The 139,476-nt window shown below is 51.1% G+C and overlaps 5 protein-coding genes and 1 non-coding gene across 13 annotated transcripts in view; 3 read left to right on the top strand and 3 right to left on the bottom strand.

Moving 5' to 3' along the window:
- COQ9 (coenzyme Q9) overlaps positions 1–2,648 on the top strand; it is a 14,604-nt gene extending 11,956 nt beyond the window's left edge. Inside the window, exons 7-9 of the mRNA XM_004468501.4 lie at positions 1,170–1,325; positions 1,584–1,637; positions 1,966–2,648. Coding sequence (XP_004468558.1) covers positions 1,170–1,325; positions 1,584–1,637; positions 1,966–2,001 — 246 coding nt within the window. The 3' untranslated portion in view covers positions 2,002–2,648. The remainder of the gene's footprint in view (positions 1–1,169; positions 1,326–1,583; positions 1,638–1,965) is intronic.
- A 4,022-nt stretch (positions 2,649–6,670) lies between these two features.
- POLR2C (RNA polymerase II subunit C) lies at positions 6,671–17,576 on the top strand. Its single transcript, XM_004468509.5, has 9 exons — positions 6,671–6,829; positions 6,988–7,037; positions 9,046–9,114; positions 9,256–9,308; positions 14,474–14,602; positions 15,378–15,429; positions 15,611–15,779; positions 15,930–16,004; positions 16,564–17,576. The coding sequence occupies exons 1-9, from the start codon at positions 6,744–6,746 to the stop codon at positions 16,706–16,708; spliced, it is 828 nt and encodes a 275-aa protein (XP_004468566.1). The 5' UTR covers positions 6,671–6,743; the 3' UTR covers positions 16,709–17,576.
- DOK4 (docking protein 4) lies at positions 17,528–25,916 on the bottom strand. 4 transcript variants are annotated; one of them, XM_004468508.5, is made up of 8 exons: positions 25,535–25,870; positions 21,161–21,268; positions 20,904–21,018; positions 20,515–20,634; positions 20,208–20,397; positions 19,401–19,539; positions 19,108–19,231; positions 17,528–18,990 (listed from the first exon to the last, which is right to left on the bottom strand). In XM_004468508.5, the coding sequence occupies exons 1-8, from the start codon at positions 25,598–25,600 to the stop codon at positions 18,872–18,874; spliced, it is 981 nt and encodes a 326-aa protein (XP_004468565.1). In that variant the 5' UTR covers positions 25,601–25,870; the 3' UTR covers positions 17,528–18,871. The 4 variants fall into 4 exon arrangements, with proteins under 4 accessions (XP_004468565.1, XP_071065254.1, XP_004468563.1 ...); XM_004468507.5 differs by having other exon boundaries at positions 18,747–18,990; positions 19,108–19,234; positions 25,535–25,722; XM_071209153.1 differs by having other exon boundaries at positions 17,528–19,234; positions 25,535–25,916.
- Positions 25,917–52,432: 26,516 nt separating this feature from the next.
- CCDC102A (coiled-coil domain containing 102A) lies at positions 52,433–77,656 on the bottom strand. Of its 4 annotated transcripts, none has more exons than XM_058279955.2 (9): positions 77,457–77,656; positions 66,728–67,471; positions 64,706–64,932; positions 62,736–62,844; positions 60,814–60,930; positions 60,276–60,485; positions 56,515–56,685; positions 55,476–55,579; positions 52,433–52,993 (listed from the first exon to the last, which is right to left on the bottom strand). In XM_058279955.2, exons 2-9 carry the CDS (start codon positions 67,310–67,312, stop codon positions 52,864–52,866), a joined length of 1,653 nt encoding a protein of 550 aa, XP_058135938.1. In that variant the 5' UTR covers positions 67,313–67,471; positions 77,457–77,656; the 3' UTR covers positions 52,433–52,863. The 4 variants fall into 4 exon arrangements, with proteins under 4 accessions (XP_058135938.1, XP_058135940.1, XP_058135941.1 ...); XM_058279957.2 differs by having other exon boundaries at positions 66,950–67,471; positions 77,457–77,654; XM_058279958.2 differs by having other exon boundaries at positions 66,983–67,471; positions 77,457–77,654.
- Positions 77,657–81,536: 3,880 nt separating this feature from the next.
- ADGRG5 (adhesion G protein-coupled receptor G5) lies at positions 81,537–121,793 on the top strand. 2 transcript variants are annotated; one of them, XM_058279954.1, is made up of 14 exons: positions 81,537–81,889; positions 85,727–85,927; positions 101,602–101,667; positions 102,334–102,431; positions 102,652–102,736; positions 103,360–103,516; positions 103,905–104,024; positions 104,761–104,877; positions 106,262–106,414; positions 107,764–107,885; positions 108,139–108,407; positions 108,964–109,081; positions 119,535–119,812; positions 120,174–121,793. In XM_058279954.1, exons 4-14 carry the CDS (start codon positions 102,353–102,355, stop codon positions 120,278–120,280), a joined length of 1,605 nt encoding a protein of 534 aa, XP_058135937.1. In that variant the 5' UTR covers positions 81,537–81,889; positions 85,727–85,927; positions 101,602–101,667; positions 102,334–102,352; the 3' UTR covers positions 120,281–121,793. The 2 variants fall into 2 exon arrangements, with proteins under 2 accessions (XP_058135937.1, XP_071065253.1); XM_071209152.1 differs by lacking the exon at positions 85,727–85,927.
- Positions 96,225–96,286, bottom strand: LOC111766569 (U7 small nuclear RNA). Its single transcript, XR_002798589.1, has one exon. It is a non-coding gene; the product is annotated as a U7 small nuclear RNA (small nuclear RNA).
- Positions 121,794–139,476: the final 17,683 nt, after the last annotated feature.

The raw sequence follows: 139,476 nt of genomic DNA, 5'->3' as shown, positions 1-139,476 counted from the left end.
ACTAAGCAGTTCTTCAAGATGTTTGTGATATTCCTTTGGTCACAAGTCCCTCCAGGAGACCCGCAGTGTCATTCCCGTATTGGAACGGAGAGACTGAGGTATGAGGTCACTCAGTAAGCCAAAGTAGGATCTAGGTCTTCATTCAGGGACCAGCATTATTCTTTCTGACCTCCGGGGGTTATTGGGCTGCCCTTTTATAGCTATTTCCCCCTCACTCTCCTAAGATTTAGGTTCTGCTGCAGAATCTCCAGGTCTGTGTCTTTCCTGAGGCTGATTTTTAAAAAAGGAATACCACAGAAACACCCATGGCTTTCAAAAGAAACTCCCATCCCCCAGCCCTGCTTTGCTGAGAGAGGAATGAACTCCTGTAAACAGGCACCAGGAAAGAATCTGACTTTTTAACGCTGCCTCCTTTTTTGGAAGGAAATTTTTAAAAATAAAGAGAGAAAACATATACCTTCATAAAAGATGTTAATATGTGATGGTATTTTGTGGAATTCAGGATGGGGAAGCTAAGCGATACTCCCATCAGAGTTGTAACAAAGTGCCTTAATCAACTCACCCTATGTGGGAATACACCACCGACTGAGATCATAGAAAAATGAAATTAGAAAGCAATGAAATTAAAGGAATAAAACACCCATCAGCTGAGCTGGGATTCTGAAGAGCAGTTTGCTAAGACAGTCAGAATTTGTCAGGGGACTTGGACTCTCAGTTCTTCCAGATGTTCTGATCTGTCCAGGCCTCCCTGTACTGATGAGCACACCAGAGTTTGGTCATAACTGGCTGATCACAGAGCCCCAGGATCAAGATGTCCTAAGGCTTAGTCTTTTCACCAGCAGTTCTGAAAGAGACTGGATATAGCAAAATCATCTTGAGGTGCTTATTAGACATCCCAATTTCTGGTGCTTACTGTAGACCCACTGACTAAACTTCCAGAGGTTGAGCCTGAGAACCTGCTTCTTTTATCTCCCAGGTAATTCTGATGCCCAACCCAGTTTGGGATCAGTAGGGTAATCCAGGTTGTCTGGAGGGCCATATGGGTCTGTGAAGGAAAGAAGAAATACGGAGAGGGCCGTGGATCCCCATGGGATTGGGTAGGATCTGCCTCAAACTTTTCCCGGCCCACAATAGCGGTGACCCACCTTCCTGGATGGATTCCTTTGCAGTTTAACTGGTACACTCGCCGAGCCATACTAGCTGGCATCTACAACACGACGGAGCTGGTGATGATGCAGGACTCTTCCCCAGACTTTGAGGACACTTGGCGCTTCTTGGAGAACCGGATTAATGATGCAATGAACATGGGCCACACTGCCAAACAGGTAATTGGGGCCAGCCATTGGAGAAGCCAATTCTCCTAGGCTACAGCTGATCACCTCAGGGAGGCTGCCCAGTTTTCCCTCATGCCAGCACTGCCTTTGCCCACTTATGATTGTACTATCCATAGGCTCTTCCTCTAGTACAAGGCCCTCTTGTCCTACATGTTGGGGCTTACAGGCTTCTTGATTTGTCCTACCTGCCTCACCTTTGGCTTGTTTTGGGGTTTAAGAGATCCTGACTCTGACTCTGACTCCTTCTAGGTCAAGTCAACTGGAGAAGCGCTGGTGCAGGGACTCATGGGTGCAGCGGTGACAGTGAGTATAGCCTAGCTCATCCTAGTTGACTCCCATCCTACTCTGGCCCTGTGTTACAGATGTCAGTGTCCCCACATAGGTAATAGTCTTGAACTGGAATGCTAATAAGACCAACAGTATTCAGCCTCAAAGTTTCTTGATCCAAATACCCTACCTTTTTATTTTTGATTGGGCATCAAGAAAAATCACTGGCTTCTGGGACCCAATTATGTCAAGTCACTGTACCATACCCATGCCTGCTGCCTTGAAAATCCAGATCGTTCCTGCTGGAGTCCTGTTGGCAAAGCTAGGCCCTTATCACTCTCTCTCTCTTTTCATCCTATATTAGCTTAAGAACTTGACAGGTCTAAACCAGCGGCGGTGAGAAGGAAGTTAGAGTGCCCAGAAAAAGAAAAAAAAGAAGAAAAAAACAAAAAACAATATATTTAAAGGGCTTTGAAAAGTATGAAGTATCATCTGTATACAGGATATTAATGAGAAAACATTGAAGGACTCATGAGTCACTTCCACAGCCACCTGGAAACCACAGAGCACTTGAAGATACATTTCGATCCAGGAATGGGCCACTTCTTCAGTTCCTAAAGCCAGGCCAGGCTTCCTGAAGCCTTCTGCATTGCAGCTGCATGATTCAAAAATTGGGATCACACCAAGCATTCAAGCCATGGAAACCCCGCCCATCCCCATCATGTTCCCACAGGCACCTAGATTTTGTCTAGAAACGCCTTCTGGGACTCCCAAGCCAGGGTCAGGGTATGAAGCCACACAAGGTGGCAGCTGTCCCCCAGCACTACACAGGACTGAGCACCCAGAGGTGGTCCTGGGGCCCCCCTTCCCTCTCAGATGACCTTCTGAGATACTGTACCTGGGAACCTCCTCAAAGAGCTGCCTCACCTGAGACACAGGTGCCTGCTAAGGTGTGATCCCAGGCCTAGTGTCTTATACCAGCACAGCACTGCAGGATTATTCTTGAACTTAGAGTTTGTAGAAATGATAATAAATGTGTTTGAAGTAGTTTCCTGTTGTGTACTTCTTTCCATATAGGCCACGGCAGGGATCTGAGATCCCAGAACAAGATAGTATGGTGGGAAAGGTCTGAGGCCAGCAGCCAGGAGACCTGAGTTCTGGTCCTCAAGCTGCCTTATACCTACTGGGTAATTATGGCAGCTCTGTGGCTCTGGGCCTGGGTCTCCCCAGAGCTGCGTGGCCTGCTCTTGACTGTCAAGCCAACAGGCCTGGCACTTGAACTGGCTAGGCTCCCTTTGCAAGTCTGGTTACCCTGTCCTCTACTCCCCTCTCCTAGCCAAGTCTTCTACAAATTGACAGAGAAGTCATGAACTGAGAAGAGCCTCAGATCTCTTCTCTTGGACTTTCCACTAGGTCCTTTCAGCACCTCTCTAATTCTCTTCTTTTGATACCCTGTCAAGTTCCCTGCAGTAGCTGTTTCAAATTTCGTTCCATTCTGTCCTTTATCCTTCATCATGTCTATCTTGTACTCAGCAAACGACCTGAATTCTTACTTCCCTGAGAAGAAAGACTGTGGTGCAAGGGTCCCCTCGGTGCCCTTCCTCTCCTGTCTCAGAAAGAGGTGTCACTCCTTGCCAAGACAAACTCTTTATCTCCTTCCCTAATTACTCTTCCTTCTCCTACCCCCTCAATGTAGCCTCTGCCAAGTTCTATTTTAGGGCCCCTTTTCTCTGTGTGAGCTTCATTATTCTGGAGCTCCCAACCACTTTCACCTTTTTGAGGCCCATTCAAACCTCTCTCTGGACTGTTAGGGGACTTGGTAATTCTTTACTGAGCACACACCCTGTGTGGAGCACACTGCCAGGCAGTGGGGGTACAGAGGTGATGAACCCCTCAGGAACTACACAACTCTAGAGGATGCTGCTTTCCCTTTTGGGGGGATCAGGCAGTAGTAAGTTTACAGAAAAATCATGCAGAAAATGCAGAGTTCCCATATATGCTCCCTCATACACAGTTTCAGGTCTCCCCTGCCCCAATAACATATAACAGATAACCCCAAACCCCCACCCCATCCCTAATCCAACAGGAATGTACTAGGCACTGTGCAATCATAAATGAAACTTGTTTTTACATTAACAGAACTGGTCAGATAGAGGAAAATGTTAAAGTCCTGGGAAAAAAAACAACATTCAGAGAGCCTGAGATAATAACTGTGGAAATCAATCATGGATATCCTCATTTCTCTTTTTTCTCTTCACCCTTAAAATCAATCCTTTTACCATTATAACACCATTACTAATAGTATTGCTGCTGCTGCTTTTTGGTCCTTGTCTCTTACAGCTTCTTGTCCGATTCATACACCGAATCGTACAATCAACAACCCAGGAATATATAAACGGTATCTTTCTGCTGTGTGAATAATAATATCAACCCCTGCAGGAGCTGAAACCACAGCCCACTGCAGAGGATGGAAGGGAACTTCTTTTCTCTGCCTCTTGACAGCAGGAAGTAGTCAGAAGGAGCCGATGCCCCAGATCCCCTCACCCTCCCATCCTGCCCAGTATTGTATACCCCAATACCCAGGTCCCCCAATATATATATATATACATAAAAACAAAGAGTTAGGAACATTAGAGGTTTGTAATGATTACTAGGTCATAAGGCTGTGGCTCCATTCCCATCGACTGAGCAAGCTGCCTACGTGTGAAAGACAGCGTATTTCCCCACAAGAATGAGCCATATCACCATGGGAATGGAGCAGATAAGGACCCTCCTCCCTTCCCCGCCATCAAACCCTCCTGCATTCCAAGAAAACCCTACCTCCTAGTCCACCACCCCCAAGCCACACCTAAGAAGAATTTACTTTTACAGCCCTTTATTGACTCAAGGCTGTACTCTGGACCCTAACTCCCTCCCCATGAACTAACAGTTCCCGCCTATTGATGTACTGTATAAATTCACATCTGTACCTTCCACTAGTGGGCTGAAGTCTCTCTTCAGCCCCCCACCATGCTGGTGGGAGCGCTGAAGTCTGTTCTTCAGACCCCCTCTGTTGGGAGAGCTTCTCCATAAACTCTTTCTTTGCCTGTGGTCATATCAGTCTCCATGTCCCAGTGAGCACCATTTTTCTCCAACATACAGTATTCCCTATTAACATTTTTCATTAATTTGTTAAAATTGATAAATCAATATTAATTAAAGACCAGAGTTTACATTAGGGCTCACCCTTTGTGTTGTACAGTTTTATGAGGGTTTTAAAAAATTGTGGTAACATATACAGCATAAAATTTCCCCTTTTAACCACTTTCCCATATACAATTCAATGCTACCATTAACACTATAGATGATGCATTTTATTAAAGTAATAAACATTGGATTTTTTTCCCCAACAGCTTCAGAAGCCATATGCATGATCCAGACTTGAAATTGGAAAGGAAAGTATGTAGACCTATCATTTAAAGACTTGAAAACAACTAGAGTTTAATATTAACAAGAATGGAAAGATAAGGCATTCTTAATACACTCTCAGTGAAATTGGTACAATCTTGACAACAATCTGATTATAAAAATCTGATTTGACAAGATCAATTTTTTGTTTATCTGATTAGCAAAGAATAAAAGTTTGATATTATTTAGAGTTGGGAAATCAAGAAATCACATACTGAGCATGGGAGTGTCAATTTACAGCTTATTTGGGGGATATTTGGTCATATTTATAAAAACTGTGCTCGTATCCTTTGACCAGTTCAAGGTGAAGGAATTTGTTTTACAGGTACTTACACAACTGGGAAAAAAGAAGTTCAATGCATCCCTATTTATAACTGTCAAAAACTAGTCCCAACCTAAATGTCCTCTGTCATTATGGAGCTGATTAAATAATTATACATTCATATAATGGAATGAATTATTAAAAGGAACAAGTTGATTCATATGTACTCATCAAACACATACACACAATTTGGAAGGCTCTATAAGAAATTTAGATTTTCAAATTTTTCAAATTTATTTCCATAAAGTTGCTCTTCCAAATGGGTGGTTTCTTATTTTACCGAGAAGACACAGGCTGTATTAAGTTCTTATGACTTCCTAAACAAATAACCAAAGACTTCGTAGCTTAAAACAACAGAAACTTATTCTCTCACAGTTCTAGAAGCCAGAAGTCTGAAATCAAGGTGTCCACCGGGCTGCGCTCACTCCAGAGGTTCTAGAGGAGATTCTGCCCTTTGCCTCTTGCAGCTTTCGTGGTTGTTAGCATTCCTCAACTCCAATCTCTGCCTCCACCTTCACATTGCCTTATGTGTGTGTGTGTGTCTTCCCCTGTGTGTGATTCTTATAAGGACACTTGTCACTGGATTTAGGGCCCCCTAAATCCAATCCTCATCTCAAGATCCTTAACGTAAATTATATTGGCAAAGACTTTTTCTAAATGTGGTGGCATTCACAGGTGCCAGGGCTGAGGATGAGAACATTCTGCCCACTACACAGGCTGTGGAGTCAGGAACCCCTCAAGTCCTTCCTCTCGGTCTCAGGAAGAGGTCTCATTTCTTTTATTCAAGTAAAGAGCTTTGTGTTTTGTTTCTCTTTTGTTTTCAGCAATTTGAGAAGCCACTTGAGGATGGAAGCAAAAGGGAACAGACCTATCATTCAAGTGTACTTTTGCTAAAGCATGCGCATTGCTAAAGTGTACTTCCATTTCTCCATAGAGCTTAGAAATTTACTTCACTCCTTTATGGGCTTCATTTTATTCTCGTGTGTATATTTAAGCAGGTCTCTATCAATAGAAAATTTTCTTTATAATCTTTTGTCATTACGAACAATGCTGCAATGAAACGTCCCTGAACATGCATCTTTGCTCACAAGTGCAAATATTTCTGAAGATGAATTTTTAGAAGTGTTATTGCTGAGTTAATGGGCATACTTATTCATTTTTTGGTCCAATTTCCCTCCAAGATGAACCTGGTGCATTCTAGAGCCGATGTGTTTACAAAGTTGCCTTCGACGAAACGTCTCGCCCGGAGAGGTTCCGGCCTCCGAGCAACAGGCGGCGCTGTGAGCGCGTTTCGCGGAAGCGGCGGGGATCGCGCAGACAACTTCCGGTGTGGGCGACGGCGGAGGCTGGTGCGGGCCGAGCCGCCGAGCGCGATGCCGTACGCGAACCAGCCGACGGTGCGAATCACCGAGCTCACAGACGAGAATGTCAAGTTCATCATCGAGAATACCGACCTGGCGTAAGACTGCCGAGGGAGGAGGCTGTCGGCTAGATGCCCCCGGGAGGGGGGGTGGCTGGTACCCTCCCAGAGCTGGCCCCTCTGTCCCTGGTCTTCACTTTGGGGACGTGGGGCGCGGGGTCGGCGGTGTCCTCACTGCGCGGGTTTTCATCCCTCAGGGTGGCCAATTCTATTCGGAGGGTCTTCATCGCTGAGGTGCCTATAATAGGTAAGCGACCAGTCCCCAGCGCCCCGTCCCCCCCCCCATACACGCACCCCTTGGGGCCTCGGCCTCCAATCCTTAGGTCAAGCTGGGGATGAGGGTGGGTTATATCTAGGAGGACTGAAAAAAACAGCAGTGCTGGAAACCTGCCTAAACCCAGTGCCTTGGACCCAGCCACAGCTGGTTACTTCCCTAGCTCACACGGACCATTAGGTTCACCCTTCTGTATACATTGGTGAGGAGAATAAGCTATTACACTTCTGTGTTTCCCCTTCTGTTACATGTGGACCCTAATAGTGCTTATGAGGATGATAGCAGGGATTGGTGAGGGAATTCATATTAAGTACTTTGCGTTTAGTGAGCACTCAATAGTGATAGATGGCGTTTTGTTCAATGAGTCTGTTCCTTCAGCTGCATTTATGGAGCATGGCGCTACGCCTGGGAGTACAAAGTTGTACAAAACAAGTCCTTGCCTGGTGGAGCTGACAGTGAAGTTGCAGGGGGAAAGATGGGTCCACAGATAACACTAATACGAGGTAGACTTTGGCAGTAGTTCAAAGAAGCCCGGCTCCAGTGCCTGCTCAGGTTCCAGCCACCCCTCTCCAGGTATTTTATGTATTGACAAGTATCTTACAAGTATTTTCTGAGTGTCAGCGCAGAGGGTTTGGGTTTGGCAAAAGAAAGTCATGTAGCTAACTGTGTTAGCGTGCAGTCTCTTGTGAAATGAGCAGGCCAAAGGAATGCTAAACAAAAGAACATTGTGGTTCCCTCCCCCCTCCACACTCCTACCCCAGTCACTTCTTCAACTCAGAGCTTGGAGTGCCAGCCCTCCCTCTGCCTAACCACTTCATGTCTCTGGGCCTCAGTTTTATCATGAGTAAAATGAGAGAGTTGGCCTTCATGGTACAGCCCTAACATTCAAAGTCTAAATGCCACATTTTCCCACAAATTCAATTCTGCAAATATAGAGTACCTGCTACAGTCCAAGCCACAGCAGGAGTGCAGAGGTTCAGATATCTCAAGACCCTATCTCAAGGACTTTTCAGAGCTAGAGGTAGAGCCAAGGCACACACAAATAAAGCAGAAGGCAAAATATGACAAGTACCTTAGAGGTCTGGACAGAGTTTTGTGAGGGAGGTGCTCAAAGGGAGGAAGTGATCACCTCTTTCTTATAGGGTGGACAAGGTTGGGGTTTTGGAGAATCAGGATTTCAGTGGGTAGAGGGGAGGGTAAGAGCATGCTAGGGGGGGTAAAGAGGCAGAGGCAAGACCAGCTTAGGTCATGGTCTTTTTTTTGGCTGGAGTGAGTGGCTTGGGTTGGGGAAGCAGTAGGAAGCATAGCAGGACAAAGGAGGCCAGGGTCCAGCCGGGTCTGGTCCTAGGGTCAAGGCCCCTCATCTGGTGGGGCTCTGATGCCATTTCATTTCTGGTTTTAGTTGCTTACACACAGATGTGTATTTATGAATGAATAAATACATGTTTAAAGCAAGTACATATAAGAGTAGAGTCCATTTCCCTCCTACTAGCTCATTGGTAGTAGGATCGGATTTTATATTTAGTATGCTTTGCCTGTTAAAGGAATTCGGTAAACTTTAGTAATATTGGGTGATCTGGTCATTACGTCGTAAACCGAGATAAGGGCCATAAGTCTGTGTTGCTTCTGTGAGGTTTTAAGTGTTCAAATAATTTGTGTTCTTGAAATAATGGGCATAGGTAGCAGATTTAAGTGCTTCTCATGGAAATATTCAGCTCAAAGAAACATGGTCCCACTCCCAATCTCTAAGGCAGTGGTGTTCTTTGTGGTACTGGGAACCTCCTGCATTAAATACATTGTGTCTTGTTAAAAATGTACATTCCTCGCCCCTATTTTAGAGCTGTGGAATCCTAGTCTCTGGCAGCCTGGCCCACCCTCCTATAATTTAATAAGTATTAGGTGATTTCTAAGTCTCATGAACCACTATAAGTCTTCAGCTGAATTTGGTGGCTAAATTTAATTCTGCTTCCTTCATTTTTAGCCATTGACTGGGTGCAAATTGATGCCAATTCCTCAGTACTCCATGACGAGTTTATTGCTCACAGGCTTGGTGAGTGCTGGGTTTTGGGTGTTGGGGGTGCTGTGCCTGATCTCTGAGGAGGAAGCCGCTCTATATCCACCAAGGGTCTTCCAGGTTTCCTTTTGTCTTGGCTACTTAGTCTTCTTTGAACTGCTTGTCTGTGTTTTCCAGGATTGATTCCCCTCACCAGTGACGACATTGTGGACAAGCTACAATATTCCCGGGTATGCTGCATTATTGGATGAATTGGGGGATAGGGAGGTGGGTGCCTTTAGTTCTCAGAGTGCTTTTTCCTGGCAGGAGAATCTGAGGCAGGACTTAGTCCTTGGTTCTACCCCAGAATGCTCATTTATACTGAAGAGTGGGGCTGTACCTTCTTGGATTTTGATCTGTTCAGACTCTGCAATCCAGGGCATCTCTTCCCAGTGACAGGGGCCTAGCAGGCTAAAGGAAGTCAACAGGAAGTTGGTGGGTTGATAACAATCATTGTGTGGGTTCTCTGCAGTGATGTACATGGAAGAGTCGATTATGTGACACCCAGGGTTTCAAAGAGAGGGAAAGTTTATTGCCAAGAGCAAAGGCAAGGAGATCAGAAGACCTATGGGCATAAATATGTCTCCCTGAACTAAAGAAACTTTCACTGTTTTATAGCATTCAAACAAAGGCAGGCAGGCTTAGGATAATGAAGTTAGAGTCTAATCACTGAACATGTGCAGATTGATTACATGCTTAATTTACTTTTAGGCTACTGTGCATGTCAGGTGGGCCAACTCTGATGAGAACTGCCTTGGTCTAGCAAGATAACCTAGGAATTCGGGTTCGTCAGTTCTGGGCTTTCTCATGTTAATCAACAAGGGGCTATGTGCATGGGCTCCCCACTTCAGGGTTGCAAAACAAGATAAGGGGTTATAAGGGGGGCCGATAATTAGTTGTTTTTACTGTCAAGTTACCTGGTAAAGATTATGCAGTTTCAAAACACAGCATCAAATTAAAGAAACAAGTTCAGTAAATTACAACAGTTACAGATAATCTGCTTCTGGCTACTTCAAAAGGCTAACATATATCAAGGCTATAATTCAGTGAGCTATCACAGTTGTTGGTATTTTGCACTAAAATAAATTTGTTAATTTTTCAGTTACAGCATGAGGACAAGGAGCAAAGGGAATGAGAATTGTCCCGTAAGAGTAGTACCTGAGGGACTGGCTACTGGTGTCTGCCAGAGTCATGCCTATCCCCCACAGGTGTTGCAGGTTACCAGCTGTGTTTGATCTCCCAGATGGTACATTAACAGGCCTTCTTCAATCCAGGGATAGAGTGGGACTGGATTAGGTTACCTGTATCCTCTCACTGGAGCTGTATTAGATAATTTGAGACTATAACCTCATGGTGGCTTTGGGTGATCCTGAATCGACCTGTTTTTTTTTTTTTAATATTCCCTAGGGCATGTCATTTCTGTGGTGGCTAATTTGACATATCTTAGAAGTATATATGTATTTTTTAAAAGACAAACACAGAAAACTATGGAGGTAACTAACAAGTATACATGTTCCTACAAAATAATATCTTTTAACATTTTACTATATTTGCTTCATATTTCCAGATTTTTTAAAGAAAAAAAAACCTCATAGATATTGGTAGGGACTGTTGTACAACCAAATGAAGAAAAATTTGGCACTATCTCGTATAAAGATATGCATGACCTATGACTTAGCATTTCCCGCCATTAAATTTTTTTCAGTTTGTAGTTACCAAAGATGGTATGTTCCTCTTTTATTGTTTGGTTTATATTTTTCTGAAATATCCCAAATCTACAGAAAAGTTTAAAATACAGAATAATAAACCTTTTCTTTCCTTTTCACCTGTATTTACCCATAGTTAATATTTCACCGTGTATGCTTTGTTTTTCACATATGTGTTATATCTGCCGAACCATTTGAAGGTAAGTTGCATATCGTAACACTTCTCCTCTAACTACTTCAGCATGCATCTCCTAAGAATAAGGATATTCTGCACACCTGCAACATTGTTGTCATCCCAAGAATAAGGATCTTCTACACAATTGCAATATCATTGCTATACCTAAGAAAAGTAGCATTCACTCATAATGTCTTTTTTTTTTTTTTTGAGGTACCAGGGCCAGGAATTAAACCCTGGACCTCGTATATAGGAAGCCAGTGCTCAACCACTGAACCACATCAGTTCCTCTTAGTTGGTTTTTCATTTGTTGGCTGTTGTTTTCGTTTTTTTTAGGAGGCACCAGGGACTGAACCTGGGACCTCCCAAGTGGAAAGCAGGCACTCAAATGCTTGAGCCACATCTGCTCCCTATAATGTCATTATATAGTCCATAGTCACATTTTCCTAGTTGGCCCCAAAATATTCTGTTTTTTGTTTGTCCGTGGGTCTATTATCCAGTCAAGGTTCATGTTGTTTTACCTCTTCAGTTTTTTTTTTTTTTAAATGTATATATTTTAAAAAGATGTTTAGATTACATAAATATTACATAGAAAATATAGGGATTCCCTTATGCTCCACTCCTCACACCTCCCACACCCTGCCACATAAACAGTATCCTTCATTAGTATGGCGCATTCATTGCAATTAATAAACACATTCTCCAGCATTGCCACTGAGCATGGACCATAGTTGACATTGTAGTTTACACAACTCTCCCACACAATCTTGCATGTTATGGGAAGATATAAAGTGGTCTATATCTGTTGCTGCAGTGTCATGTCATTCAGGACAATTCCCAAGTCCTGAAAAAGCCCCTGTATTACACCTGTTTTTCCCTCTTCCTGCTCCCAGAGCCTCCAGTGGCCATTGCCTCCACATTAATGTTGTAATTGCTTTCATTGCTAGAATCACAATAATTCTGTAGAATACCAGTAAGTCCATTCTAGTCTGTACTTCATTCCCCAATCCTGAGGATGCTGGGATGGTGATGTCCACTCCACCTCTAATTGAGAGGGGGTTTTGATTCCATAAAGCTGATGGATGGGGCTCTTTTGCTTGCAGTTGTAGGCTCTCATTTCCTTGGTATGGTGGTTGTCCATCCTCACCTCCTTGTTAGTTGTCCTGGGTGAGTCCAATGAACTGGAGAGTAGGTGTTGGGACTCTGCTGAGGCTCAGGGTCCAGCTGGCATATGGACAGCCCCAAGATTCCATTCTCTTGGACATACACCTTTAAACTCCAGCACCAGGTATAGGTTTTTTAATTTATTTTTTTAACACTTTTTTTTTTTAAAGATTTTTATTTATTTCCCTCCCCTTCCCCCTCTGTTGTCTGCAGTCTGTGTCCATCCGCTGTGTGTTCTTCTGCGTCAGCTTGCATTCTTGTCATGTGGCACTGGGAAACTCACTTTTTTATTGCGTTGTCTTGCTGCATCAGCTCTGTGTGTGGCACCACTCCTGGGCAGGCTGTGCTTTTTTCACGTGGGGTGGCTCTCCTTTCAGGGCCCATCCCTTGCACGTGGGGCACCTGTATGCGGGTGACACCAATGTGGTATGGTATTTCTTTCGCACAGCAGCACTGCGTGTGGGCCAGCTCACTACACTGGCCAGGAGGCCCTGGGTATAGAACCCTGGACCCTCCATATGGTAGGTGGATGCTCTATCAGTTGAGCCACAACCGCTTCCCAAGGATCGGTTTAAGTAGAAGGGACAGATGAGCCATGTGTAAGGAAGCCATAGCAGTCCAACTCTGCTGCTCTCAGGAGCACAGACTCCAAAGTAGGGCCCACTGGCAAGGCACCAAACTCCAGAGCTATCTGCCCTGACCATAGGACCTGGGAGTCTCCAGAGCCCTCAGGAGCCCCACTGTTTGGGTAGTATCCACTTTGGCAGTCTATGAGATCCTCCTGAGATGTGCATAAGTTTTACCTCTGGGATGACCTCCTGACTCATTTTGAAGTCTCTTAGCCATATAAACTCTTTACCTTTTCGCCCTTTTATTTGAGGTCTTTTTCCAGTTGCATTGCTATTTGGTGCTTGGTGGTAATCCCTTGGTGCCAGGGAGGCTCATCCCTGGGAGTTATGTCCCTCGCTGGGGGGAAGGTAATGCATTTATATGCCAAGTTTGGATTAGAGAGAGGCTACATTTGAGCAACAAGGAGGCTTTCAGGAGGCAACTCTTAGGCACCCCACAACAGTAGGTTAAGTTTCAATTTCAAGAGCAAAGTCATCAGTATCAAGGGCCCATCAATGGACCATCCTCCTTCGCCACTGCCCCTGCACTTGGGGGACTGTTGCTGCTCCATTATAGAATGTGGTAGAGTTCTCCAGGGTTCTCTCAGTTATCTTGTGAGCCTTTACCCACTGGCAATGCCCCATGAACATTTGAACATATTTATATACCTTATATGTATGCCCATCTTTAGTTTCTTAATCTTTACCATTACTCTCCCTTCATTACACTTTTTTTTAAGAGACAGGTGAGCACCTTTTCATGTTTTTATCTTACATTTTTAATAAAATATTCTGGTTACAACATATATATGTAACTTGCCATTTTAACTATTTTTAGATATACAGTTCCATGGCACTAGTTACATTTACACTGTTGTGCTACTACTGCATTCCATCTTGAGTCTTTCATTTCGTGTTTCTCTCTAATAGAGTGATTTGGTCCCAGAGGTCTGGGTTGCTTTTCTGCCTCACCTGGGTGTCCTTGCAAACCACTAGCTGTAGCCTCCGGTTGTTCTCTCTCATCATTTTGCAAACTTCAAAAGGATGTTGGATTTTCCTTACTGGTGTGAAGGAGAAAGTTTGCTGGATTGCATTCTAGTTGCTCTTCCTGTCTGAAGTTAAATTGCAACATAGTCCCTAACATGGGAAGTTAATTTTGTAAAGAAGTTCAAAATATTGATAATTGTTGAAGCTAGGTAATAGTTACTTGGTGGAAGTTATACTATTCTTTACTTTTCTGTATGTTTGAAATCTATAATAAAAAGTTTTTTAAGGAAAGGTCAGAAATCTAGAAGTTGAACTTGTACTTTCCCCTGTTGGTGCCTGGATTGTTTTGTTGTAAATGATGGTTAGATTCCCAAGCTAGTCCACTTGGCTTATGGGAAGCTGCCTTATACAGTGTGAACTCTGAAGCCAGGGTGAAATATTTAGAGTGCACCTCCTAGGGGTGGCCTGGCAGGGGTGGGCGTGGGAAGGAAACATGGGCGCCAGTATGCATATAAGATGTCTCTAGACCAGGAAGTGCCTGCACTTGAACAGCCCATGAGAATAGTGCACCAGATTGACAGCCCACTAGAGTCTTAAGACTGAGCTCCATCCCTTTGTACATAGGAAGAAACAAAGGAACTGGGTATTGGAAGCAGGGAGCCAAGTCAGGATCTGCCATCTCTCCATAGACTGTTCCTCTTCTCTTCCTGCTGCAGGACTGCACGTGTGAAGAGTTCTGCCCTGAGTGCTCAGTGGAGTTCACCCTCGATGTAAGGTGCAATGAAGACCAGACTCGTCATGTCACATCTCGAGACCTCATCTCCAACAGCCCCCGGGTCATTCCGGTCAGTGTCAGAGCATCCTCCCTACTCATGACTTTTGCTTTTCTCTTCCTGGCCCCAAGTGGGCCAGACTGGGGTGGAAACTTAGGAGATGCTGACTTTCCTTGTGTTATCCTCTCCTGTAATCTGACGCCTATAAGCGCTAATTCTGGACTCTTGTCAGGGTGGGCAGAAAAGCATTGTTGATGCTGAGTGTCCTGTCACCCAAAGACCCGTTTAAAGGCCAAAAGGCCATGGATTTGTTTTGACTGAAAAACTATCAAATTGCTGTGAAGTGGGGGTTGGGGTCTAATCAGCACAGGTAGGGTCCTAGTAGTCTTAACCTTGTTTGTTCCATGGATCCCTTTGCTAGTCAGGTGAAAACCATGGACCCCTTCTAAGAATGTAGTGGCAGATAGTTTTATGACACCCAACTAGCGTCTGGTCTAACAACTACCGTAATTTCCAAGTATGGACGTGTGTAAGTGATCTTTCGAGATATGCAACAACTGTAATGTGATATGAAATGAATACTACTGTAATTTATTGCATAAATGAAGGAAATGTTAGATTTCAGTTAAAGGGCAGAGGAAATAAAGATAATAAATTGATTTTTTTCAGTTCAAGCTCATGGACCCCCTGAAATCTTTGTCCATGGACCCCTGGTTAAGAACCCCTATCGTAGGCACTCTGTCACCTCATTCCAGGGCACACTTTCCCTAGTTTGTCAGATGACAGTCTGGAGGTGTAAGATGGCTACTAGAAGATGATAAATGCCTCTTGATTTGGCTCCCTACAGGTGACATCACGGAGCCGAGATAATGACCCCAATGACTACGTGGAGCAGGACGGTAAGGAAGCCATCACCCCATCTGGAAGTTTGCAGAGACCTAATACAGCACTTGTGCTGTCTGCTCTCTTTGTGAACTGGCTTTCGACACTTCTCTCCAGATGTGTGTGGTGTTTCAGTGGCCAGCATTTGGAGACCTTTGCCTCTCCTGGACCTTGACTGACTCAAACTTATCTCCACAGACATCCTCATCGTCAAGCTCAGAAAGGGGCAGGAGCTGAGACTTCGAGCCTATGCCAAAAAGGGCTTTGGCAAGGAACATGCCAAGTGGAACCCAACTGCAGGGGTGGCTTTTGAATATGATCCAGACAATGCCCTTAGGCACACAGTGTACCCCAAGCCAGAGGAGTGGTATGTTCCTGTTGCAAGTGAAGGCAGGCATTTAGGGAGGTTTTGGGTGTGGAAATGGCTTCTACTGGTTGAGTGGGGCAGGCTGAATATGAACTTAAGTGCCCTAAAAGCAGCAGTAGCAGCTCTCTGCCAACTTGTGTTTGACTTTAGGCCAAAGAGTGAGTACTCAGAGCTGGATGAAGATGAGTCACAGGCTCCCTATGACCCCAATGGCAAACCAGAAAGGTAAGACCATGGTCTGATGCTTAAAGGTCAAGTGTGTGGGCTCTGTATTTGGGAGACCCTCACTCTCACATCCCAGGTCCCATGGGCTCAGGAGGGGCTGATGACTGCTAAGCCCATGGTGTGTGCACATCCTGGGGCAGGTTACCACCCCCCTTTTGTCACTGTGAGAACAAGGGACTAATAATCTAACTTGATCCTCTTCCAAGAAGGGGCTCTCCAAGTCCAAGCCAGGGATGGAAACTTTGACCAGAGTCTTACAGTGATGAACACCAGGGTGCTAAGGCATGTGATCCCTTTCTTCTCAGTATGGAATAATCCATATAGAACTGTTTGGAGATGCTCACAGTAACTCTTCGAGGTAGCTGCAGCTCCCCTGAGGTGCTGCCAAGTGGGTTGGGACAGTGTATAAGAGGTTTGGGTGAAGGGTGGTCAATCCTGGGGCAAGGTTGGGTTCATGGCCGGAGGTAAAGGCATCAAGAACCCGTAGGGAGAAAGGAGGGACTCAGGCTGAAGCTCAGCCTGCCTTGGGGATGGCTCTCACCATACTCTTGCATCTTAGGTTTTACTACAATGTGGAATCCTGTGGCTCTCTACGCCCTGAAACCATTGTCCTCTCAGCCCTGTCTGGATTAAAGAAGAAGTTGAGTGATTTGCAGACCCAATTAAGTCATGAGATCCAGAGTGACGTCCTAACCATAAACTAGCTGCAGCTCACCTGTTTCAGCAAATGGGGAGCCCAGGCTAGCACCTGGATTTCAGGTCCGCTGAGACTCTTCTGGCTTCTGCGGAATGGACTTCCATTGCTCAAGCTTCTTGACAGGCCTCGGTACCAGCCAGAGAGGGAACCCTATCCAGTCGTTGTGAGTCACAGATAGATTACTAGAGATGCCACAGGCATTTGAGGAAGGAAAGCTCTTCAGGAGACATTAAGTGTCCCTGGTTGCTGGCTGCTAAATGCCCATAGTGCTCCCCAGAAATCAAAACATCTCTTCTACCCTCTGTCCCAGCGTGTGGAACCATAGAGCTGCCCTGCGCTTCCCTTCCTGGTCATTCCAGCTCTTAAAACCCTGTCTGACCAAAAGGAGGGGTTTTTCACAGTTGAACCGTAGGTTTCTGTGCTAGGATTCAGTGCTGGAACCTTCATTCAGGCTGCTGAAGGGTCTTCTAGACCCTTCCCCTGGCTAGCCTACTGATAGGCCATTCAAATCCCTGAGTGTCCCTGATTTGAGAGGTCATCCTTTGGGAATAGTGTTAGACCCTGGCTGTGTTACGTTTCCCTTCCACCCCACAAAATAAACAGAGTATTTCATTGTCTGCCTGTCAGATACGAACTCCTTTACTGCCACGTGCCTGGTCATTTAGTATGGGGAGGAGGCAAACTGTCTGGCCCTGATCTCCTAACACTGCCTCTAGGTAGGACCCTACTTCCCAAACAGTTAATTAGGCTGCCTGACAGGAGAAACTTGCAGAAAACCAGAGATTTCAGTACAGAAAGGGAAGGGATATTTATTGATTAACGGTAGTCTTTTTAAAAGTTTTTATTTTTGGCAATAAAGATCACAACATAACGTCCTTCATGCGTCATCGTGCCACCCACTGAGCCAGCCAGCTCTGCCTTCCTCCCCATGGCCTTTGGGCCGGTTCCCCAACTCCAGCTAGCTTATTCCACTGGGTGGTCATTCCCTGGGTCGGGTTCAGGACCAAGCTGGCTGCGGCCACCTCCCTGGCTCCGGGGCTCTGTGGGGAGGGGGCCTCTTGCTTTATCATCCTCCTGCCACAACTCAAAAACTGGTTATTTACAAGGTCTATTTCCATAAATCAAGCAGTAAAGTACTAAAAACAAAAAACAAACCAAAAAACCCACACACAACCAAAGGTTTGATGTGACTAGAAAGATAGCCCTTCTGCTCGGTAGTCAATAAATACCAGCTAGAAAATCAATTGCTTTAATTGCATTTCAGCAGGGAGCCTCAGCACCGTGTGGGGAGCGGGAAACGGGAAGGTCCTTGTTTCTGGGTGCTTCTGGCTGGCCATAGGATGGCCAAACAGGGCAGAGGGGCTCCCTGTGCTAGGTCATTGCTCACCCCTGGCCAGAGAGGGGGGCAATGGGTGCTGCCCACAGCAGTCCTGCCGAGGCCTTCCTGCTTGGCCTGGCCTGGGGCAAGGACAGGGCTTAAGACAGGTAATACTCCATCTTCCACCTGGCCGAGGTAACCAGCACCCCACCCCAGGGCATCTTCTCACCAGGCAAGAAGGAGCCTGGGTAGAAATTAAATTTTAAAATAGATTTTCACCTGAGATGTCAACCAGATGTCACCTCTGCTTAAAACTCCCAAGTGCAAAGCTGTTAAGTGGTGCAGTGGAAGTTTGGGTCCTTCCTGTGCCACTCTGGGCCCAGAGGAACTGAGAAGCCACCTGCTGCCTTGGCTGCTTGGGAAAAGCCAGCAGCCAGAGCACCAGGCTTCTGATTGTCCCATCTGGCCCTGATAGCTTGAGCAGGTCCTGCAGCAAGAGGGCAGGGAAACAACCACCCTCACTCGAAAACAGCTTCAACTGTGGCCTGGTCAAAGGATTAAAAAGTGGGTATGTGGTGGCAGGGAGGGATAGAGGGGAAATCTCAATGTAGAATATGCCGTAAGCCGTATATATTAAACTCATTAACAGTATATAGTCCCATGGTAGCTCCAGCCCATCACATGCTCAGGTGGTATGGCCAGCCCCTTGCCTTGGTCCATCCTCACCCTGGGGGCAAGGAAGGGACAGTTTGTCCCCTTCTCCAGGTTCTTGGCCAACAGCCCCACAGTACACTGCAGTCAGCCCTGCCAGTGGCAGTCCCCAGCAGTCATCAGTGTACACCAGCCCTGCTGTCACTGCGCTGGGGTCTTGGCCTCACTGCTGTCCCCCTGGCTGGGCTTTGGCTTTAGCAGGATGAATCTGTTGAGGAGGTCCGTTTCTGAGCTGGCCTGGGCTGCCCCATACCCCTCACCTGTAGGCACAGAGGGAGGCTCAGGACTCAGATCCAGCTCGAAAGAGCCCTGCCCGGCAGGCCTCGTCCTCCACAGAGCCTCCTGGCTGGGGGGCGTGGGGTGCCACGGCGACTCACCGGCATAGCTGGAGGCCTCGGCGATGTTCTGGGAACCCGTGATGTGGTGCCAGTAGGCGCTGCGGGGCAGCATGGTGGTGGGCGTGCAGGGGTACGAGTAATGCTCTGTGCCCTTGTTCAGCAGCTGCTGGGGGGAAGGGGCCCTCGCGTTAGCTCTGGGGCAGTGTTTGACCCCTGAGCAGCTGACTCGCCATGCTGGCTGGAGACTTAGCTGGCAGACCCCAGGCCCTCGGGCCTGCCCACCCACCCACTAGCCTCCCCCATACCCTGGACTGAAATACCCACAGCCTCACCCTCACATTCTTCTCCATTTCCAGCAGGACCCGCTTGTGCTGCTCGGCGATGGCCAGGGTGGCACTGTGGACCCGCTGGTAAATCTGCTCCCCCTCCTGTGTCTGGAAGGTGTAGAGCCCTTCCCCAGCGTCACACATCCTGGGGACAAAGAGGGCGTGGAGGGCACAGTCCTGCACGTGCTTGGTCAGGCTTTCCTGCCCCACACGCTGTGCCTGCACCCCAGCCCCCGGGCAGCCCTGGGCCCTCTGGGCTGACCACACAGCTCAAACATTTCCTCTGCCAGGCGCTGTTGTTAATGCTTTCCAAATATCAACCCACTCAGTTTTCTCTACCACCACCCTCTATGCACGACTGGTCTACGTACAATTATAGTTTCCTCACCGTTAGGAGTTTTCTCCGGCCATTTTACATGGGAGGAAACAGGCATAGAAGCTTAGTAGTTTAACCAAGGTAAAGCAGAGGATCATACAGGATTTAAATCTCGGCAGACAGGCCACAGGGTGCAGGTACTTTTATTATCCCCATTTGACAGATGAGGAAACTGAGACTCAGGGCCACAGACATAGTGCTAACAGGACAGCTTTGAGCCCCAGCAGTTAGACTTTTGGTAAACAGCTTTGCTTGGTCTGTTGTGGGCAAGTTACTCCTCTCGGCCTCAGTTTCTTCATCTGCAAAATGGGAATGTTACATCTCCCTTGAGATGGCTATGCAGGTATGTAAATTAAGCTCTAGGACAGTGCCTGACACAGTGAGTGGCGGCCACCGTCATGACTGTGGACAGGGTGCGGGAGGCAGGAGGGTCCTACCGGCCAGCCTCGAAGGTAAAGCGTGTGGCATCCCGGCCATAGCGGCGCAAGGAGCAGAGGGGCCACGAGACGAGCTTCACGCGGGGCTTGTGTATGTCCCAGAGGTAGATGTTCTCGTGGGTAATCTGCAGCTTGCACTCGCCATACACGTCCAGGTTGGGGCAGGGCAACAGGAAGACGTTGAAGCGGTCTGGTGTGGGAGAGGACAAGCCGGCCTGGAGCTTCCCGGAGGGAGGCCCCTCCTCCCTACCTCCCTCCACGCCCTCCCCTTCCTCCCACCTCCCGCAGCTCTGGCACCAGGCCTCACCTGTCTGCTCACACTGCACCCCGGGGGCCAGGAGGTCTGGCTCCCCCAGACTGATGTCGTTGAGCCGTGACCCCAGACATTCCATAGACAGTGTCTTGTACCACTCCTCCGCCTCCAGCTCTGGAGAAAATGGCGCCTCATCATGCTGTCGGCTCAGGGTCCCCCCGGCAGCCTCCGCCAGACACCCCACCCACCTCAGCCTGAGTAATCCCACCTTGCAGGGCAGGGGGGCAAGACCGGTGGTGCCTGCTTGCCCCACCTCAGTCCTGATGTCTGCTCCCTCAAAGGTACCCCCAACCCATGCATCTCCATCCCCAGCCGAGGTAGCTCAACTGGCCATGACTGGCCCCGGGGAGGCCAGGTGGAGGCCTGCAGCCCTGGCCGCTCACCTGAGTCGCAGGTAAAGGTCCGGGCTGAGTCATCAGTGAGTATGATGGCCACTGCCTGCCGCTTGGTCTCCTTGGGGAGCCGCATGACACACTTGACATTACTGATCTCTGTCACCTGGGCCAGTCAACGCAAGGCACTCAGTCAGGCTCGAGCACCTCCCCACATGGAATCCCCCTGCATGCTCGTGGACTTCCCAGGACTCTAAGCAAATCATCTTTGCTTACAGGATGGGGTGCTAGGGCCCAGGCCCCCTAACCTTGGGGCAGCCTCGGAGGCACACTGACTTCTCATCAGGATACTTCTCCAGCCGCTGGGGCCCCTTGCTGGAGGATTTCCGGAACACCAGCCAGCACCGCCGGTAGATCTGTGGGGCAAGATGGCAGGGGGATCAGGCCTCACTGGACCACTCCCACCCCAGCCAACAGGGCCCGCACGTTATCCCTGCCGGGCCACGGGGGCAGTGGCACACAGCCTTCCTGGGAGCCCCAAGCCAGGAGAAAACCCAGGTGGCAGACATCAACAGGGACGCCTCCCCGGGGGAAAGGCCCCCCTCCCAGATCAAAAAGGCATTGCTTAGCCAAACCCGAAGGGATGTTCCACAAAGGGTGCCCTCCTAAGTGACCCTTTCTTCTGAGCACAGCTCTGAGTTTAATAAAAGAGCTGATAATCAGGGAAGCGGACTTGGCCCAGTGGTTAGGGCATCCGTCTACCACATGGGAGGTCCTCGGTTCAAACCCCGGGCCTCCTTGACCCGTGTGGAGCTGGCCCACACGCAGTGCTGATGTGCGCAAGGAGTGCCGTGCCACGCAAGGGTGTCCCCAGCTTAGGGAAGTCCCACACGCAAGGAGTGCGCCCCGTAAGGAGAGCTGCCCAGCATGAAAGAAAGTGCAGCCTGCCCAAGAATGGCACCGCGCACACAGAGAGCTGGCACAACAAGATGACGCAACAAAAAGAAACACAGATTCTCCGTGCCGCTGATAAGGATAGAAGCAGTCACAGAAGAACACACAGCGAATGGACACAGAGAGCAGACAACTGGGGGGGAGGGGAAGGGGAGAGAAAATAAAAAATTTTTAAAAAGTAGCTGATATTCAAAGGCTTCCTATTTGCAATTTTTGTTATAAGCATTTTTCAGTTACTCCTCAGAACCACTCTTACGTTGGTTCTATTATCATCCCCATTTTCTAGGTGGGGAAACTGAGATACCAAAAAGTTAGGGGAAGTGGATGTGACTCAAACGATAAGAGCATCCGCATACCATATGGGAGGTCCACAGTTCAAACCTAGGGCCTCCTTGACCCGTGAGGAGCTGGCCCATGTGCAGTACTGATGTGCGCAAGGAGTGCTGTGCCATTGCAGGGGTGTCCCCCCGCATAGGGGAACCCCATGTGCAAGGAGTGAGCCTGGCAAGGAGAGCTGCCCCGTGTGGAAAAAACGCAGCCCACCCAGGAGTGGCGCCGCACACACGGAGAGGTGACGCAGCAAGATGACGCAACAAAAAGAGATTTCCCAGTGCCGCTGACAAGAACACAAGCAGACACAGCAGACAACTGGGGGGAGGGGGGCGGGGATAAAATAAATACTTAAAAAAAAGTTAAGAACTGCTAATGATGGAGTTGGTATTCAAATTGTTTTCCTCCAAGGTTGCCACATGTAGCCCACTGGGCGTGATGTTCTGGCCAGGGCTCCAGGGACAGGGACAAGCCTTTGTCCACTCACAGCCCTGGACGTCACCTCAGCCTTTGTTCAGGGCTGGGGCGGGGGTGGCTCTTGGTGTTGGTAGCACCCTGCTCACCTCCAGGAGCTTTCATTCGCCCTTGTCATTCTTTTACCAGCCCTAGAGTGGGGGCCAGGGCTGTTGCCTGTACCAGGTGGGAAACCGAGGCTCTCAGGGCCAAGAACCTGGGCAATCCCCAGGGCACGGCGCCTTCCCCAGCACAGCTCCCTCCTCGTCCCAGCCACCAGTCCCTGCCACCGCCAGTGACCCTGAACCTTAAGCTATCTAACTTCTCTACTGCTGCAAGGACGCCTCCCCAGGGGTGTAGAGCCAGGGAGGGTGGGGCAACTGCTCCCCAGGGCTAAAGGCGCAAACTCCCTTTCAGACCCCTCCCACCTGCCTGTCCCCCTTCTCTTCCTTCCTTGGCCCCCTCCCTCCTGCTCGGGCTCGCCTGCAGCCGCCTCCTTTCAGCCGGCACTCCAGAACACCGCGGCCCCTTCCCCTCTGGTCTGGCTCAAGGGCAGTCAGCAGGGAGACTGAGGCGCAGCCCCAGAGCAGAGGCGGCGAGGGGGACCTCTGGGCCACGGTCACAGTCCCCCACCCCCAAGCCCTGCCAAGAGGCCACTCTGGGTGGGCACAGCCAGGGGTGGGGGTCGGCTCAGAGCCAGGCCTTTACTGGCTCCCGGCTGGGACCCTGGGAGCCATGTCTACCCCTGCGCCCCCCAACCCTGGCTCAGCCCCCCTGCCCGTCCAGCTAAACCGCAGCAGGCCTCGGCTCTCCCTCAGCCAGGAACGCCTTTAGAGGTGGTAACTTTTTCTCAGAATCCTCACTCACATACTCGTAACCTCCTTAACAAAGTTCTGCTGAACAAATGAATGACCGTGTGAAGGGTCAGTAGACGGTGGCTGGCGGCTGATGGGGCAGACCTGCCCGGCCAGGCGGGACTTCACACAGCCCGCAGCACCAGGGACAGGCGGCCTGGGGCCCGAGCACCCTGGTTGCCTGGTTACAGGGCACACACGCGCAGCCCCGGGAGCCACCGCACCCAAGAGCCCTTCTTCCTGGCTTCTGCCAGGTCTTTAATCAGCGCTTCAGGAACCCTCTGACACAGCTCTGCCCCCCCCGGGAGGAAGGAAGGCCCTGGCTGGTAGGAGGGTCAGCTGCCGATCTCTTTCAGTCCCTCTCCCCTCTCTTCTTTGGGCTGCGACAAGAGTAGCTGCTCTGGGGGGGAGCCAACCCCTCACATCAGGGGAACCCCAGACTGGGCCCAGCCACGCCCCATTCCCAGCATCTACCCTGGCTGGGCCCACCTGTCGGCTGCTCGGTTCCCAGGTCTCCTCCTGGAACAGGCCCGATGCCTGCCCCGTGGCCTGAGACTTCCTGGCAAGCTCTGCCCTGGCCAGGGCCTCAGCCTCGTTCCGGGCCAGGGGAATGAGGACCGAAGCCGGGAGCTGGGCCCCTGTCCCCCAGCCTCTGCCCCTCGGCCTCAGCCTCTCTCTTTGTTCTGGGCTCCAAGTCAGTGGGCTGAATCCCTCTCTCAGGGGCAGAGCAAAGCAGCCGATGGCTCCAGGGCCCAGCCTCGGCGCTGGGGCCCAGGCTGGGCTACAAACTCAGATCCAGGGGAGACTCTGGACAAGCCCACCAGCTCAGCCTGCTTGGCCGCCCACCCGACAGGGAGGCTACTGCCCCTGCCTGGACGGAACATACAACGCACTCTCATGGGGCCCCGGGGGTCCCAGGAGGTGGAGGGGAGGCAAAAGCCCCCCTCCAGGACGAGCATGTTCTGTCTGGTACCCAGGCAGGGGAGCTGGGCATTGGAGCCGCTCCCCCCTTGCTCATCCACTCATCCACTCATCCACACCCCCACCCCCCCACATACCCCCACCTCCCGCCCCAGGCCCCAGTCCATTCACCTGAGCCAGGAAGCCGCTTGGCAGTCAGATCCCACCCCCACCCCCTAGGGAGGCAACTGGGAGAGGAGGGCGGGAGGGGCAGAAACAGGTAAAGCCTCAAGATTTGGGCCACCTCAGTCATCAGGGCTTCCTTCCTACGGGCAGTTGCAGAGGCCTCACTGGCTGTGGGGGTGGGGGTGGAGCAGGGTCCCTGGGACCAAAGAGACAGCTCTTGGACAACTCACCAAGAACACTAACTTGTCCCTGGGGCCCCGGCTCCTGCCTTCTGGAGCGCCTTCACCAGCAGAGGGCCTTCAGGGTGCTGGGAAGGGGTGGCCGAGGGTGCACACCCAGCAGGGATGGGTGTGAGGCCTCATCTCCTTGGCTCTCCCAAGCCCCCAGCTCAGGGCCAAGCACCCAGCTCGCACGGAGCCCGCATGGCGCCGCCAGCCAACAACTCAGAAGCAGCGTGTTCCAGAGCAACGGGCCATTCCACCCAAGTTCTCATTTACCAACCACATAAATATCAGCTTCTGCACCCCTCACATACCCCCCAACCAAACCACTCTCCTTTTCAGACACTTCTTTAACATTAAAAGCAACCCAAGATAAATCACTACATACCGCACACAGAAGCCATCAGAAGCTGGGGGAGATGATTACAAGAAAAGAGGCGAGGAGAGGGGAGGAGAGAGGGGAGGCGACGGAAAGGAGCGGCGCCAAGGGGAAGTGAGAAGCTGGTTCTCTGCTCGGAGACACCCAGCATTTCCAGCTGCTCCAGCAGCGGCTGCTGTGGCGACAACTTCAACAATAGCAAAGGAGCCGCCTGCCCCTCGCCGCCCACCGCTGGCCGGGCCGCTGGGATGCCCGCCAGCCCTGCCGGGGCGGGGGCTGCAGCAGGCAGAGCCGGGCAAGGCTCCCGCCGGGCGGCCCCGCGGGCAGGGCGCCTCGAGGCCGCTGCACCTCCAGACCATGTCCCCGGTCCCCGGCCCCGGGAGGACCCCGCGGGGGGCTGCTCACCCCGAGCTTCCTGCTCTTCATCTTCACGTAGCCTTGCTTGACGATGTCGTTGAAATTGGTCGCCATGGTTTCCCCGCCGTCTCGGGGCGCCCGGCGGAGGCGAGGAGAGGGACGCCCAGGTGGCCTCGTTCCCGGCTCCTCCGATCACCTGTGCGAGACGCTCCCGCTCCGTCGGGGCCGCCGCGGGGCCTCACCTCGCCCGCCTCAGCATTGTTCTAGCGGCGCCTTCGCCCGGCCACCGCTGGCAATAAAAATGACAGGGGGATTGGAGGCAGTGACATCTCGGTCTGCCCCTCTCCGCCTCGCTCCCTTTTTGCCTTCCTCTTCCCACACTCCTCCCTCCCTCCGCCCGTCCTTCTTCCTTCCCCCGGCTCCCCACCCCAGGACGACAGAACCATTCAGGAAAACCGAGGTGGAGGCAGCTGCGCAGGAAAATGGTCCGGCCCGGCCCCTCCCTCACGGCTGACGGTTAACCCTTTCCTGGGAGGGTTGGCTGGGGCTTGGGCTGTGGAGGTGGGGGTGTGGGAAGGGGGGTGGCGGGGAGGCCTGGGCTGTGGCACAGGGGCCGCTGTCCCTCAGATCCTAGGGTCCAGGTGGCCCTTGCTTCTATTGCAACTTTGAGGCAGACTCGGGACAACTTGACCGGAGCCGGGCCCCATCCCGCGCACGTGGGTCCCTAAGGGCAAGGGCGAGCCCTCCTAGAGAAAGGGGATCCCAGAAGATGGCACAGAGTGACCTGAAAGGCGATTTGCCTGGCTGGGCGGGCAGACCCCAAATCTCTCTGCCCCACCCTCCCGGTATCTGTTCCCTCCATCCCCAGCAGTGAGGCTGCCGATCCTCTGCCCGGAGCCCACCCAGGCCCCGCCCCTGGAACTCTGCGCTCAGCTCCTCTGGGCGCTGCTTCCTGGGTGGGAGGGCAGAGTCCAGCAGGGCGGCCCCAGATAAGCCTGAGGAATGTGCTGCGCCAGCTGGAGCCCCCACTGAGCAAGCAGACACCTCCCCCTGGAGCAGGGAAGACCGGGTCACTCTGGGAGGGCAGCAGGGGGGGACCCTAACAGGCCATGGGGTCTGGCCAGGTCGGGCCAAGCCTCCATATCCCGACCACAGGCAGAAGCTGATTTTACAGGGAGGACCAGCAGTCACCTGAGGCTGGGGGCAAAGGACACCCTCCAGACCATACAGGAGACAGTGTGGGGGACCCTGGGGAACTCACCATGGAGTGGGAAATGGGGTGCCAGCAGGGCACCCTTCAAAGTCAGCCAGGTCAAGAGACAAAGTCTCAGACTCAGGGGGATCCTAGTGAGGCCTCAGTTCAATAACCTCATTTTGCAGATGGGAAAAAGGAAGGTGCCCAGAGAGGGTAAGCAACATGGCCAAGGTCACATGGCAAGTCCAGGGCCCAGCCAGGGATGGGTGGGACGGTCCTGGGTGGGTGATGGAGGTGGGCTCAGGCCTTTCTGTCGTTCAGGCCCAGGAGCAGGGCTGTGCCAGCAACATGGCCCCCGCATCTCCAGGAGCCGTGGGTGGGAATGGAGCGTTTCTGGGGTCAGCCAGGCATCTCTGCGGCCAGGATGGGGCCCTGGGGAAGGCGTGCTGCTGGATCTGCCAACAGCTTGGCATTAATTATCCTCCTGGAGGCCTGTCTGTTAAGTCCCTAACAAGGAACAGATGGGGCGACCCCAGTGAACATATGCAAACTAGGGGAGGGGCCCAGAGGGCAGTGCTCCCCTATCTACCCTGGGGGCCCTCCCCAGCCTATCCTCCACCCCCATGGCTCCCTTCCTGCCCATTCACTCCCTCTACTCCAGGCCCCTGGGGTCCAAGACCCTCCTGGGATGTCTTCCTCCTATAAGGTCTGGGGTCCCTTCCCTGGCACTGACCCCCCCCCCATACCTGGGCTCTGGCAGACAGAGATGGGTCCATTTTCCCAGCTCTGTCTCCACTGCCCGCCCCTGCAGCTGCCTTGCCCCCACAGCAAGGGCCAGCCCCCTGAAGATGAGGGCAGGTGGCCACTGGCTGTGGGGCCCCAGCACAGAGGGCCCCTTCCAGAACACCCGCAGCAGCAACCACGGCTCCGGGTTCATCCAAGGTGGCCCAAGCCATGGCACGGACAGGAGGCCATGTGGACTGGTAGAAAGGCCAAGCTTGTGGCGCCTAATCCAGCTGGCCATTATTCCTGAGCAAGCCACTTAACTTCACAGTGCCTCAGTTTCCCCACTGGTAATGATTTTTCAAAATGGGGATAAATCCACCCACTTTAAATGACACCAGGAGTGCCCCTGCCTTGTCTGCCCTTAGGCATCATACCCCGTGCCTGTTCCCCAGGTCCTAGAATCAGCCTCCCAGAAACAAGCCTGCGGAAGAGTGACCTTTGTGAGGGACCCTGTGGGGCAGGGGGCCTGGTGACTTACTCTGGACCAGTCACAGGGACTCCTGGGCACACTCAGTCCCTAACGAGATTTGCTAGAGGCAAGACTAGCCTAGGACCCCAATGGTACAATGAAGGGGGGCTGAGGAGACAGGGAGGGCAGGGGAAGAGCCAGCAGGCGGCCCCGGGCGAGAAAGCACATAATTTTGAGGGCAATGGGATCAAGTTGGGGGAGGGAACCCAGGACCAACCAATCTCCCAGAGAGTCTGTACTGTGGCAGGAGAGGTGGCCCCCGCTTCCCGGGTTGAGCCTGTGTAGGTCCAACAGGGCGGTGGAGGGGGCCACTGCCCCTCACTGCTGAGCCACCACCAGCTCTGTCCTCTCAACAGCCTGCTGCAGGGAAGAACGGTCCACTAATTCGAGAGGACCTGGGCATAAGGCCTGTGAGCTTAGCTCTAAGCAGCCTGAGGGGCTAAGCAGGGACCCCAGCAGCCCCTCCCACCATGCAGGGGGAGCCAGGGCACCTCCTCTTTCCTCCTCCCATCACTAACCACTGGCTCCACAGAAAAAACCTGACTCTGCAATGCTCCTTTCCCCAGGAAGAGCAGGTGCCCTGCTGGGGAGGGCACAGGAGACTTCCTGGTGCCCAGCAGGGGTTGGGGTGGGTCCCTCCCTTCCCACCTGCCCAGCGGGGCAGCCGCTTGGAGCCTCCCTCCCTGCACCTGGATTCTGCCTGGAGGCTTTGGCTCCAGAACAAACGCTAGGGCAGCCAATGACTGAGCAGGAGTGGCTGCCAGCTAGCAGGGCCTCCCCACCCCATGACAGATCAGATCTTATCAGGGCTTCAGGGATGGCTCTACCTGGCCATCATCTCACTGTCCCCACCCCTTGGCCGAGATCCTATCAGCGAGATTCTCTCCAGCCCCAGTGACATTTCCCATCACCTGCTTGTCTGGCCCTGGCCCTCTTGTTATGTGATTGTCATCAGGGGCCGGCAGGGAATTTGCTCCCCTATGCCCACTCCCCAGAAGGGGCCACCACCCAAAACACTGCAGGTCTCCTCCAAGGTGGGTGGCAAAGACAAACACCGCTTTGGGCAGAGAGAATGGAGGGAGGAGAGGACATCCAAATAACCACAGTCCCTGGACCTTTAAGCCAGAAAAAAAGTGGTGCCGAGCCCCCATACCACCAATACCCTGCTCTCTCCCAGCTCCCACCCACCTCTCCAACCTCATTTTCTCCTGCCACCCTCAGTACATCCAGCCACACTGGCCTTCCTTCTGTTCTCGACATGCCAAACTCCTTCCCATACAGGGCCACCATACTTGCTGTTCCCCCTCTTGCAACTCTATTCCCTCAGTCACAAGGCTCATTCCTCCACCTAAAGAGCACCTCCTCAGAGAGGCCCTCCCTGACTACCCCGGGCAAAGGACCCTCACCAGTCAGCCTCTATCACAACATCCAGTTTTACTGTCTTCATCACACCAGTCACTATGGACTTTCCTTGTTCTTCCATCTGTGCATTTGCTACTGGGCTGCAATCTGGGTCCTTCCCATGCACCCAGAATGCCAGCTCTGTGACGGCCGGGCCCTGCCTATCTAGTTAGCGGCTCATCCAGTGCCTAGAAGGGTGCCTAGCGTGGAGCAAGGGCACAATGGGTATCTGGGACCTGAACAGGTAATTCTCTCCAGAATTGGTCCTGCCGCCTCCACCAGCGTCTGTCTCGCGGGACTCAGCTGGGCTTCCAGGCATGTGAGCAGCGACAGGTTCCTGGCCCCCTGGGTCTCAGGGCTTCTCCATGCACCCACTGTCAAGGCCGGCAAACTGCTGTTCCTGGACGACCAGTCGGGCCCAGGACCCACAGTCTCGTTCAAAGCTGCCTCAGGAGAGAGCACTGCTGGCACCGCAGCCTGGCCTGGTGGCCCCACCTGAGCCAGGACTGTCGGGTGAGGTCATGCCCGGCCCTGCTGACCACCGTGGGGAAGGGCAGCCAGCACCTAGCCTCTCTAGGCCAGCAGCTCCTCGGATGCATCCTGGGTGGGGGACCAGGTGTGCCCTGAGCAGGTGCCACATGCCTCAGAAAGGGGCAAGGAAAGAATCTGCTCTAAACAAGCTCAGTACCTAACTGCTGCAGTGACCCCTGCCAGAGCAGAGTACCAGGCCCCCTCGTTGCCCTTGATTATCAGACCCTACAGCCCAAACCCTCCCTGGAAGCGCCCTGGCAACGGCCGCCTACCCACAGCTTGGGACAGGCAGGCGGCACCCAGTTCCTGCCCTGCTCACACCACTTAGGTGACAGAAAGCGATCACCTGGAAAAGGCTGTGGGGGTTCCTGAGAGAGGAGGACAAGACTGACCGCCAGGGGAGAAAGTTTCAAGGAGAGGAGGCAGCTGACCATGAGTTTCGGCTGTGGGGTAGAGAGGGCATTTGCAGGTGGGGAGTGGGCAGGGGGGCAGCTGAAGCAGAAGACGGGATGACACCCCTCTGGATGGCAGGCTGGGGCAGGGAGCGCAGGCGCGGGCGCTTCTCTGATAGGGTGTGTGTAGGGTGAGGGTGAAGGGGGGTCTCCACCTGGGCTGGGCTCCCCTGCGGAGGAGCGGAGCCGGGGTGCTTCTGCTTGAGGGAGGGCAGGGGCCTTGGACTAGCTTTGGGGGGTAGGTCCCTCGGCCCCCCGCGGAGTAGGAGGTCCCATGGGCTTGGAGGGTAGTTATTGTGAGATCCCGTGAGGTCAGAGAGGTGACTGAGGGTCTCCAGAGGAGGGAGTCACCGGGCGTCTCGCGGGCTCCAGCGGGACTTAGGTTTCCCCCGCGCCCCCAACCCCTCCGCCTCGCACCCCGAGCCCCCCCTATTTACCTGGGCGCCGCGGCGCGGGCCGGGGGCGCTGGCTCGGCAGGGCCGCGGGGCAGGCTCATGCCCGCGTCACGGCGGGGCCACGGTGGCGCCGGACTCCGGGCGGGGACGGCGAGGAGGCGCGGCCGCCGGGCGGGGACTGGCGCTGAGGTCGGGGCTCGGCTCCCCGCGCAGCCCCGCCGCCCCGCCCCTGCCCTCGGCGCGGCTCCCGGGGGCCCGCCCCTGCCGTATTCCTCCGAGCCGGGGGGCACTCACATCCTTGCCGGTCTTTCCCGGCTCCCCAGCGGCGCGACCTTCTGTATCCTGGGTTCAGCCCCATGGCCCCTTCCTGGGCTCCAAATCTCACATCACCCCCTCAGCCCCGGAAAACTGAGCCCGGCATCGGCACCCGGCTTTCAAGTCTCACCCCCCCCCCCGCCCCCAATTTCCTGTGAAGCCTCATTACACACCCATTGCTCCCCTAGTCCCCACAAGACTCCCTGGACTACTCACATCCCAGCCTCCCCGAGTCTCCCGTCTCTACCACTTTCTGGGCCCAGTCCCCACCCCTTCCCCCACCTCTTCCCTCCCCCTCCCCCACCCCTCCCCCCAACCCCTCTATCCCGGAGGCATCAGCTCCCCTAGCTGTCGCCAGCCTCACCTTTACTCCCAAGGCCTTCTATCCGTTCCTCCCATTCTAGGTCCCCCTGAGACTGCCCTCGAGTCCAAACCCCCATTGCCCCGGTCATTCCCTCAGTCTCCCCGCCCTCCCCCAGCCCTCCCCCCACCCCCCAGCTCACCTGACTGCCCCCAAGCCTGTGCAGGAGCCAATTCACTGCCTGTCGGTATCACAAAGCGCCTCGTTAATTCCTCCAGGCAAGGCCGGGGCAAGTTGCCTAGCACTTCCCCTCTGGAGGGATCTACTCGCCTCTTTCACATCAGAGGCTCTGAGTGTGGTCCCTAGACCAGCAGGAGCAGCAACAGCACCTTGAAATTTGTTGGAAAGTGTCCACCTCAGACGTTTATGGGTGGCTCCCAGCAATCCATTTAACAGGCCGGTAGGTGATTCTGATGCGCCTCACATTTGAGGACCACTGCTCTAGACCGTACATACCAGTCCAGACAAAAGGCCACACCTGAACAACTGGAATTCTGCTCAACTTTTATCCAGACTTCCCTAAGGGATAAGCCTAATTGCAAGGAGGCCTGGAGCCCCAGCACTCCCCCGGGCAGTTCACCCTCCTGCCTCCAGGAGAGCTGGGCCTCAGCCGTGTCCAGGCTAGCCCGGGCTAGGGGGCTGCTTCCTTTCCCCCCCGAAAATGTCCACAGGTGGTCACTGCGGAGCTTGTGACCAGCAAGGGGGCATCCTCCAACCTTGGGTCCGAGCTAACCAACCCCAGACTGCTGGGGGAGGACGTGGCCGCCCCAGTCCCCACGGGCCAAACTGGCCTGGGTTTTGACCTCCTGACCCATGCATGCATCCTCCAAACTTGACCCCACCTGCTTTGCTTCAAACCACAGTTCATAAAGCCCCTAACACTTGATCCATCACAGCAAACTGTCTTTTACCACCAGGAACCTCTGGAGGTGTTTTGGCCAAGAAGAAAAATGAGTTTTCTCAATAACAGCGTGTTCTCTAGAGCCAGGTTTCCCAAACTTCTTCATTCTCTAATCCTGATAATTTTTGCCCAATCCACACTCCATCTATTGTCATCTAATTTTTAAAAACTGATTGATTGTTTTTTTTATTTTTAAAGAAGTTTTAGATTGTGTTAATGTTACATAAAAAATATAAGGGATTCCCTCATGCCCCACTCCCTCCCCTTCCACACTTTCATTAGTGTGGTGCATTTGTTACAACTGATGAACCCATATTGATGCATTGCTACTACCCGTGGATTACAGTTTACATTATAGTTTACACTCTGTCCCACACAATTTTGTAAGTAATGACAAAATATACGATGGCCTGTATTCATCACTGCAATGTCATGCAGGACAAATCCAATGTCCCTAAAACGCCCCCATATTACACCTATTCTTGCCTGTCCCATCCCTCAGAACCTCTGGTGGCCACTGCCTTTACATCAACGATAAGAGTTCTTCCATTGCTAGAATAATAATAAGTCTATAGTAGAATAATAATAAGTTTATTTAATCTATTGTTCATTTCTCGGTCTTGAGGATTTTGGAGTGGTGATGCCCACTCTGCTTCTGAGAGGGGATTTAGGTCCCATGGGGCAGGTGGATGGAATCTCTTGCTTGCAGTTGCAGACACTCTCTGTTACTTGGGATGGGTGTTATCCATCACCATCTCCTTGTTAGTTGTCCTAGATGAGTCCAGTGAACTGGAGAGTAAGTGTTGCAACTCTGCTGAAATTCAGGGCTTAACTGGCACATGGACTGACCAAAGATTTAAGTCTCTGGGACATATATTTATCAAGTATAGTGCTAATTATGGGTTCAAATAAAAGGGGCAGAAGAACCAAATATAGAGAACCTATATATGAGTCTAACCCTGTTACACTGGGAAGCATAAATTCCAAAGTAAGGGCCATTGACAGGGTGCCAAATTCCTGAGCTGTCTGCCCTGCTTATAGTTTCTGGGTATCTCCAGAGCCCTCAGGAGCTCCACTATTCAAGGCACTGTTTACTGTGGCAGTCATTGAGATCCTGCTGAGACTTGCATAAGCGTAACCTCTGGAATGACCTCCTGACTCACTTGAAATCTCTTAGCCATAAAAACTCATTTGTATTTACCATTTTCCCCTTTTGGTCAAGGTCTTTTTCTAGATGCACTGCTAGTTGGTGCTTGGTAATAATCCTTGATGCCGGGGAGGCTCATCCCCAGGAATCTTGTCTCACTTGGGGGTGAGGGTAGGTGTGGGGGCTGGGGGGATGTGGTAGTGCTTTTATATGCTGATTTTGACTTAGGCTGAGGCTTCATTTGAGCAACAAAGAGACTTTCAGAAGGAACTCTTAGGCAGTACATTATGCTAGGCTAAGTTTCAATTTCACAAGAAAATGTTCCTAAGTACAATTATCGATGTCAAGCGCCTGGCATAATGGTCTGCCTTCTTTCACTAGACATTGCCTTTGTACTCGGAGGATTCTTAACTGTCCTATTGGAGAATGCAGCAGAACTCCACGGGATGGGAATTCAGTATTCTTTCAGTTATGGGGTGGATCTCCACCCACTGAGACAATGTCCCGTGAACACTAGAACGTACTCACATGTCTTAGAGGCACGCCCTAAGGGCACCCCTTCCCATGTGTCCCCCCATCACTGACACCCTGCACCAATGATCCTCTCCTGCCACTGCTGTGACCATTCTGTGATCCAAAACTTTTTCAAAAATGAAGCCAACAAAATAACCAAATAAAATTCATAAGAAAATGAAATGATTAAAAAATAACCAATAAAATACAAAAAAAATTAAAACAATTTGAAATAACTTTTTTAAAGTTTAGACATTATGTCTTTCATCGCTGTAAGATCTGTTGTCTTGTATGTACAGTGACATTTTCTTCTATATATTCCCCCAGTATCTTATTTTTTTCATTTTATCTTCAGAGAAGCATTAGGATACAGAAAAGTCAAATAGAGATAAACATTTTCTTTATGCCAACTAATTTTTTAAAAACTTTTTGAAATTCTGACAGTTAAGCTCATGTATCAACTTGTCTAGGTTATGGGGTCCAGTTGTTTGGTCAAGCAAGCACAGGCCTGTTTGTTACTGAGAGGTTATTTTGTAGTTTTATTTTTTATTTTTTTTAAAAGCACTATACTGTATGTATTTTTTTTTTTTAAGATTTATTTTTTATTTATTTCTCTCTTCTTCCCACCCCCACCCCCGTTGTCTGCTCTCTGTGTCCATTCACTGTGTGTTCTTCTGTGACCGCTTCTATTCTTATCAGCTGCACCGGGAATCTGTCTCTCTTTGTTGCGTCATCTTGCTGCATCAGCTCTCCGTGTGTGCGTCGCCACTGCTGGGCAGGCTGTGCTTTTTTCCGCTAAGGGCGGCTGTCCTTACCGGACACACTCCTTACACATGGGGGTCCCCTATGTGGGGGGCACCCTGAGTGGCACAGCACTCCTTGCATGCATCAGCACTGTGTGTGGGCCAGTTTACCACACAGGTCAGGAGGCCCTGGGTTTGAACCCTAGACCTCCCATGTGGTAGGCGGATGCTCTGTCAGTTGAGCCAAATCCACTTCCCTATTTTGTAGTTTTAAATCATCAGTAAGTCAATTGCTTCTATAGCTGAGTACATCAATGGTCAACAAAAGAGCTTGCCTTCAGCCATGAGAGAAGCCTCTTCCAATCGCTTGAAGGCCGTTCAGCAGTTAGAAGGGAGTATTTTCATCTCTGCTTCAGCCAGCCAGCTTCTCCCTGGGGAACTCATCCAAACCTTCCCCAGAGTTCCCAACTTGTGACCTGCATTGTGGAATTTGGGCCTGCCAATCCCCATGGTCAGTGAGCCGATTCCTATAATAAATCTCCTACTATTTACATGCATCTCCTGTCAGTTCCATTTCTCTGGAGAACCTCGACTAATGCACTAGGGCTTAAGTCTGCCATTTTATTTTTTGTTTTCTAATTCTTTGTTTCTCTGCTTTCTTTGTCCTGCCTTCCTGTATGTTACTTGAGAGATTTTTAGAATGGCATTTTGATTTATCTAGTGTGCTTTTGAGTATCTTTTGGTATAGTTTTATAATGGTTGTTTTAGGTATTACATTATATCTATACCTTATCACAGGTTACTGCTATTGTTATTTTGCCAGTTTGAGTGAAGCATAGAAGAAACCTTACCTTCCTTTTTATCCTACCCTTTCAATTTATATATAGTTATCTTTAAAATTTAAAGGCACTTAGAAACACATCAGAAAGTGAAACAATTTTTGCTCAACTGTCAAAAATAATTCAGAAAATTTAAGAAGGAAATCCTAATTTTTATTTACCCCAATTTTTGTATTCCATGTTTTTTCTTTCTTCCTGACCCTCTAAGGTTCTTTTTTGAAAAACATTATCATTGTTTAGAGAACTTCCTCTAGCCATTCTTTATGATAGTTCTAAATTCTCATAAATTTTCCTTCATCAGAGAATGTACAGATTTCCCCTTTGTTCCCAAAGAATATAGTTGCTGGGTATAGGATTCTGGGTTGACTGTTCTTTTCTTTCAGTACTTGAAAACTATTGTGCCACTTCCTTCTGGCCTCCATGGTTTATGAAGAGCAACCTTCTTTTTTTTTTTTTTTAAGATTTATTTATTTATTTCTCTCCCCTCCCCTCCTGCCCCAGTTGTCTGTTCTCCGTGTCTATTTTGTTGCATGTTCTTTCTTTGTCCGCTTCTGTTGTTGTCAGTGGCAGGGGAATCTGTGTTTCTTTTTGTTGCATCATCTTGTTGTTTCAGCTCTCCATGTGTGCAGTGCCATTCCTGGGCAGGCTGCACTTTCTTTAGTGCTGGGTGGCTCTCCTTACGGGGCACACTCCTTGTGCATGGGCTCCCCTACGCAGGGGCACCCCTGCGTGGCAGGGCACTCCTTGCATGCATCAGCACTGCTCATGGGCCAGCTGCACATGGGTCAGGGAAGCCTGGGGTTTGAACCACGGACCTCCCATGTGGTAGGCGGACGCCCTAACCACTGGGCCAAGTCCGCTTCCCAATTGGCTTATTCCATACTGTTTAAGTTCTTTCTGGTTCTTGAGTGGTTTTCAAAACTTAGACATTTTCATATGATGTTACGAGACTTGGAATCTTATTTATGCCTTCTGTTATAGCTGGCTTTCTGTGATACCATTCCATCAGAGGAAGAGGGGGAATGCCACCTGGTCACTTCCAGGTGGAGGTGGAAGTCCTGTCCAGATTCTCCACTTGGCTTCTGCTGACACCTGAGGGGGAGGGAAGGTGCTCCTCATTGTTCTGGGCAGGACTGTGAATTGCAGCTCTCTGTGTGGTCTCCACCGAGATGGAGGCAGAGGTGGCCTCGTTGCTGCTGGGTGATGGTGGATGTCTTAACTCCCTACCAGCTCTTGAATTCCATCCCAGGGCATGGAGAGGTGCATTCTTGCTGCCACATTGGGTGAAAATCCCGGCACCTCACATGGGCTGCTTGGCCTTCTCTGCTACCACCCAGCAGGGACGCTGGGGTAGCTTGTGTTAGCCTGTGAGGGCAGCTCCCTTCTCTGTTTTTGCTGCTGTGGGTGGGGGCAGCAGCACAGATTTTTCTGTGGTGTTTGGTTGGAGTGGAGCCGTTATTGTCTAAAAGCTTTCCATCTTAATAGGCTGCTCCTTTCGCTAAGGAGCAGACTTTTGTTGAGCCTTTTTTATCTATACCCATTGGTGTTTCCAGATTCTTCACTTCTTCGCTTCTTCGGCTCCAAGTCTGCTATATATGAGGCCAAAAGAAAATCCAGGGAATTCACCACCTTGGTATTCCCCGGGTCTTGAGGCCCTAATCCATATATGCCTTTTTATCTCCACCTTTCAGAGTCTTCTTGTATTTCTTTTATGTGAAATGTCAGAGTTTTTAGTTATGCTTAGCCGGAGAATATGGAAAAAAAGGCTCTTCCATCTTCCCAGAAGCAGAAAGGCCAAGTAACTTTATTTTTTATTTTTATTGTTTTAAAGATTTATTTCTTTCTCTCTGCCCTCCCTTATTGTTTTTTTTTTTCACCTCCCCTCCCCGTGTGGCTTTTTTTGCATGCTGTCTGCTCTCCGTGTCCATTCACTGTACGTTCTTCTGTCTGTATTTATTTGTTTTATTTCCCCTCCCCCCTTGCAGCTCACTTGCTGTCTGCTCTCTGTGTCCATTCACTGCGGGCTCTTCTGTGTTCTCACTTGTCTCCCTTCTTTTTGTTGCGTCACCTTGCTGAGTCGGCTCTGCGCGGCGTCTGCGAGCCAGGCAGCACTCCGCAGCGTGCAGGCAAGACTGCCTTCACAAGGAGGCCCTGGGATGCAAACAGGAGGTCATCTGATTGAGCCATAACTGCTTTCCTCCCTTATTGTTTTGTTCTCACTGTGTCTATTTGCTATGTGCTTGGCTCCTTTTTAGGAGGCACTAGAACTGAACCAGGGACCTCCCATGTGGAAGGGAGGCACCCAATTGCTTGAGCCACCTTTGTTCCCTGCTTTATTGTATCTCTCATTGTTTTACTCCATGTGTCTCTTTCTTGTGTCATCATCCCATTGCATCAGCTTGCTGTCTTGCTTGTCCTTCCTAGGAGGCATTGGGAACCAAACCTGGAACCTCCCGTGTGATAGGCGGGAGCTCAACCACTTGAGTCACATCTGCTTCCCCCAAGTAACTTTAAAAAAACACAAACACCATCCTTACTCGACCCATGAACTCAGCAGTAATACCCATGAAATCACAGGTTTGATGGGGCTAGTTTTATATTTCTTTTTTTTTTTAACAGCTTTATTGAAGTATAATTGACATACAATAAACTGTACCTACTTAAAATGTATAAAATGATATTTTGACATAGATATACTCTCAGGGAACCAGCAGCACAATCAAGATAATGAACATATCCATCATCCCATAAAGTTGGTTTCCTTTGTAATCCCCCTCTTCCCTTTACTGTTGTGCAGGCAACCACTGACTTGCTTTCTGTCACTATATTTTATTTTGAATTTTCTATAATTTTGTATATATGCATACAATGTAATACAACTCAGCAATAAAAAGGAAAGAATTACTGGTGCATGTGACAACATGGATGAATCCCAAAATAATTCTAAGTGAAAGTGAAAGAAGTTAGACAAAAAAAGAGTGCATACTGTACAATTTCATATATATACATGCACACATCGCCTATATATCACATGTACATATCACATATATGATCTCATATGTGCACACATACATATATCACAGCTCAGAATACGGAACTGTTTCATTCATGTGAAACCTAAAATCATGTATTTGTTAACTACTACTTTGAAAAATCTTCCCAAGGTCCACTTCCAAATCTGAACTCAAGCTGCACCCAGTAGGTGTAGATTCAACCCTTGGGTGTGGGGAGTGGCGGTCGGGGAAAAGTTGTGGTTTACCTGATAAAACCTGAAGTGGAGCTTGGAGGGGTCCACCCAGTCCTGGCCTGACTCCTTCAGCAAGTCATTTCCCCTCCCAGAGCCTCAATGTCCTCCTGTTTAAAATTATGGGTGGGACCAGGGCTGCCCTAAATCTATGGATGAATGTCACCCCCGTGTCCCCCAGGGCTGACTACGGGAGATTGGTGAGGATGGCCCCCACGGGTGCAGCTGTCCAGCTCATGGTCAAGGTCCTCAGCGGGTTCAGTGCAGCGTTGCCGCTCAGCTGGCCTCAGCCTTGATGCTGGGCCCGGGGCCCGGGCGGGGCTGGGAGGCAGCCCTCCGCGGGCCCGGATGTGTTTGCTTTTGTTAGCTCCTTTAGGCCTGAATCTGCTGAGCTAAAAGGCTGCTCTCCTGGGAGGCTCACTGGCTGCTTAGCCCCAGATGGCTCCTTCCTGAGCCCCTCAGCCCTACAGGGCAGGCTGGTTTCATTTCATTACATTTTCATTCCACAGCCACCCTCTCCCTAGGTTGGCGGCTGGCTTTGCATCTCAGCTGAGCATTATCAGGGCTTTGGGTGCTCTGGGGCTGGCTCGTGGCCCGATGCTGCTAGAAGGGAATGAATGAGCTGGAGCAGCTCTAGTGGAGATGGGCTGACCATACCGGCGTTCTCATGGCCGGTATCTGCTTTGTCCAGGAGTTGTGGTGACCATCCCAGGCCGTGCCCAGGGCCCAGGACAGGCACCAGCGTGCCCCGGAGTTCTTCTCTCCTGGATCCCTTTGTCTCTCCCCGCTCTGCCGGCTCCCCTGGCCCTCCTCATTTGGACGGGAACACCAAGGCTCTGGCAGTCGGTACCCCTACTCAGGGTGCAGGGCCTAGGGAAACTGAGGCCCGAATAAGGGGTTGGTTGTGTGAACACAGCTCTGTCTCTCTTCACCAGCCTGGCAGTGGGGGGCTGATTGCCCACAGGGCCCACCCGAGAGGCTGTGCTTGGAAGGTCAGGAGGGCTCCAGGCCGAGGAGGGCGGTGCTTAAGCGCGGAGTTTCTAGAACCAAACCACCCGCTCAAGCCCAGTCTCCACCACTTGGCAACTCTGTGCCTCAGCTTTTTCATCTGTGAAGTGGGCGTGGTGGTGATAAGAGTACCTCCTTCCTCCTGTCGAGAGGACATAGGATGGAAAAGGGCCCTGCACTGGGGAGGGCCCAAAACGGGTTAGCTCTCATCCACAACGTTTTTCATTTCCTTCCTTTTTGTTTATTGGTTTTCTAGATTGCCTACAGCAGCTGTAGCTTTTGCCATTAAAAAAAATGTTTTAGGCACAAAATGTTACTTTAAGTTAAAGGGATGTGGTTAATTTCCCCCTCCCCAGCAAGGCAGTTTGGGGGAAGGGAGCAGGCATGTGTGGGGACAGTGCTCCACCAAGAATTCCACCCAGGATTCCGGCAACTTCTGGGTGCAGGGGGCAGCCCGGGCCTCAGGGCTTATCCCAGGCGTCTTGCTGGGAGTGGGTGGAAGGCGGCACTGGGGCCTGTGGAATCCTCACGAAGGACAGAGGCGGAGAAGCATCCGAGAGGCACTGCCCTCTCTGCCACAAGTCCTTTTGCCTTTCAGATGCCTCAGTTTCCTCCCCTGGAATTGGGAACAACAAGGGTTAAATGAAAGAATATCTGTGGAAGTACTTACCCAATACCTGACACAGGGAAGGGCCGCTAGTCCCGGGGCTGCTGTTTCAGTCAGTAGGAATACTCTCTGGACTTCAGCCACCCGCCTGAGGTTTTCTCCCAGGAAATGCAAAGCCCTTCTCTGACGCTAACCCTTCCATCCCTCAGACCTCATTACGTGTTCATTCCTCCCCTGATGGTTTTCAAAGTATTTTCACCCATATTTCACCAGGATTTCCCAAGCCCCAGCCACTCTAGTTACTTCATGTTTTTCACCGTATCCAAGCTATTATTTGCTCAATACCGTTCTTCAAATCACCTCACATTTTTCACTTGCCTCAAGAGCAAACTGTATAAATAAAATACCTTGAAAATAAAAACAAGTCCATTAAATTTGGGCTGGCTAGCACTGCCTGCCTCCAAAATACCAAGGCTTTTGATAAAAAAAGAACAGCAAGCACGAGAGAGGTGGCAACCCCCCTGCCCGCTTTCTGAGACTTTCCTTTGGTTAGGACGCGGGATGGTTAGTTTTCTGTGTCAGCTTGGCTAGGCTGGAGTACCATTTATTCAGTCAAACACTAATCTAGGTGTGGCTGTGGAGGTATTTTGTACAATGTCGTTAACACCCACAATCAGTCGATTTTAAGTAAAGGAGATTATCTTTGATGATCTGGGTAGGCCTCAGCCAATCAGCCGAAAGGCTGTAGGAGCAAAACAGGTTTCCTGAGAAGAAGAACTTCTGCCTCGAGACTGCAGCTTAGCTCCTGACAGGGTTTCCAGCCTCAGGCCCGCCCCACGGAGTTCAGACTTGCCAGCACCTACAGTCCCGGAAGCCGATTCCTGGAAAGAATATCCTACCAGTCTGTTTCCCTGGAGAACGCTGACTGATACCGGGTGGCTTTGTGGAGTGTGACCGACATCGTCTTGTGCCATCAGGGGAAACACCGCACTAGAGGTTTAATCCTCACAGCTCTTCAGGAAAAGTATCAGTCCCCAAGGACAGTAAAGAAACTGAGACCCAGTAATGGAAGAATTCATCCAAGGTGACACAGCCATGTCAGGACTTGAACTCGTGACGGTGGAGTCTGTTTCTTGGGGCCTGTCCCTAAGGACAGGACCCTGACGCTTGTTGGCCACCCAGGGGACCTCCTCGAGGTCCATGGTCTGCCTGTTCTTGGGAATATGGAATGTGGGGCCTTGAGGAGACCTGGGCAACCTCCACAGCTACCAGAGTGGTGAAATCTCTAATGTTGGAGAGAGGTGGCATCTGTTCATGGGAACCCAGGCCCTCAGGAGCACCAAGATGGGGACCAGCTCACCAGTTAAGACACGGCCCATCCTGTCTGCCTCCCCCAGCTCGACAGTGACACAAACCAGCCTCCCCAGGAGCCTCCACATCAAAGGGGACTGGCCAGGAAGGGGGTAGGGAGGAAGGAGATGGGGCCTCCTTACTCCCTCTGCTTCCTCCCAAGGAGGCCGAGCCAGGGACGATTTCCGATGGACACGGAGCACAGCTCTCAGGAGGGAGGCCCGGGACAGCATTCCGGCTTGGCCTCCAAGGATGTGGCTCTGGGCCGTTCACCTTGGGCTGCCTTCCTGAGCACACGTGTGAGATGCCAACCACAGGTCTGGCAAGCTGTTCACTGGACAGTGCCAGCCAGCGGTGAGGGCAGGCTGGGTGCTTGGGCCAGCTCCCCTCCTTCATTGATGCATTGATTTATTCAACAGACATCTGAGCACCTACTCTGTGCCAGACCCTGGGTGCTGGGCACGGGGGACGTGGTGGGTCAGCAAGAACAGCCCATGACCTTGAAGAGCTGATGGTCTAGTGACAGGCATTGATCTAAGAAATCCACAGTGGTGGATGCAATTATGAGGAGGGCAGAGGGGAAGAGAAAGGTGCTAGAAGATGGGGAGATGTGGCTCATCAGAGAAGGCTCACTGAGGAAGTGTTTTTTTTAAAGATTTATTTATTTATTTCTCCCCCCATCTCCCCCATTGTCTGCTCTCTGGGTGCATTCACTGTGTGTTCTTCTGTGTCTGCTTATTTTCTCATTAGGCAGCTCTGGGAACTGATTCCGGGATCTTCTGGAGTGGGAGAGAAGCGCTCAATCTCTTGTGCCACCTCAGCTCCCTGGTCTGCTGTATCTCTTATTGTCTCTCCATGTCTCTTTTTGTTGTGTCATCTTGCTATGTCAGCTCTCTGCATGGGCCAGCACTCCCGCGTAGGGCAGCACTCCATGTGGGGCACCTGGTCACACGGGCCAACTTGCCTTCACCAGGAAGCCCTGGGCATCGAACCCTGGACCTCCTGTATGGTAGATGGGAGCCCAACTGCTTGAGCTACATCCGCTTCCTGGAAGTGAGTCTTAAGGTGACAACAAAAGGGTGAGTTAACCAGGCGAAGAGGAGAGGGCGAGTATCCCAGGCTGAAGAAACTGCACAGGTAAAGGCCCTGCGGCAGAAGAGAGCCTGGGAGGAGGCCAGGGTGGCTGGAGCACCGAGGGAAGAGGGGAAGCCTGGAGCTCGTGAGGCTGGCCGTGCAGGACGTTGAAAGTGGGTTCGGGGCTTGGTCTTCATCATTAGGGCAATGGGAAGCCAATCAAAAGAAGGGGAAAGGATCTAATTCGCATTTTGAAAAAAAACACTCTGGCTGCCAGTGGAGAATAGGGAGGGACCCCGAGACCATGTTGGGGTGCCAAACAGGAAATGAGTGTGAGCCTTGCAGGGGTTTGGGGTGTGGTGGGAAATGAGGGGTACAGGAGGCAGTGGACAGGTCTGAGGGACCCCCCGCAAGGCCAGGGATGCCCGTGCTGTTCCCTGCCCCAGGGAGGGAGGGATCAAGGACAAGAAGGAAGAGAAGCCACGGGCGGTCACCCAGCCTCGGAGACAACCACTACTGACAGTGTGGTGCCAACTCACCCTGACACAGAGAACACGGTCCACGTCGTGCGCGCTGTTCAAATGGGACTTCTCCCTCCCTCCCTCTCCTTTACCGGGGTCGATTCTGCTGACGTCCCGCCTCGCCCGTGAGAAGTGCAGCGTCATTTGTTCACCAGCCCCTGACCGCTGGCCGTCCGGTTGTCTCCACTTTGGCTTTTGTAAACAATGCCACAACGAGCTCTCCGGTGGCTAAATGCTTGCATCCACACATATATTAAGCGTGCTTACAGATTTTCTTAGGATCAAGTTCTTTTTGCGGCATCTTGCCAAGTCGCCCTGCAGGGGACTTCTAGCCCTCTGTCCTCTGAGGATGGGTACCCGAGCCCCCGTGGAGGAAGCCTATTCAGCGCCCAGAAGGTCAAAGCAGTTGTACCTTTTCTATCTGGTGGCTGAAAAAGAAATTACATGTTGATCGAAACCTGTTATGAAGTCCATGGGTCATTTAAATGCATTTGAATTTTGTCTGCTGTGGTCTCTAATGCTTCCACTTGATGAAAGTCTCACCGGTGTGGGTGAAACATTTTTTTGTTCAGTCTGCAGGTGAGACTTGGGGAATATACGGTTTTGGGGACCCCCTTGACACACCTCTGAGGCCCCTCCCCAGGGGGTAAGACTGAGAGATGACTGGAGAAGTTGTTCCACACTAATTTGCTTACCAAGACTTCCCTGCCATATCCAGAGCTGACAAATGCCAGGATCCCCAGAATCCTGGTGCTGTCACCCCTCCCTGCACAGAGCCTAGGACCAGCTGCCATCAACCCATTGGGCTGGGGGTGTGTGTGATCCTCTGTCTCTCCCATATGCTGATGCCATGGGGGTCTGATCTTTTAGCCAGTTCTGCCGGGAGTGGCACTGCTCCAACCCCGACCCCCAACCCCCCACAAACAAGCAAACGCTGCCCAGGCCAGCCCCAACCGGGAGGGCTGGACATGCTCAGCTGGCCCACGGAGGGGGCTTCGGCCTTGAGGAAGCTTGGTGGGGATGGGATGGGGTCCCAGAGGAGGGGCAAGGGGGAGCTCTGGCTGGGGGACTGACCGCTCAGCTGGCCTCTCAGGCTCACTCCTCCCCCTGTCCACGCCCTGACCCCTTCCCTCCCTGTCTCTGCAAGGCCTCTCCTTCGGGGCAGTGGGCACTTTCCGAATGTATGATCCTGCCTGTTACTTGCAACTTGCTCATTGTGTCTTCTCAACTGAAGTGCAAGTTCCAGGAGGGGAAACTCATTCACTGCTGTGTCCCCAGGCTGCAGAACGCGACGTGCTTGATACTTGACTGAATTAATGTACCCAGTCATGTATTCCTTTATTCACTCATTCATTTGCCCTCTCTAGTGCAGGCAGACCTCCTTCTTGGGACTGTGGGGGTCCCAATGGGAGTCAGGAAGGGCAGGGCCTTGACCTCAGGTGGCTGATGATCAAGTTCTAGGGAGGGAAGGAGCCCCTCATGCTCGCCCCCCACTTTGGGGTTCCTCCCAGGCTGGAGGAGGAGAGCCTGTGCAGGGCCTTCAGTTCCAAATTCATGTTACTTTATTCTTGCCAATAAAAAAATATGATTTAACGCATGCCCCTTTGTCAGACACATTGCAGACATGTGTGTAGAGATTTTTTAAAAATTTGCCTCAGACTCTGAACCCTAGTTTTTGATATGCCATGTATGGTTGCTGTGTTTATAACAGAGGCTGAGCTGAAGGGTTCCAGGGGAGGGAGAGGAGTATGGGGGGGGGTGTGGAAGTAGGGAGGGCTCTCTGGAAGGAGGGAAGGGAGAATCCACTAGGCCTTGGAGGATAGGCAGGATTTCCAAAGTGAAGATGGAGGCTGAGAGGATGCCCAGGAGGATGGCAAAGCAGGGGCACCTGCAGACACAGAGCTTGTCTTGGGCAAGCAGAGTGGGGAGCCACGAGGTAGCAGGAAGGGCTGGATGAAGACGGGGGATCTGGGGGACCACCTGGAAGAGCCCCAAGAGTGAGGACGTGGGAGCCACAGAGGACTTTTTTTTTTTTTTTTTTTTAAGATACTGGGGCCAGGGATTGAACCTGGGACCTTGTATGTGGGAAGCCAGTGCTCAATTAGGGGGCACTGGGAACCGAACCGGGCACCTCCCGTGGGGGAAGCAGGCGCTCTATTGCTTGAGCCTCATCTGCTCCCTGCCGAGGGCTTCTGAGCTCGAGAGGGCCTGGGAAAGGTGAGGTGCAAAGGCCAGGCCTCCAGAGGGGAGTGCATTGGGTCCACCCGGGGCTCATTTCCTGAAGTGGGTCTGTCCCCGCTTGGTTTGCTGGGTCCTGTGCAAAATGAAAATGCAAGATGGCAAGAACAGGGCAATAAAGCAAGCACGGGGCCCTTCGAAGTTCAGGACCCTGTGCGACTGCAGAGGTAACATGCATGAAGCCTCTCCTTCCTGAGAAGGAGGTCTCAGGGGCACGGGACAGCGGAGAGGAAGTGGGAGAGGCCAGCTAGAGGGCGAGTCCTGAGTCAAGACAGGGCCAGGGGCCGGCGCCGCCCACCGGACCCTTTGCTGTGGCCTGGGACCCTCTCGAGGCTGCCTGTCTGCAGGTGGAGATGGACGGACAGGGTGCCGGGGAGAAGCAGATGCTGCCAGAGACCCGCAGACAGGTGGGGCCAGGGGTGATTCAGAGCCAGCTAGGAAGAGAGGGGACAGGAGGGGGCCAAGGTCCCCCTCAGGTGGGGGGTGGGGCTTGGTGAAGCCTTGAAGGCCGCTTGCAGCGCAGGGGAAAGATGCTGAGATTAACAGCGTGAGCAGCCAGCGGCAGCCGCTTACTGTACAGTCTGTACCCTCAGAGCCACCTGAGCAGGAGCCAGTGTCACCCTGCTGGACTCAGGAGGCCCAGAGAGGTGAAGAACCCAGAGATCATGATCCCACTTGCTGGCTCTTCCTCGCCCACCTCTAGCCCCCCCCTGCCAGGTGGGGTGGGGTGCTGGCCCGTTGCCCCGCGCCCTCCTGGTGCCCCTAACCTTCTGCACCTCCTCCCATCACAAAGCAGGGGATGGGGGCAGGGGCTGGCACGTGCGTGTGCGCGTGGGCATGCGCTCACGCGATATGAAGGCGCTCTCCTCTTCCTCGGGGTCCTCAGCCCCACCCCGCGGGTACCCTCGCCCCAGCCGCTCTGTGGCCCCTGCCCTCCCAGGCCGCCCCTAGAAGTTTGCCCCTGGCGCCTGGGCTTCTGTTTCTGACTCAGCCACGTGCAGCCGTTCCACTCTCTTCGGGTTTGATCGTCCATAAAAAAATTAATGGGCCCTGCAAATAAAGAAGCGCAACAACAGAGGAAGGCTTTTTAGACAATCAATTAAAAGCCTGGGAGAGGGATTATCTCATTGAAATATCAATTTTTAATAGCACTGCGTCTTTGAGTTTCCTCTCAAAAATACTTTGCCCAGCCCATTTGCCTGCCCTGGTTTGTAACTCCAGATTCCTGCTGCCTTTGACCCACCTGAGCCTCAGGGGCGGGACCTCGGGTGCCCGGGGCAGGGGCCTGAGAGGGAACATGGAAGGGTATTTCTTCATTCATTCATTCATTCATCATTCATTCATTCAGTCAGTCAGGGAATGTGACGTGAGCTCCTGTGTGTGCAGGCCTCTGTGCTCGGGGACCAAGGTGGCTGAAGCCCGACTCGCAGGGAACAGTTCAGCAAGGGAGCTGGCCTTGCAGGCGGGGGTCGGGGCGTTGTTATAATTGAACTGCCCCGGTTGCCGCTGGTGCGGTGATGACAGCCTGGCTCTGGAGACGGCGGCCCTGCTCCTTGCTTGCCGTGGGACCTCAGGAAACGGCTGAAGGTCTCAGCTTTGATTTTCTCACCTGTAAAGTGGGATAATTATTGTGGTCCCCTCTCTGGGCTGTCATCTCAGATGAAGTCCCAAAGGCAGACAGCCTGGCGTGGCACCTCTTTTCTCTCTCTGCCCCGCTCCTCTTAGCTTACCAGCTCCTTGGTTTACCCCTTGGGGATCAGATGAGCTGATAAACTACATCTGATAAAAGATTCCCACCAGCCAATTTCCCAAGGGATTTTGTTACAACCCTCACTCCAGTTGCTCAGCCAGCAGGTGTGGGGTTGGTGGGAGGGGGTGGTAGTCCAGACACAGAAGAAGGTGTCTTCGCACATCAAGCCTTACCCTTCCAAGCCCCACTGATCCTGGAATTAAGGTACCTGGGCAAGAGGGCATGAGAGCAGATGGCAGCTTCTGAGGATCAGACTGAGGGCAGGGGCAGCTGGGTGGGTCTGGGAGGGGCGGACCGTGCGGGCAGAGCAGATCCTGGACGAGGACCCCTGCCCCTGTGTGAACAAGGGCTCTTGTCCTGTGGCTAGGCAACTGGTCGCTCACGCAGATGTCACGGGCACCCTTGGACAAAGTGGACCAATACCACCACTGGGTGCAGAAGCCAATTTGCACAGCAATTTCCTGTGTTAAGCACGTGGAAACTGAGGCTCAGGGAGGTGGGGCTTCTTGCTTCGCTAGGGGCGTGGCTGAATCCACGTCCACCCATTTGGCTGTGCTCTCATTATAATGGTGGGGTGGAAGGAGTGAAGGATTTTGATCCTGTGGAAATGATCTGGGGACTTCCAGGGCATGTTTGCTGGGTGCCCTTGGCTAAGCCACTGAGCTCTGGACTCAGTTTGCTCATCTAGGTAATGAGGTTTCTAACTCCCACCTGTCTAAGTTACAGGGTTAGGGAAGCACTGGATGAAAAAGAGGAGAGGGATGAGGACAGTTGTTCAATCACTAGCTCTCCCTCCCTCCCTGAACATCTCCTGAGCCGGCCTGAGACCTAAGCCGAGTGCTAGAGCTGAAAATGCCTGGCCTTGGAGTCACCTGGATTCGGAGCCCAGTTCCGCTACGTACTGCCTGGTTCTTTTCCTCTCTGAGCCTCGGTTTTCTGATCTCGCCACTCACCACGTCCTGGCTTGCTATGAAGATTAAAATTAAATGACATGATGGAGGGGAGCAGGAACCCCTCTAAGGATACTTCCCCTCCTTTCCTGGGGAGATTCAGATTCCCACAGCGGGGGTCCTGCCCTCTGAGAGCTTGAAGTGCAGCAGGAGGCAGAGGCGGCACCTCCTGAAATTATCACCTAGTCTGAGCTCCAGCCACCAGGCAGGTGCAGAGACAGTGCTGGGAAACCAGTGGAGGAGGGAGACCACAGCAAGGGTCTCTGGACTTCATCCTGGAGGAACACTTGGTTGTGTCCAGGGGGAATGTGCTTAAGGGCCAGAGCCCATGGTGCCCCATGTGCCAGGATGTGGGAGTGGGACTTTATTTGTCCAGCACTGGGGAGCCATCGACAGTTCTTGAGTGCAGGAAGAAGAGGCCAGGACGTTCTTGAGCATGGGTAGACCCAAGGTTGGGGGAAACCTGGAAAATGTGGATGCCATGGAGGGAGGCTTCATGCTAGTACCTCTCCAGACCCCTCCCCAGGAGGGAGTCTGGGCACCATAGAGGACCCCTTTCCTGCCCACTGACCAGCTGGGTCTGTGGGACCAGAGGAGGATGGGGAGGCTTTCCAGGGAGCCCTTGCTCTACCGGGAGGTACTTGCCTGGGTCCTAGGAGGCATCTGGCACCTTACAACCCTGCAATTAGCAGTAGGCAGAGGAGTGGGGCAAGGGGAGCAGATGGGGGCTGAGAGCCGAATGCAGCTGGTTCCTGGGCACCACTTCTGCCTCCCACCCCCACCCACTGCCCTAGAAGGGGTGGGCCCCCAGGCAGACAGGGCGTTGCGGTCTTGGGAAGAGACCCAGCAACAGGGTAAGCCAGAAAGAATATTAATAGTCAAAGTGATGTTATTTGGCGTGGGTTTGGGCACTCATTTGCCGCGATTGTTTCTGTTTTAGATAGAAAACTGAAAGCCCAGAGTGGGGCAGGAGCTTGCCAAATGACACACAGCCAGTCGGAAACCCGGCTGGGGCCAGAAATCAGGTTTGTCTGGAGGACTGGAATGTGGGCGGCTCGGAAGTGGGCATGGACTTCGAGGCAGGAAAGCCGAGGGGCTGCCTGGTGGAGTCAGAATGGGCAAAACCACCTTCGGGGGACAGGGAGGGGAGCCCACGGCTTCAGAGGAGCGGGGCAGCCCTCATGCTGCAGGGGGCAAAGCGGCTGGGGGGATAGTGTCCGGCCCAGCCAGTTCTCCCTCCCCCTGAGCAGGGGCTGGGAGGAGGGGCCCCGGCATTGCTGCGCCTGGCGCAGGGGGGAGGCTCGGCTCAGCCGACTGGTCTAGGGCCGGTCTGGCAGCTACTGCAACGGGAGGGGCGGGGGGAAGGACCCATCTTCAGCCTTTTACCATCCCATCCTTCCATCCTTCCTCCTTCCATCCAGCCATCTCCCTCCCTCCCTCTTTTCTGGTGGGGGATGGGGACGCAAACAAGTAAACAACCCCCTGACCCTCTAAGTTAAGTAGGCTGAGCTTTGAGGCTGGCTGGGACTTGGCTGGGAGAGGGGCAGTTCTGGGTGGCAGGAAGGGGGCCTCAGCATGGCTGGAGTTGGCAGGTATGTTGAGGTGTGGGATGGGAGAGGGGCCTGCAGAGGAGGACGGGGGCTGGACCCCACAGGGCCTTGCTTTGAGGGGGGGCGGGGGGGATGCGCGGCATGATGAGTGTGGGCTGTGCCTGCCCCAGCTGAGCCCCAGCTGAGCCACCACCCAGCGGTGTGACCTTGGGATAGTGGCTCGCTCCCTCTGAGCCTCTGGACCTGCTGTGTGGGTCGGCGGTGGGAGTGCCTGCCTCCGGGGGTAGCTGGGGCCAACCAGCGAGATGATGCCTGTGAAGACACAGCGTGGCTCCCTCAATGCTAACCCCAGTTACCCCTGTGGTGACAAGGACCCCGCCAGGAGTGACGTGTGTCCTTGGCCTGACTTCACCTCCAGGTGACTCTGGGTCAGGGCCTCCACTCTCAGTCGGTCCCTCACCTGCTCAAAGGACAAACACAAATGCTGGACAACAATATAAATGAGCCAGATGGGCCTGGGTCAGGCTGCAGGGGGTGGTGGGGACTGCGGCCCACCAGGGTGCCTGTGTCCCCTACCCTCTCCCGGAAAGCAGCCACCTCTCAGCCTCGCCAACTGGGGCCAAGTGAGCGTGTGAGCTCAGCCTGGTCAGACGTGCTGACTTTCCAAGAGAAGGACACCCACAATTTTAGAGGGAAACTTCCAATTACTAACATTAGCAAGGCATTGCATTTTTTCAAAGCGCCAAGCCAAAGCTAATGTTTCTGTTGGCAGGTGCTACCTCCAGGACACTGTGTGGCTTTTGCTGTAGGTAAAGGGGAGCTGGGGAGGGATGGGGAAGGGGTGCACCCCAGGCCCAAAGGATCACCAAGCCCGCGCCTGGGACCCCTCCGGGGCCTCGGGTTTCCCTTGTGCAATGGGGGTGGGAGCGGGACCCCTCCCGACAGGCCCTCTCCTCACTGACATTCCCTGCCCTGGGAGAGAGGGCCTGTAATGAGCCCCGGCTGCCTGCTATCTCGCCTCAGGTGCCAGAGAGTCTGGGGGAGCCGGGACGCGCCGGCTGGGGTCTGCTCTGTGTCTGGGAATGGCAGGTCCAGCCGGGTCCAGAGGTAGCTCTCAAGGCAGCTGTCAGGGAGCGCCTGGCTCCGGGCTCACGGGGGTCAAAGGGCAGCACTTGCAGCTTCTTTCTGTTTGGAACAGAGAACAGAAAGACCCCTGGCAGGAAACGGTCCTCTTCCTGCAGCCCCCTCTTCCGCTGGCTTCTGAGGGAAGACCCACCAGGGGGGTCCACCATGGCTGCTGGCTGCGGCACCCCCCTCCCTCCTTCCTCCTGGGCGCCAGGAAGGGGCCGGGGGCCTCGTTGTCATGGCAGCAAACCATCCACACTCCCTGAGCGTCCTGTAGGCTCCACAGGGCAAGGTCTCAGGGCGCCCCATTAGCCCCTGCTGGGCCCCTGGGGCTGCCTCTTCCCTCCTCTCGGCCCCCAGGGCTCATGGCACCTGCTGATTCCCGGAACTGTGGTCTCAGGGGTCCCTCACGGCCGGGCCTCCCTGGAAAAGGCATTTAGTGCAGGGATGCCGATGGCAGCTCCTGCGTCACAGGGTTGAGTCAGGGAGACCACGTGCGCTAAGCACCTGGGGTGGTGTGGGCGCTTTATCCATTGAATATAACCCCTCTTTAGTGCCAGGCCCCTGCGTGGAGTGCCAGCCTCCCCAACACGGGGCACGCGCTCCCTTCCCCTGCTGGAGCAAGGCTGACAGCACCTCCTTCCGCAGGGGGCGGGCCCTGGGGCTGGTCATTCACTTGAAGCACCTGGCCAGAAGGGCAGGGGCCCGGAAGAGCACCCCAAACTTAAAAGATGCAAGGACGTATCGTCTGAGCAGTGCAACTCGGTGATTGCGTGCCTGCTTTGCATGTACAAGGTCCCAGGCTCATTCCCTAGTACCTCCTTTTTTTATTTTTGGAAGTATGCGCCTGTGTTTTTTAATAAGTATTTCCACTAGATTTACTACTGAATCTGCTGGGTATAGAAGGCTTAGAAATTAAATAAAAAAATAAAATGAAAATTATCTGTGATTTCACTATCTAGAGCAGGGCTGGGAGGAAAGATAAAAGGATTTATTTTATTGTGTTGTAACCTACCTCTGGGTAAACTCCGATCAGCCGCCTGGGGTAGAACCAAGCTAGCAAATCCCTCCTCTCCAGGGCAGACTGTCAGGTATTTTTACAATAACCAACCTTTACTGAGTTCCAGGATCACCTCCGTTTAATTCTCATGGCGCCTCTAAGAGACATTTAACTTACAGATGCAGAAATTAAGGCTCAAAGGGGCAAGTAACTCCCCTGAGGTCGCAGAACCAGAAAGGCACAGAGTGGAAACTTGAATCCAGGCCATCGGATGCCAGAGCCCAAGGGTCCTTCTGAACTCAAGTCACCTCCGGATTAGATGTGCCCCGGACCAGAAGCTGGATTCCAGGCCACAACACAGCCCCCGTGCTCATTCATTCATTCAGAGATCATGTCACAGTCCTAGTGCTGGCTCAGTGCCAGGCACAGGCTGACGTGGCTGCACCCCTCTGTCCATCCCTGCCACGAAGGAAGGGCTCCATTCCGAGAACCTGAACTCCGTTTATTACAAAAGCCTGGGCTCATCATACCGCATTATGCATGTCTGGGTGGAAGCCTCAAAAGCCCTCCTCGACACCCCCCGAACCCCAGCATGAGGGCCCTGGGTGGGTGGGGGCACCTGGCCGGGCCTTGGAAGGGTCCTACCTTTATAAAACCATGGGTCCAAGGATTCCTGGGCATATATAAAAATATATATACACACACACATAGGTGGTGGCTTCCCTTCCACAGGGCGGTGGTCGGATGGGACTGGCAACACCCACCCGGGAAGAGAAGGAAGACATCCGCGGGAGGGCGCAGGGTCTGGTCCCACAACGAGCGCGGCAGCTGCGTCGTCAGTCCCCATAGCCGGTCAACCTGGGCATCTGTGGGCCTGTGGCCAGGGGCCGGCCCTGCCCAGCCCTTGAGGTGCTAGGCCATCTGGATCTGCAGCTCCTCGTCCTCATCCAGGTCGCTGGCCCCGTCCCCGGCTTCCTCGGTGCCGAAGCGAGTGCTGCGGATCTTCCCGAAGAGGGGGGTGCTCTGTTGCTGCCTGCGGAGCCTGTGGGGTGACGGGCGGGGGGTCAGAGCAGAGCCCCTGCCCTCTCTGAGGCTGCTGCAGCAGCTAAGCCTTCCCTGGCACTTCTCAGTGCCTTTCATAAACATTGCCTTGTCCCCTACAATCCTACAGAAGCCCCTTCTATGAAGGAGATGCTACTGTCACTCCATTTTACAAAAGAGAAACCGAGGCACAAAGAAGTTGAGTAATTTGCCCAAAGTCCCATGGATGGGAGGGAGTGGAGCTAGGCTGTGAACTTGAGCAGGCGGCTTGGAGGGGTGATGGAGCTGGCTCAAGTTCATGCTGCTGGGATTCGAACCCAAGCCTGGCTCGAAAGACCACAGGTACCTGAGTCTGGGCTGGGGGGGGGGGGGGCTGAGTCTCCCACCTGCCCCAAATGACAGGGAGAAAGTGCTCAGTCTCCTCAGCGTCCCAGTTCTTTCTCACATTAAAATTCCTACAGCCAAAATTTACGAGGCCAACTTTGCCTCTAATGAGAGCTGTGGAGGAAATGCCCCCCAACCCCCCAGCAGAGTGGCTGCCCCGGCTGCATCTTACTGGAAGGCATGAATTATTAACACGGCAGGGAGGGGCACAGGCGGGGGCCTCCATTACTGCACCATGATTTAGTGAACTGTCCCCGGAACATTAGAGCACAAAAAGCTGGAAACCAAAACGAGGCGGTGCTCTGGGCAGCCCCGCCCTCCCCTCTGGATGCCTCCAGAGGCTGAGCCCAGCCCGCCTGTCCATTTGGGGAATTTATGGCTCCTGAATAATGTGACGGAGTCTGCAGGGAAGCCTGAGGAGCCTTTCCAGGGGTGTGCGCTGGGGGGGCCCCGGGGAGGCCAGAGCCAGCTGAGACCGAGCCTGACTTGGAGCTGTGCCAGGGTCCCTGTGTACACTTTCTGGCCATCATCCCAGGCAGTTCTCTTATTTTTTTTTTAGGTACCGGAGCTGGGGATTGAACCCGGAACCTTGTATGTGGGTGCTTAGCTGCTGAGCCACATTAGCTCCCCTGAGTTGGTTTTTGTGTTTGTCTGTTGCCTTTTTTGTTTTTAGGCGATATTGGAAATCGAACCTGGGACCTCCCATGTGGGAAGCAGGTGCTCAACTGTTTGAGCCACATCTGCACCCCCAGGCAGTTCTTACAACAACCCTCATGGGGCAGACAGGGAAACTGAGGCTTAGGTGGTCACGCCATGCAGCTGTCAAATCCAGCTCCAAAGTGTATGCTCTCAGACACAGAATCTCAGCATAGCGTCACCCACAGCAAATACGGCAGGTCACCAGGAGATGATGCTGCCAAAGAACCTACCCTCCTATGCCTCAGTTTCCTCAGCTGACAGGCCCCCAAAGACGAAATCTTGCCTTTCTCTCACAGAAAGGGCACGACGCTTGCAGCACAATATCTGATGCAAATAAAATAAGCCCTGTCCCGCCAGGGGTGGAGGAAGCAGCAATAATGCGAATAGTAACGACCCTGGCCGCAGCTGACGGTTATTCAGCATTGTGCTGGGTTCTCTGATAAGCACGGATGGGCCCATTTAATTCTCACAACCACCAAGAGGTATGAGCGATTCCTGTCCCCATTTTACAGATGAGGAAACTGACACCAAGAGGATACATGGCCAAGGCCACGCAGCTGCCCAGCGCAGGGCCAGGTACGCCTCACCCTGCTGGTCTGGCTGAAGAGCCCGGCTGCTCCAAGGACCCTCGGTCCCATGAAACAAGAGAAATGCAAGCAAGTGCCCGGCCAGGGGGGGCACAGAGGAGTCAGTCGTCTTGGCTCTGATTCCCACCTGTGATGTGGGCCTTGGACTTGATGTTCTTTGCCCAGGGGCCCTGGGGGTCATGCAGAGAGAGGGTGTGATTTCACTGGGTGTTGGGGATGGGAATGGGGGCCAGGGGAGGGAGGAGGAGCATACTGGGCCGGGTCCCCAGAAACCCTCCAGTCCTTCCCCACTGAGGCTGACGGGTGCTGGCTGTGGCTGAGAGGGGGGCGGCCTGCCAGCAAGGCTGGGGCCCCTCCAAGCCCTCGCATCCCAGCTGGCATGTGGTCACCCCAGTCCGGGGGCACTGGGGACTGCCAGGCGCTTGGGGTCTGCTTAATCCTGTCAATGATGAGAAGGCCCTATCCGCTGCCCCCACCCCTTGGGCCCAACCTCTTTGCCTGCGCTTCTGGCCCCCCCCACTGCCGGCCCCTCCCACCACCGGCCCCTCCCTCCTGCTGCAGGAGGAACAATTCCAGGGCTCCCAGCTGGTCTGACTTCCTGCTTCCCTCCCCTTCCTGGATTCCTGGCCCCGGCCCTTCCTGCCTGGAGCGACAGGATCCTGCCTGGTTTGCCCAGGTCTCCTCCTCCGTCTCCTCCTCGACCCTCACAGGGAGGTTTCCTTGGAGGACTCCCCGCCCTGCTTCTGTGCCCCAGCCGTGAACCCTCTCCCCGCAGGAACCCGGGTCCCCACCACCCCGGCTGCTGGGGCCCACCTGGATTGCAGGTGCTCCAGCTGCACTTGCAGGTTCTCGCTTTGCTCCGTCTGCTCGTCCAGCGACCGCTGCAGCTTCCGCGCCTGGTTGTGGGCCTCGTCCAGCTGGGGGTGCGCAGAGCCAAGGGTGGGGGTCACCTTGGGCGGGGGCAGCCCGGCCTGCCACTCGCCTGGGCCCAGGCGCACCTGCTGTTTCTCGTGGGGATATCCTAAGAGCAATCCTGACTCCTTCAAGGCCTAGCCCCGGGCCCCTGCGAGGCAGGGCAGCACCCCGAGGCCCTTCTCCATGCCTGTGCCCTGCCCATCCTCCAGTGTCCCAAACCACCCACCCCTGTACCCTCATAAATCTGTCCATCTGACCATTCATTCATGAATACATTCATCTGCCCTTGGAGACACCCCACCCACCCACCTACCCATTCACCATCCACGCATCTATTCAAGCAGCCATCCACCCTGTCTAACCACGTGTCCTTCCATTCCCCAGCCACAGCGCAATCCTCCCATCTAGGCTACCCTCTGTCCACTAATCTCCCATCCGTTGGTCCAGTCAGTTGTCCATCCATCCTCCTACTCATACACCCCGTCACCCATCTGTCCATACTTCTGTACAATCACCTGTCATCTATCCATCTGCCCAATCAGTCACCCATCAGACACCTGCTGTTATCTCCCCGTCCTCTCGCCCTCCCTCCCCTCTCCCCGCCTATCTGTCCAGCTCTTTCTTCATCCACTTTGATATCCACCCATGGGTCTGTCCTTCCATTCAGCCCACCGCACAGCCACCCTCTCACTACCCATCAATCTACGTGCCCGCGCCCTGCCCTGTCAGTCTGGCTTTCCTCTCACCCTCTCGTGCTCACACCTGCCCTGCTGTCCATCCATTACCCACTCACCTACCTGCAGACCCCGGGCACCTCCTGGGGGGCTCGTGCCAGGCACTGGACACCCAGCGTGGGGCGACCCCGGAGGGCCCTGCAGCCCCCACTCCTCTCTTGGCCAAGGTCTGAAGGCACTGCTGGGCCCCCGCGGGTCCTCACCTCATCCTCCGCCTGGGCCAGCTCCTTCTTGAGCTCCTCCACCCGCAGCCGCAGCTTCTTCACCTCTGCCTCGTGCTGCTCCACCCGCCGATTCGCGTGCGCCAGCTCTGCCACCTTCTCCTGGAACTGTTTCTTCAGCTTGCCATGCACGTGCTTCAGGTCCGCCAGCTCCTGTCAGGGAGCACAGCTGGGTGGGGAGGGGCCCTGACTAGGCACCATGCCAGGGAGTCCCACGGGGTCAGGCTGTTCTAGGGGTGCTGGGTGTCCCTTCTTCCCAGAACCACTCCACCTATTGACTGAACTAGAAGCATTCTAGAAGTACCTCTAGATTATGACATGGAAGACCCATGAAGTAGAAGTATAAGGAGGATCCCTCGGGTTATGCATGATAACACCTCTTCCAGGAAGCCTGCCTTGACTGCCTCAAGCACACGGTGATCTGACTCAACCTGTTCTAGGTCTTCCAACAGACCCGCTCGACACTAAGAAAGGGAGCTCTGCCCTGAGGGTGGGGGAAGACCGGCCTAGGGTAGCCCTTCCCGTTCTCCATCGGGCAGATCCAGGCTCACCTAATGGGCCTGGCAAGGTTTTGCCCAGGGGCATCTGCCACCCTTCCTTGGGTCCTTGTCCCTCTGGAGCTCCTTGCTCATGTGGTCCCTTTTGCCAGCAGTGCCCCTTCCCTCACCTCTACCTGCTAACTCCTGCCCTTTAAAGCCCCGCTGAAGCACTCCCTCTTCCAGGCGGCCTTTACTGATGGCCACCCTGTCCCCCCCGATGGAGTGACTCACTCCTGCCGTGGAAGTCCACAGGAGGGTTTGAGTCTGGCCTCCTGAATTCACTCAACAGACCCTCTCCCAGCTCCCACAAGGTGCTGGGGAGACAGCAGGACCCGAGAGAGGCCCTGGCCTCATGGAGGTCCAGCTCCCCGGGGAAGGGAAGTTCAATGAACTTGAACACAAATAAGGAAGAAGCACGGTGTCCAGTGGTCACAACAGCACTGAAAAAAATGAAGCAGGGCGTGAAGAGCCAGGGGTGGGAGTGGTAGTTGAGACGGGGCGGTCCGAGAAGTCACCCGAGGAGGTGACTTGAAAGGAGATGTGGGTCGCGAGAGAGCCTGCAAAGACGGAAAAGGCAATTCGGGCAGAGGGCACAGCAGTGCAAAGGCCCGGAGGCGGGGGTGGGCTTGGCTGTGGCTGGCGGGCAGTGAGCAGCGGAAGTGAGAGGTGAAGAGCTGCTCGGCAGGCAAGGCCCGAGGCGGCGGGGCCTTGGGGGTCTCGGACGTCCTCTGGGTTTCACTCTAAGTGCAGGGGGTGACACCATCTGAGGGACGTTTGGAAAAGATGCCTTTGGCTGCTGTGCTTAGAAGAGACCGGGGACCAGAGAGAGTGGGGGCTACTAAGTGGTCCTGGCAGGGAAGCTTGGAGGAGGGTGGTGGCTACGGAGATGACAAGTGGCTGGGCCAGCACCTTTTCCGGAAGCTGAGTCAAAAGGAATCTGGAGAGGGAGTGGATGTGGGAGGGGGGGAGGAGGGAAAGAGAGGAGGCAAGGACTCTTCTGGATTTGGCTGATGAGCGGAAGGAGGTGCCATCTAGGGAGATGAGCAGGCTTGGTGGGGCCAGGGAGGGGGAGGACTGGGTGGGTGCCACCAGTGGTTCCATTTTGGGTGTGTAACTTGGAGATGCCCAGCAGGCTGCTGCTGGACCTGAGAGTCAGGATTTCTGGGAAGGAATGAGGTCTTGTGTCTCTGGTGTGTATGTGGTATCTAAAATCCTGGGTCTGGGGGTAAGTTGAGCTGGGGAGTGTTGTCAGAGGAGATGGAGGGAGAGAAAAGGCCCAAGGCTGGGGCAGCAGGAAAGAGGATGAAAAGTCAGCCAAAGATGGGAAGCAGATGTGGCTCAACTGATAGAACGTCTGCCTACAATATGGAAGGTCCAGAGTTCGATCCCCAGGGCCTCCTGACCCGTGTGGTGAGCTGACCTACGCACAGTGCTGCTGCATGCAAGGAATGCCCTGCCATGCAGGGGTGCCCCCACATAGGGATGTCCCACGTGTAAGGAGTACCTCCTGCAAGGAGAGCCGCCCCGCATGAAAAAAAAAAGCGCAGCCCACCTAGGAGTGGTGCCGCACACATGGAGAACTGACACAGTAAGACGACGCAACAAAAAAGAGATGCAGTTTCCCATGCCGCTGGATAATGCAAGTGGATGCAGAAGAACACATAGCAAATGGATACAGAGAGCAGACAATGGGGGGGGAGGGGAGAGAAATAAATAAAATAAATCTTAAAAAAAAAACCAGTAAAGGGACTAATTAAAAAAAAAAGTCAGCCAAAGAGAGGCCCACCCCCAAGCTCTGTGACTGCTCCAAGCTGCTGTGTCCACATCTGTAAAATAAGGACAGGCACTGCCTAAAGGTCTCTTGAACCTGTCCTCTCTGTTCCACCTCCATCACCTCTGGCTGCCCGAGAAACAGGATCAGCCTCCCTGTCCACCTTCTGCACAGCAGCCAGTGAGCACTGAGCACTGCAAACTGCTCAAACCCGCCTCCTGCTTTAAACTCTTCAGGGGTGGCCCTTAGCTCCAGCCCCATCTCATGCCTTGTATGCCCCCCTGGCTCACTCCCCTCCAGCTCCACATTCTCTCTATCCTTTCCCCCCAGAATTCCCCACCAGTTAACATCTGCTCCTCCTTGAAATCTTGGCTTCAACGTCACTGCCTCAGGGCAGCCTTTCCAGGGCCTTGGGCCCAGGTCAGGTCCCCTGGGGTTCCCTCTCCCTGCTGCAGTCACCGAGCTGCATCATCAGTGTGTACCCATGTGACAGAAAGCATTACCCGCATCCCCCTCTGAGCACCGGCTCCCTGAGCGCGGAGGCCATGTCTGCTCACTGCTGTGTCCACAGCACTTAGAATGGGGCCTACACACAGTAGGGGCTCAGTAAGCATCTGTGCAGATGAATGACAAGGCTGTAAAGATTAAGTGACATAATGATGTAGCAGTTTGATATCATTGATGAATTCCAAAAAGAAATATTGCATTATGCTCGTCATCTGGTCTGTACCTGGGCATGACTTGAGTTACGATTAGGGCGCTGTGTCCTCATGCCTTGGTGGGTAGGGCTCACAGATAAAAAGCGTGCTGAAGAATAGAGCCGGGGCTTTCTGATGTTAGAGTTTGATGCTGAAGACCCGGGAAGTCAGCACACAGAGCAAAGAGAAGCCAGCCAAAGGAAGGAACCTTGAAGCCAGAGTAAAGCAAGCCCCAGGAACGTTGGAACCCAGGAACCCTCACAGATGTCAGCAGCCATCTTGCTCCAAACAGACTTTGGTGAGGGAAGTAACTTATGCTTTATGGCCTGGTATCTGTAAGCTCCTACCCCAAATAAATACCCTTTATAAAAACCAACCAATTTCTGGTATTTTCATCAGCACCCCTTTGGCTGACTAATACAAATGACAAGAGCATTTAGCATAGGATGTGGCAGAGTAGGTGCTAGCAAATGTTATCTACTATAATGATCACTGGTCTGGCACACCGTGGGTGCTCAATAAATGCACCTACTATAATGATTACTGGGTCTTGCACACAGTAGGCGCTCAGTATCTGCAGCCCCCACCACGACCTTCCTCAAATGCAGCTTCTTTGACGGTCACCACCTCCGGTGGTCCTGAACTGATTCAGAATTGTTACTTCCGGTTGCATGGGATCCTGGACGGGAGGTGGGGCCGCCCAGCCCTGGCCACCCCCCCCCCCCACAGCCTCACCTTGTTCTTCTCGAAGAGCGCGGCCTGGCTGGCGCGCAGGTCGCAGTCCAGAGCGCTGGCTGTCTGCCGCCGCCGCCGGGCCAGCGCCTCCTCCAGGTCCCCGACCTGCGCCCGCAGCTTCTTGTTCTCCCTCTCGAGGCCCAGCTTCTCCGTCTCCAGCCGCTCCCGGCGACCCCACTCGGCGGCATTCTCGGCCTGCAGCCGCTCCATCTGCAGCAGTGGGGTGGGGGAGGGGAGGGCCTGAGCGGGATGCCCCCCCCCCCTTCCTGTGGCCATTTCTGGCTCTAGGAAGCCGATCCAGCTGCAGTGGCTATAATTAACCGGGGCTCTTTTTTCGTGGTGTGCAGGATGGAAGGGGGCTCCCGGTCTCTGGGGGTGAAAGACCCGCCTTCTGTACCATGGGGTATCCTTGGGAGGGGGCAAGGTACCCCTGGGAGCACAGGCCTGCCTCCTGCCCTCTTTTGAGGGCCCGGCCAATGGAGAAAGGGCCCCGGGAACCCCACCCGCCGGCCCTCCCGGGTCACGCTGGCCACCTCACCTCGCCCCTCAGCTCGGCCATCTTCCTGTCCATGCTGGACCGGGCACCCAGCTCGTCCTCCAGGTCTTCAGACATGCGGCCCAGCTCATCCTGGTGGGCCTCCTTCAGGATGCTAAGCTGCAGGGGTGCCGCCCGGCCCGGTTACGTGGGAAGCCCCGGGGAGCAGGCACCCATACAGGAGAGTGCTCGGCGAGGGGCCACTGGGTATCCAGAGCAGACTCTGAATCCAGCTGCATCGGCCCCACCAACGTCTCTCACCTCCCACCTCGTTACCATCTCACCTCCCAGCGCCAAACCCCACTTCCCACAACAAAGCTTAGAGTGGGCTTTGAAAAAAGGCTAAATTCAATCATATTCTCACTCCTCCTCAACGCCTTTGACAGCTCCCAATTCCGGTAGGATAAAGTACAACCGCCCCCTGTGCTCTCACAAAGCCCTGCACAAGCAGCCCCCGTAACACCTTCTCAGTCTCATCTCTGTGCCTCCCCAGGCCCCATCCTTGGTTCACTCTGCTCCAGGCACAGTGGCTTCCTTGCTGGTCTGCAAACACACCAAGGTGCTGCCCACCACAGGGCCTTGGCACATGCGATTCCCTCTGCCTGGAACACTCTCTCAAAGGCATTTTGCAGGATTGACTTCTCATTCTCAAGCCTCAGCTTAAGTGCCCCCTCCTCAGGGAGGCCTGGTTCTAGAACGTGAGCCCAGGAGGACAGTGACCCTATCTGTCTGTTCACCTCTGTAACCCCGTATGGCCCTGGCACACAGTAGGCCCTCAATATACACTTAATGAATGAATCCAGCAGATCTCAACACCTGTGTGTACACGGTGCAGCCTGCCTGCCTCAGAATCCCCGGGTACTGTTAAAGGAGCAGATGCCGGCCATGCAGAAGGAAAATCAACCAACTACTTAGCTCCCCACAACCACCTGGAAGGAAGGAAGCCAGTTACAATAGAAAACCTTGATAATCATCTGCTAAACTGGTTATGTGAGACCCCCCAGTTCACCTCCAGGAACCAGCTCTGGGGCGGGGGTGCCGGCTCGGGAGTGCTTGGCAAGGATGCTGAGGCAGGGCCCAGAGGGGCCACAGGTTAGTTAGTGCTAAACCACATTCGTATTTTTATTTACTGTTCTGCAAATGATTATACCACATGATTAGAAAACGTCAAAAAGAGATGCCTGGACACAACCCTCACAGGTGCCGATTCAGGAGGGCTGGGGTAGGGTCTTGGAATCTGCATTTTGGATTTTCTAAGAGATTCTAATGTAAGGCCAGGTGTGGACAATCTCAGTCCCTTCCAGGGCAGAGATAAGGCTCTGAGGGATGTGGTCTCTGGAAGAGCAGCCGATCCTTCTCTGGATTGCCACACCCCCTGGTGGCCATTGGGGCCTGCACAAGAGGCCCTGGGGGCGGCCAGCCTGACCTCAGCCTGCACTGACCCCTCCTCACTGGCTGCAGTGGTGGAATCTCCTCTCTGCCAGCTGGAACCTCAGTTTCTTCATCTGTATGATGGGGATGTCATTCCACTGACCTGTTTCTCACACAGGCTAAGCTAGCTTCTGCCTCAGGACCTTTGCACTTGCTGGGCCCTCTATCAGGACACTCTGCCTCCATATCTTCTCAAGGAGGACTTCTTTGAGACACGAGCCTCAAATGTCACATTCTTAGAGAAACCTTTCCTGACCATTATCCCATCCCTCTCATTGTTTTGACTCTCATAGCTCGTGAATTTATCCATCCGGTAACTGCCAGTCTCCAATGACCCCCACGAGGTGAATTCCTGAAGGCAGAGGCCTTGCAGCCCCCGCACTTGGAACTGTTGCTAAATGAACGAATTCTCTTCCTTCTCCCACCCCCACAGGTCAATCTCGACAGCAGGCAGCCGCTGCCTCCAGGAAGCTCCCCGTGGCTCCAAGACTCACTTGCTTGAGCATCTCCTGCTTGGTCTTGCTCAGCTCCTCGTACTTGATCTTCCACTGGCTGAGCTCCCCCTCCAGCTTCTCAATGTTCCTGCTCAGTGCCAGTTTATCCCTGGGGGGTGGGGTGGGAGGACAGACACGGGGGTGAGTCCACCAGGGCCCTCTGCTTGCCTTCCTTGCCGAGTGGTCCCGCTGTGTATTCCGGCACCTGCCAGGACCTCATCCGAAGTCCTTGCGACGGCATTCGAGACCCTGAGGCAAAAGCCCGGTCTCACATTTCTCCAGGAGCTGCACCCCTCCCGACCACAGGTGGCCAGCGCCCACCACAGGGAGGTATCAGGCCACCAGGGATCCAGGACCCCCTGGCAAGTGCCCCAGGTTCATCTGTAACACATGGCCCCATTCCTATCTGTTTTACATACTGTGGTCCCCTGAGAGGCTGGGGGTGAACTGTGGTTAAACAGGCTGGGAATCGCTGCCCAGGGTGGGATTCCCATGTTCTGTTGTGACCCCCACCTGCCGTGAACATGACCTGTGGCACTGTGGGTAAGGAGCACGGCGCCTGCTCCTCCCCAGCACTTGCCCATCCAGTAGCTGTGCTTATCACCCCCAGCATGCCCTCCCTTCCTGGGAGTGACTCTCTCCCCTTGCACACGGGGTTCCCAGAGTGCCTGACTCCCCGCAGTACCCGGGACGGCTGGCCGGTCCTGGACTTATCCTGCACCTTGTGCAGCCCGGGCTCGTCCCCTGGACATTCCTGGAGATGAAAACCACCCGAGCCGAGAACTTGCAGATAAACAGAAAGGACTTCTCCTGTTTCTACCCGCCCTGGTCCAGAACGGAGCCACTGTAGAAACCTGGGGAAGACTGCACCTGGCTTTGTTCACAACTTTATCAAAGGCTGTTGCTCCTCTCTCAGGAAATCTTGTCGCCCCTGGGGCCACCGTGAGTCTCTCTGGGTTGGCAGCCCCACTTGCCTGCACCGGCTGCTTCTGTGGCGGTGGCGGGAAGGGGCTTACAGGAGCGAGGCCGTGTCAGGCCCTGAGCCTGGCCAGTGCAAGATTCTAACCACCTCACTATTTCTCCTGGCAGAGCTGGGCCTAAGCGCTTCCTTAGCACGCGTATATGTTGTTGTAAATTCCTTTCCTCTCTTTGCTACTTTGTATTACGATTAAATTATGATGTCATTCTTTAAAACAAAATGTGCATGGGAAGGTTATACTGTCCACCTATTTAATTTCTGGACAGTAAAGGGGGTGTTATAAAGTGTTCATTATAATCAGGCTTGCGCCCTCGCCACTGCTGTAAACCGCCCCAATCGGGGTCACTGGTGACATCCCCGTTGTAACCGCCAAAGCCAGGGCTCAGGCCTCACTGACTTGAGCCAGTAGTTCTCTCCCTCCTCCATGCCACGGTTTCTTCATTGGCCTTCCAGGGACCCCACCCCCCCGGAGGCGCCTCCTCTCTCCAGCCTCTAAACCTTGAGGGCTCCAGGGTGCTCTTTCCTGTCCACACCCAATCCCTGATTGCGTCTGGGCTCAGGACTTTCAACATCATCTATTCGCCTGCAGTTTTACCTCCAGCCCTAACTCGTCTCACGGACTTGTTCATGGACCCAGCTGCCTCCTCGGCACCTCAAACCCCAGCAAGCTCCCGGCCCCACCCCCAAACTATACCTTTGCTCAGGGCTCCCTGTCACTCGAGCATAAGCTCCCTGAGAGCAGGGTACTTTCTTACGTACAGCTGTATCCTCGGTGCTGATCCAGAGTAGATACCTAGTGTGTACTGTTTGAATGAATAAAAACTTGCCTTTGGCTCCGCTGTTCTAAAGTTCCAAGACTCGAGCCCAAATATCACCTTCTTCTTTAGTAAGCTTCACATTCTGTGATGCTGATTTTTGTTCTGTGACTCTCAGGGAACCCTAGCAGGGGCTGGCGCAGCCCCCTAGCCCCTGCCCAGCGCCCGAGACTCACTCTCGCTCCTTGAGCAGCACCTTCTGGGACTCATCTAGCCGCAGACGTAGGGCGATCAACTTGGAGGCATCCTCCTCGGTGGCGGCAGGGTCCTCCCAGGGCAGGCGGCTGCGCTCCTGGCGGCTCGTGCTGCCCCTCGGGCCCCCGGCCCCGATGCTGCATGCTTCCCAGCAGCCCTCATGCTCCTCTGGTCTGCTCTTCAGGAGGCTCTCCATCAGCTCCAGCTCCTGTAGGGACCAAGGTGGAGGCTGGACCAGAGGCTGCCACGCCATACTCTGTCCTCCTTCCTTATGGCCTCTTTCCGGCCCTGTGACTGGGGTCAGCTTGCTAGGTGACCTTGGGCAAGTCACACGCCTCTCTGGATGGAGCACAAGACTCAAACAGGGAAGAAAGGTAGGTACCTGGGTCCCCTGAGGAGTATGTGATGGAGAAAATGTGGATTTTAATTCAGCAGAAACCACTGTAGAAGACATTGGCAAGGTGCAATCACCAGTAAGTGAATGCCAATTCTGAGTCGTCTTCTATGAAAAAATGATGACCCTGCTCTGCCGCTCCATCCCTGGAGAAGGAGGGTTGCGCCCTCCTGTGGACCTCACCCTTCACCTTTTGGAACTGCACTCAGAGTTAGCCACCAAGGTTCCCAGTATCCTCAAAGATTTTCCATGTGAGGTAGTGAGCTCCCTGTCACTGGAAATATGCAAACATACGGTGGACTATTACTTGGTGAGAATGAATGTTGGAGCAGGGATTTCTATTAAGGATAAGGATTAGATTTTCTCAAAGAGAGTTCCAGCTCTAAGAAGCCATTTTTCAGAGGCAAACATTAAAGACACAGGGAGATTGATGGTGGGGTAAAGATGCACTGCGAGGCAGTACCTTTGAGCAGAACCGGTCCCAGATGAAAGTAATGAGGCATTATTAACCCAACGATGAGCTCCTTTCCTTCCCCAACAGCCTCCCCTTCCCCATCTGCTTCTCCCCACTCCCAAGGCCTGCCTCTGATCACAAATCCATGAGTTATAGCCTGGCTTCCCCCTGGCCCTGTCAGAGGAGCCTGGGCCAGTCCCTATCCCATCTGGTCCTTGGTTCCCCTATCTGGCCAGGGATGGTCACCCTGAGGACTCCCTGGGGAGTGAAATTCTATTCCTCCAGGATGTCAGACTGGATGCCGCCAGGCCTAGAGCCCCATTTCACAAATGGAGAAAGAGGGAAGCAAATGCTCCCGGAACAGTGCTCCAGGTCAGCACATAGCACTGGCTGGGCTGGGGTGCTCCCTCAAACTGCAACTCCTGGGCTCCCGCCGCTGCACCCGCTGCCCCCAGTTCCTCCAGTCACCAGTTGGGTGACCTTGGTACTTAACCTGTGTGCCTCAGTGTCCTCATTCACCAAGCACATGCCCCATGGGTTGCCGTGAGAATTAACCAGGATAAGGCACGTGCAGAGCTCAGCACTCTGGGGGGGCCCACTGACCCCTGGGGGCCGTCATCATCGTTTCCTGACTCACCAGATGCTCTGGCCTCTGGGCTTTGTTTGGTACGGACTTTTCCATCGCCAGGATCACCTTTCTGCAATTTGCGCGGCTGACTAGTACTGATCCTCCCAGACTCACTTTAAATGCCATGTCATCCAGGAAGGCTTCTGGGAAGCCTTCTTCCCAAAGCCTGGGTCAGGACCTCCCTTCTCTGTGCACCCAGGGCCCCGAGAAGCTCCCCCCCTTCAGTTGCTGTGTTTTAACTGTTTATCCCTCTCCCACAAATCTAAGTTGAAGGAATGAGCAGATTCAGCTCTAACCCTGTGCCATCCAGGCAAATCCCTCGGTGCCCTCTCCTGCTCACCGGAGCCATGCCTTGCTTTCTGCTGACTTCTCAGGCGTGGGAGGGGACAGGCCAGAGTGAGACCACCCAGGGGGCCAGGCCCTTCCTAGCTCTCTTCCCAGTCCCGAACCCCCCCACTTCTGCCCAGGTCCCTTCCAGACCCAGGTGTGAAGGCCCAGCCCGGCGGCCCCGCCCTCCCGCCGCGCACCTGGCCGCCCGGGGGCCTCTCGGACCCGACATCGCGCACTGGCTCGTGCTCCGGCTCCGGCTCGGGGCCGTCAGGCGTCCTGTCGGCGGCCCCTTGGGCGCCCCGCAGCCGCGCCAGTTCGCGGCCCCGCGCCTCGCACTCGCCCTGCGCCTCCTGGCGCTCGCGCCGCGCGCCCGCCAGCTCCTTGGTGAGCGCGTCGAGGCGCTGGCGCAGCTGGCGCACCTCCTCGCGCGCGCGGTTGCGCTCGGCGCGCACCTTGCTCCACTTCTCGCGCCAGTTGGCCGTGCAGTCCGACCACCAGCGCATGGTCTTCTCCATCTGCGCCGCCCGCGCCCGCGCCTCCTCCAGCTCCCGCAGCCGCAGCTCCTCGCGGCTCTCCCAGTCCCCGTCGGCCAGCAGCACGGGCGCGGGCGGCAAGGGCAGCACGGGCGGGGGCCCCGGCGAGGGCGTGCCGCTGGGCGGCGTGGGCGGCAGCGAGTCGGTGGGCGCCACGCGCTCGGGCGACGGGCTGCCCAGGATGGTCAGGAGGCTGCCCTTGGACAGCTGCGGGGACTCGGCCAGCCGGGGGCTCGGGCCGTGGCTCATGGTGCGGCCGCGCGGGCGGGCTCTCGGGCCCGGGGCTCGAACTCGCGGCCCGGCTCAGGGGCAGCGCTGGGGATGCGCGGCGGAAGGTATAGGACTGTGCATGGCGGCCGCCGCGACCCTCTGCTCTCCGGGCTACTGGGGGGGAACGCCTCCTCGGACCTGCGGGGGAAAACCACCACGATTAGCTGCGGCCACTGTCCACCCATTCAGCCCTGCGAAGCGCGTAACCCGCAAAGGATGCGGCGTGGGCAAGGGCGACAGGGGAGCCTGTGGTGTGTTCCGGGAGCCCCAGGGAGGCAGGACCGTGGTGGGCCAGGGTGTGCAGCCGCTTCCTCTCAGGCCTCCAGACTGCCCCCTGGCGTCCCTTCTCTTCCCTGCAGCGACAGCGGCGGCTGACCTGAAACTTTGATCCGCTGCCTTCTCCCACTGTGAATCTCCTGTACTTACCCCCCACCCCTCCCACCCCCCTCCCCCGCCTCCACCCCTCTGCACGGGGCTGTTTTCTCTTTTCAGGCCCGTGGGTACAGGCCAGTTGCCACGAGTCCCCTCTCTGCCCTGGGCTAACTCTTCTCTCTTTAAAACTTACCTGATCTCTTCAACAAATGGTGCTGGGAAAACTGGATAGCCACATGCGAAACAATGAAACTGGACCCCTACCTCGCACCTATACAAAAACTACTTCAAAATGACCTAAATATAAGAGCTAAAACCATAAAACTTACAGGCGAATACATAGGGGAAAACCTTCAGGACCTTTTATTAGCCTTGGATTCTTAGATATGACACAGAAAGCATGAGGAACAAAAGAAAAAAAATAGATAACTTCATCAAAAAAAAATTTTTTTTTTTTGGGCATCCAAAGGACATTATCAAGAGAGTGAAAAGAAAACCTACAGAAAGGGAGAAAATAGTTGCAAGTCATATATCTGATAAGGGGTTTAATATCGAAAATATATTAACAACTCCTATACCTCAACAACAAAGACAACCCAATGAAAAAATGGGTAAAGGAGGGAAACGGACTTGGCCCAGTGGTTAGGGCGTCCGTCTACCACATGGGAGGTCCGCGGTTCAAACCCCGGGCCCGTGTGGAGCTGGCCCATGTGCAGTGCTGATGCGTGCAAGGAGTGCCCTGCCACGCAGGGGTGTCCCCCCGAGTGCCTCCTGTAAGGAGAGCCGCCCAGCTCGAGAGAAAGAGCAGCCTGCCCAGGAATGGCGCTGCCCACACTTCCCGTGCCGCTGACGACAACAGAAGCGGACAAAGAAACAAGACGCAGCAAATAGACGCAGCAAATAGACACAGAGAACAGACAACTGGGGGAGGGGGGAATTAAATAAATAAATAAATCTTAAAAAAAAAAAAGGGCAAAGGACTTAAATAGATATTTCTCCAAAGAAGTTATACAAAAGGCCACTAAGCACATGAAAAGATGCTCAGCATCATTAGCCATTAATGCCACTTCATATCTACTGGCATGGCTATTAAAACAAAACACAAACAACAAAAAAAAAAACCCAGAAAATAAGTGTTGGTGAGGATGCAAAGAAATAGGAATCCCGGTACATTGCTGCGGGGAACGGTCTGGCGGTTCTTCAGGACGTCACACATAGATTACCACTTGACCCAGCAATTCCACTCCTAGGTGGATACTAGAAGAATCGAAAGCAGGGGCTCAGACAGGTATTTGGAAATTAATGCTCATAGCTGCCTTGTTTACAATAGTCAAAGGTGATGAATGGATAAGCAAAATGTGGCTTATAGATTATATTGAAGGAATATTATCCAGCTATAAAAGAATGGAGTTCTGATACAGATGACAACATGGATCAACTTTCAAGACATTATGGCATGTGGAATAAGCCAGCACAAAAGGACAATATTCTATTTCACTTACATGAAATACCTAGAATAAGCAAATTCACTGAGACAGGAAGTAGATTACAGGTAACCAGGATCTGGGGAGAATGGGGAGTTATTACTTAATGGGTACAGAATATCTGGGATGATGAAAAGGTTTTGGTAATGGATGGTGGTGGTGGGAGGACAATATTGTGAATGTGATTAATATCACTGAATTGTGCATGTGGATGTGGTTAAAAGGGGAAATCATGTGTTGTATATACGGCATCACAATTTAAAAAAACTCATCTGAGACGTCACCTCCTACTAGAAGTCCTCCGGGATCACCTCAGGCCAGGCCCGCCCTCCCTGCAGCCTCTGCACCCACACCTCTGTCATTACCCTGACCTCACTGTACCATTTATCTGTGTCCATGTCTGCTCCCTCTCCCCACCCCAGGCTGAGTTTGCAGTGGGCAGGGGTGTGTCCTAGTCACTTTCCACCCCAGCACATGATGACAACGACAATGATGTTTGTGGGGGATCAACTACGGGCCAGGCACCATGCCCAGGGGTTCATTTAAGCCTCTTGACAGACTTGACGGAAATGATCATCACTGTTTCCTCAAGAGGAAATGGATGCTCGGTGGGGGTTAAAGTCCCCACGTTGATCCAGAGGTCTCCGAGTTCAGATTCAAACGTTGGCGTGCATTTGTTGAATGACTGCATGCACTGGAAATATGATAGAAATCAACCAGTCTCTATCAGATGGCGGGGTACATTCTCCCCTACTCCCTGCCAGAGCCAGCCCTTCCCTGGCACCCTCACCCACCACAAACATTTCTTCTCTTTAAAAGGGGCCATGTCCTCCTTTTAAATAAATGAGACAGCTGTCCCTCTCTGTCCCCACCCTGCCCCACCCTGTGGCCTCAGGCTGGCCTCCACCAGCCCCTGGGACACCATGCCCTTCCTTCCCCATTCAGCAGGGTCCCACTAACCTTCACACCTGCGGAGGGCACCCCGGCCCCCAGGCCACCCCTTCCTTTTCTGAGCAGACATGCACCGTGCCCTGCTGGTGGCTCTCAGCCCTGCGAGTCTCAACGCTGCCTGGTCCCTGACACCTCTTGGCCAAGGTTACCTCCGCTCTCCTGTTTTCCAAGACGGCAACAGAAACCTTCATGCCCTTCCAGTCTCTATTCCCTGCACTCTAGGGAGATGATCTGGTGTCACAATTAGCAGTACAAAGAGAAGCCATCAGACTGGTGCTCCCTCTCTGTCCTGCCCCAAGCCTCCTCTCTCAACCTGAGAAGACAGAGTGGTTCTACCTCCTTGCAGGGCCCCTCTCCCCACGCCACTGCGCCCCGCCCCCACCCCGCCCCTGCTGCCCTCTCTCCCTGCACACTCCTCCCCTGCAAGGCCCAACACTGGCAGAGTGGTCCACCCTTGCTGGCTCCACTTCCCTCGCCCTCCATCAATCCCTGGCCTGCCCCAGGCTGCATGGGTGTCCTCCAGAGCCCTGGACACTGCCTGTCACTCCCCTCTCTGCCATCTCTTCCAGGATGCCCTGTTCTCCGTTTTTCCTCCTACTCTCTAGCTGCCTCTCCCCAGCCTCCCTGGGAGGCTCCTTGGCTCATCCCTTGAGTGTCCTGGGCTGCCACCTCGCCCTCGCCCACGCCCCAACAACGCTGCAGGCAGAGCCCCCCCCCCAACCAGGATGTCCCAGCCCCCTCCGACACTTCCTGGTCCAAATGGAACTCGCTGTCCCCCCTCCTCCCACAGCCAGCTCCTCCTCTTAGATGCTCTTGAATTGTGTCCCCCAAAAGCCATGCTCAAGCCCTAACCCCTATCCTGTGAATGTGACCCTCCTGGGAAAAAAGATCTTGGAAGATGTGATTAGTTAAGATGAGGCCAAACTGGATTAGATGGACTAATCCAATAGGCTGGTGTCCTTACAAACAGGGAATTGGGGCTCAGGGTGTAGGAAAGAGTCAAAGAGAAACTGAGTGACGCTGCCGGAGCCAGGAGCGCCACAGCCTGAGGCACCCAAAGAAGCCAGGGACGAACATGGAACGGGCTCTCCTCTTAAGGGGAGTGTGGCCCTGCCAGCACCTTGAGGGAGGACAACAGCCTCCAGAACGAGAGATGAGAAGTCCCTCGCCCTCGGTCACAGCAGCCCTGGCAAGCCAAGGTTCCTCCTCTGGGACCCGCCTTCACTCCTCCACATTGTGGGGGCCATCCTGGCACCGCCCACCTCCTGGTCCTGACATTCGCAACCACTTGGCTCCACTGCCCCCCCCCCAAGCCTTCAAGGCCACCGCAGCCACCGCCCTCCCTCCAGGGCGACTGCAGACCCCCCCTTCCCCCACTGCTGTCTCCTTCAAATTCCTTCTCCATAGCAGCAGCCAGAGCGAGTTTTTAAAAAACACCAACCCAGTCCTGCCAGGGGCCGCACGCTCTGCCATTACCAGGAGCTGTGACCCCTTGCGAGTGTCACTTCCAAGCTCCCTCCCTCTGGGACACCAACTCCAAACATTCCTCAAGCCCCAAAGAAGCGACAACCCACTGATCCACCGCCTGTTTACTGTCCCCACCGCCCACCCGGGTCCCTTCTCCCCTTTCCCAGCTCACATTCCACGGTCCCCACCGCCTCCTTGTACATCCCTGCAGGGCCTCAGCCGCCCCCCCCCCACCCCGGCTCCCGCCTCTCCAGGCAAAGCGCCAACCCTGGTGATCTCCACCACTCTGCCCGCTCCTGCTGCCACTGTACAGCCAGCCGTGGCAGGTTTCTCACCCCATGTTGACCGGTGTTATTTAAAATGAGCATCAGTGGCTGCTCAGGCCCGCCAGCCATCCCGCTACGTGTCCCTGGCCCATTCGCTCTCCCGCCCTCCTAGACAAACCTTGCCCGATTTCACATTAAAAAAAGAGCAGCAGCCAAGACAGAACTTCCTCCCCGTCCCTGCGCACCTCCCCACCTGCCTGCACCTGTGCCTGCACCCGTGCCGCACACTCTGCTGCCCCCTGGCAGCCCTACTCCTTAGCAAACTCCTGAATTGTGCTCCACTCGGACTCTGGCCCCCGTGGCTCCTCCACACTGCTCTTGTCAAGTGTGTTACCGAACCCGCACGGTCCCTTTTCAGTCTTCTGGAAGCACCAGCCGCCTCTGGCCCACCGCTCCCCTCGAAAACTCTTTTGCTCGTTTGGCTTCTCCTCTCCTCCGCCCCCAGTCTCCTTTGCTACCTCTTCCCCCTCTCCCCATTCTAGAAAAGTGGGAGGGCCCCAGGGCGTGCCCTCGGCCCCCTCTGCCTGCACTTGCTCCCCAGCTGATGCTCTCCCCCCTGAACAGCATCATGGCCCACTGCCTGGCCCCACCTGGCCGTCCAGAGCAGGGCTTCAGTTCCACTCCCCAGACCCTCTGTCTCCTCATCTCAGTCAAAGGGCTGCCATTTGCCCGGCTGCTCAGCACAGCTTCCCGGCCACCTCCCTGACCTGTCTTTTCCACACGTCAACTGCCGCCTGGATCCACTGCAGTCTACTGGCTCCATCGAAAAACGCTTCCCGGGCTGAGCATCCCGCACCCCCTTCCCAGCCGGGACGACTGCGCCGGCCTCCTTGGCAGGTTCCTGCTCCAACTTCTGCTCTTGGCAGGTCCATCCTCCACCGGCAGCCAGAACGACCCTTTAAAAACTCGATTCGTGTTGCTCCTTGCTCAGAGTCAAAGCCAAAGTCCTTACGCGGGCCTGCGAGGCCCCACTGACCTCATCTCCTACTGCCCTCCCCCGAGTCGCCACACTGCACAGGCGGGAATAACCCGGATGCGCTCCTGACTCACAGCTTTTGCTCTCCCTTGGCTGGAAATGCTCTTCCTTCAGGTACCACATGACTTACTGTCTCACCTCCCTCGGGTGTTTGCTCAAGTGCCACCTTCTGAGTCAGGGCTGCCCTGACCACCCTAAAACTGTCACCAACTGCATACGCTCTGTCCCCTTACCTGTTTTTCTCCATAGCATTTCTCACCACCTGAGAGTCTACATACTTTAGACAGACATTTGTTAGTTTATTCTCTGCCTCCCCCCGACATCAGCTCTAGGCCCAGCACTGTCACCGGTACCCTGGGTATCCTCATGTAAGCCACTGGCCCTCTCTGGGCCTCAGTTTCCCCACCTGTAGAAGAGGGCAGTGCTTCTTAATTCACCTGGACACTTGCTTAAAATGCAGGCTCTTGGGCCCCGGCCCACTGAGAGGCATGTGCAGGAGGCTGGGAACTTGCACCTTTGACTTCTGTGCATTGGGTGATGCCTCCTCACCACCCAGTTACAATCTCAGACAGGGATGTGCCAACCCCAGTAACACCTGCACGGTCACCCAGATCTAGGCTCCGGTTCCTAGACACCTCCAAATCCTGAGGGGCCCCTGGTCACCCAAGTGTCTGCCCTGCGACCTGGCCTCTGCCTGTGCAAGGTGGCCCTGGCCTTGAGGTCCGTGTGTGATGCACCTGCACACAAACACCCAAACACGGATACAGAGACCCACAGCATGCATGCACAGACTGAGAGGGGGACCCGCAGGTGCACACATCTGTGCACACACATGGGGAGACTCACTGCAGATGCACACTCACAGAACACCTGCCGGCACAGGCCCGTGACGCACCGAGAGACACACACCAACACCCACGAGCACACGTACTCATCCCTACGGCAAGCAGATACGCTCGCTCACATCAACACACAAACCCGCACACAGGCTCTCACACTCCTCCTCTCCCCAACTTCCTGGCCAGGCGCCACATGGAGAAGCTCTTGGAAAAGAAAAACAAAGGGAGAGCCTGCGGGGGGGAGGGGGAGGCAGCGGCAGGAAACCAGAGGAGCCCCAGCCACCGGCCAGACTTCTGCTGGGGTGGGGGGTGAGGGGGCCGCTGGGCCCTTCCTGCTGCCCTTACATGGGAGGACGGTCGGGAGGGACCGCTGCCACATGCCTCCGGGAGCTGCCAGGCCTGGCACGGGGCTCGGTGGGGAGGGGCCGCCCGCTCCTTCCAGGAACCCTGAGCCTGTCGTGGAGGGGCAGGGCGGGTGCCACCCAGCCTAATGGCTTCCAGGCGTCCACGCTGAAGCAGGGGTGGGGGCTCCACACACAACCCCCCTTCCCCTTCCCCGTGGCCTGGCTGGGCCCCTCCAGGGAGCTGAGGAGGAGGAGGAAGGGCACAGAGAGGCCCTGAAACAGCCCTCCCACCTTTCTCTTGCCCACCCAGGGTCCTCCGGAGGCTGTGTGTGCACGCACGTGCAAAGGGGTGGGGCAGGGCTCCTAGGACTGGTTTTCTGGAGAAGCACACCGGAAAGTCTGCACACTCACAGAGACTCAGAGACTAGCGAGATCCAGCCTAGCAGCCTCCCCCACCCCTTCACTAACTCCACTCATATAACATGGCCCTGGGGACACTCACACAGCCCTGGTAACGCGCGCGCACACACACACCCACCCGCCGAGAATCAGACGCAACACAGAGGCCTATCTCACAGTCACAGAGATGGTACAGGCTGCCCTGCGTGCCCCTTCCCCTCCAGGCTCCGTGCCTCCCCACGGTGGGTGTGTATAACCGTGTGTGGCCCCTAATCCCCGTGTGTGGCCTCCTAATCCCCGCTTGGTGTCCCCACCCCCTTCCCCCTCCTCCTGTGTCCCACCAGCCCTAGGGATCTACTCCTGCTCCAACCTCTGGGTGTCTGCTAGGCACTCCCCCAACCAGCACGCACTCCTCCCAGCCTTGGAGTGCAGGCGCAGCCACCTCCCGGAAACGCCGAAACGCCGTGGTCTTCCCGGCACCAGGCACCAACCCCGCTGGGGGAGCACAGCCCTACAAGCTAGCACAGGCAGGCCTGGGCAGCTGCCCCTTCCCTTCCTACAGCCCGGGTGCCCCTCTACCCTGACTGGACACTGTGCCACTCGCAGCTTCTAGGACAGGGCTCTGTAGCTGCTTAAACTTAGCTGGCGTGGTGGAGAGCAGAAGGCTGCACTAAGACCTTGCCTCCCCGTAGCGGGGCAGCAGAGCTGAGGGAGCCCAGAGCTCCTGAACCCAAACCCCTCGTTGCTCCAGGCTGGTGCTGGCCCCCTCCAGGGACCCTGCCTCAGACGAGGCCCTCACTCACTCTGCCCACAGAAAGTGCCAGTGGTTGCTCTTGCTCCTGTGACCGTCTGGACTGTTCTCTCTGTCTTTCTCTATCAGCAAACTCCTACACATCCTCCAGGGTCTACCTCCAGTGTCCCCTCATCTGACTCATGTATGTTATTGCTCCCCAAGCACCAGGCACCTCCCTGTCCTTCAGCAATGGCCACACTGTGAAGTCCACAATGGCATCTCGGTCTCACTGGCTGTCAGCACAGGACCCAGCATACACCAATGTGAAATGGGCGGACAGACAGAAGGACGTTGCTGTTTGGGTTCCCTTGTGACCAGGGAGAGTTTGGGAAGCTTGAGCCATTGTAAGGGTCAGGAGTCAGTTTGTAGCCTGCTTCTGAGACAGGTAGGTATCTGATCTTGTCTGTGGCCAAGGTCAGAGTCAGGGGTCACCCCATGGCCAGGTTCAGAGGTGAGGACTCTTCCCTGAGGACTCCCTGGTTCACAGGGGGACAACCTCATGTTTTGACCTTAGCATATTCAGAAGGTTCTCTCCATATTCCGCAAGAGGAGAGAACAAGGCTGAGGCCTGGATGGGGTCCAACCAAAGGGATGGGGTCCCAGCGTCCCCAAGTCCTACCTCTAGCTCAGAATCTCCTGACGTCCTCCCAAAACTTTTTAGGTAGGATTCTGGGACTGGCCCATGGTCCCCGGCCTGGCTGTGGGCAGGGACAAGAGCCCAGCAGGAAACCACAGGAGAGAGCCTGATTGGATAAGTGCAGGGCCCAAGGCCGGGCAGCCGCAGACCGCAGGCACCTGTCCCTCTGACCTCCTGCCCAGGCTCCAGCTGCTGGACCCCTGGGAGATGACTGGGAGGGAGTGGGGCTGGGCCTGCAGGTTCCACCTGCAGGAAGCTGGGTCAGAACTCCTTGTCTGTTTCCAGGTAACCCCATCTAGATTGTGGAGCCATAAAGGTAACTTAGAGTATTGATTTAAACCCCTTTCTTTACAGATGGGCCAGCAGAGGCCCAGGGGGCAGCTACTTATCCACATCCAGTCCGCGTGATGGGACAGCAGCAAAGCCAGGGCGGGGAGCTGGAGTGCTGGGATTGGATACCTCCTGGGCCATGACCATTTGGCCCTGGAAATGCCTACACCATGGGGCTCTCAGACCTCAGACCAAAAGAAAAGCTGGGGTGGCAGAGGGTGGAGCGCTTCATTGGGGCCAACCCCAGCCCGAGGCCTCTCAGAAACTCCTTCAACTATTCATATTCACTCTTGCACAGAGGACATCCCAGGGGTCCCCGCTCTGCCACTGAGATGCGGTGAGATATTTGCCAGACCCTGCCCTCTCTGGGCCTGTTTTGCTACGCTTAGATGGGGAGATGCACTAACAAGGTTTCTTACTATCCAATTCCTCTCTCCAACGGGTGGGCAGACTTGGTCCCAACCTGAACCAATCCAACCCTCACGACAGGCCTGTGAGACAGGGCGGGATGGGGGGGGGGAGGATGCTGGATTCCACCCTCTAATGAGGGCTGGGGCACCAGAGGCCCACTGCCCTCTCCTTGCACCGCTCCCTCACTCGACCTGCCCCAACGCCTTCCAGAAACTCGCTTTCCGCTGCCCCCCACGCCCGCGGGTGGCCTGCGCCCTCACTCCTCCGCCCCTCCCCAGCCACCCGCTTCCCAGCCGCCCCCGCAGAGCGGGCGGGCACGCTCCGGCTAACCGCAGGCGGCGGGGGGTCCCGGCCCGGAGCAGCGCGGTCCCGCCCGCGCAGCCCCCATTGGCAGGCGCCGCGGCCCGGGGCGAGGCGCCGCGCTCCGATTGGCCAGCGCCGCCCATCCATCCCGCACTCGCCATGGTGACCACGTTCGGTCCCCCGGGAGAGTTCCAAATTCCGCCCCCGCCCGCCGTGCCCCCCCCCCGCCATTCCCGGGGCGCCCCCACCCCATCCCTGCAGTCCCGCCCGGCTCGAGGCCGGGGGCCCGGGTGATGGGGGCGCCGGGCAGGGAGCTGGGAAGTTCTGCCCTGAGTGCGGGGCTCTCTCCGCGCGCGGGCCCCGCGGCGCGCGCCCCCTCCAGCCCGCCCCTGCTTAACCCTTTGCCTCCCGCCCCCGGAAGGCTCGCGGTCTGGAGGGAGTTGCCGGGACGCGGCCGGCTCTCCGCCCCCCGCGCGGCCGCCCCCGCTCACCTCGGCCGGGGACCCGCGGGCTCCGGACGTCCGAGCCGCGGCGGCTGGGCGGGGCGGGCACCCTGCTCGCTGGGGCCGCCGCGGGGAGGGCCGAGGGAGGGCCGCGGAGGCTGCTCCTCCCTCCCGGGGGGAGGCGGCGGGGGCGGGGAGCCCCGGCGAGAGCGCCGACTGCGGCCCCGCGGGGCCCCCGGCCCCCCGAGCGGCTGGGGGGGGCGTCGCCGGCCGAGGTGCGGGCGCGGGGCGCGGGCCGGGGCGGCGGGCGCGGGTGGAGAGCGGGCGGGACCCGCGTCGAGGCCCCACCCCCGCGTGGGGCCGAGGGTGGGGGGCGGCCCGCGGCGCTCGGCTTTCCCGCCTCAGGTTTCGCGGGCGCTAAGGAGGTACCCGGCACCCCCGGCTCGGCACGTGGAAGGTGCTTAACCAAGTGTTCACTTTTGCTACCTGGACCCTTTTTAGGGCCGGCTCTGAGACCGAGTGGACTTGGGGGCTTCGGGTTCCATTTCTGTACAATAAATAAAAGTGTTGACCGAAGTGACCTGGCGCTCGAGTGTGGTGGGGCCCTGGCGTGCGGCGGTGGCTCGGGCCGCAGCCCGCGGAAGGGCCGGGGTGACTGTGGCCACGCGCCTGTGCGCCCTCCGCTTTGGAGGAGGGTGTCTGCGGTGTTGGCCCGGGAGGGGCGGGCTGTGGGGGGCCTTCCCCCAACCCCAGGCATCCGGGAAGGCCGCCTGTGGTGAAGACTCCCCGAAAGAGGCCCAAAACTTGACGAGTGGTGGCGAGAACCTGCCAATTGGGACTTGCCTCGAGAAAGAAACTAAAAGTTACGAAACTTAGTTGATTTTACTTCTTATTAACACGATTTGGATGATAATTGCAACCAGGCACGCGTTAGAGTGAACAAAGAATGACTCAAATGTTAATTTTTGAACTTTTTTCTTTTTCGGTTAAGTTGAACATGTTAGCATTCCTTCTTTCCGAATGGGTTTTTTGTAGCAAGAGGGCCATTTTGCAAATATATTTGAGGGATTGCTTAAACCCAAGGATGGTTCTGAATCCTTCGATAGTCAAATAATTCTTCTTGTAAGTACTGGGTCATTTCCTTGGATGAGTTCTCTTCCTCAGTGGTCAGCCCCTACTGTGAACTTTCTTCAGCACCGCTGCCATCAATGTCATGAAATCCCACACTTTCTTTTGCAAGATATGCAGTTTCACTTGTCAGTTCATTTAGCTGTGAATTTGCTGTGTGTGCATGGCTGGGCATTGACAGTATGTGACAATCAGAGACAATCTGATGGGAAGTTTGAGAGTGCAACTTGTTGCAAGTGCTAGCCTCGGCTTCCTGTGCAACCTGGGATCTGTGAGATTCAGATATTGAGTACTGAGGGGACCTAGCACCTTCATTTTCAAGCTGGGGAAATGAAAGTTCAGAGAAGGCGCTGTGACTTACCAAGGTCCCACAGCTAGTAAGTGACAGTTGGGAGCCACGAACCCAGAGTTCTTGAGGGTGGAGATAGGGATGGAAAAGGTGAAGTGGATGGTGTACCTGAACTCCAGTTATATCCTCATTACAAATGGGCCCTCTCTCTTTTTTAAGATTTATTTTATTTATTTCTCCCCACTCCCTTTGTTGTTTGCACTTAATGGTGTCTGTTTGTCTTCCTTGTTTCATTTTTGGGAGACACCGGGAGCTGAACCCAGGACCTCTGATGTGGGACCTGGGAGGTGCCTGATCGCTTGAGCCACCTCTGTTCCCAGCTTTGTTGCGTCTCTTGCTGTTTTAACTCCCTGTATCTCTTGTTACGTCATCGTGTCAGCTCGCTGTCTTCTTTAGGAGGCACTGGGATCCGAACCAGCAACCTCCCATGTGATAGGCAGGAGCCCAGTCGCCTGAGCCACATCCATTTCCCTGGGCCCTCTATCTTAAACGAAGGAACATATACTGTCATCAGAGCATCTCTTGTAGGGGGGGAGGGGGGAGCAGAGTGAAGAGCTAAGGGGCTGTGGAGGGGTGGGGGGAGACACCCACTGACTCATGGAGCCAAGAAGGCACTGGGCCATAGGCTTGGCAGATCGTGTGAGTTATATCAGTTTTACAGCCATCCTACGAGCTGCCACCATCCCAGAGAGGGAAGTGAGGATCAGACGCGGCTGGTGAGTCCAGGGTCACACAGCTGGAGATCTCAGAGCCCAGACCTGACTCTTCCAGTTTTACCCTTTTTTGTTCCTTTTCTTAAAACCACACCTCCAGGCAGCCCTTCTGGATACAGCACTAATCTGGAGTCAGCCTCTGCAGTGACCACAGCCGAGTTTCTCTCCCCTCCTTGAGACAGCGGGGTCTTTGGTTGAAACTTGCTTCAGTGCTTCTCACACTTGAACAATTCCCTTCCTGCCCCACTGCCGCCACTTTTTGCCATAAACTTATAGCACCTATGTTAGTATGTTTTTCTTTACATAATTTCACTTTTTAGAACTTAAATGTCTTTTAGGGGAGTATTTCATATTACTAGGGTAAATAGAAAAATCTATTTCAGGTGCCATCAATAGAAGAAAATCATAACAGTAAATATCATGTAAACAAAGTAAGGTTATTAACATCTTGATAGAAACTCTCTCTTGGCTAAAAAGGGACGTAAGCCTGGTTAGGGTATAGATCCAGGCTGGAAAATGAAGAGGCTGCGGAGTGGCAGGGCTCCCGGCCCCGAGAGCAGCCCCTTGGGCTCACACACAGCATGAGGAAGAAGGCTGGCCTCGCCACCCTAGAGCTGGCCGGGGGGCCTCAGAAAGGAAGGGCCTGGAGGTCACGCTCCAGGTCGTGGCTCCAGAAAACCAAAGTGAGAGGAGGGCAAGAGCTCGCCCAGGTTGCCCAGAGTGAAACTAAAAATTACGACATAGGTGCCCTGTGGCCCTGCGAAGCCCCGGTGCTGCAGTGGGGTGGTGGGGCTTGGCTACATGGGCCTGGCTTCCCGAGAAATCCCCCCACTTTCTGTGGAGCAGACCCCCTCCCTGTTCTGCAGAGGCCACCTGTGTTACCTGCTGGACTGAGCTTGTGCTGATGCTGGGAGGGCCTCTGGGTGGGGTGGGGGGAAGGGGAGAGCAGGGGACCAGGTTGGGACCTGCCTGTTTTCTCCCTGTGGCTCCCCCCCGGGTGGAAGAGTACATTCCTGAGTCAGAGTTTTCCTTGGGGAGTCTGGTTGGGACCCAGATGACAGAGAGCGTCCTGTCTCCCGGGAGCTTCACCAAGACATGGACCCCTCCCCTTTTCCCCATGGAGGGTGTAGCTGGGGTGGACAGGCTGATAGAGGCTGCCAGTCCAAGGAGAAGCTGTCCAGCCTTCCAGCCCCACTTTTCTCCTGGCCCTGTTTCTTGCACTCTGTCATGGCTAGGCCAGAGGGCTCTGGTACCAGCTGGGAGGTGACTTTGGGTCAGACCCTGGTTCTCCCCGGGCCTCAGGCTCATCCTACCTGTGAAATGTAAGGACTTTATTAGGCACTTCCAAAGACTTTGCCAGCATTACCTTTTTCAATTAAAAAAAAAATTTTAGGAGGTACCAGAGATTGAACCCAGGACCTCATACATGGGAAGCAGGTGCTCAACCACTGAACTATATCCAGCATTACCTTTTATAAGCCCTGCACTACCCCGTGATGTGGTGCTATCGTTATTTCTATTTTACAGAGGGGAAACTGAGGCTCAGAGAGTTTAAGTCGCTTGCCCAAAGTCACCCGGGCAGTCTGGGGTTTGAATGCTGACCTTCTGACTCCGGAACCCCCTGCTGCCTGATGTATCTGCCATCATCAGTGCTCTTTCCCACTGATTATCAGGTCAGGCACGGATCATCATCATCCCTTTTCTACAGATGGGGAAACTGAGGTCCAGAGGGGTGACACCTCTTGCCCAAGGGCCTAGAGCTGAGGAGGGTTTCGAACCCTGCAGGGTGCCGCGCTGCCCAGCCCTCCTTCCCCTCCCCCAGGAGGGCAGCAGGTCTGGGAGCGGCCGACAAGGGGAGGGGGCAGGCGTGGCTCTCGGCTCAGAGGAAGCAAAGAGCCGGCTTTTTCGGGCCGTCTCTTTACAGTGAAAGCAGAAGTGTGGCGGACCTCAGGGGTGAAGAGAGCAAGCAGAGCGAAGTGGGTGTGTGGGCGTGGGGGAGCCGAGCGGAGGGCTGCCTGCAGCGCAGCGGTAACGACTTCCCCGTCTTCCTGCAGACGGCAGCCGGTTGGCAGCCAGGCGGCCACGGCTTCACAGGTCAGCCCATTCATTCCTGCCTCTCGCTCCTCCGCCTCCCCCTCCCCTTCCCGTCCTGCTCCGTCTGTCCCCCAGAGGGCACTGGTCCCTCCCCAGGCGGGCACGGGTCTGGCAACATCTTGGGGACAGCAAGCCAGGACCAGCCCTCACTCCCTTCGTCAGCTCTTGGGCCCCCGGTGGCAACTCCAACTCTGGAGGTAGGTAGAGATCTATGTTTTTGAAAGAAGATGCAATTTAAATGGAGGAGTGGCTGGGAGTTGGGTTCAAATCATAGCAGCCCCGTGTGACCTGGTACAAAGTACTTGACCCTTCCTTTCTGGGCTTTAGTTTCTTCTTCTCTAAAACGGACCTGGCCTGGTGACGTGTGCCTAGGGTGAGTGACGGGTGAGGGTCTGCGAGGTGCTTGGCACGGGGCCTGGCGCAGAGTCTGAGCCTGTGAGTTGGAGCAGGTGCAATTTCTCTCAGAGCCACCTGGGCTGTGGCCTGGGGACAGGGTAAAGTGGGGAGGGGTGCTGGTCCCCCTGGCCTTACTTTTCTTACCTGTGAAACGGGGTCTAATAACAGCACCTCTCAAGCCTTCCTGCAGAGACCACTGCTTCCCTGCTCACACAGGCCGGGGCGAGTCAGCGGCCGGGGCTCCAGGTGTACTTGGCAGGGACTGGTGGGGTCACGTGTGGGCAGGGCCATGTGTGCCTGGCAGGCCCCGGGGGGCCGCGGTGGTGCTTGGTCAGCTCCAGTGAGGAAAGCAGGGCTCCCAGACCTGGCGCGCACACGTATTCCTGGGCAGGGACGTCGGGCCAGAGCCCTAGACTTGAGTTGGAGCCCAATTCCTGGGCACATGGATTGTGGTGTTGGTTGTTGGAGTTTCTCTCCCTGGGAAATAGATCTCCCTGCCTTCATTTTACACATGAGGAAACTGAGGCACAGACAAGTCAAGTTCCTTGACCAAAGTCACAGAGCCCAGGCACTGAACACTGGAGCAGGTTATCAAATGAAAATCTTCCAAAGGCTCTGTCCAGTATGCCGTCCTGTTCTATCTTCATCTCTCTATTGGCCTAAAATGGGTCTTACTAGTAGTTATTGGTCAGCCGAAGGACTGCTGATGCAAAATGCCAGAAATTGATTGGTTTTTATAAAGAAATTTATTTGGGGTAGGAGCTTACAGATACCAGGCCATAAAGTATAAGTTACTCCCCTCACCAAAGTCTATTTTCACATGTTGGAGCAAGATGTCTGCCGATGTCTGCCAGGGTTCAGGCTTCCTGGGTTCCTCCCTTCCTGGGGCTGGCTTCTCTTTCCTCTGTGAGCTTACTTCCTGGGGCCCCAGCTTAAGGCCTCAGCATCAAACTCCAACATCAAAACTCCAATATCAAAAAAACTCTCAACTCTATCCTTTGCCATGCCTTTTATCTGTGAGTCACTACCCACCAAGGGGCAGGTACTCAACACCCTACAATCTCATATGCCCAGAGGAAAAGAACAGTTTACAAACATAATCCACTATTTCTTTTTGGAATTCATTAATAGTATCAAACTGCTGCACTCCACCCTCTGAATTCCAAAAAGACATTACAATACTAAAAAAAAAAACTTAAATCAGTTACAATGCAAGTACTATATCATATCACAATCAATTCAAAGAAATACAGTTTGTGCTGGGACAGAGTCCTGTCTGCTATAGACCTCTGAAACTTACAAAACAATTCATCTACTTCTAATACATAAATGGACAAAGGATAAACATTTTCATTACAATAAGGAGAAATTGGGAGGGAAACATGAGTCATGGGTCCTTAGATTTCAGTAAACCTGCAGGGCATCCTCCATTTGATTTCAGCCTGACAGTCAGTCTTAAGATGACGGTTTCTTCTCCTTGGGGCCAAATGGGGACCCACCCTTTCCACCTGCTTGCTCAATGGTCACTTTCTTGGTTCCACCCTTATCAAGCATCTGGGTGTCAACTAAGCTCTGGATCTCACTCTCCAAGAGTGTTGGGGTGATTGCCACACCTTACCCAATCTTTGGGTTAGAGTCTTAACCCCCCCAGCACAGTGATGTGAAGACAACTTTCCCCCTAACCTGTGGCATACAGGCTCAACCCTCTCAGAGCAATGAGTTGACCATCTGGCCTTCCCGAACCTTTAGGGGACAGGTCCACCTCTCAGACCTGTGGGGTGCTAACCTTAGCTGCCCTAATCCTTGGCAATGTGCTCCACCCTCTCTGTACCCTGGGGCAGCAAAACTCTCCCAGAATATCAGACAGGAACATCCACCCTCTTCAACTGCTGGGGCAAACTCACCCTCTCTGTACACATGGGTGGGGTTCCTCTCTTCGCCCAAGGTGATGTCCTAATTCCAAATCTCAGCTTCCATGGTTTTCCTCCTAAAGCTGTTTCTCCTTCAACCTCTCCTTTCCATGTCCTTTTTATTCCAGGCTGACAGTGGTTTTGTTCATAAAGCTGTCTCAAAAACCTTGTTGATTTAGCATGCAGGAAGCAGGGGTCCAAGCCATCAGACAGTAAGACTTTCTGTAAGTCTTTCCTAGATAACTGCATCTTCAATCTTGATTTACCAGTTCCAAGTTTAGTTAAATCCTCCAATGGGGCACTTTCATCTGGGATCTTGATTTCCAGAAGCTTGGAATTTCCAGAATCAATTTCTGTTTTCTCTGTACCCAACAGTTCAGTCCCAGCATATCTCTTCCATCTAGCACTTTGCTATAAGCTGCAAGCAGAAGCCAAGCTGCATTCTCCGAGTTTACTTTGGAAAGTTCTTAAACTAAATGCCCAGGCTCACCATTTTCAAATTCTGCCTTCCATAAAACACCAGGAGTTAATTTTGATAAGTTCTCTGCAACTTTAAACCATGGATTGCCTTTTCTCCAGTTTCCGGTAATATTTCATCCTTTACTTCCAAGGCATCATGAAAAGTCTCTGTATCATCCGTGTTACTATCAAGAGTCTCTTCAAAGCGATCTAGGTCTTTTCCATCAAGCATTTCACAATTCCTCCAAAAAATACCCCTTATCCATTTATAAAACTCTTCCATCATTTTGGTAATTACAAAAGCACATCCCTACTCCTCAGTACCAAATTCTGTATTAGTCAGCCAAAGGGGTGCTGATGCAAAATACCAGAAATTGGTGGTTGTTTTTTTTCAAAGATTTTTATTTATTTTTATTTCTCTCCCCTTCCCCCCCCACCCCAGTTGTCTGTTCTCTGTGTCTATTTGCTGCGTCTTCTTTGTCCGCTTCTGTTGTTGTCAGCAGCTGGGGAATCTGTATTTCTTTTTGTTGCGTCATCTTGCTGTGTCAGCTCTCCTTGTGTGCGGCACCATTCCTGGGCAGGCTGCACTTTCTTTCACGCTGGGCGGCTTTCCTTATGGGGCGCACTCCTTGTGTGTGGGGCTCCCCTATGCGGGGGACACCCTTGCGTGGCAGGGCACTCCTTGCGCTCATCAGCACTGCACATGGGCCAGCTCCACATGGGTCAAGGAGGCCTGGGGTTTGAACCGTGGACCTCCCATTGGTAGGCAGGCACCCTATCCATTGGGCCAAGTCTGCTTCCCTGGGTTTTTTTAAAGGGTATTTATTTGGGGGAGGAGCTCACAGATACTAGACCATAAGCATAAGTTACTTCCCTCACCAAAGTCTATTTTCACGCGTTGGAGCAAGATGGCTACTGATGTCTGTGAGGGTCCAGGCTTCCTGGGTTCCTCCCTTCTTGGGGCTGGCTTCTCTTTCCTCTGTGAGCTTACTTCCTGTGGCCCCAGCTTAAGGCCTCAGCATCAAACTCCCGACATTAAAACATCAACAAAACCCTCAACTCTATCCTTTGCCATGCCTTTTATCTGTGAGTCGCTACCCACAAAGAGGCGGGTACTCAATGCCCTACTGACATAAGAGGTTTACTTGATTATCTATTCAAGTAAACCTCTGAATCCAATATAATCTCATATGCCCAGTTTACAAATATAATCACTATTTCTTTTTGGAATTCATCAGTAATATCAAACTGCTGCACTGGTCCACACAGGAACTCAGGCACCCGTCTGCTTTTGGGAGACAGCGGCACGGAACAGGGAGAGCGCTGGGCTTGGAGTGCAGGTCCTGGGAGCTGCCGTCAAGGGGAGCTTGAGTCCAGGCTTGACCACTGGCCGTCTGTCGAACTCTGAGCAAACTCTCTCGCATGGTGTTCAGTTTCCTCAGAGTTGATTGGAATCTCCTTGGAGGTCAGGTAAGGGAGTTGTGTTTCCCAGAGGGCTCCAAATAACCAATCGCAAATAATAAGATGGCCGACGGTGGGAGACTAGCCTGTGGTGGCTCCTCTGAAGGGGTGGGAGGATGAACGCTGGGGGTCGCAAGCAGAAGTGAAGATCGTGGGTTTGATTCTGGCAAAGGGGGTGAAAACCACAGCTTCTATTTGGGGTGCTTGGAGGAGGTGTCACTTCTGCTTTGGCCTCGGTTTCCTCAGCTGTGTGGTGGGGGCAGGCTCCTCTTCCCTCTGTGCCTCCCTGGGACCAATGTTGCCAGAGGCCTTGGGGACCCGGCCTCAGAGCTCACACCCTGGATGTGCCTCAGTTTCCCTGCCTGTATAGTGAGGGGATGAAGGAGGCGGCCTGAGGTTCCTTCTGCGCTCACATGGCCTCCACTTCTGAGGCCTTGGATTTCTCAGCTGAAATGTTTCAAATTGTTTCATTCTCTGACTTTATCTTCCCAAGCTTCCTACCTCATCTCTTCTCTGAGGTTCCTGGAGTAAGTGAGTCTCCCAAGGTAGCACTGCCAAAGAAATAACCAAATAGCCAAAGAATAAAAACCCAGTTCTGGGTGACTACAGAGTCTTTGTTCTCTTTTAAAATAAATACATATATCAATAAATGGTGTTAGGGCAATGGGTGAAGAGCTGTTGGTTAAACTGGGTCCATATCTCATACTATACTCTTGGGTCAATGCAAAATTGGAGATTCCACTGTAGAAAATGAAACCGTAAAAGTACTATCAACAGACGAAACACAGGAAAATTCCTTCATAACACAGGCATGGAGAAGGACTTTCTAGCTATGACTCAAAATCCAGAAGCCAAAAGAGAAAATATTAAAAATTTCTACTTGGCAAAAAATGTTTAAAAACCCAAATATATAGTGAAAAGGCCAATAAAAAACTGGGAAAAATATATGCAGCTCATTATTTAAAGAGTTTCTAAACATTGGTAAGGAAATTGATAACGGGCAAATGATGAACTTGCACAAATGGGAAATGATTTGCCTGAGGGCAGGGAGAGGGAAGAAGAGATGTGATGTGGGGGCATTTTTGGGACTTAGAGTTGTCCTAAATGATATTGCAGGGCCAGATGCTGGACTTTATATATTCTGCCATAACCCACTGAATGTCCTAGGGAAGAGTGTGAACTACAGGGCAAACTATTATCCATGTGGTGCAGTAGTGCTCCAAAATGTGTTCACCAAGTGTGATGAGTGTGCCACAGTGATGGAGGAGGTTGTTGGTGTGGGAGGAGTGGGGTGGGGAGGTGTGGGGTATTCGAGAACCTTTTATGGTTTTTTAAAAAGATTTATTTATTTATTTATTTCTCCCCCCTCTCCTGCCCCAGTTGTCTGTTCTCTGTGTCTGTTTGCTGCATGTTCTTCTTTGTCCGCTTCTGTTGTTGTCAGCGGCACAGGAATCTGTGTTTCTTTTTGTTGCGTCATCTTGCTGTGTCAGCTCTCCGTGTGTGTAGCACCATTCCTGGGCAGGCTGCACTTTCTTTTGTGCTGGGCGGCTCTCCTTATGGGGTGCACTCCTTGCACGTGGGGCTCCCCTACGCAGAGGACACCCCTGCATGGCAGGGCACTCCTTGCGCGCATCAGCACTGCGCATGGGCCAGCTCCACACGGGTCAAGGAGGCCTGGGGTTTGAACCACGGACCTCCCGTGTGGTAGACGGATGCCCTAACCACTGGGCCAAGTCCGCCACCTCTTATGTTTTTTAATGTAACATTTTTTGAGTTGTATATATCTTCAAAAAAATACAATTTATAAAAATGGTGGGGGTGGGGGGTGGAGAGTGGGTTATATGGGAACCTCTTATGTTTTTTAATGTAACGTTCTTTGTGATCTATTAACTTTAACTTAAAAAAGTGTAAAAAACAAACAAAAGAAAAAAAACGGGCAAGCAATGAACTTGCACAAATGGGAAATGATTCATGTATGGCTGCACTCTTTGTAATAGCAGAAGACTGGAAACAACACATACGGCAGTCAGCGGGCCATCCCTGCAACGCTAGACCATGCAGCAGTAAGGGAGGAAGGACAACACTCTCCATGCACTGTGACGGAAAGTGCAGAAAAGTAGAATTTGCTCTTTTTTGCATAAGATGGGAGAAATAATGTATATTCATATTTGCTTATATTCATTTGAAGAAACTCTGGAAGATGCTCAAAACACTACTAACAGTGGCTGCCTGGGGGTGCTGATTGGGAACCCCGTGGCTGGGTGACCCAGGAGGAAGCAACACTTTGCATTTCATACCTTTTTATATTTGTTTACTGTTTGTATTTGGAAAGTGTACATTTATAAGCTACCCAAAGGATAAATAAAAATATGAAAATGTGTAACTGTAACCTATGGGGAAACTTTAGAAAATACAGACAAATTAAGCAGATAGGCCCATATCCTACCACCCAGAAGTGACCACTACTTACACTTTGATGTGCATCTTCCAGAATTTGCTTACGTAAAAATACACTTATATTTATGGAGGGATATTCAAGGGACGTTCAGAATTCAAGATTCGTACATATCACCGAGTGATCCCCTTGGATAGTGTAGCCTCTCGATGCTCCCACAGGCCACGGGGGGCGTGTGTGTCTCTACATGCGCTCCACAGTGCTGGCGCCACCATACTTCACCCTTTGCAAACCCAGTAGAGGAAAAAATCAAAGCTCATGCACTTAACTGCTTCCCTCTGCCACTACCATCAAATGAGCGTTTTGAATTTTGTGGTTTGCCCTCCTTGAATCTCAGTGATTTTTTTTTGCATTTTCTTTCCAAGAATGGGAATATGAGCTCTCTTCCCACTCCCACCCCCACCTCTTTCTCCATCCTCTCCATATGTTTTTTTGGTTTGATTTTCTAAATTGGGTTCATAGTGGTATAATTTACATACAATAAAAGTCACCCTTTAAAAAGAGTAGTTGGATGAGTTTTCACAAATGTACAGAGACACGTATACATGCATACTGCAATCAAGAAATGGAACATTTCTATCATCCTGAAAACTGCCCTTTTATAGTCAATACCTTTTCCCCATGCCCTAGCAACCACTGATCCATTCTATGACCCTATAGTTTGACTTTTCTAGATTGTCATATAAGTGGAATTATCATGTATCTATAGACTTTCATGTCTGGCTTCTTTCACTTAGCATAATGACTTTGAGATTTATCCATGTTGTTGCTTAGATCAGCAGTTCATTCCTTTTTATTGCTGAATAGAATTCCATTCCATGAATACACCACAGTTTCTTTCACCAGTTGGTGGACATGTGTATGGCTTCCAGTTTTTAAGAAAAGCTGCTATCCACATTTGCTTTCAGGTCTTTGTGTGGACATATGTTTTCATTTTTCTTGGGTAGGAGTGGAATTGCTGGTCATATGGTAAGTGTATATTTAAGTTTGTAAAAAACTGTCAAACTGTTTCCAAAGTGCCATATTACATTCCTTCCTGTAATGTACAAGAATTCCAGCTGCTCTATGTCCTCCACACCTGGTGTTGCTGGAACATTTTAATTTTAGCCACTCAAGAAGGTATATAGCAGTATCCCATTGTGGTTTTGATTTGTATTTCCCTAATGACTAATGATATTGAGCATGTTTTCATGTGCTTATTTTCCAGTCCTTTGTCTTTTTTGGTTTAGTGACTGTTTAAATCTTTTCCCATGGTTTTTTTTTTTTTTTTTTTTTTGGTTGGGTTGTCTTATTTAGTTGTGTGAGTTTTTTGAAAAAATATAGTTAATACAGTCCTTTTACAGAAAAGTGTTTGCAAATATTTTTCCCAGTCTATGCCCTGTCTTCTCATTCTTTTAAGAATGACCTTCAGAGACCAGAAGTTTTTATTATGATGAAATCCAATTTATCAATTTTTTATAATGGATCATGCTTTTTTTTTTTAAGATTTTATTTATTTCTCCCCCCTCCCTCCATTGTCTGCTCTCTGTGTCCATTTGCTGTGTGTTCTTCTGTGTCTGCTTGTATTCTCATTAGGTGGCTCTGGGAAGTGATCGTGGGACCTTCTGGAGTGGGAGAGAGACAATCATTCTCTTGTGCCACCTCAGCTCCCTAATCTGCTGCATCTCTTATTATCTCTCCTCTGTCTCTCTCTCTCTCTTTATTTTAAAGATTTATTTTACTTTGTCTCTTTTTGTTGTGTCATCTTGCTGCGCTATCTCTCCACGTGGGCCAGCACTCCTGTGCAGGGTAGCACTCTCGTGCACAGGCCAGCACTCTGTGTGGGCCAGCTCACCACATGGGCCAGCTTGCCTCCACCAGGAGGTCCTGGGTATCGAACCCTGGAACTCCTATATGGTAGATGGGAGCCCAATTGGTTGAGCCACATCCACTTCCCTGGATCATGCTTTTGGTATAATTTTTAAGAAATCTTTGCCTAACCCAAGGTTAGAGAGACTTTCTCCATTGTTTTCTTCTAGAAGTTTTATAGTTTTAGGTTTAATATTTGTATCTATGAGCCATTTGATTTATAATTCATTAAATTTTGTATGTCCTATAAGGAATGGATCCAAGTTCTTTTTTTTTGCAGCCAATTATTACAGAGCCACTTGTTGAAAAGACTATCCTCTTTCTACTAACTTAGCTTGGCATCTTTTTTTTAAAAAGATTTATTTATTTATTTTCAATTCCTCCCCCCTCCCCCGGTTGTCTGTTCTCTGTGTCTATTTTGCTGCGTCTTGTTTCTTTGTCTGCTTCTGTTGTCGTCAGCGGCACGGGAAGTGTGGGCAGCGCCATTCCTGGGCAGGCTGCACTTTCTTTCGCGCTGGGCGGCTCTCCTTACGGGGCACACTCCTTGCGCGTGGGGCTCCCCTACTTGGGGGACACCCCTGCATGGCTCGGCACTCCTTGCGCGTATCAGCACTGCGCATGGGCCAGCTCCACATGGGTCAAGGAGGCCCGGGGTTTGAACCGCGGACCTCCCATGTTGTAGACGGATGCCCTAACCACTGGGCCAAGTCCGTTTCCCATCTTGGCATCTTTGTAAAAAATACATATGCGGGTATTTTTTGGACTATTCTGTTCCAATTATCTGTATGTTTTTCCTTATGCCAATAACACACTGTTTTGATTACTGTAGCTTTATAGTAAGCATTGAATGAGATAGCATATATCTCTGAGCCCTCCAACTTTGTTCTTCTTTTTAAAAATTGTTTTGGCTAGTCTAGATTCTTTACTTTTCCATATAATTTTAGAATAAGCTTACCAATTTCTATAAAAAGACTTCTGGGACTTTTATTGAGATTGTATCTATATTTATGAGGGTTCTTGATCTGAAATTTTCTTTTCTTGTAATGTCTTTGTCTGGTATTGGTACTACAGTAGTATTGGCCTTATGAAATGGGAAGCATAATTTCCTCCTTTATTTCTTGAAAGAATGTGTTTAGAATTGTTATTATTTCTTCCTTCCTTTTTTATTATTTGGAAGAGTTTCTGTAGAATTGGTATTATCACTTTTTTTCCCCCACTTTTGTAAATGTTTGGAAGAATTAACCAGTGAAACCATCTGGGTCCAGTGTTTCCTTTGTGGAAAGGTTTTTAAACTACAACTTCAATTTTAAAATGAATGTAGAACTCTTCACATTATCTATATCATCTTGGGTGATCTTTGTCCACCTTTTTCATTAGTTCTTTTAAAAATGTTCATCATATTTATTTTTAAGTCCCTATCTGATAGTTCCACCATTAGGGCCATCTCTTGGTCTGGTTCTGTTGCTGTTGCCTCTTTTATCTTTTTTTTTTAATCTCCCCCCCCTCCCTTGTGGCTTTTTGCGTGCTGTCTGCTCTCTGTGTCCATTCGGGGGCGTGCTCCTCTGTGTTCTTACTTATCTCCCTCTTTTGTTGCGTCACCTTGCTGAGTTGGCTCTCTGCAGTGCTTGCGGTCCAGGCAGCGCTCTGCGGTACTTGCGGGCTGGGCAGTGCTCTGCAGCGTGTGGGGGAGCCCGCCTTCACAAGGGGACCCCGGGACACAAACCCAGGGCCTCCCATATGGTAGACGGGAGCCCAACTGATGGAGCCACAGCCGCTTCCCCTCTTTCATCTTTTGACCATGGGTCTTTTTATCTTCCTCTTTCTTTCAATCTTTGATTGATTGCCAAACATTATGTGTCAAAGAACAACAAGTGAGGTAGATGATATTTATGCCTAAAAATAGGCATACCTCTTCTTGTGTTAGTGCTTTCCTGTGGGGGGTTGAGTGACTCTAGCCTATAGTTGATTTGAGTGTATGTTTTGTTGTTGCTGTAGTTACCCTCTGTGAACCACAGGCATCAAATTTCTCCAGGGGTGGATTGCCACTTTTGTGCTTAATGTGAGGCTTGGAGTGCAGTAGGGATTTTCTCAGTATTCCTTCTCCACTCTCAGCTTTTGGCTGGCCCTGTATGCATGCAACAGAGGGAATTTCTTTTTGTGTTCTAGACCCATCCACAGTGATTCCTCATTACTTGGTTCAAGGTTTGTGGTAAAAGCAGTGGATTCTTTGTTCTCTTGCTCTAGCCTCAGCCTTAGGATGTGCCTGAGCCTCAGGGTTGGGACTCCTTCAGTTTTACTGATTCTTCTCCAGTAACTGATAACTTCTGTCTTCTACTCAGTACAGGTACTAGAGTGTAGGCAGATAACCTGTCCTTTGCCCCCATGGGAACCAGACTCTGCCTAGTATTGGTATAGGCCTTGGATGTGGGTGAGGGCCTGCCCTTCTGCCAGCAGCAGCCCTCTGCTTGATATCTGTGCAGGATCTTAGATACATGTGGGTTTCCTGCTTCTCCCCATTGACTAATGGATTTTGAGTAGTGCCAGTACAGGGTGAACGGATGTGGATTTTCTTCTGTCAGAGGCAGCAGATCTTTCTTTACCTGATAATAGGTCATATCTGGTTGACTGAGCATCTCATGTCATAGGAAGATCCAGAGTGTAGGTGTCCATCTCTCAGCAGCAGCCTGTAACAGCCTTGTAGTTATGCATGGCCCTGAGCTCAGATAGGCTTCTCCTGGAACCCCAGCTGCACCCCAAACCTTGGCAGACCCTGTGTGCCTGAACCATCATGGACGCTCTCTCAGGCCCTGCCCCACCCCAAATCATTCTCATGAGCACCCAGTGAGGACTGGGAAGGACCTGTCAAGTAGGTACACACTTCCCTTGTGTTTGGGCCTCTCCAAGATTCTAAACTCTCTCTTTAAACCATACACAGACTTCAAGAGTTTATTTTTAGTTTTCTTTTTACCTACTTTTGTGGTAACCTCATCTTCCTCCTGTGCTCTGTCCAAAGGTGAAACCATTGAGATGTCTTATCTCTCACTGAAGAGTTTATCAACCATTGAATATCTATTCACTTGGTTATCTTGTGACCTCCACTCTCTAATGCTTAAAAATAGGACTTTGTACTTAATTTGACTTTCTCCATTTTCATGATGGGAGCAGTGGTCTCTTGTGACTCTCTGCATCCTAAGTGGAAGTTGAACTCATTTTATTATGGTTTTACACAATTAAAAAATAAATTTCCTGTTCAATGTTTCTATTATGTCTATATAGATATTATTCCCTATAAAACCAAATGTAAGATGACTATGTTTTCCTTCTTGTATAGCTTTTTCTGAAATTAATTGCTTCTTTTTTTTCATTTGCAAGCTTTCTATATAAAACTTTGCTCAACTCTATCAGATAATCTCTATATTATATATTCTTCTTTTTTCCTTTGAGTCTTCTCTTCTGCTCCCTTCTGGAAAGGCTGTGTTCTAGTCCTGCTGTTTAGCCATCAACCTGGTCACTCTCTTTACCCATTTTCCGAATAGTAGCTTCACCTCTCTCTGGTGAGGTTCTCTGTTCCCTATATCCTGTGTCTTTTTTCATGATTTACTCCATTATTTCGTTGACTCACTTCTTCCAGCAGCTTCCTGAGGTGCATGTTTGAAAATAACAGGTGATCCTTGCTTGAGCATTTTTCTTTAAGAGTGGAGCACTAAAAGGCTGATTAGTTGGCAAGGCTTGATGACTTGTGAACATCACCACTAGTTAGGTTCCACAGGTAAGTTGCAACCAAGGGCTCCAATGAAAGTCCAGTGAAAGTCCTTGATGAGTGCTGGGAGACACTGGCTGTCCAAAGACGAGCTGGGAAATTCTCACTCAATGCTGGAATCACTTCCCCTTTTAAGGCATTCAACTGATTGGATCCAGCTTCGTTCATTGTTGATGGCAATCTCCCGGATGGATGTGATTGTAATCAGCTCTCTGATTTACCACTGCAGTAAAGTCAGTGGTGACTAAAGACCATAAATGTCCTTGTATTACAATTAGCCCAGTGCTTGCTTGACCAAATAACTGGACGTAATTACCTGGCCTAGTTGACACATTAGCCTAACCTTCACAACCACATGGAAGTATATAATTCAGTGCCATTAATTACATTCACAATGTTGTGCTGCCATCACCAACACCCATTACCGAAACTTTACAGTCAACACAAAAAGAAACTATGTACATTTTAAGATACAACTTCCCATTCCTTACTCCCACCTCAGCCCCTGCTAACCTATATTCTAGTTTTTGACTCTATGAATTTGCTTATTCTAATTCTTTCTTTTAAAAAAAAAATCTGGTTGTGTCATCATCTTTTAGGAGCATCGCGTTGCTGCACAGGGGCCTTGCACCTCTCTGAGCAGATCTGGGACGCCTTTTTTCTTTTTTTTACTAGGAGGTTCTGGGGATCATACCTGGGTCCTCCATATGGTAAATGGGAGAGCAATTGCTTGAGCCACAGCTGCTTCCCTCTGATTCTTTTTTTTTTTTTTTAAGATTTATTTTCATTTATTTCTCTCTCCTTCCCCATTCCCCTCCTCCCCACCGGGGTCTGCTCTCTGTGTCCACTCACTGTGTGTTCTTCTCTGTCTGCTTGCATTTTGCATTCTTGTCAGCGGCACTGAGAATCTGTGTCTCTTTTTGTTGCATCATCTTGCTGCATCAACTCTCCATGTGTGTGGCGCCACTCCTGGGCAGGCTGCGCTTTTTTCAGGCGGGGCAGCTTTCCTTACAGTGTACACTCCTTGTGCATGGGGCTCCCCAATGCGGGGGGCACCCCTGCATGGCAAGGCACTCCTTGCACGTGGCAGTACTGCATGTGGGCCAGCTTATCACATGGGCCAGAAGGCTCTGGGTTTGAACCCTGGACCTCCTATTTGGTAGGTGATGCTCTATCAGTTAAGCCACAACCATTTCCCACCTCTAATTATTTCTTATGGGTGCAATCATACAGTATTTGTCCTTTAGTGTCAGACTATTTCACTTAATATGATGTCTTCAAGGTTCATCCATGTTCTTATATGTATCAGAACCTCATTCCTTTTTACAACTGGATATTCCATTGTGTGTATAACAGTTTGATATGGTTCATGAATTCCAAAAATAGATATTGGATTATGTTTGTCAACTGATCTGTTCTTGGGCGTGTTTAAATTATGATTAGGGCTTTGATTCGGCCATGTCAGTAGGGTGTTGAGTCCCCACTTGGTGGGTAGGGACTCACAGATAAAAGCCATGGCAAAGGACAGAGTTGGAGTTTTGATGTTGGAGTTTTGATGCTGGAGTCTTGAGCTAGTGCCCCAGGAAGTAAGCACCCAGAGGAGCTTGGTTGTGAGGAAAGAGAGAAGGCCCCAGGACGAGAAATAAGCTGTTCACCTAATAGTCTACAGCTGACCTTGTGGAGAAAACACAGCAGCTGAACCCAGAGAGCAACGGAGCCCGGGGTAAAGAGAAACCCAAGAAGACTGAACTCTTGGCAGACCTCAGCAGCCATCTTGCCCCAACACGTGGCAACAGACTTTGGTGAGGGAAGTAACTTGTTTTATGTCCTGCTAACTGTAAGCTTCTTCCTCAAATACCCTTTATAAAAGCCAGCAGATTTCTGGTATTTTGCATCAGCACCCCTTTGGCTGACTAACACAGTATGTGTATACCACAATTTGTTTATTCATTCTTCAGTTGATTGACACTTGGTTTGCTTCCATCTTTTGGTAATTGTGAATAATGCTACTATGAACATTGGTGTGCAATTATTTAAGTCCCTACTTTCAATTCTTTTGGGTATATACCTAGAAGTAGGATTGCTGGGTCATATGGTAATTCTATAATGAACTTTCTGAGGGACCGCCAAAATGTCTTCCACAGTGGCTTCACCATTTTACATTCCCACTAACAATGGATGAATGAGCGTTCCAATTTCTTCACATCTTCTCTAAGACTTGTAAGTGTCCACTCTTTTTTTTGGAGGACCTTCCAGCAGAAGCCAGAAGACCTACTAGACAAATTCTAAAGGAGCTGCAACACTCCATTTTTTTTTTAAAGTATTCTTTCTAGTGGGTATGAAATGGTATCTCATTGTGGTTTTGATTTGCATTTTCCTAATAGCTAATGATGTTGGCATCTTTTCATGTGCTTTTTGGCCATTTGTATATCTTTGGAGCAATGTCTATTTGTGTCTTTTGCCCCTTTTTAAATTGGATTGTTTGTCTTTTTATTGTTGAGTTGTAGCATTTCTTTATTCTGGATATTAAACCCTTATTAGTTATGTGGTTTCTAAATATTTTCTCCCATTGAGTAGATTGCCTTTTTACTTTCATGATAAAGTCTTTTGATGCACAAAAGTTTTTAATTTTGATGAGGTCCCATTTATTAATTTTTTTCTTTTGTTGCTTGTAGAGTCTAAGAAATCATTGCCTAACAAGGTCTGAAGATGCTTCCGTATGTTTTCTTCTAGGAGTTTTATACTTCTTGTTCTTATATTTAAGTCTTTGAAAATTTTGAGTTGATTTCATATATTGTTTAAGATAGGGGTCCTTCTTCTTGATTTTGCTCATGGACATTCCACTTTTCCCAGCACAATTTTTTGAAGGGAGTATTCTTTCCCAGTTGAGTTGGTCTTTGCATGCTTGTCAAGAATCAATTGGGGAAATGGACGTAGCTCAGTGGTTGAGCACCTTCCTCCCATGTAGGAGGTCCCAGGTTTAATCCCTGGTACCTCCTAAAAAAAACAAACAAATCAATTTGCCATAAATGTGAGGGTTGATTTCTGCCTTCTCAATTTGATTCCATTGGTCTATGTCTGTCCTTGTACCAGAATCATGTTATTTTGATTACTATGTCAATGTAGATACTTTAAGATTAGGAAAAGTGAGTCCTCCAACTTTGTTCTTTTTCAAGATAGCTTGGCTGTTCAGGCCTCCTATCCTTACATATAAATTTTTTTGTTTGTTTGTATTTGTTTTACTTACATCTAATTTTGATGATTTGTTTGTCCATTTCTGCAAGAAGGATTTTGGAATTTTGATTGGGATTGAGTTCAACCTGTAAATTGCTTTGGATAGAACTGACATCTTAACAGTTCTAATCCATTAATGTGGAATGTCCTTCCATTTATTTAGGCCTAACTTGATTTCTTTTGGCAATGTCTTATAGTTTTCTGTGTATAAGTCCTTTATATCCTTGGTTGAATTTATTCTTAGATTTTTTTTTTTAATTGCTAGTATAAATGAATTTTCCCCCTTGATTTCTTTTCAGATTATTTTTCACTAGTATATAGAAACACTGCTGATTTTTGGGTGTTGATTTTGTAGCCTGCCACTTTGCTAAATTCATTTATTAGTTCCAGTAGCATTTTTTGTGGATTTTTCAGGATTTTCTGTATATAGGATCATGTCATCTGAAAATAGGGAACGTTTTACTTCTTTCTTTCCAATGTGGATGCCTTTTATTTCTTTCTCTTGCCTAATTGCTCTAGCTAGAACTTCCAGTACAATGTTGAATAACAGTAGTGGCAATGAACATAATTTCTTGTTCCTGATCTTAGAGGGAAAAAAGCTTTCAGTCTTTCACTGTTGAGTATGATGTTAGCTGTGGGTTTTTCACATATGCTCCTTATCATTTTGAGGAAGTTTCCTTCTATTCCAGTACTCTAAGTGTTTTTTTCAAGAAGAGGTGCTGAAGGATATTGTCAAATGCCTTTTTGCATCAATTGAGATGATCATGTGTTTTTTCCCTCCTTTACTCTGTTACTGTGGTATATTACATTAATTGACCTTTTTATGTTGAACCACCCAGGCATACCTGTAATCAATACCACTTGATCATGGAATATAATTCTTTTAATGTGCTGTTGGATTCAGTTTGCTAGTATTTTGTTGAGGATCTTTGTGCCTGTATTTATAAGGGCTATTGCTCTGAAGTTTTATTTCTTGTGAGATCTTTATCTGGCTTGGGTACATGGGTGATGGCCTTTTAGAATGAATTAGAGAGTTCCCTCCTTTTCAATTTTTTTGGAAGACTTTGAGCAGGACTAATGTTAATTTTTCTTGGAACGTTTGGTAAAAATCACCTGTTAAGCCACTGGGTCCTGGACTTCTCTTAGTTGGGAGGTTTTTGATTACTGATTCAAACTCTTTACTAACATTGGTTTGTTGGGATTTTCTATTTCTTCTAGAGTCAGTGTAGCTAGTTTGTGTCTTTCTAGGAGTTTGTCCATTTCATCTAGGTTATCCAACTTGTTGGCACTAAATCTTATTGGGATTCCCTTGGACATAACTTGTTGCTTTTCTCTTGCAGCTTTCATAACTCTCTCCTTTTACTTGGCATGGACAGTGTGATAACTGTGTGTCATGGTGTGGTTCTCTTTTAGTTTATCTTTTTGGCATTCACTGAACTTGAATGTGCATAAATAATGTTTTTCATTAAAATTTAGATGTTTTCTGTTATTATTTCTTTTAATATTTCTTCTGCCCCTTTCTCTCTTCTCCGTCTTGGTATCCCATAATACATATATTGGTATACTTGGTGATGTCCCACATGTCTCTCAGGCTCTGTTCTTTCTGTATAATTCTTTTTTCTTTCTACTTTTCAGTCTGAATCATTTCAGTTGGTTTGTCTTTGAGTTCACTGGATCTTTCTTCTGCCCCCTCTGATCTGCTATTGAAACCATTTAGGAAATGTTTTCATTTAAGTTATTGCATTCTTTAATTCCTGCATTTTTCTGGAAATATCCCCATATTGTTCATGCGTTGTTTCCCTCATATCCTTTAGTTGTTTCTCTGAGTTTTCTTTTATCTCCTTGAGCATATTTGGCTTGATTATTTTAAAGACTCTGTTTAGTAAGTCCAAAGTCTGGTCCTCTTTGTTGAATGGTTCCTGGATTTTCATCTTGTTCCTTTGGATGGGCCATCATCTCCTGTTTCTTAGTTTGTCTTGTAGTATTTGTTGCACACTGTACATTAATATATTTTAAAGTGTTAGCTCTGGTATTTAGTCCCTGTGCTGTGCCTTAAGTTTATATCCAGCTAGTGATATGACAGAGATTTTCTTGAATGCCAGGAAGTAATCAATACAAACCAACCAAAGGCAAAGCCTCCTTTCACTGTCTGTACCCTTTGGCTCTGTTTTGCCTGGTGGTCTCCTTCAGGGCTTAGCCCTCCACCAAGAAGATTAGCCCGAGGCAAATGGTTTCTCTGTCTTATCTGAGCCTGTCTAGAGCCAGAGCCATGAAGCCTGCTTGTTTTCCTGGGCTTGTGTTTGCTACAGGCCTTAGGAAGTCCCCGTTCACAGTTTACAGGAGTTCAAGTGAATGCTGCCTCTGCTTCCTTTGAAATAGGCTGCCTCCCCCTCCTGGGTGTTCTCTTGAGTGACTTAATATGGATAGGCTTTTGCCTTAGGCCGCTTCAACTTGATTGTTTCTCACAGGGCCCCCCTGCCTGCAAGCAGCTTCTCTGCCCTCAGGCAATCTCTGGGAGGGTGGGCCAGGGGCACCTTCCTGGCTCAGTCTCTTAGACTCTCCCCCCTCCCCCCCACAGATTGGCACTGACATACGTACACCCACCCAGTCTGCACACAGCGCTCGCTCTGTTTCCTCTGGAACAGGGCCAGGCGCCCACAATGGGAGCGCAAGCTGCGCCACTCTGTTGTTTAGGGGGTGGGGGAAGGGCCAGCAAGGGCACCCGGAGCGTCTATGGCTTTTCAAACTGCGTTTTCTTAATTCAGCACTTGTCCAGGAGTGCAGACTTTCAACTGTGACTCCTCTGCCACCTTTGCCCCACGGGGTTTGGAACAACGGCCACCCTCAGAGCAGGTCCCAGTGGTGATCATAGGTAGAGCGCTGGGATCAGACCAAGCACCCCTGGAGTTTGGAGTACTATGGAGTACTACGTCCCACCTGGCGCCAGCAAGCTTCGCCGGGGCTCTGAGCTCCAGTCCCCGCTGCTGCCGCCACGAGGCTGGGGGAAGGAGGATGGAAGTGCTGCAGGGAGGGTGAAACTCACCAGAGCTTATCCCAATTTACTAGCCTCTTCCTCTCCTTCTGTTCCCTCCTAGATACTGCACAGTCTTCCCTTAGACTCTGGAGTTTCAAAGTGGTTGAGTCAGACAATTCCTGCCGATCAATAGTTGTTTTGGTGGAGGGACTAATTCCTGGAGTTTCCCAGAATCCTCCGCAGTAGTCATAAATTTAGTATATTTAAGCAGAAGTTTATTAATTCTTTTTTTTGCATCTGTGGTACCAAGGGCTGGAGATTGAACCTGGGACCTCATATGTGGGAGGCAGGAGCTCAACCATTTGAGCCACATCCACTCCCAATCATTAATTCATTTTATTTTTATTTTTAAAATTTATTTTTATTGTCTTTTTTTAAAAAAAGATAAGTAGATCACATAACATCGTTACATTAAAAACCGTAAGAGAGGGAAGTGGACTTGGCTCAACAGATAGAGCATCCGCCTACCACATGGGAGGTCTGAGGTTCAAACCCAGGGCCTCCTGACCTGTATGATGAGCTGGCCCACGCGCAGTGCTGATGCGGGCAAGGAGTGCCATGCCATGCAGGGGTGTCCCCCGCATAGGGAGCACCACGTGCAAGGAGTACGCCCTGTAAGGAGAGCCGCCCAATGCGAAAGAAAGTCCAGCTTACCCAGGAGTGGCGCTGCACATATGGAGAGCTGACACAGCAAGATGACACAACAAAAAGAGACACAGATTCCTGGTGCTGCTTACAAGAACACAAGCGAACACAGAAGAACACACAGTGAATGGACACACAGAGCAGACAATGAGCGGGGGGGAAGGGGAAATAAATAAATAAAAATAAATCTTTAAAAACAACAACAGAAAAACATAAGAGGCTCCCATATACCCCACTCCCCACCCCCTACTCCTCCCACATCAACATCCCCTTTCATCAGTAAGGCACATTCATTGCATTTGGTGAAATCACCCTGGAGTACCACCACACTACATGGACCATGGTTTACATTGTAGTTCACACTCTCCCCCAGTCCATCCAGTGGATTATGGCAGGATATGCAATGTCCTGCATCTGTCCCTGCAATATCATTAAGGACAACTCCAAGTCCTGAAATTGCACCATTTTCCTCTTCTCCCTCTCCCTGCCCTCAGCAACTCCTGTGGCCACCATCTCCACATCAATGATACAATTTCTTCCATTGCTAGAGTCAAAACAGTTCTGTAGTAGAATTCCAGCAGGTCCACTCCAATCCATATTATATTCCTCCATCCTGTGGACCCCAGGATGTGATGCCCACTCTACCTCTAAATCAAGAAGGGGCTTAGATCCCACATGGCTGATCGATGTGATTCTCTTGCTTGCAGTTGCAGACACTCTCAGTTCCCTGGTGTGGTGGTTGACCATTCTCACCTCCCCATCAACTGACCTAGGTAAGTCCAACGAACTGGAGAGTAGGAGTTACGACTCTGCTGAGGCTCAGGGCCCAGCTGGCGCATGGCCAGTCCAGAGATTCAAGTCTCCTGAATATACACCAACCCCAGCACCATCACAGGTTCAGTAAAAGTGACAGAAGAGGCATATGTAGAGAAGTCAAACTTGAGTCCAACTCCCTCACACTCAGGAGCACAAATTCCAAAGTGGGGCCCACAATCTTTAATTCATTTTAAAACCGAGGAAAATGAGGCCAGAGAGGGACAGATCCTTGCCCAAAGTCACCCAGCAAGTTAACAATAGGGTCCGACAGGGCTAGAGGCTGCCTGCTCTGCTTCCCCCTGGGTGAGGCTGGGCCCTGGCCGTGACCCTGGAGTGCCCATGCTGGGGGCAAGGTGTCTCAGGCAGGGTTGCTAACGGCAGGCATTGCTCAGGGCCTACGGGTTCTGGGGTCGCAGAGACCTGGCTTCAGGCAGCCTCTGCTGTTCCCCTGAAGAGTGATCCTTTGCTCTCTGAGCCCCAGTTGCCTCATCTGTGAAATGGAGATGTAGTGAGGCCCAAATAAGATGCCGCGTGCCCTTCCCTTAGGACTTGCCAGATGGCTAGGAGTTAGAAGTCGCCCTTTTACTGTACTACAGCGGTGTGTACCTTTTCTTCCTGGGCAGGACCCAGTCCTGGGAGGAGATGAGAACACAGGGCGTGGATCACTGGGAGGCCCTTCTCCTCTGCCTCTGCCTCGTGACTTCTCAGAGCGGGACAGCGGGTAAGGGGGCTCCACTGCACTGGGGGACTAGCCTACCCCAGGCCCGTGGCTGTGATGTGAAAGGCAGGGGCCTCAATCCAGAGGACGTGGAGGGGCTGCCGAGCCGCCCTGCGCAGCTGCTTCCGTGATGTAGAGCGCTGGGGCTGGGGCGGAAGGCCCGGGGGCTGCGGCCGGGCGGCCCAGGACAGGTGGGTGGAGGTCTGACTCTCACGCCCCACAGAGGCCTACCAGGAAGTCCAGGACTTTATGGAGAACATGGAGAAGAAAATGAACTCCCCTGTCTGGAGAATGGCCCCTTGTACCGAGTGAGTTGGACGTCCGTCCTGCCTGCTAGGGGTCCCCTGTGCCTCCCGCTCCCAGCCTACACCTTGAGTCGGTGGTCCAGGGGTGGCCCAGAGTAGACAGTGTAACTGTTCGTTTATTCGGCCCTCCATTATTGAACACCTACTGCGTGCCTGGCTCATAGCAGGACATACCGCTGCCCTCATAGCGCTTGTCTAGGGCGGGGCCTCTTGCCCAGGGATGCCATGAAACTGGGTGCAGACTCCCCTGGCTGTTTTTCTGGGAAGGGGCTCTAAGACTCTGGCTGGTTCTCCAGGATCTGTGACCCAAAGGCCGAGCAGCTCTGGGTGGTGGTGGAGCAGGGATATGAGCTGGGGAAGCACAGGGGCTGTGGGGCACCTCACACAGAGGGGAGGGGTCAGGGAAGACTGCCTGGAGGAGGTGGTGACAAAATGGGACCTGACCAGGAGCGGATCAGGAGAAGGGGATGGGTGGGGTAGGGAGGGACCTGTGTGTGCAAAGGTCCAGGGGTGGGAGGGACAGGCCTGCCCAGCTGTCTAGAGACCCCCTCACCCGCCCCAGCCCCACTCGAGGCTCTGCCCTCCACGGCCAGCCCCCCCCACCCCACTCCATTCCCCTCCTCCAGGTGTGTCTGCCGCCTCGAGAGCCTGCTGCTGGACGCCAGTTTCTCAGGCCCCAACCTGACCCTGCAGACATACAGCATCCAGTCTCTGGCCTTCAGGCTGGACTGCGACTTCCCTGGGCTCTCCCTGAGCAGCTCCATCCTGAAGCCAACCCTTCGGGTCAGGCGGTCGTGCGGGGAGGGAAGGGGGAGCCGGGTCAGGCGTGGCTCCTCCTTTGGGAAAGGGGCAGATAGTCCTCATGAGAGTAACAGGGAGCAGCCGGGGCGGGTCCCTGGGGGCGGGCTGGCTCCTGGGGGACCCGTGTGGGGTGCCTGTTGGCCGCCTGGCCCCGCACTGGGCTCCCGGGGCCCCAGGCGGTGGACAGATACTAACGTAAGACCAGGGTGGAGGGCAGGTCTGGGGCTTTGGGAAGATTAGGAGGAGGTGCAGCCGGAGAGGAGAGGCTCGGAGGAGGGAAAGAGCAGGCTAGGAAGGCCCCGCGGGGGGGAGACCACGAAGCCCGGGCGGCCTCGAGTGCCAGGACCCGCCTCTCCGTGGCCCTCCCCAGGCCGTGGCCCCGCACGCCATGCAGTTCCCAGCAGAGCTGACCCGGAACGCCTGCCGGACCCGCCGCCCCCGGGAGCTGCGCCTCATCTGCGTCTACTTTTTCACCTCCTTCTTTTTCCAGGTCAGTGCCCAGGGAGGGACCAGGAGGGCGGCTGCTGGCTGCCGGGGCTCCCCTGGCCCCTTCCCGGGAGCGCTGCGGGCATCCATGCCCCGCCACCGCCTGGCCTCTGGGCAGGGGGGCCAGCCCCAAGCGAGGCAGGGGCTGGAGGTCATTTGCTGTGCAGCCTGGGCCAGCCACTGCTCCTCTCTGGACCTCAGTTTCCCCACCAGCGTTAGCAGAGTAGGGAGGCACAATTAAGATCTGCACATAAGACCTACATGCCTACGGTGTGCTGTTGGGGACAGCAAGAAGGTAACAAGGTCCCTGCTCTCAGAGAGGTCTGCGCCTCAGCGTTTAGAGCAGGACCGGAGAGACTTAATTTTTAGCTCGAGGTTGGCTATAGCCGGGGAGATGCAAAGCAGTGGATGAGTCTGGGTGCATTCCAGCGCGTTCCCAGTGGGCAGCCCAAGAGGCCTGCTGGAGAAGGTGCCTTTTAACCTGGGCTTTGAAAGAGGCTTCGGGTGGTGGCGAGATGGAGGACCAGGCGCAGGCGGGTGCTCTGAGGCTGGAATGCACTACCCACTGGCAGGGGGAGCCGGGCTCTCGGGAGGACAGCTTTCCAGGGGAAGGGGCCGCATGTGCCAAGGCCGGGAGGTGGCCGCTCGTGCGCCTGAGAGGGATGCTGTCTGCTCTCACCTGGGGAGGAGGGGCGGGAGGGGGCTCTCAGACCTCAGGCCTTTCCCTTCTGCCCTTCCAGGATGACAACAAGTCACTTCTGCTCAATAACTATGTCCTGGGAGCCCGGCTGGACCACGGCCACGTGCACGACCTCAAGGAGCCGATCAACATCAGCTTCTGGCACAACCAAAGCCTGGTACTGTGGGGGCGCCCCATTCTCACCCACCCCTTCTCTCTGCGGGGCTCCGGTCGAGCATTCGTTTGACCATGGCCACACCTGTGGGGCCATCTTGGAAACAACCACTGAAAGGTTTTGAAGACTGTTTAAAATCAATCAACTTGGAAAATTCCTGCCAAAGAAATAATCCCCACTCACATCAGGACGGAGATGCTCTTACTCATGGCACGAGTCAGGATGGTTTCAGCTGCAAGTGATAGCAAACTAACTCAAGCCAGTTTAAGGAGAATTTTTTCACCCCGTAACTGAAACGTCCAGGGGTGTCATGGCTTCAGGAAGGGCTGACTCCAAGGGTGGAGCCAATGTCATCACGGTTCGGTCTTTCTCCGTCTCTCAGCAATGCTTTCCTCCTTTCGCTTTCCTCTCTGTGACAAGATGGCTGCTGAAGCGCCGGGCTTCCTTCCCTCCTTCCCAGCAGGCTCGCCCCCACCAGAACGGAGTCCTGCAGGTCTCTCCCTGAACCAGTTGCTTGGTCAGGGCAATGGCATGTGTGAATTGGCCGGGTCTGGGTCACACGAGACAGAGTGGAGTCAGATCCACCAGACCTGCCCTGGGAGAGAGGGGCCCCCACGGAGGTCCAGTGCTGACACTGGAAGTGGGGGAGAGGGCTGCTGGGCCCGCGAGCCCCGGCTGCCTCTGCTCCGCTGCCCCTGGCTCTCTGCTTTGGCTTCTCCGCCTTTCAGCCCCAGCTCCCCGACTGCTCTGCCTTCCCGATTTCACTGCCATCCTTTTCCCGCCCTGGGCCTTTGTCCCTGCAGTCCCCTCCACTGCAGAGCCTTGCTCCAGTCTGTCGAGATCCAGTGCATCCTCTGAGCTCTCAGCGCCTCAGCCCCTTCCCCGCCCAGGCCTCCTCCGCCCCTTCCTCTCTGGATTGCTGTGGCGCTGCCTGTGTCACCTCCATTCCCTTGTCGCATGGCCTGAGGTCGGAGTCATCTGCGGATGTCTCTCTCTTCCCCGGCGGTGAACCACTCTTGTTCCCATAGGGCCTAGGAAGGGGCAGGGCCCGCTGCTTAGGGAGCACCTCCTGGGGATAAGCCCAGGGGTGGGCACTCGAGGTTCCTCATCACCTTCAATTTTTCCATCAGCCTTGTGATGGAAAACAATCCCATTTTGCAGATGAAGAAACGGAGGCTCAGAGAGGCTTGGCAACTTGCCCAGTTCACGCTGAGAGTCCACGGTGAAGGTGGAGCTAGAATCTGTTTCTGTCTGAGGCCAAAGCCCCCAGTCCCTGGTGAAGTCTGGACGAGGATGCAGTGGAACTGCCGTGGTCCCCGTGACTCCCAGGCCTGACCCGCAGCTCCTCCCCTGCGCCCCTTTGACTGACCCCGGCATCTCTCCCCAGGAAGGCTACACAGTGGCCTGCGTCTTCTGGAAGGAGAGAGCCAGCAAGATCAACGGGGGCGCCTGGAGCACCGAGGGTTGCCGCACAGAGCAGCCCTCACCTGCCCAGGTGCTCTGCCGCTGCAGCCACCTCAGCTACTTTGCTGTTCTCATGGTATGTTTGCATCCAGCTTGGGTGAGGGAGGTCAGAGCTGCAGAGGGCCCCCCATCCAGGGCAGAGGAGCACGGCAAAGCCTGGTGCAAGAGACAGAACATCCAACCCAAAAAGGGAAGCTTTAGGGGCTCATGTTCTCGAAAACACTGGGTCAGGCTTCAGGAGTGGCTGGATCCAGGGGTTCAAACAGTATCTCCAAGACAGAACTCTGTCTCTATCCTTAGCTGTGCTTGCTCTGTGCTGACTTTACTCACAGGCAGGATCTTCCTATGGGATGACAATATGACTACTAGAAATTTCTGGTTCATGTCCTAGCTTTTAGGTCAGTGGAATGAGAGCTTCTCTTTATCAAGTGAAGGTCTTGGGAATGAGCCTCACCAGCCTAGCACGTGTCACGTGCTCTCTTGATTTGCTGAAAGCTACCAATGTGATAGACCAGAAATGGGTTGACTCTTAAAGGGGGAATTTATTAGTTTAAAAGCCTACAGTTGGGAGGCTGTGAAAAAGTCCAAATCAAGGCATCATCAGAGCTGCTGCCTTGGGGAAGGTTGGTGCTGGCGATCCTGTTCCTGCCACGTGGCAAGGCGCCATGTGGCCAGTCTCGGCCTTCCTTCTCCTCCAGTCCGCTCTCTCCGAGCTCAGCTGTGGGCCATCCTGCACATGGCTTGTCTCCCCTTTCTTCCCAGCCTCGTCTCCTTCAGCGTCTGGCTAAAGTGGCCTCCCCTGGGCTTCAGTCTTCCCGTGATTCCAGCTTTTGGGTGCTTCTCTGTCTCTGCCACTTCTTTCTGCCTGTCTCTGCTTGTAGACTTCCGTTTATATAAGATGCCAGTAAGGATTAGGACCCACCCTGTGCCCCGCAGTCTAATCACAGGCCCTTACCTGAAGTGATCTAATTGAATTAACTCAATCTAAGTAAAAGCTCCCACACACGATAGGTTTACATGCCCAGGAAAGGGTTGGCTGAAGAACACAATGTTCTGGGGTCCACAAAAGACTCAGACCGGCACACATGCCCATCCCAAAACCAGTAACTGTGGTTAGGAGAGGAGGGCTTCTAATAGGCCAGCCTGGTGCACCTGCCTGTGCACACTGGGAGAAGGGGGGTGGGGGGAAGCCGTGTGCCTGGAGGGTGTGTGTGTGGGGAGCTCCCCCAGAGCCATATGGAGGCTCTCAGAGAGGGGGGTGGAGGCGCTGGGGTGGGCAAAACCTACGATGTCTTTCATGGCCTCGTTCAAGCTGGGACCGTGGGGAAGGGGACGTGGAGCCGAGGTCCCCCCGAGGTCCCTCCGACTGAGTCCGGGAGGCATTTCTGCGCTCCTCCTGGCCTTCAGCACCCCTTCCCCCTGCAGCAACTCTCCCCGACCCCGGTTCCTGCAGAGCTGCTTGCGCCCCTCACGTACATCTCTCTCGTGGGCTGCAGCGTCTCCATCGTGGCCTCGCTGCTCACCATCCTGCTGCACTTCCATGCCAGGTAGCCCCTGCCACAGTGCCTGGCTGCCCATCCCGCTGCTGCCCAGCACCTCCCTTCCTTCCCGCTTGGTCTCCCCGAGAGGAGCCCGAGGCAGGAGAACTGCCTCACCGCGTGGCCGCTGTTGGGTCCCTGCCCTTTGTCGACTCGGCAGTTTCCTGGTCATTGTGCATCTGTGAGCCGGGGGGTGGCGGTCGGGGCCCTCCCTTGCAGGTGTCCCCAGGCCGTGGAGGGCCAGCCACGCTCCCGCTTGCAGGAAGCAGAGCGACTCCGTGGCGTGCATCCATCTGAACCTGCACTTCTCCGTGCTGCTCCTGAACGTGGCCTTCCTGCTGAGCCCCCTGCTGGCCGTGCGCCCCGTGCCCGGGCCGGCGTGCGTGGTCCTGGCCGCCGCCCTGCACTACGCGCTGCTCACCTGCCTCACCTGGATGGCCATCGAGGGCTTCAACCTCTACCTGCTCCTCGGGCGTGTCTACAACATCTACATCCACCGCTACGTGCTCAAACTCTGCGTGCTGGGCTGGGGTAAGCGTGGCGCCCCTCCCCGCTTGCCCCCCGAGGTCTCCAGCAGGGCAGGGCGCCAGCCCCTCCTGTCTTCACTACATGCCCCCCCCACTACCACCTCCACGACTTCCAGCCCCTCCACCAATGCCACCCCACCCCCTCCTCCCGCACCTCCACCTGCACCATCGCTGTTACCCCTCATTTTCACTACGTTCTCCCCGCCACCATTCCCACCTCCCCATCCTCATCCTGTCTCCACCCCCATCTGTCACCACCATCCCTGGCTCGTCCGTCACCATCCTAGCCCCTTTCTGCGTTACCTCTGTTCCGCACAGCCCCTGGCCGCCACCTCCCAGTCTCACTGCCACTGCCGTTCCCCTAGAGTCACCACTAACCTCGTGGAGAACAGTGTCCCCTGAGACCGCCAGGCTAACTGCTCTGAAGCCGGACCGCGTGGCGGGGGCTGAGGGGCCCAGCACAGTCCCCCGCCCTGGCCCAGTGGAACCTGTTCTAGCAGTCTTAGGGGCCCGGAGCCAGCTCCCCTCCGGGGTCTCCTGAGCCCCCGTCCCGCCCTCAGGGTTCCCGGCCCTCCTGGTGCTCTCCGTCCTCGCTGTCAAGCACTCAGCGTACGGACTCCATGTGATCCCACCCTCGGTCAGCCAGGAAAACGGCACGAGCTTCCCGAACACCTCCATGTGAGTGCCCTCGGGCAGCAGCGGGCTCCTCGGCTCTGAACGGGGTGTCCCGTGGGCCAGGACTGGCTGCAGGGAGGCAAAAGAGGGAGCCGCAGCTTAGGCGGGGGAGGTTTCTGGGGGGCTTAGCCTCACCCCTTCTCTGGATCCGGAAGGCCTCCCACCGGGGCGGGCTCGTGTTCCGCCCCAGCTGGAAAGGAGCCCCTCGCAGGCCGGGGCAGGTGCAGTGGGCCTCGGCTTCCCGGCACCCCTGTCCAGCCTGGCCCAGGCCTGCCCTCAGCTCCCAGCCCTGCTGGCCCAGCTCGGGGGGCCCTGGACCCTCCCGTCCCACACCTCGCTTTGCTGGCTCAGCCTCTGGCTCCTTCATGCCGGGGCTGGCACGTGGCACTGCAGGCCCCGTGGATCCTCCTGGTCAGAGGAGAGAGTGCTGTGGGCTGGCAGAGCAGGTCACCCCAAGGACCAGGCTCGGCATGGCGAGGGGTGTGCAGGAAGAGGCCGCAGAGACGGGCTCTGGGGGTCTGCCGGGAGGCAGGCAGACTTTCCCACACGGCCTCTGCTGTCCCTCCTGGCATCCTAGGGAGGTAAATGTTTTACTGTGAAGAAGTTCTAGCAGCCAAGCAAGAGAGAAGCGCGTCATCAACCCCTGTGGGTCTGCCACCTACAGATGCCACATCATCCTGGTTTTCCTCGCCTGGCTGGCAAGAGCTCAGGGTGGCTGAGGGCTGCCTGTGCCAGGCCCTTGGGGCGGCAACCTCTTTTAGTCTTGTCACAAGGGATAGGTCCTCTTGTCTTATTTTACTATTAGGGACAATGTGGCACAGAGTACTTAAGAACCCGGCCCCCAGGGACCTCGCCAACGTAAAGCAGGGCCTTGATGGCAGGCTGGCTGCCTGCGTGGCCATCTCCCTGCTGCCGTCCCCGGAGGCTCCTGCGGAGTCAGTGAGGGCCCGGGGGGGCGGTCAACACTGGCAGCGCGTGCGAGGGCTGGGCTGAGAGGAGCTGTGACCGGGGGCTCTTAAAACCTGTGTTTTGTTATATAATACGTGGCGTGGACGTAAGGGCGTGTGGCACATCCATAAAACATTACCGTGCGGACGTCAGAGAGGCTATGCTAAGAACAGCGTCGCCTCAAGTCCTTTCCCTTCTTCCCAGGCAACCCTCACCCTGGCCTGGATTTTGTGAATTTTATTCTCCTGTGTTTTTTTTTTTTTTTTTTTAAATATTTATTATTATTATTTTTTAATTACATTAAAAAAAATATATGAGGTCCCATTCAACCCCACCGCCCCCGCCCCCCACTCCCCCCACAGCAACACTCTCTCCCATCATCGTGATACATCTATTGCACCTGGTAAGTTCATCTCTGAGCATCACTGCACCCCATAGTCAATGGTCCACATCATAGCCCAGACTCTCTCACGTTCCATCCAGTGGGCCCTGGGGGGATCTACAGTGTCCCGTAATTGTCCGTGAAGCACTATCCAGGACAACTCCACGTCCCGAAAACGCCTCCACATCTCATCTCTTCCTCCCGTTCCCCACACCCAGCAGCCCCCATGGCTACCGTTCCCACACCCATTTCACATTTCCTCTGTGGACATTGGATTGGTTGTGTCCATTGCACACCTATGTCAAGTGAGGGCTTAGATTGCACATGGGTACTGGATGCACTCTTCCCGCTTCTAGTTGTAGACACTCTAGGCTCCATGTTGTGGTGGTTGACCTTCTTCAACTCCATGTTAGCTGAGTGGAGTAAGTCCAATAAGTCAAAGTGTAGGAGCTGAAGTCTGTTGAGGCTCTGGGCCTGGGTGTCATATTATCAGTCCAGAGATTCAAATCCCCTACATATATCTTAAACTCAGCACCAACTACAATTCCAATAAAGTAGCATGCAAGTCTTGTGAAAAGAGATCCCCTCTGAGTCCATTTCCATCACGCAGAAACACCAGCTCCAAAGAAGGGCCATCTGTCATGGCAGTGAACCCCTTCTGCCATGACCATAGAACCCGTGGGTCTCTTTATCCCTCAAAAGAACCAATACCTGGGGTTGTATCTACCTTATCTGTCTCTTAGACTCTGTTCAGTTGTACATAGGGGTATTCCTTCTGACAACCTCCAGACTCTTTTTTAGAGATTCACAGCCTTATAATCTCATTTCTCCTTTCCATTTCCCCCTTACATTAGGTCAAACCGCTTCCCGAAGTCATGTTATTATATGTAGACAGGTATATTCTGCTTTTCCGCATTGAATCTTTAATTCAAGGTCATTTTCTAGTTGCTTCTTCAGCTGGTATGTGGTAGTGATCCCTCGGTGCCAGGGAGGCTCATCCCCGGGTGTCGTGTCCCACGCTGGGGGGAATGCATCACATCTACACGCTGAGTTTGGCTGTGAGAGTGGCCACATTTGAGTAACATGAAGGCTGTCAGGAGGAAGCCCCCAGGCACAATGCTACTCTAGGCCTTGTTCTTATTGCAGGTGCATAGGCTCAAAAGTGTAGCCATTAGTATCAAGAGCCCACTGTTGGGCCCTCCTTCCTTCCTGGTTCTTGCCGTTGCACCTGGAGGATTGCCACTGCTCTCCCAGGGCCCACAACAGTGACCCCCCGGCCAGGAGCCCAGTACCCCCCCAGCTGTTGTTTTTAATTGTTTCCACTATGAGTATATATAGACATTACTATATACCCTGGGCATATGCCCTGTATAACTCCCTGTCAACCATATATATCCTGTCAATAACATCCCATATCAGTATTCCTCCGCTGCCATTGTTGAACCACTCTGTGATCCAAAACTTCCCGTAAAGTGAATCCCAACATAATGTCAGCTTCAGAAGAGTCTTAGATCACCAAAATTCATATATACAATATACAGTATTTCCCCAGATCCACCATAAAACCTTTTCCCTTCCACAGCAATAATCTTTTAACTTATTCATATCATATTTTCTGAAACTGATGTACAGATTCCGAAACTATAGTTTTCAAACAAGGTAACATTTGTGCTTACTATGTGGTCCATACTTTAGGCTGTACAGTTTTCTAAATTTTTTAGTTATCCTATGTTTTGTCTTATGATTTTCATTATTAGTCTGTCGTCCCCTATATGTTTTTGGTGTAATATTAGCTGTTTTATATTCATCCTCGTGTACTCTCACATAACTCCTCTTTTGCCCCCTTATTTACCTTTGTTCTATCCATTGCACGTCCATTTTCCCCTCCCCTTAGGGCCCACAACGCCTGCCAATCTAATGCCCTGGGAGCCGTCCTTTCTCACGAGAGATACAGTTCTCTCTATTCGACGGCATTAGTCTTCCCCAGGATATGGGTCCACCCCACCCAATGGTAGAACCCACCTTGGCAAAATGAGCCTTCAGCTATTCCCTCCGGAGTCCGTCACGCATCAGACCATACCCCCTGAGCGTCCTAACCAGGTGACCCTCCTATTTATACTTTGATACGTTTTACTCAACATTTAGTTCTCAACGAACTTCTGGCACTCTCCCATGTTTGTATGTTGCCCCTCCCTCCCACCTATTTCTTGGACCATATCACCCCTCTTCCCATCCCCAGCCCCCCTCAAACCCAGAAAACCCCACCCGAAGGTAACCCCTTGCCCCCATTTTGTCCCTTCTTTGTGCTCATACTTACCCCCAGCTCATCACAGATTCCACCCCTACAGACATTAACTCACATCCTTCCTCCACCCCCCGATTTCTAGTAAGCCACTTTTCCAGACTCTAGCTCTCTGAGGCAGTTAACTTATTTCATATCATTGAGGTCATATAGTATTTGTCCTTCAATGCCTGGGTTGCTTCACTTAACATAAGATTCTCAAGGTTCATCCATGTTATCACGTGCGATTGTAGTGTATTGGTTCTTACAGCTGAGTAGTATTCCATTGTGTGTATATACCACATTTTATTGATCCACTCATCTGCTGATGGACTTTTGGATTGATTCCAACTTTTGGCGATGGTGAACAATGCTGCTATGAACATTGGTGTACATATATCGGTTTGTGTCCTTGTTTTCAGATCTGATGGGTATATACCCAGCAGTGGTATTGCTGGGTCATATGGCAAATCTATGGATAATTTTTTGAGAAACTGCCAAACTGTCCTCCAGAATGGTTGGATCCTTCTGCATTCCCACCAGCAATGGATGAGTGTTCCCCTTTCTTCACATCCTCTCCAGCATTTGTATTCTACTGTTTTTTTCATGGCTGCCAATCTTATGGGAGTAAGATGGTATCTCATTGTAGTTTTGATTTGCATTTCCCTGATAGCTAGGGATTTGGAGCATTTTTTCATGTGCTTTTTAGCCATTTGTATTTCTTCTTTGGAGAAGTGTCTGTTTAAATCTTTTTCCCATTTTTTAAATGGGTTGTTTATCTTTTTGTTTTCGAGATATATGAGTTCTTTATATATGCAAGTTATAAGTCTCTTATCAGATATATGGTTGCCAAATATTTTCTCCCATTGTGTGGGTTCCCTTTTTACTTTCTTGACAAACTCCTTTGAGGTGCAGAAGGCTTTAATTCTGAGGTAGTCCCATTTATCTATTTGTTCTTTTGCTGCTCGTGCTTTTGGTGTGATATTCATGAAGCCATTTCCTATTACAAGGTCCTGTAGATGTTTCCCTACACTGCTTTCTAAGGTCTTTATGGTCTTGGCTCTTATATTTAGGTCTTTGATCCATCTAGAGTTGATCTTTGTATAAGGTGTGAGATGGTAATCCTCTTTCATTCTTCTACATATGGCTATACAGTTCTCCAGGCACCATTTGTTGAATAGGCCATTCTCTCCCAGTTGAGAGGGTTTGGTGGCTTTATCGAATATTATATGGCTATATACATGAGGTTCTATATCTGAACTTTCAATTCGATTCCATTTGTCTGTGTGTCTCTCCTTATGCCAGTACCATGCTGTTTTCACTACTGTAGCTTTGTAGTATGTTTTGAAGTCAGGAAGTGTGATTCCTCCTATTTCGTTTTTCTTTTTCAACATGTCTTTGGCTATTCGGGGCCTCTTTCTATTCCAAATAAATTTCATAGTTAGTTTTTCTAGTTCCTTAAAGAAGGCTGTGTTGATTTTTACTGGGATTGCATTGAATGTGTAGATCAGTTTTGGTAGGATAGACATCTTAATAATATTCAGTCTTCCTATCCATGAACAGGGAATATTCTTCCATTTATTTAGGTCTTCTTTGATTTCCTTGAACAATCTTGTATAGTTCTCGATGTATAAGTTTTTTACCTCTTTAGTTAAATTTATTCCTAAGTATTTGATTTTTTTATTTACTATTGTGAATGGTATTTGTTTCTTGATTTCCTCCTGATCTTGCTCATTATTGGTGTATAGAAATGCTACTGATTTTTGCGCATTGATCTTAAAACCTGCGACTTTGCTAAACTCATTTATGAGTTCTAGGAGCTTTGTTGAAGATCTCTCAGGGTTTTCTATATATAGGATCATGTCATCTGCAAATAATGAAATTTTGACTTCTTCCCTTCCAATTTGAATGCCTTTTATATCTGGTTCTTGTCTCAGTGCTCGAGCCAGTACTTCCAAGACAATGTTAAATAGGAGCGGAGACAATGGGCATCCTTGTCTTGTTCCTGATTTTAGAGGGAAGGATTTCAGGACTTCGCCATTGTAAACAATGTTGGCTTTAGGTTTTTCATATATACTCTTTATCATGTTCAAAAAGTTTCCTTGTATTCCGATCTTTTGGAGTGTTTTTATCAGGAAGGGGTGCTGTATTTTGTCAAATGCCTTTTCTGCATCTATAGATATAATCATGTGGTTTTTTTCTCTCAATCTGTTTATATGGTGTATTACATTGATTGATTTTCTTATGTTGAACCATCCTTGCATACCTGGGATAAATCCCACTTGGTCATGGTGTATAATTCGTTTAATGTGTTGTTGAATACGATTAGCAAGTATTTTGTTAAGTATTTTTGCGTCTAGGTTCATTAGAGAAATTGGTCTGTAATTTTCCTTTCTTGTGGTGTCTTTGTTTGGCTTTGGTACTAGGGTAATGTTGGCATCATAGAAGGAATTAGGCAGTGTTCCTTCTGTTTCGATTTTTTGGAATAGTTTCAACAGGATTGGTGTTAGTTCTTTCCGGAATGTTTTGTAGAATTCACCTGTGAAGCCGTCTGGCCCTGGGCTCTTCTTAGTTGGGAGATTTTTAATGACTGATTCTATCTCTTTGCTTGTGATTGGTTTGTTAAGATCATCAATTTCTTCTTTCGTCAGTATGGGCTGCTTATGTATTTCTAGGAATTTGTCCATTTCCTCTAAATTGTCATTTTTGTTGGAATATAGTTTTTCAAAGTATCCTCTTATGATAGTCTTTATTTCTGTGGGGTCAGTGGTGATATCACCTTTCTCATTTCTTATTTTGTGTATTTGCATCTTTTCTCTTTTTTTCTTTGTTAGTCTCGCTAAAGGTTTGTCAATTTTGTTGATCTTCTCAAAAAACCAGCTCTTGGTCTTGTTTATTTTTTCAAGTGCTTTCTTATTTTCTATTTCATTTAGTTCTGCTCTTATCTTTGTTATTTCCTTCCTTCTTCTTCCTGTTGGGTTACTTTGTTGTTGTTTTTCTAATTCCTTCAAATGTGCAGTTAATTCTTCAATTTCTGCTCTTTCTTCTTTTTTGATATATGAATTTATGGCTATAAATTTCCCTCTCAGTACCGCTTTTGCTGCATCCCATAAATTTTGGTATGTTGTGTTATCATTATCATTTGTTTCAAGGCAGTCATTGATTTCTTTTGAGATTTCCTCTTTGACCCACTGTTTTTCTAAGAGTGTGCTGTTTAATTTCCAAATTGTCGTGTGAAGTCTGGGTCTCTGTCCCTTGCAAATTTCCAGCTTGACTCCACTGTGGTCAGAGATATTGTTTTGTATGATTTCGATCTTTCTGAATTCATTAAGCCTTTCTTTGTGGCCTAGCATATGGTCAATCTTGGAGAATGTTCCATGTGCGCTTGAGAAAAATGTATATCCTGCTGTGTTTGGGTGTAGTGATCTATATATGTCTATTAGATCCAGCTCTTCTAATATACTGTTCAAATGTTTTGTTTCTTTAGTGATTCTCTTTTGAGATGTTCTGTCCAGAGTTGATAGTGGTGTATTAAAATCCCCCACTATAATTGTAGATGCATCTATTCTTTCACTTAGTTTTTCCAGTGTTTGCCTCACATATTTAGAGGCGCCCTTGTTAGGAGCATAAATATTTATGATTGTTCGATCTTCTTGACAGATTTTCCCTTTCACTAAAATATAGTATCCTTCTTTGTCTCTCACAATTGTTTCGCATTTAAAGTCTATTTTGTCTGATATTAATATAGCTACTCCTGCCTTTTTTTGGTTGTTGTTTGCTTGTATGATTGTTTTCCAGCCATTCACTTTCAACCTCCATGAGTCTCTGGGTCTAAGATGTGTCTCTTGTAGGCAGCATATAGATGGGTCGTATTTCCTTATCCAGTGTCCCAGTCTGAATCTTTTGATAGGTGAGTTTAATCCGTTGACATTCAGTGTTATTACGTTTAGAGAGTTATTTATGGTAGCCATATTTTGGTTGGATTTGTGTTTGTTATATTTTGTTTGTATTATTTTATTTTTCCCTTCTATTTTTGTCTTTCTTGTTGCTTTTACACTCTCCTCCATCTCTGACTGTCCTGTTTTTTCCTTTCTTCCTGCAGAATTCCCTTAAGAATTTCTTGAAGGGGAGGTTTCTTGTTGATATACTCTTTCAGTTTCTGTTTATCTGTGAATATTTTGAACTCTCCATCATTTTTGAATGCTAGTTTAGCTGGATAGAGTATTCTTGGTTGGAGATTTTTTTCCTTTAGTACCTTGACTATATCATACCACTGCCTTCTTGCCTCCATCGTTTCAGATGAGAAATCAGCACTTAATCTTATGGAGTTTCCCTTGTATGTGATGGTTTTCTTTTCTCTTGCTGCTTTTAGAATTTTTTCTTTGTCTTGAGCATTGGATAATTTGACAAGTATATGTCTTGGGGTGGGCCTGTTGGGGTTTATGACCAGTGGAGTGCGCTGTGCTTCTTGGATATGTACATCTGTCTCTTTCAGTAGATTTGGGAAGTTTTCATTCATTATTTCCTGCAACAGTCCTTCTGACCCCTTTCCCTTCTCTTCTCCTTCTGGAATAGGCTAAATCTATTCACAGAGAAATGAGGCAGTGGAGCGTGAGGAAACCCAGCAAATGTGAGGTATTTCCTGTAGGACCTATTGTATTGTTAAGGTAAAATAGTATAAGAAGAATATTGGGGACAAGAAAGAGAGGATTGAAAAAAAAAAAAAAGAACAACAAGAACAACAACAACAAAAAATAAAAATTAAAAAAAAAATAAAAAAAATAAAAAAAACAAAGAACAGAAACCCCGCCGCCAGGCTCGGCTGGGCTCAGCTGGGCTCCGGTCCCCCGCCCGCCGCCCGCCGCGGCTCGGCTGGGCTCGGCTGAGCTCGGCTTTCCCGCCCGCTGCCCGGCGCGCCGTGGCTGGGCTCGGCCCCCCCGCCCTCTGCGGCTCAGCCGGGCTCGGCCGGACTCGGCTCTCCCGCCCGCCGCCCGCCGCGGCACGGCTAGGCTCGGCTGGGCTTGTCTCCTTCGCCCGCCGCCCGCCGCGGCACAGCGCGGCTCGGCTCTCCCGGCCGCCACCCGCCGCGGTGCTAGCTGCCTCGGCTCCGCCTACCCAAGGAGGGAGTCCTCTACACGTAGCTGGGATCTCCGTGTATATTTCACAGATGGATCCTCTCTGTTACCTTCCCTCCAAATCGATGTCCAGACACCTCCGGACCAGGAAAAATCCCGAAACAGCCGGTCCCAAAGAGTCTCCGACGCCTCCCAGCCGATTCCCCCCAGGAGCTAGTAACCGGGAAGTTCACTCAGCCGCCATCTTGCCTCCCCCTCTTCTCCTGTGTTTTATTTTTTGTTTTTTTTAAAGGTGTGCTTAGATCTTTAAAATTTATTTATTTATTTCTCTCCCCTTTCCCCCCACCCCCCGGTTGTCTGTTCTCTGTGTCTATTTGCTGCATCTTCTTTGTCCACTTCTGTTGTTGTCAGCAGCACGGGAATCTGTGTTTCTTTTTGTTGTGTCAGCTCTCTGTATGTGCGGCGCCATTCCTGGGCAGGCTGCACTTTCTTTCGCGCTGGGCGGCTCTCTTTATGGGGCGCACTCCTTGGGCGTGGGGCTCCCCTACGCGGGGGACACCCCTGCATGGCAGGGCACTCCTTGCGTGCATCAGCACTGCGCATGGGCCAGCTCCACACGGGTCAAGGAGGCCCGGGGTTTGAACCGCAGACTTTCCATGTGGTAGACGGATGTCCTAACCACTGGGCCAAGTCCGCTTCCCTCTCCTGTGTTTTAAAAACAGCTTGCTATGTAGATACGTATTCTGAAACAAAAGCAGCAATTTTAAAAGCTCTTGAAAATGACTCAGTGTCCGCTGGAGAGGCGCTGGATTAATGAAATGTAGCAGGGTCCCCGACGGACTGTTAGCTAGCAGTGACACGAACTAGGATGATTGCCCCAAATAACGTGGTCACTGCAGTGGCAGGAGCCCGCGGCGGGGGACTGAGCTTGGGACAGTCCAGGGCTGTCAGGCTGCGTGCACCGTGCCACTCGCTAGCAGTGTGTGCTCCTGAGCGTGGCACGCAGCTGCCCAGCCTCGGTTTCCTCGCCTGGAGGATGGGCGTGATGACGTTCCTGCCTCATGGTCACGGGGATTGAATGAGGTCATCCGCGGAAAGCGCCGGACGCAGTCTCTGAATACGAAGGGCTGCTGTCGCAGAGGTGTCCTAGGGAGGCCAGTGGCACAAAGGCCTCAGACGGATCGGGCCAGGCCTAGGGCAGCGCCAGGCCTCTCTGGCTCTTTCCTCGGCCTTTGGTGGCGTTTTCCTCCTGCCCTCTCTGCTCCCGTCCACCTGGGAAGCACCCCCTCCGTCAAGCCGCACGTGGCAGCGCCCCGGCCCACGGGAGCAGCGGCTAGAAGGCTAGAACCTCTCTGTCCACCGCTCAGGGAAGGGCCACGTTGGCCCAGGGGCTGAGGCCCCGTGGCACGAGGGTGATGATAGGATGGCGAGAACCATGCAGCGGGGTGGAAGTAGTCGTTCCAGGAGAGAGGGCCCTGGCCCGTGACCCAGTGCACGCTGGCGCGGGGGTGGCCTGGGGCTTAGGGGGACACGGAGGAAAAGGGGGAGGAGCTTGCAGGTGGGGAGGGGCGCGGAGAGGGAGCGGCGGGGCTGGACAGGCGGCCGGGTATTGGGAAGGGGGCCGTGGCGGTGGGAGGGCCCCATGGCCAGACCTGGCAGGAAGCAACGAGGGTCGGGAGACCGGACTGGGCGCCAGAGGCCCGAGTGAGCTGGGTTTCCCCAGCCAGCCTCGGGAGCCCGCGCCCACCGCGGCACTCGCCCTCCCCGCAGATGCTGGGTGCGGAGCCCCGAGGTGCACCACTTCCTGGTCATGGGCTACGGGGGCCTCACGTCCCTTTTCAACCTGGTGGTGCTGGCCTGGACGCTGCGGGTCCTGCGCGGACTGCGGGCGCGGGGGAAGGCGCAGGGTGCCAGGGCCTGCCGGGACACGGTCACCGTGCTGGGCCTCACCGTGCTGCTGGGCACCACCTGGGCCCTGGGCTTCTTCTCCTTCGGCGTCTTCCTGCTGCCCCAGCTCTTCCTCTTCACCATCTTCAACTCGCTCTACGGTAGGGCCTGTGGGCACCCGGAGGACCCTGGGGCCTTGGGTAGGATGTTCGGGGCTGAACCGCTCTGAGCCCAGGGGCCAAGTGGTCTGAGAACCAGTCCGCGGCTCTGCCGGCCCAGCAGGGAGGGGGCGCGTCTGCTCAGAGGAAGGGCACCTCTGATTGGCACGGGGGCACCCTGCGGGCAGCGGCCGGGCCCTCCAGCTCCCCTGCTCCACCCCTTCTCACCTCCCACCCCAAAGGTTCTGGGAATTACTCATGAGCCCTGGAGGCCCAGCTCACCCCCAGCCAGGAGGCCCCTGGCTCTGGGCGAGGCCCCACGCGACACCCACGGTGCGCTCATCAGCCAGCCTTTTGCTCGCAGGTTTCTTCCTCTTCCTGTGGTTCTGTAGCCAGAGGTGTCATGCCAAGGCGGAGGTGAAGGCCGAGGCAGAGATGGAGGCGCTCAGCTCCTCCCAGATGACGCAGTAGCTTGGACTTCCTGGCCCGGAGCCCCCAGCCTCTCTGGTTGCCTCTGACCCCAGGCCCCAGCTCCCACCAGAGAAGGTGGCGCATTTGCTGCTGGACATGAGGCCCCTGTGCCCTGCGGCGGGGCAATCCCACCTCCGCGGCCTCCCCAGGCCCAGAGAAGGCAGGACATGGCTCTGCCCGTCCCTGGCATTCTGTCCAGGTCCTACCCCACCTGCTGGCAACAAACCTTGCCCAGGTGCCGTGGGCCCGGCTGGCCTGGGAGTCAGAAGGCCCAGGTTCGAGGCTCGGCTCTGAGTCTCACTGTGTTATGTTGGACCTCGCATTCCTCACGGACCCTCAGTTTCCACGTCTGTGATGGGGGGCTGGTGCCTCCAGTTCTGCCTCCCCTGGGGACTTGCTGAAGGTTGAATAAGACCAGGGAGGGGGAGGGGTGAGGTGAGCGTCACCTGCTACAGGGGGCGGGGGCTCGGCCAGCCTCCCCGGAGCACCTGCAGGGCCTCCTTCCTCCGGGGAGGGTCAGACGGACCCTGGCCTAGAGCCCCCCACCCAGGGCTTGGAGACTCACTCAGTATCTGAGAATTTTCCATCCTATGTCTGGGTTCTCTTTTCCTTTAAACTCCAAATTGTGATGGCTCCAAGTCCCCCCTTTCCAACAATCAGGAAGGCCAGTCCTTACGAGGGGCTCCTCCTCCAGTGCTCCTGAGACCACCATAGGGGGTCATAGGGCCAAGGTTATAGGACTTTTTTAGAGTACAGGGGAGACCTCCAGTGGTGCCAGCTGGGCCCCATCAACCTGGCAATCAAATGATTGGGCAGGAATGAATTTCTCTGGTAGGCGCAAGGGTGTGAGTTCTAAATCCCAAACTTAGGCCACAGGTGCAGAGAATCACCATCATCCTTGACCCCTTGGGAGTCTGGTAGTTTCCCAGGCCACACACCAGGGGGCGCTGTTGGCCTGCGCTCAGCGGCCGTAGGCGTTGGAAAAGTATCTGCACCTGCTGCAGTCCCTGGCCGAGGACCAGAAGCACAGGCCGGCGAGGCGGGAGCTGCCAGGACTGCACCTGTTGAACGACCGGCAGGTGGAAACGCCAGCACTGTCTAAGTGGCCACTTCTCTTTCCCAGTGCAGCTGCCCCTCTGGCACTCGGGGTCCTGTGCGCTGGGCATACCTGACATCAGGACATCTGCCCCAGTCTGCCAGGCAGGTTTTAATGACCTTGACCACCACAGGGAGGGAATTGGAGCCAGAACCCTTTTCTCCCCTGCTCTTTCGCACACGTGTTGGTGCAAATAGCTCCTAACGAGGTGGTGCCCGTGGCCAGACCGTCTGGGCTCCAGCGCCTGCTGTGCCACTTGCTGGCTGTGACAGTGAGCAAGTCACTTGACCTCTCTGTGCCTTGTTTCTCCGTCTGTAAAACAGAGGTGAAAATAGTACATGTTTTGAACATTCAATAAGATAATCCATGTAAAAGAGACCCAGCACAGAGTAAATGCCCAATAAATGGCTATTACCACTCGTGTCTGTGCGGTTGTTATTTACGTGTCCCTGAGTCTCAGAGGCGAACCCGGTCAGCTCCCGGCCGGGGTCTGCTCAGCACAAGGCCCCAAGCGCTCCCTCGGCATATCTGCCGTCCTGCTCTTCTGTTGCCTGCCCCCCACCCCCCTTGCTCAGCACGACCTTCAGGCTCACTGGCCTTTTAAGTTTCTCCGACTATTCTCCACACAGTGCTGCCCCCAGGCCTTTGTCACATCCCCCCGGCCTCCCAATTCTCATATCTTCTCATCTTTTTAAATTCCCAGGGGCTCATTTTCCAGGGTACCCACGAACTCTCCCCCAGCTCCCCGTGGACAAGACCCCGTCCCCATTCTGACTGCAGGCCGAGCATCAGCTCCCCTCTCTCAGAGTCATGGGAGCCCCAAGCCGAGCCCCCCTGCTTTTGCTCAGCCCCGACGTGGTGGGCCGGGTCCCCCAGGCCTTGTCCATCCTGCTGACCCCTCTGGGCAGCTCTCGGGTGAGGTGGCTTAGGTTCCCGCTGTGCCTGTGTCTGCAGTCCAGGGAGGCAGGGCCGTGCCCAGGATCCCTTAGCCCAAGGCCCAGCCTCTGAGACCCCACCAAGCCCAGGAGGGAAGTGGACGCACGCATGGATGGAGCCTGTTGGTTCTGGGAATCGACCCCAAGCTGTGATCCTGCACGGCGCTGGGGTCAGGTTTGGACAGGGACTACTTGAAAATGCCTCATCCAGCTGTCCCCTCACCCTCACTCCCAGGACAGTTTTTAAAAAATTTATTTCTCTCCCCTTCTCCCCCCTTTCCCCAGTTATCTGCTCTCTGTGTCCATTCTCTGTGTGTTCTTCTGTGACCGCTTCTATCCTTATCAGTGGCACTGGGAATCTGTGTTTCTTTTTGTTGCATCATCTTGTGTCAGCTCTCCATGTGGGCGGCACCATTCCTGGGCAGGCTGCACTTTCTTTCACGCTGGGCGGCTCTCCTTTCGGGGCACACTCTTTGCGCGTGGGGCTCCTCTATGCGGGGGACACCCCTGCAAGGCAGGGCACTCCTTGCGCGCATCAGCACTGCGCGTGGGCCAGCTGCACACGGGTCAGGGAGGCCCGGGGTTCGAACCGCGGACCTCCCATGTGGTAGACAGACGCCCTAACCACTGGGCCAAGTCTGCTTCCCCCCAGGACAGTTTTGGGAGCTTCCAGACAAGCGGGAAGATGGAGCAGGGTGGAGGTCTGAGTTAGGGGATGACAAGCAGCTGCTAGGGGTTTTCTGTGTTGTTTTTTTATAGTTATGTCAGAAAAAGCATAATGTGTGTGGGTTGGTGGTGGTGGGTTGAAAGCAGGGTTGCCAGATAAAATACGGGAAGCCAATGTTTGGTACATACTTATACTAGAAAAATTACCTTTTGTTTATCTGAAATTCAAATTTAGCCAGGGATCCTATATGTCTAAATCTCTGTCCGTATCTCTATCTTCTACCTGTCATTTATTTTTTCTTAAACTTTTAATTTTGAAATAGCTTTAAACTTATAGGACAGCTGCAAAAATAATACAAAATGCAAACATCCTCCCTTCTGCACCCAAACATGCCGGTTTGAACATTTGCCACATTTGCCATAGCATTCTATCTGTTCGTCTATTTATCTATAAATATGATAAACATTTGAGAGCAGGGTGGATTCATCATGCTCCTTGCACATAATTCCTAAGAACGAGGATTTCCGTTTACATAGCCGCTTTAAGTAACATTATCAAGTTAAAGAATTTTAACATTGATATAAAGCTTTCAGTCTATATTCTGTTTTTCCCTTATGTCCCAATAATGTCCTTTCAAGCTTTTTCTCATCCATTATTAGATCCACTCTAGGGCTCGTTAATTGTCATTGTCTCTCTAGTTGCTCATTTTTTGAATGGTGGAAACGTGTGCAACATAAACTTTCCCATTTTAACCACTCCCAAGCATGCCATTCAGCGGGATTCATCACATTCGCCACCATTCATCACCCCACACAGAAACTCTGCACCCATTATGCATTAACTCCCCAATCCCCCTGCCTCCTGCCCCCGGAAACCTGGACTCTACTTTCTTTCTCTGTGCATTTGCATGTTCTAGCTATTTCATGTAAGTGGAATCATACAATATCTGTCCTTTATTGTTTGACATTCCACTCAAGGATATCTTCAAGGTTCCTTGATATCTTCAAGGTTCATCCGGAACTTCATTCCTTTTTAAGGTTAATATTCCATTATATGTGTTTTATCCACCTTTTTTTGCTACATCTGGCAACCCTAATTGAAAGGAGCATTGGCTGCAGAGTTTAGGATGTGGACGCTTCAAATCAAGCCAATGCACGCCAAGTGGGCAGCCCCTCTGCCCACCGAATGAGTCCTGCACATTCACAGCTGACTCGATTTGAGGGTCCTCCTTCAGTGCTTCGCTTTACAGCCAAGGCCATCCCCAAGACCCCCAAGGGCTCTGCCTGGTGGTATTCCCACCACACGTCATCAACCCTGGCCCAGACCCTGCCTCCGCCCCCCAGACAGCCTCCTCACTGGCCTCCCTGACTCGACTCCTCATCCCCGGTCTGAGCTTCGCCAGAAGCCAGAGGGCATTTTCCACCTCGTAGCCGACTGTGTCCTCCCTGTTGAAATCCTTCCACAGCGCCCCCTCCCCATTGCCAAACTCCCCGTGGGTGCTCAAGAGGGGTCTGGTCTGTGCCCACCTCTCCAGCCCATCTCCCACCACTCCTGACTGATCTCCTTGATCCTGCTACACTGGGCTACTTTCATTTCTCTGAATGGGTTCTTCCTTGCCTCCAACCTTTGCACAAGTCTTTTTCTTCGCCTGGAAGTCTCCTTCAAGCCTTCCATTCTTGGAACCATGATGGCCCATCCTTCGGAGCTCAGTCTTACACATCCCCATCCCCTCCAGGTCTGCACTGGGAGGCTGTCCCTGACTTCAGAATCGCCAGCAGGGCCTTCGCCCAGCCCACACCTCTGCCCTTCCCACACTCTGGAGGGTGTTTGTATTAGGATTGTCTGTCTCAGCTGTCAGGCCAAGAGCATTTCAGAGACAGGAGCTATGTCTCACTCACTCATTCATCTATTCACTTGTTCGTTGATTCATCACATAATTGTTAAGCAGCCATCATAGTCCAGGCACTGCCCAAGTTGCTGAGGATTTATCGGGGAACAAATCCTCACATTCTAGGGCAGGGGTTCTTAACCTTTTTTGTTCCATGGACCCCTTACTAAGCCCACACTATACTGTGTATAGTTAATAAATATTTCACACTCTCAACAACATGTCCCCACAAGGACAATATTTGTTTTTTCCAATTTAAATTCAAGCTCACGGACCTCTTGTTAAGAACCCGTGTTGTAGTGGGAGGCATCCTGCAGTAAGCAAACTGACAATATGTGACAGGTGGTGACAAGTGCTATGAAGAAAAATAAAGAAGGGGAGGGAAGAGAGTGGCCAGGAGATGAAGTGTCAGCAAAGAGGGGCTGGAGAATGAACCCAGGGGTGCTGGAGATGGGAGTGAGGATGTGTGTCAGACAGTTGACCTGCACTGGCTGGTTGCCTGGAGGCAAGGGCTGAACCCGAGGCCAGAATTCTGTGGCAACTTTATCATGTGGCAGTAGTGAACTTTGGGAGAGCTAGGGGTGGGAAAGATGGTCAGATTCTTGAGTGGACTGAGGTGGCACTGGATCAGGGTGCCTTCTGTATACTGGAATAAGGAAAAGCAAACAAAGTGTGGAAGAAAGCTTCTCTAAGTGAGGCCAGAAAGTAAAATCAAGCAATGAGCTTAAATACAAAACTCACCAAATCACAAGAAGTCAAGCCACCATGAGCGAGAGTCAGCAGAAAAAAAGAGGCAACAGATGTGGATGCCCAGGGACAGACTATAGAATAGTCTTACATAGGATGTTTAAAGAAATAAAGGATGCAATTAAAAAGATGAGTATATTTAAATACATAGAAGTTAAGAGAGATGGGGTGGTGGTGGAACAAATGGAACTTCTAGAAATGAAAAATATGTTGAAATCTAAACTTCAATGGATGATAAATAGCTGAAAAGAGAATTAGTGAACAAGGTATTATATATGAAGAATACACCAAAAGGAGATAAGGAGATGGAAAATACCAAAGAGAGATTAAGAGGTATAGGGAATAAAATGAGATCTTACATCCTGGAGTCCCAGATATAGAAAATAAAGGAAATGGAAAAGAGAAAGTATTTGAGGACATAAATGCTACAAATTTTCTAGAAGTGATGAAAAACATAGGTTCACAGAATGAAGAACCACAAAATATCTCAAGCATAATAAATAAAAATAAATCCATGCTTATACATGTTATTTTGAAACTTCAGACTGCCAAAGGTAGAGAAATGTTGAAAGCAGTCAGAACATTCACAAAGGGATGACAGAACGTGAGCTGATGCCTCAAAACCACAAGGGATGCGAAAAAACCAGGAATAATATCTTTAAAATAATGAGAACAAATAAATGTCAACTTAGAATTATGTCCAGCAAAGTTACCTTTCAAGAACCAAGGCAAAAAGAGAAAAATAGATGTCTTTTGAACATTTACAGGTTCAAAGGAAGCTGAGAAGTTTCCAAAGGAAACTTCCAAAGGATGTCATTCAAGAAGGAAAATGATTTCTGAAAGTCAGTCTGTGATGCAAGAAGGAATGGTGAGCACAAACAATGATAAATGCACATAAAGCCAATAAAAGTCATCTGTATTAATATATGATATAGCAGTGTCTTATTTGTGGTGTTAAAGACAGACATCTGAAATGTTGAGCAATGGTATGTATTTCAGAAGGGGTAAGACAGGAGGTGAATTGTTTTAAAGTCCTTGCATTAATGGGGAAGGGTGGGTCAAGATATTGTTTAATAATCGGTATTGTTAATTAAATGTCATGGTAAAATTTCAAGGGTAACCACTAAAAAATAAATAGAGTGTATGTCCATTTCAAACCAGTAGAGAAAAGTGATAGGAAAACAAATAAAACTCAGAAATAAAAAGGGAAAAGAAGCAGAAAGGAAACATAGAAAGAGTGGGCCTAATAGAAATAAAAAATTAAGATGGTACAAACAAATCCAAATATATCAATAATTATAACAAACATAAATAGATTAAACTGGTCAGTTATTAGGGAACATTTGAAAAATACTGTTCTTTTTATAATAAGTTTAGATTTACAGACAAATTGCAAAAATTGAGAGTTCCCACCTGTCCTACACTCATTTCCCCATTATTAGCCTTTTACATAAATATGGTACATTTGTCACAATTTTTTTGTTCAGATTTATTTTATTTATTATTTCTCTCCCATACCCCCTCCCCGCCCCGGTTGATTGTTCTCTGTGTCCATTTGCTGTGTATTCTCCTTTGTCCGCTTCTGTTGTTGTCAGCGGCACGGGAATCTGTGTCTCTTTTTGTTACGTCATCTTGTTGCATCAGCTCTCCATGTGGGCGTTGCCATTCCTGGGCAGGCTGAAATTTCTTTCGCACTGGGTGGCTATTCTTACGGGGCTCACTCCTTGCACGTGGGGCTCCCCTACACAGGGGACACCCCTGCATGGCAGGGCACTGCTTGCGCGCATCAGCACTGCGCATGGGGCAGCTCCACACGGGTCAAGGAGGCCCGGGGCTTGAACCGCGGACCTCCCGTGTGGTAGACAGACGCCCTAACCACTGGGCCAAGTCCGCTTCCCCATTTGTCACAATTAATGAACTAATAGCGATACATTATTGTTGTGGAAGCAGAGAGATTTAATGATCATGTATTGAAGGCCAGGACTCAGGAATATTCTTGAGAAGGAAAAATTTATTAACGACTGGCCAGGCCCGGGGACTCCTGTCCAAAAACCCGAGGCCCAAATGGGATTTCTTGGTCCCTTTTATGCAGAGGATGTCGGTATGGGGGAATCAAACAGTGCTTTTATGAAAAAAGGACTTTTCTTTGTTAGTTTCTTAGAGTTTTAAGTGTTTGTTTGAGTACCAGATAGGTTTTAAATTAACATATCCCCCACATTCCAGGTAAGCTTGAATTAACATCTTGCCCACCCTCCAGGTAAGCTTGAGTTAACATATTGCCCACATTCCGTCTGGATGTAACTTTGAATACACATTCTGTCTATATCCTTTCTGAAAATTAAAGCCTATAGGGTTTATATTACTTAACTGGCTTTTTAAAAACTAGGCACACTTGGATATAGAATTAGATAATTTTGAATTCATGCACAGGCTATATTATATTCCTCCCTTTGGGCCAAGCTTAAGTTTATTAAGCTTTGACATCACTATTTCCAGAATTATGAGGGGAGCTACTATTTGTGTTTTTACCACGTTATTTATTAAAGCGTGTACTCTAGTTGTTATTAAGGGGGCGAAGCAGGGAAGTATGATGAGAGCATGGGAGGCGTTTCAGCTGTTTGCTGTTTTGATTGATTACCCCCCTATCAATCCCCCAGTGAGGGCCCAATGATAAAGTCCTCGGGGGATATCTGGGGCTTTTCCTTGCTCTTAGAAGAAGTCTTTGTTCTGGAGAGCAGAATCCTGGGGGTGGGCTCTTCCAGCAGCCGTCTTGGGGGTTACTGGTGTCCACGTGGACCTTCCGCCAGGTTCCAGATCCGTCTATCAATTCCCTATTTTACTAGCCTACTTTATTCCGACCTCAGAGAGTTCACACCTTTAATCTTAAAAGGGTGCTGAAGGGAGATGATCTTTCTTCTGTAGCTACTTCCTGCTGGTTATGGGCTGTAGTCCCTACCTGACAAGGCGTAAAAACTTTGTTATTTTATTTTGATTGGAGGAAGATGGATTGGGCATCCTGTATGAAGCTGGATGAAGTTTTCATATGGCTAACAAGATGTTGATTCTGAAAGAAATAGACTTAATTAGAATTTTGAGAACATGGTTCTCCTAAGAGGACACTAGACCACAGAAGTAGAAAAGGTCAGGTGCTTACAAAGGCGGCAGTTTCCTTAAATTGGTGGGGAACAGTATATATATATATATATAAAGTTATTTTATGCTGTTGGTTAACTTCAGAGAGAAATTGCAATTGACAACGGGGTTAGGTATAAATTGTTAATATCAGTTTTTATGGTAGAGGAAAGGAATGAGAAGAGGCATTTCTCTTTTCAGTTAAGCTAACAGAGATGAAAAGAAGCAAGGCTTTTAAAGGGAAGTCTGGTTTGCCCTTTTCCTAGCAATAGGCATTTGGGCTAGAGTTAAAGGAAACTGTTGACTTTGACATAGACACTACTTAGCTTTGTCTTTTTTTTTTTTTTAACTCACATTTATTTATTTATTTCTCTCCCCTTCCCTGCCTCCCCCCAACCCTCCCCAGTCTGTGCCCATTTGCTGTGTTTTCTTCTGTGTCCCCTTGTATTCTTGTCAGTAGCACCCGGAATCAGTGTCTCTATTTGTTGCATCATCTTGCTGCATCAGCTCTCCGTGAGTGTGGCACCACCCTGGGCATGTTGCACTTTTTTCATGCTGGGTGACTCTCCTTACAGGGTGCACTCCTTGCACGTGGGGCTCCCCTATGCAGGGGACACCCCTGCATGGCACGACACTCCTTGCACGCATCAGCACTGCGCATGGGCCAGCTCACCACATGGGTCAGGAGGCCCTGGATTTGAACCCTGGACCTCCCATGTGGTAGGCAGATGCCCTATCCATTGGGCCAAATCTGCTTCCTAGCTTTATCTTTTGAAGAGGTATCTCAGGCTGTCCAATGACTGGCACTTGTGTTTTGTCAGGTGCTTCCAGTGAACTTGCACTCTTGGGTAGCTGACTTTATTCAGGATTAGTACACTAAGCAGGACATTTCTTTACCCTTAATAGCTGTGGGAGTGATCAGAACTAGAGAGTGAAGTTTTTATATTTGGCTTAATTGAGCAAATCCTGATAAAAAATTTTTTTGACTGTTGTTACCAGGCTTTTTCTTTTGAAAACCAGTTTGGCTAAGCTGGTTAGGGCATTCCTCCCCAGACGAGTGCCTCAGTGAAGTTCATGAAGGACTTTTTACTGCACTGCTCCTGGCAGCTAGATCTGAGCATTCCCAACAAGCCACCCATCAGTTTCCTGGGTGAACCCTAAGCCTGCTGCCCCGGTGTGTTCTTCCTGGGTACACCGTGGAACTTTAAGTACTAGTCCAGGTGCTGGTGTAAGGGTAGGAGGGAAACCTGGGTTGAGAGTTTGACACACCTTGATTTGCACCTCAGGGGTTTCTAGTAACTGAGCCTGGTATTAATTAACTGACTACCTGTAAGCCACTTGTGGCCCTGGGCTCAAGCACATTCTTTACCTGGTGTGGGCTAAAGGCTGTGAGACGTTGCCCCCAAGTTAACTTGGTGGCTTTTTAAATTAAAAAGCTGTTGGCTTCACTGCTTTTAGGCAAGGTGGCCATTTTTATCTTAAAGACATGTTCATTTACTACTCAGAAAATGAAATTAATCAGGACTTTTAACACATGTTCAATGTCCTTTTACATATAATTTACTAGAAGTATTACCATAGTCATCAGACATATACCTAGAATAGGACATAGGTACAGTACTCAATACTAATTAATATATTGCTTAATGCATAAGTCTTTTCTGAGCTGCAATTAATAGCTTTAAGCTTCAGGTTTGTAATACCATACAGGTTTTTTCTCCATGGGAGCAAGCTATAGTGCCAATTGTGTTTAAGGTTGACTCACAGTACTCTGGTATTCATTGCTCCATTTCATGTGTTCTTCACAGAAGCTGCAGCAACGTTGACCCTAGAGAGAAACTAGGGAGTAGATTTTACCAGCCTGGTGCACAGTGCTCTCTGGCATTATGAAACAGTGCCATTCTGGAGACGATCTCCATTGTACATTTGGCTGTACTAAGCCACTGTTGGCGGCTGCAGGAGTTTGAAACTGCAAAGTAGTTCCCATACACTTCAGGAGCATGACCAGAGATGTAGTAGATACTTTTATTGTTTTAGGGATCAGTGACCAATTTAGCAGTGTATTGGACACCTGTTTTGAATGCACAAGAGACTTTGACAATTTTGAAGTTTATTTCTTGATTTCTATATATCTTTCAAACATTTCTATTTTTATTTTTTTTAATTATTTATTTATTTTTAAAAATTACATTAAAAAAATATGAGGTCCCATTTAACCCCACCGCCCCCATCCCCCACTCCCCCCACAGCAACACATGCTCCCATCATCGTGACACATCCATTGCACCTGGTAAGAACATCTCTGAGCATCACTGCACCCCATAGTCAATGATCCACATCATAGCCCACAGTCTCCCACGTTCCATCCAGTGGGCCCTGGGGGGATCTACAATGTCCCGTAGTTGTCCGTGAAATACCACCCAGGACAACTCGACGTCCCGTAACCGGCTCCACCTCTCATCTCTTCCTCCCATTCCCCAAACCCAGCAGCCACTATGGCTACCCTTCCCACACCCATTCCACATTTTCTCTGTGGACATTGGATTGGTTGGGTCCATTGCACATCTATGTCAAGTGGGGGCTTAGATTCCACATGGATACTGGATGCACTCCTCCTGCTTTCAGTTGTAGACACTCTAGGCTCCATGGTGTGGTGGTTGACCTTCTTCAACTCCATGTTAGCTGAGTGGGGTAAGTCCAATAAATCAAAGTGTAGGAGCTGAAGTCTGTTGAGGCTCTGGGCCTGGGTGTCATATTATCAGTCCAGAGATTCAAATCCCCTAAATATATCTTAAACCCCAGCACCTATTACAATTCCTATAAAGTAGCATGGAAGTCTTGTGAAAAGAGATCCCCTCTGAGTCCAATTCCATCACGCAGAAACACAGGCTCCGAAGAAGGACCATCTGCCATGACAGTGAACCCCATCTGCCATGACCATAGAACCCGTGGGTCTCTTTATCCCTCAAAAGAACCAATACCTGGGGTTGTATCTACTTTGTCTGTTTCTCAGACTCTGCTCAGTTGTGCACAAGGGGATTCCTTCTGACAACCTCCAGACTCTTTTTTAGAGACTCACAGCCTTATAATCTCATTTCTCCTTTCCATTTCCCCCTTACATTAGGTCAATCAGCATTTTGAAGTCATGTTATTATATGTAGACAGGGATATTCTGCTGATCCGTATTGAACCTTTAATTCAAGGTCATTTTCTAGTTGTATCTTCAGCTGGTATGTGGTAGTGGTCCCTCGGTGCCAGGGAGGCTCATCCCTGGGTGTCATGTCCCTCGCTGGGGGCTTTCAAACATTTTTAATGCAACGTGTTCTACATGAAATGAACTTTTAGTACTTTGCCTTTTACTTTTACACTTTTACCATGAAGACGTTAATTACACAGGTATTTTATTTTAGCAGTAGAGGAAAAACCACTTAAAAATTTTTTTTAATGAAAATTGAAGACTCCCAATGGAATCAAGGTAGCTTGTCATTACCACCACTTGAATATGTACATTGAGGTGACTTCCAGGCAGGTTTTATCGTTGTGAAGTTACTTTTTGCCATTAATACTAATTTAGGTTTTTAAACTAATAATGACTTTTTAGAACTAGCCACTTAAATGCTTTAATTTGGAATATGTGCTTACAAACCTTTTTTTAAAATTTAATTTAATTTAATTCCACCCCCCCGGTTGTCTGTTCTCTGTGTCTATTTGCTTAGTCTTGTTTCTTTGTTCACTTCTGTTGTCGATGGCGGCACGGGAAGTGTGGGCGGCGCCATTCCTGGGGCTCCCCTATGCGGGGGACACCCCTGCGTGGCGCGGCACTCCTTACGCGCATCAGCACTGAGCATGGGCCAGCTCCACACCGGTCAAGGAGGCCCGGGGTTTGAACCACGGACCTCCCATGTGGTAGACGGACACCCTAACCACTGGGCCAAGTCCGCTTCCCCACTTACAAACCTTTTATGCTTAAACACAATTACATAGACTGGTTAATTTACCTTAGGTTACAATTGGCAACCGATGGATTTTACTTTACACATTTAGGAGGGGGCAGATTTACTTTTTTTTTTTTTTTTTAACTCAATTTCATTATACACTAACCTACAGGTTTTTTTTTCATTTTAAAGATCCAACACACATAATGTTAACCTATTAACCTGGTATCCCATAAACCAAAGAGATAACACCCAAGCCAAATAAATTGAAATTGTTACTGTTTAAACAAAGAATATTGTTTTCTTTTTTTTTCTCTTTTCTTTACAGGGGATTAAAACCTCTTGTCTTTGATAAAATTTTAAAAAACTGAATAATCTTAAAAGCATACTGACTTCTAGGTTCTGGAATATAATGTAATTATTTAATTTGCTTTAATTATAATTTAATAAGAATTTTTTTCATAGCTTTTAAGGACTTTTCCTTTATTTACTGAAATTTGGTAATAGGATTAGTAATTACCCTTATTTTAGGCTGTTAAAAGGTTTAAAATGGGAACTACAGGAAAATCTGACTTTATTCCCCAGCCTAGAAGACAGAGTTTTATTCTGCCAAACCTGGACCCTCCCTCATGGTTCTTGCAAAGAGAATGCCCTAGGGGCTAGGCAGGTTAGAGTTCAGAAAAAAAAATTTTTTTTTCTTTTAAGAATTATTTGTTAATTTGATATTAGCATCCTGATATATGAAGATAGACGCTGAGCAAACAGGCAGACATGAATAGTTTGACACGGAAACACAACTTAGTTACTTAAAACTTTTCTTTTTTTACAAAACCATTTTTACGGTAAAACAACACTTGAAAGATTTCCCTGAAGACTTTCTTTTGCTGGCTTCTCCAGACTAGGGGTTTGTGGTTTCCCCCTTTTGTGGCTTTCTTAATTAATGACTTATAACCAAAATGTTTCCAATGTTATGATACAATTTTTATTTGCTTTAGAACCATAAGCAGAGGCAAAGGGTGGGCCAGACTTGCAGTAACTGTAAGCAAAAGCAAATTTATAACTACCATCACGATAGCTGAAGTCTAGGGATAGGTGAAATTAGTTACAAAATAACCATAATTAAAGGTAAGTTTATTTATTTTTTTAAAGATGTATTTATTTATTTTATATCTCTCCCCTCCCTCCCCCCCCCCAAGTTGTCTGTTCTCTGTGTCTCTGCTGCATGTTTTTCTTTGTCCTCTTCTGTTGTTGTCAGTGGCATGGGAATCTGTGTTTCTTTTTGTTGCGTCATCTTGTTGTGTCAGCTCTCCATGTGGGCAGCACCATTCTTGGGCAGGCTGCCCTTTCTTTCACGCTGGGCGGCTCTCCTTACGGGGTGCACTCCTTGCATGTGGTGCTCCCCTACGCGGGGACACCCCTGCGTGGCACAGCACTCTTTGTGTGCATCAGCACTGCGCATGGGCCAGTTGCACACGGGTCAAGGAGGCCCAGGGTTTGAACTGCGGACCTCCCATGTGGTAGACAGACGCCCTAACCACTGGGCCAAGTCCGCTTCCCCAAAGGTAAGTTTAAGTTATAATTACCATTACTATAGTAAGCACTAGATAGACTTGAAATAGCCATAAACAAAGGTAAATTAGTTTAAGATTACCATTACAATAGCTGAAATCTAGGCTACATCTACTTGACTGTAATAATTTCAGTTATAAATTTTTTATATATATATAAAGGTACTTATACAATGATTTCACCTCTTTGTTTTTAGAAAGTTTTTACTTAAAATTAATTTGGGCACCTTTATTAACTATATAATTAAAACAATTTTATTAGTTACAACTCTGTGCAGTTCTTCCACCTTTCCCGCAATTAAATAAATTTCACTCATGAGTCATGCATTAAATCCACAAGTAAGACAGTATTGGCATTTAAAGATTCATATTTAGGTTTCCTTTCACTGTTATCCAACTTGTAACAGATGAACCCCAAATCTGATTTCCTAGGCACAGGCAAACTGACAAAAGCAAACTGACAAAGTTAAATAGATTTCAAAGTTGAACACAAGGTTATGTACAGATTAAAACAGAAGAATTTTATATTTAGCACTTCTAGGAATTCTTAGACCTTAATTGATGGCACATGAGGTTTTTTGTTTTTTGTTTTTTGAAATCACTATTCACACCTTTAATAGGCACGACTGAGTTTAAACTGAGAAGTTTGAGGTTTATTTCCTCATTTTTTAAAGAGACATGATATGAGTTTTCTAGGTTTCAGATCTATTTGTTCCCTTCCTTTTTATGCTGGTTTAACTGGACTTTAGGGTTCCACACAGAGGCTGCTCTGTGGCCATGTGGACCAGCAGCAGGCAGAACTTCCCAATTCCTGAGAATAGAGTCCCATGGAGAGCCCGCTGGCATGCCAGATGCCGTTCTTATCATTCTAGAAAGAATGAAGAGACACCCTTTTAGTCAACCGACCTGGCATTTCAGAGTTCCAGCCTAACCAAAGTTCACCATTTCACACAATTCAATACCACCATCCAGAGGCATGAAAACATACACTGGCATAAAATAAATCAACAAACACTGAAGAGCCATGGCACACAGACAGAAACACAAAGCCCATCAATTTGACTCATAATTTCCATTTCTCCAGTATGGCAGTTTTTGAGCTACAGCTTGTTAATTATTGCAACCTTAGCAAGGGGAATTTTTTTTTTTTTTTCCAGTTTTGCTATTTGTACTTTTTAAAAATTTATTGAAATATATCACTCATACATAAACAATAAATGTATAATAGTTGTGAACTTACAAAACAAACATATATAACATCAAACAAACATACGTAACATCTCACCCTACCACCAATAACTTGCACTGTTTTTAAACCTTTTTAACAAATGATTAAAAAGCATTGTCACAATATTACTACTAAACAAAGTATTTTTCTCCTAACCAATCCGATTATTATCTTTATATCATTTATATCTGAACATACATAAATAATCAAGTGTACAGTAAAAGTTGTGAACTTACAAAGCAAACATCATCAGGGGTCCCATACATCAACCCTCCACCAACACCTTGCATTGTTGTGAGACGTTTGTTACAAACTATGAAAGAACACTGTCAAAATCTTACTACTAATCATAGTTCTTTTCTTCCATTTCGTGTGTTTTCCCCCCAAACCACCCTAACATGCACATGTGCAAAATTCCCAAGCAACACCCCTCCATCAACACACCACAATGTGGTGTGTCTTTTACTACAGATAAAATAATATCATCTGTTTATTGCCATGTCCATAGTGTACATTTGGCTCACATTTTCCATACTGCCTCAGTATCAACACAGTACATCTTTTGCATAGGTGCAAGAATATTATATTAGTACTACTAACCACAGTCCATAGGTCACTCTAGCTGTATTTTTCCCATGCTTCTCCACATTACCAACACCCTGCAGTAGTGACATACATTTGTTCTAGTTAAAAGGACATTCTTGCATCTGTATCACCAACCACAATTCTCACCCACCTCTTGGTTTACTGTGCTATCCATTTCCTAGATTATTCTCAAGCGTTTTGTCAATTGGCATTTACATAACTAGACTACCATTTTCAGCCACATCCCCATTTATAAACTAGCTGTTATTCAATGTGTGTTACCATCCACTCTATACATTTCCACAATTTTACAGTAAAGCTAATTAAAACTTCTGCATGTATTAAACATCAGTAGTCCACTCAGTCCTTCTCTTATCTCCTTTAAGAATCCATCACCTACCATTAAGTCTTGAAGATATTTTCCAATAATTTCTTCTAGAAGTTTTATGGTTTTTCTTTTATTTTTAGTTTTTTGATCCATTTTGAGGTAGTTTTTGGATAAGGTTTGAGACAGGGGTCCTCTTTCCTTCTTTCAGCTATGGATGTCCAATTCTTTCAGCACCATTTGTTGAATGGATTGTTCTGCCCGAGCTGTGTGAGTTTGACAGGTTAGTCAAAAATCACTTGACCGTACCTGTGAAGGTCTGTTTCTGAACCATAAATTTGGTGCCATTGGTCTATTGTGTGTGTCTTTAGGCCAGTACCATGTTGTTTTTACCACTATAGGTAGGCATTATGATTTAAAGTCTGGAGATGAGGGTCCACTTTTCCTTTTTATGGTGTTTCTGGCTATTCAGGACTCCTTACCCTTCCAAATAAATTTAATGATCATGTTTTCAATTTTTTCTTTAATGCTGGTGGAATTTTTATCAGTTTTTCTTTTAATCTGTATATCCGTTTGAGTAGAATTGATATATTAATGATATTTAGTCTTTCAATCCATGAGCATGGAATAGTCTTCCAGTTATTTAGGGCTTTTTGATTTGTTTAACATTGAGTTGCTGTTTTCTGAATACAAGTGCTTTACATCATTGGTTAAGTTTATTCCTGACTATTTGAGTTTTATCTGTCATATTTTATATTCGCCACTCTTTTGACACTTTTAGTTACTTTTATTGATATACTCTTCATTTCTAGATGATCTTTCATGCCCCTCTCTCCTGTCTTTTCTTTTCAGGCTTTAGCACAGCCTTTACTATTTCCTGAAAATCTGGTCTCTTGCTTAGAAATTCCAAGAGGAACTTTTAACAGGATTTTCCCCCTATACTTGCTGTTTAAAAAACAAGCTCATTTGCAATCCAGCACCAAAACAAAGACCTATTTCTGGCCAAACCTTTCCATTGTTCAACTCATGTTCAGACCAAGCTGTATTACAAAAACCAATTCATTTTTAGAGAGAGAGAGAGAGAGAGAGAGAGGTGGCAGCAGGCCGTTTTTCCTTTCTATGTTTTGAAAGTGAGGTAGCGAGCAGGACTTAAGCCCAGCAGCACCTCTCCCACTGTAACCAAACCTTCACTGCCTTAGTGGAGGCAAAACCAGATGCCAACCTGCAGTTAGCTGAAACCTAACATCAGGCTTTTTTCCTTTTCTTTTCAGACCTGGAGAAGATGGCTTCTCCCCAAAACCTTTGGAGGTACTAGGGTCCTCTTTGGGAGCTGGTCAGGTCCCTCTTCTAATGTTTAAAGTTAGGCTTTCCTGACACTATGCCCCCTGGGTGATCTTACCCATCTGGCATGCGGAGATTTTTTTCATTCTCAGGATGTCGTTTTTTTTTTAAAGATTTATTTATTTTTATTTAATTCCCACCCCCCCCTCCCCCCTGGTTGTCTGTTCTCGGTGTCTATTTGCTGCGTCTTGTTTCTTTGTCCGCTTATGTTGTCGACGGCAGCACAGGAAGTGTGGGCGGCACAGGAAGTGTGCCATTCCTGGGCAGGCTGCACTTTCTTTCACGCTGGGCGGCTCTCCTTATGGGGTACACTCCTAGCGCGTGGGGCTCCCCTACGCAGGGAACACCCCTGCGTGGTGCGGCACTCCTTGCGCATCAGCACTGCACATGGGCCAGCTCCACACGGGTCAAGGAGGCCTGGGGTTTGAACCGCGGACCTCCCATGTGGTAGACGGACGCCCTAACCACTGGGCCAAAGTCCGTTTCCCAGGATTTCCTTTTAAACCCTTTGGTGCATCCAATTTTTTTTCCCCCGAAGGGCTCTGACAGAGACCACAACCTCTTTCTGGACTACAAGGAGTCCAGGGGCGCCCTGGATTTGGGATTTGCCTGGGCCCTCCCAGCTTCCTCGGAGGTGTCTGAAAGGGGCAGTGAAATGCTGCCATCTCTGGCCTTAGTTGCGATCCCAGACGAGCCCCCAGGAAATGTTGTGGAAGCAGAGAGATTTAGTGATCCTGTATTGAAGGCCAGGACTCAGGAATATTCTTGAGAAGGAAAAATTTATTAATGACTGGTTGCGCCTGGGGAATCCTGTCCAAAAACCCAAGCCCCAAATGGGATTTCTGGGTCCCTTTTATACAGAGGATATCGGTGTGGGGGAGTCAAACAATGCTTTTATGGAAAAGAAAAAGGAACTTTTCTTTGTTAGTTTATTACAGTTTTAAGTGTCTGTCTGAGTACCAGACAGGTTTTGAATTAACATATACCCCACATTCCAGGTAAGCTTGAATTAACTTATCACCTACATTCTAGGTAAACTTGAATGTACGTATCATCCACATTCCATCTGGATGTAGCTTTGAATACACATTCAGTCTACATCCTTTTTGAAAATTAAAGCCTATAGGGTCTATATTACTTAATTGGATTTTTAGAAACTAGGCACACTTGGACAAGGAATTAGATAATTTTGAATTCATGCGCAGGCTATATTATTATTATTAACTAAAGTACGTACTTTGTTTGGATTTCATCTGTTTTTCCAAATGTCCTTTTTCTGTTCCAGGATCCACTTCAGGACATCAATTACATTTAGTTGCCATGTCTCCTTAGGCTCATCTTGGCTGTGACAGTTTCTCAGACCTTCCCTATTTATAATGACCTTGACAGTTTTGAAGAATTCTGGTTGGTATTTTGTAGCATATCCTTCAATTTGAATTTGTCCGATGTTTTCTCTGTGATTAGATTGGGTTTATTCATTTTGAGGAGGAGGAGCACAGAGGTAGAAGAGCTTTCTCATCACCTCATATCAAGTGCACATGCCTTATCACTGTTGGTTGATTGCCTGGTTGAGGTCGTGTTTGGCATGTTTATGAAATAACTTAAAAAAATGTATTTTATCTTGAAATACTTTCACACTTACAGGACAGTTACAAGACAAACCCCATTCTGAGAATGCAAACATATCCCTAACGTAGAGCCACCAGTTTCAACATTTTGCCACATTTGCCATATCATTCTCTCCATCCA

The sequence above is a fragment of the Dasypus novemcinctus genome, chromosome 18, assembly GCF_030445035.2.
Source record: "Dasypus novemcinctus isolate mDasNov1 chromosome 18, mDasNov1.1.hap2, whole genome shotgun sequence".
In the NCBI taxonomy this organism is placed as follows: domain Eukaryota; kingdom Metazoa; phylum Chordata; class Mammalia; order Cingulata; family Dasypodidae; genus Dasypus; species Dasypus novemcinctus.
Note: the sequence above shows the minus strand (reverse complement) of the source record. Positions and strands in the feature narration are given on the sequence as shown.

Excerpts from the sequence above, each read along its gene's own strand:
- POLR2C (XM_004468509.5), top strand. The coding sequence starts at position 6,744 with ATGCCGTACGCGAACCAGCCGACGGTGCGAATCACCGAGCTCACAGAC. Across the intron at positions 14,603-15,377 it reads ACAGCCCCCGGGTCATTCCG|GTGACATCACGGAGCCGAGA; the intron begins GTCAGTGTCAGA and ends GGCTCCCTACAG. Across the intron at positions 15,430-15,610 it reads TGACTACGTGGAGCAGGACG|ACATCCTCATCGTCAAGCTC; the intron begins GTAAGGAAGCCA and ends TTATCTCCACAG.
- DOK4 (XM_071209153.1), bottom strand. The coding sequence starts at position 25,600 with ATGGCGACCAATTTCAACGACATCGTCAAGCAAGGCTACGTGAAGATG. Across the intron at positions 20,635-20,903 it reads GACCTTTACCTGCGACTCAG|AGCTGGAGGCGGAGGAGTGG; the intron begins GTGAGCGGCCAG and ends CATTTTCTCCAG. Across the intron at positions 20,398-20,514 it reads GGTGCAGTGTGAGCAGACAG|ACCGCTTCAACGTCTTCCTG; the intron begins GTGAGGCCTGGT and ends CTCCCACACCAG.
- CCDC102A (XM_058279955.2), bottom strand. The coding sequence starts at position 67,312 with ATGAGCCACGGCCCGAGCCCCCGGCTGGCCGAGTCCCCGCAGCTGTCC. Across the intron at positions 60,486-60,813 it reads TGGCCGAGCTGAGGGGCGAG|ATGGAGCGGCTGCAGGCCGA; the intron begins GTGAGGTGGCCA and ends CCACTGCTGCAG. Across the intron at positions 56,686-60,275 it reads CGCTCTTCGAGAAGAACAAG|GAGCTGGCGGACCTGAAGCA; the intron begins GTGAGGCTGTGG and ends GCTCCCTGACAG.
- ADGRG5 (XM_071209152.1), top strand. The coding sequence starts at position 102,353 with ATGAGAACACAGGGCGTGGATCACTGGGAGGCCCTTCTCCTCTGCCTC. Across the intron at positions 102,737-103,359 it reads AGAATGGCCCCTTGTACCGA|GTGTGTCTGCCGCCTCGAGA; the intron begins GTGAGTTGGACG and ends CCCCTCCTCCAG. Across the intron at positions 104,025-104,760 it reads TCACCTCCTTCTTTTTCCAG|GATGACAACAAGTCACTTCT; the intron begins GTCAGTGCCCAG and ends CTGCCCTTCCAG.